Below are 143343 nucleotides of genomic sequence, written 5' to 3' on the forward strand. Positions count from 1 at the left end.
GAGTGAGGTGCCTTTGAAGAACATGGCAACCAAACAAACAGGAAATCACAGGATATTTTACAGGAAACAAAGACACCAGGAGCCTTAGAATAATAATGGCAAAAGGAAATATTAATTCCTAACACTAACATGTGCTGATATGCTGTATTTGGGGTCATTTTTCAGTTTTGAGAAACTCTGATTTAACTGATTTTGTCTTGCATGTCAAACAGGGGTGGAATATCAGGAGCATGTATGAATCCAGCACGGGCCTTTGGGCCAGCGATAGTGTCCGGTCACTGGACGTACCACTGGATATATTGGGTGGGACCTTTGACTGGTGCTTTAGTCACTGTCAGCCTTGTGAGGTATTCTTGCAACTCACTTTTTCCTTACACAATGAATGATTTTCTTCATTTAGGAGGAGTATAAAGTCATTAAGTGTATCAGCTTAAACAATATATGACGACTTATTTCATTTTAAAGCCATTCATATTGAAACGAGTTAATATTTGATACAGGTTTTATGTGTTTATAGCATACAACTTTTCATCTTTTAAATGCGAGTATGAGTATTCTGATCAATTGCTTGATTCATTCTAGGTTGATAATGGGAGACAAGAAGATTCGTGTTATTTTCAAATGATGGAGATGAAGGACCTCTGAGGATCTTATTTTGCAAGCTTTTTAAATTCAAGGTTACTTGTAAAGCATTGTATGATATTGTCAAATCATTTATATTAGTGCAGTTTTCTAAACTTTTCTGTATTCTGATGCTTTGACAAATGTATTTGTTGTTTTAGTTTTATAGCCTGCCATTATGTATTCTGATGTTTTATGTTAATAAGCATAAAGTCTTTTCTTAGATATTGCCTTAATGTATTTATTCACTTTACAATATGTAAATATGTAGCCCCCCTATATATATATATATATAAACACACACACACACTGACACAAACACTCCTGGGCCAAAAAATTTAATAAAAATTGTGTCAAGTCAAAAAAGGCAAAATATTTAGTGGTCTTTTAATGGTCTTAACCATTTTAATCAAAAATCACTGGTAAGGAAATTGCACAAATGCTCTAGAGATAAAGTAACTTAGCACACAGAATATCCTTCCCCAACTTGCAGATGGCTTTTTACAGGAAGAAGACTCACTATTGTCCCACTCAGTGTAATGGCTTCAAACAGTTCATGAGTAGCTGAAAAATGTCTCCTTGTTCATTTGAGTTTAATGTGTGACCAAATATTCAAATCTGGACTCTGACCAGGCCAAAACATGAGCCTGGTGGACTCGCTCTCAAGCTGCTTCTCGGTTGTCTCTTCTTCCTCCATGCTCCACTGTGGTAGAAATGCATTTATTATATATTTCTCAGCAGATTTTTGAAGACACCGATCTAGATCATCCCCGTGTGTTTCGTGTTTCCTTGTGATGCATCACTCCACACAACTTCCTATATTCTGCCAAAAACTTCATTCTGTCTTCGCTTTTTTTCTGAGACAGCAATGGCTTTTTAAGTAGTGCATTTGCTTACATTTTACCAATTTCCTGACTAACATAATTTGTGGTTAAGACAATTAAAAGCCATTTTGTTTAGCCCAAATTTGTATTTTATTTTTTGCCCAGGAGTGTGTGTGTATATATATATATATATATATATATATATATATATATAGTATATATACACACACACAGTGGCCAAAAGAGGTTTTTAATCACCATCAAAATATGGAAATATTTTAAATAAGGAAAATATTTTAAAATATTTTAAATATGTGGAAGGAACAGAACTCTACACTTGGTTAAGGTATTTATCTAAACCTTAATCTTATATACATATTCTTTTTAATTTAGAAATAAAATAAAACATTTACTCAAATATTTTGATATAATTAGGCTATTAATAGCTAAATAATAATAAATAAAACAACATATTACATTTCACCATATAACATGCTCAAAGTTCACCTTGAAGCATCCATGTGCTGTTTTATTATGCCATTTGGGTTGATAGCATTTACAGCCAAGGTCAGGGAGTTATCACACACACTTGACACGCAAATCAATAACACAGATATAATAGTGGAAAACAAACTGTCCAAATGTGAAGCCACTTACATCTGATAAGGGAAAAAACATCCATTGATATAACTCTAGACTGAAAATGTCTGTGCTCATACCTCACAGTTATTGTTGAAACTTTTGCAGATCTTTTCATTGTCTCCTAAAACTTGGTTTTACAGTATGTGGCTGCTGCGTCCTTCATAATAATCCTATGATAATGTATCAAGCTTTCAGGGATATAAGAGTGATTTATGGTGGAACAAGTCAAGTTGGCTCTTTTATCATAGTGCTTCCCTCTGCCACGCAGTCACAAAGTTACTCATTGCACTTGAGGGTGCACAATGTCAGTGGAAGTAGAGAAGCTAGAGCTCAAAGAGCTGGACAAAACATTGCTGAAGAAGAATGAATCCTCACCCAAACCTCAGAGCAAGTATGAAAGAATAATCCAGCCATGTGTGGCCGAGCTGGTGGGCACAACGTTTTTTGTCTTCATTGGCTGTGTGTCCGTCATTGAAAATGTGGAGGCAGCAGGAAGACTACAGCCAGCACTCGCACATGGTTTGGCAGTGGCTGTACTGGTGGCATGTATGGCAGAAATCAGGTAAGAATAATTTATTTTAAGGTGTCCTTGTTACAGTATAATTATTCATTAAAGTATAACAGCATACTGTATACTTATTGGGATAGGATTAGGGTTCAGGGTTATTTGCAAGTAATTATGCATTATATAGCCCCTGCTGTTACTACGTAGCCTACAAGTATGTAAGGACAAATAAAATAAAGTGTTACATTTTTTTTAATATACATATTTTTATGCACTTGTTTTGATTTGTTCAATTATTTTGAGTGCTGAAGGGGATCTGTCTGAATCCCTTTCTGAAAGCAAATGAGTTTATATCTCACCTGAATGATTTTGTTTTTCTCTCCATGCAGCGGATCACATTTCAACCCTCCGTTCACCATCGCTATCTGGTTGTGTGGTGGACTTCAGCTGACGATGGTTGTTCCCTACCTTATCAGTCAGATTATCGGAGGTGTGCTGGGAGCTGCAATGTCAAAGGTGTGAAAAAGAATACACCTAATACAACAACAGAAAATAATATTGTTGGTTACACGAAAAATGTGCTCAACAGAGAATGTATTTTCAAGGTTATGACATCACACGAGAACTACATGAATGCTACCGGAGCGGCCTTTGCTGTTCTGAAGTCTGATGAGCAGCTGGGGAAGGTTGTGTTTGCTGAAATGGCTATGACATGTCTATTAACCATGGTAGTCCTGATGGGGGCAGTCAATGGAAAGAGCAAAAGCCCCCTGGTGCCCTTCATGGCGGGCTGCACTGTTATCGTCAATATTCTGGCAGGGTGAGTCTTGAACTACCGGATCTATACCAAAATCAAGCTCAATTGAAGTTAACAAGTTTTTGACCAGCTAATGTCTGAGGACTACGTATTTTGCCCGTCATTAAACTGCCGAACCTGAGGCTGTAGTAGGTTATATCGCATTAGGTTTTCAACTTATACACTTATAAAGTTTATTGTAGCTATATATGGTGCTCAGTTTTTTGTCATTTGTCCAAAATTTCGTGTTATAAAAGATGAAGTGCTATGAGAGGCTATTTAAGACAGTATTGGCTATGACTCGAGTCGACGACAAATGTTATAAACTAAGACACTCTTCTCCGCTCTTCAAACACATAAAACATTGGCTTTTAAATAGGCTATGTTTCTTGAGTGAAGAAAAAGCACTGTATTTTTTCAAATAATCAGTTCTTTGTTGCATTGCAAACAAGCAGAGACGTCCAAACTGCGTGCAATAAGATGATAGAGGTGGGGAGGAGTAATGAGGTTTGACTGAAAGTTTGAGGATCCAATGGAGATACGAGGTTTAGTCTGAACTTGAAGCTCTTTTTAATACTTTTCATCGGTTAAATATTTGCAAAACCCACAGACCGACGGCGACCAATGATTTATTGGGGGTATAAATAATGATTTATACATTTTATTTATTTATTTATTAATAGTAATGATAAATTCTTGATTTAACACCCCCCCCCCCCCCCCCCCCCCCCCCCCCCCCGTAAATCATTGCGTAAATCTGGCCCTGATGAGAATGGCATTTTTATTTTTACAAATGTTATGTAGACTACATAACATTTAGGCTTTGCTAATGCTATAATAGAGTTTGTATCTGTCTGAATAATTGATGTTGTTTTATTTAATAGAGGAGACGTTTCTGGCACCTGTCTGAACCCTGCAAGAGCTTTTGGACCTGCATTGATAGCTAACCACTGGTCTTATCATTGGGTTTATTGGGTGGGTCCGATAGGGGGAGGTCTGGTGGCTGCTGCTCTCGTGAGGTTGGTTTGCCTTGATATTAAATATACCATATTTCCTTGTTGAGGTCTTCCATGACAAGAAATTATTATTTACAGCAGACTGTAACTTTATTATTTTTTACAGGCTTCTGCTTGGAGATGAGAAGACACGAGTTATAATGAAATGATATTGGAGCACATCAGCATGCAAAGCCTCTCAATTCATGATGCCAGTATTACTTCTAAACACTCTAAATATTTCATGTCTAATTTAACTGCATATATTGCAATTTAATTTAAAACTGTGGCTATACTGTGCTTGCCTTTTATCACAAATGACCAACCCTTTTTCTTTTTTCCAGCAGATGTCAGTAAATTGTCTGTTGATAATGTTTCACATAAAATGTTATCTCAGACTGTAGTTTAGAATTTACTCGAAATAAAATGTATTCCATATTTTATATTATCAGTGTGTGTGTTTAAAAGTATTGCACATGTCAACATTAATACTGTTGGAGCATTTCCTATAGCTTCAAAACAAGTTTATGTGTAAACCATCAATCAAATGTCTAAATGCTTTTTTATTATTATTATTTTCTTTCTGGTAGACACCATACCATCAAAATCGATTATAGGAATAATTATAATAAGAAGATGAATAACGAATAATTGCTATATTATTATTATAATTATAATTATTATTATTTCGAACTGAATTATGTATGTTTTATTCTTGTTTTTTAATAAAAGAAATATGGGAGACCTAGTTTTTACAAGTTGTCACAATGAGTATATGCTTAAAAAATGCTGGGTTCAGCCTGTTGGGCCATTTTATTTGGTGATTTTTTTATGTTTTTTTACCCAAGTGCTGGCTAGTTATGTGTAACTCAGCTTTTGGGTCATTTTTCCTGACAATATGTTGGGTCAGTGTAACATAAAGTAGTCTCTGCCAAGGCTGCTCCTGCCACTTCCTTTTCTAAATGTTTTATGATTGTCAAAGAATTGAATAAAAATTATTTTATATGAACTTTCCTTATAGCTATAGTTATAACAGATTTTAGAGTAGCCTATATTATTATTTAAAATGAATAACCTTCAATATCAAGTTGTGTGACACTATTTATAAAAAAAAAAAAAAAAAAAAACATGGGTTATTGTGTATAATTAATGTATAAAAGTCCATGTTTTCTGTCCAATATTTACCCAGCACTGGGTTGCCAAATGATCCAACCATGGTCGTTTTTAACCCAGAATTTTTAAAGTGTAAATTTCAATAATACTAAAGTTCTGTGATAGTTGACTATTTTCAATGTAATTTTTCGAGACATCTTTTTAGTAGCCGAATAGTTTGTAGTGTCCGTCTGCGCGTGGTGTTTATTCTGCATGCGGCTCTTTGATGAGCGTTGTTGTTGTTTTTTTTCTTTTCAGACAATCAAGATATCAGCTTGGAATGACCGTAAATGCCCTATCCAAGAATTTCTCACGTGACTCAAAGCTGCTCGCGCGTCTCGAGCAGTTGATTTCATTTAATTATTTGACGGGTTTTGGTCTTCTATTTTTTTTTGTGCTCTATATTTTAATGTAGGCCTAGGTTATTTATATTTATATATAAATTGGATCAAAACCTTTCGTCAAAGTTATGAATTTTGAACAATACCCGCGTATAGCCTATATACATTAATCATTTTTATATCATATAATATACCGGTAGGCTATAGCCTAATGTAAAGGTCTTAAATATTTTATAAGCTAAAAGAAACATAATCAATTGCGGTATATTTTGAACATTGCATGGTGTGCCAAAATGTGAAGATTGAAATATCTACATAAATGTAGGCTATATTTATTCAGCAACAGGCTTAACTTATTCAGTTAATTCCGCCCTGTCCGCTGTATGATTTAGTCTAATCCGAGTATAATGATCTGAAACAATTTAATTTAATTAAAAAATCTAACAGAATTCATTATGATCCATGATAATTACTATATTCGTATAGGCTACTGCAAACAAATTTAGATTTTGTTTTGTCACGTGTAGGCTAAGGGAAGAAATGCACCAGAAGTGTATCCAGATTTGTTTTAATTGACATGTTGTTGACCAAATCGACAAAACAACATTCAAACTGCTTAACAAATATGAAACAGGTTAACGATATTTATCAGATAAAGCCAGGGCCACTCTTGCGAGGAACTTGTCCATGGCCAGGTGGGCTTCAGGTGTGAAGTCATCAGGAAAGAGCATGGACAACACCACGAGAATGTTGTGGGCCAGGATCTGTTAAATTAAGATTGATAATGAATGATTAGCCTAACAATAATGACAACTAAAAGTACGCCTCAATTATTAATAGGTAAGCGTCAGACACAACAGTATTTTTACCTTGAAGTTAGCAGGATCGACTCTCAGCTGGAAGGCATGCAGCTCGCTGAGAGTGAGCAGGCCACCGAAAAGGTCGTCGATCTTTTCAACAGCCAAACCGAGTCCACCGAGGACCTTCTTTCCATGCTTCCTCACTGGGGCAGAGCCGGGGGTCAGGTCGCTCCAGTGAGAGAAGTAGGTCTTGGTCTGAGGGTAGACCAACAGCATTCTGCAAACCGAGTATGTAAGTTCCAGTTTAATCAGACCCTTACCATAGATCTGCACAATTATTTTTTTAACGAAATTGAATTTGTCTTACCTGGACAACGCCTCATTGCCGATATCCTCAGCCTTTGGGGAAATCTTTGCCCAGAGGGTCTTCACAGCGGCTTTGTCCTTAGCAGAGAGACTCATTTTGAATCGATGTCTGGAATGAATAGAAGTGGTCAAATGACTTACCCACCTAAATGTTGGTCCTCTTTTTAAGCGTTTGTAGTTGAGACGGGCACACCCAAGATACAGCCTAATTGCGTGTCAGATTGAACTCCTGCCAGTAAACGCTGAAAATTGACTTGATGCCCATTTTCCCCTCCTCATTTTTGGGGTGATACCATAGACTGTAAAAAATAGGGTGATACGTGATGATAGCCTACTGTACGTGCGCGCGCACTTGAGTCACAGGTCGAGGGTCAGATCCTAATCAGCTCACGTCTGCATCTTCATGAGTAACCCCACAACCTGATTTAAATAATTATTTAATTTTAGTAATTTGGTTAGTTTCGTTCTTATGCAAGATGCTTAATGTGACCTTTAAATTTAACAGATTTTTAAAAAATAAACAATAGCCTACAATGCAGTTTATTTTGAGTGCTAATTTATTTAGTTTATTCTTAACGGTCCATCATGCAGGCCTCTATGCGCCACTGATTTTACTTTTAATACAATGTTTATTACAGTTTTCTCGGTTGCTGAGACACAATTCATGAAACAATTCACCATTTTCTCACAACTATAAGCACAATCCCTGAACTACACACCAACTTGTACAAAGCTTGTAAAAACCAATTTCAGTCAAAAACATATTCTCTTTTGTCGTGAATCAAACATTGGCCTCAGATGACACACAAAACCGAACAAATACACAGACAACTTTCCTGCTCAGTGAACACTAGGGAGATTCATTTATTATAAAACTGTAACAAAAACGTAATATTTTTTTGCAGCTCAATGTCTATTACAGTAAATGAAAGACAGTAAAATACCACAATGAGCCTTAGTAAAAAATATTTTTTATTACATTACTGTAAAGGTAGGCTATCTTACAGAACAAATAAAGTAAACTTTAAATACCTAAGAATTGAATATGAACATGGTATGCAACACAATACAGTAGGTCAATTCCTACAGTAATTTTTTTTTAGCATCCTCTGCACCTTTGGCCAGATTTAATTACAAAATCATTATACAATACTATCGCAGCTTCTTGGTCTTCTGACAAGACTTTTCTACCTCCCCGCTGTCATTTCTCAGTTTTGCAAAAGTGCCACATGTAAAAAATGGCTACAAATAAATGTTACAATTGTGAGTTTGAGGGTGTACAACATGTGCTACAGTGTACTGTAGTGAAATTAAAAGTACTGTTACTGTATACTGTAATTCTACTGTATGTTAATAAAAACCGAGATGAAAAAACAATATGATGCTTTCAGCTCTCTCTCCAGTGTTAGGATGCATTTTCTAAAGCACATGTGGCCCTAATTATATTACCCTGAGATTCTGATTGTTGTGTCATCAGTTCCCTTTCGAGGGAACTTGGAATGCTTTAACGACGCTTTGGGAACGCCCCCAGCGTGAATGCGTCGAAGCATCTATGTCAACTAGTCCAATGGAAAGAATGAGCGTCACGGGCGGGTGACGTCATGACCAGGAAGGGATAAAAGCACATCCGGTGCAAACCGGCATTAGCTTCTGTGCCTCAGCAAGCGATCTGTGTTATACTGTCTCTGTCTATTTATTGTTGTCTGTTGCATATATTTGGAAAGAGTTATGGCGAAACAAATGTACAAACAGTGTGCTTCTCCCTGCCCGCGTTATTTAACGGGTGGGGACACACACGAGCTTTGTGTCGTTTGTTTGGGAGTAGAGCATGCGGTCTCAGCCTTCGAGGGGGCTGAGTGCCAGCATTGTGAGATGCTTCCGCTTCGCATGCTCCGCTCTCGCCTGTCACTCTTTGACGAGAGTGGTCAGGTTCGCGATCCTCAGGGTGCAGGACCCGCTGTTGCCGAGGCAGCACGGAGAATGCATTCCTGGGGATCGCAAAAGGATCTTTCGGAGGGGTTGGAGACGGGTCCGAGGGCCTTTTCTCCTTCCTTACCCAGAGGATCCAGTGCTCTCCCCCCGGTGTCGGAAGCCCGCTCTGCGGCTTCTTCCGCCCGGGGAGAGAGTCCTCCATTACTTTAGTGCTCTTCCTCTGAGGAGGTTGATGTAATGAGTATGTAGAGTGAAAGCACACACACTGGGGAAAGAGATTCGCCACCTGTTTCCCCAGCATATGAGGAGCGTGTGGAGGTGATGTCTAGGGCTGTAGAAAAATTAAATATTGAATGGCCAGCTGAGAAAAGGGGCGCTCGTCCCAAAAGTAAATTAGACGAGCGCTTCCTTTCTTCAACTACATCATCTCCACCACGAGGCCTTCCCTTTTTCCCCGATCTTCATAGTGAGCTATCTAGATCGTGGAATAAGCCGTACTCGTCACGACTTTTCAGCCCTCAGGTTCACTTATATTCAGGTATAAGAGGGCTGAAAGAGTACGGATATGAGGCGATGCCCCAGGCTGAACAGACGCTCGCGAGCTATCTGTCACCTGGTCCAGCATCGTCTCTGAAGGCCTCAGCTTTGCCCACTAGACCGCTTAAAGCAACTTCGGTTTTAGTGGGCAAAGCTTATACGGCAGCAGGTCAAGCTGGAGCATGTCTGCACACTATGGCAGTGCTCCAGGCTTACCAAGCTGACCTGCTGGGGGATCTGGATAGGAGTGAGGGAGTTGGTCCTGACGAGGTTCGAGAACTTCGTCGGGCCACCGATCTGTCTCTCAGGGCTACAAAGGAGACCGCCAGAGCATTTGGGCGGTCTATGGCAGCCCTTGTAGCTACTGAGAGACATCTTTGGTTTAATCTGGACGAAATAAAAGAAAAAGATCAGGCTTTTTTATTGGATGCTCCGCTTGAGCCTTCTGGTCTCTTCGGCGACGCAGTCAATGCGGTCGTCGAGAGATTTCAAGAGTCAAAGAAGCAAGCGGAGGCATTTAAAAAGTTTCTCCCTCGCCGTGTCCAGCCCCCTGGGGCTGCTGGGCGTGAGCAGCCCCAGCCGTCGAGCTCCTCATATCGTGCGCAACAGAAAGAGAGTGTTTCGTCTCCAGAACTGGCTGTCTCGTTAATACCAGAGACCAGCCTCGAGAGGCTGGTTCCCTTAGTAGATTTTCTGGCAGCGTGGAAGCTACTGCCAAATATCGTGACTCAAATCAGATCCGAGGACTGGTTTGCCACGATAGATCTGAAGGACGCTTACTTCCATGTCTCCATCCTCCCTCAGCACAGGAAGTTCCTAAGGTTTTCTTTCGGGGGCAAAGAATACCAGTATCGGGTACTTCCTTTCGGTCTAGCTCTATCACCCCGCATGTTCACGAAATGCGTAGATGCAGCTCTAGCCCCGCTCAGGCTACAGGGCATACGTATTCTGAACTACATCGACGACTGGCTGATTCTAGCGGAATCAGAGCAGTTGGCGGTTTGGCACCGAGGTGTCGTTCTCGCTCATATGCAGATGTTGGGGTTGAGGCTCAATGCCAGGAAGAGTGTGCTTTCTCCAGTACAGAGAACCACTTTCCTTGGTGTGGTATGGGATTCAGTGACGATGCGGGCCACTCTATCGCCCGTTCGTGTAGCTGCTATCCTGACAGCCACAAAAGAGCTGAGGCTAGGCCAGTCACGCACTGTAAAACAGTTCGAGAGACTGTTGGGTCTTTTGGCAGCAGCGTCCAACGTGATACCTTTTGGCCTGCTGTACATGAGACCTTTACAGTGGTGGCTCAGGACCAGGGGGTTCTCCCCGAGGGGAAACCCACTTCGTATAATCAAGATCACGCGGCGGTGTCTCCGCGCCTTGGTTATATGGAGGAAACACTGGTTCTTAACCCAGGGTCCGGTGTTGGGAGCTCTTTGCCATCGAGTTGCGATCTCGACAGATGCTTCCCTCACTGGCTGGGGAGCGGTAATGGAAGGCCGCTCGGTTCAGGGTCTGTGGAGGAGTCATCATCTTTCTTGGCACATAAATTGCCTAGAGATGATGGCTGTCTTCAATGCGTTGAGACAATTCCTCCCAGACCTGAGGGGCCATCATGTGCTCATCCATACAGACAACACATCGGTGGTCTCTTATCTGAACCGTCAGGGGGGTCTGCGTTCGCGTCCACTTTGCAAGCTGGCGCACCAGATCCTCCTGTGGTCTCTGGGGAAGGTACTCTCCTTGAGGGCAGTGTATATTCCTGGGGACCAGAATATTGGAGCAGACATCCTGTCGAGGCAGGAGCTGAGGCCAGGGGACTGGAGACTCCACCCCGAGGCGGTGGAGAAAATTTGGGAGTTTTACGGCCAAGCAGAGGTGGATCTGTTTGCGTCTCAGCATACGATGCACTGTCCACTTTGGTTCTCCCTGACTCATCCAGCCCCCCTGGGGCTGGATGCTATGGTGCAGACGTGGCCAAGGCTACGTCTGTACGCATTTCCCCCTGTTGCTCTGCTCCCAGGAGTTCTGGAGCGAGTCCGCCAGTACGGAATAAGCCTACTGCTAGTAGCACCACGCTGGCCGAGTCAGATCTGGCTTGCGGACCTGATCCATCTCTTAGACGGTCCTCCCTTGGAGATCCCGATCAGGAGAGACCTTCTGTCTCAGGCCGGGGGCACAATATTTCACCCCCGGCCAGATATTTGGAACCTGTGGGTTTGGCCTCTGAGGGGGCCCAACTCATAGAGAGTGGTCTCTCATCTGAGGTTGTTGAGACCATTCTAAGCTCCAGAGCTCCAGCTACTAGGAAATTATATGCGCTTAAATGGAGAGTTTTTTCTGTATGGTGTCACCGACATCAGTGGGATCCGGTTAACTGTTCTGTGAACACAGTACTCGAGTTCCTGCAGGAGCGCTTTACGTCAGGTCTATGTCCTTCCACGCTCAAGGTCTACGTGGCGCCCATTGCGGCTTACCACGCCCTGGTGGGGGGTACATCGTTGGGTCGAGACCCCCTGATTACACGTTTCCTTCGTGGCACATTGAGGCTGAGGCCTGCAACTCGCACTAGGGTGCCAGCTTGGGATCTTGCTATAGTACAAGAAGGCCTGTCTAGGGCTCCATTCGAGTCCTTAGATTCGGTTTCAGAGAAATTTCTTACCCTTAAGACTATCTTTCTGCTAGCTATTTCGTCCCTTAAGAGAGTTGGAGACCTTCAGGCCCTTTCGGTTTCCCCCACTTGCCTTGAGTTTGCGCCGGGGATGGTCAAGGCATTCTTATATCCAAAATAGGGATACGTCCCTAAGGTGCCGACCTTGATTCCGAGGCCTATTGTGCTGCAGGCTTTCTGTCCTCCTCCTTTTACATCTGTGGACCAGGAAAGGCTGAACCTCTTGTGTCCAGTGCGAGCACTGGATACTTATGTTCATCGGACATCTTCATGGAGGAAGTCCGACCAGTTACTTATTTGCTTTGGATCACCTAAGAAAGGTCTTCCTGCTTCTAAACAGACGGTTAGTAAGTGGATAGTTGAGGCTATTACACTTGCATACGAGTACTCTGACCAGCCGTGTCCTTTGGCGGTCAGAGCTCACTCTACGAGGGGTATGGCGGCCTCTAAAGTCTTACTATTTGGGGTTTCTCTTCAAGATGTTTGTGATGCGGCAGGCTGGTCCTCACCGCTCACATTCGTTAGGTTTTACAGCTTAGACCTGGATGCTGCCTCAGGTTCTCAAGTGCTTAGTGCTTAGTTACAACAGACTGACACTCAGGTACTTGGAATCCTGGCGTTTTGGGTATTCTCGTTCCCAAAGCGTCGTTGACGCATCGCAAGTTCCCTCAAAAGGGAACGTCTCAGGTTACGACTGTAACCATAGTTCCCTGAGAAAGGGAACGAGACGATGCGTCACCCTGCCATACTTCCTGCATCCCTGTGATCGGCTTGCTTCGGCATTTTTCGAAGCTAATGCCGGTTTGCACCGGATGTGCTTTTATCCCTTCCTGGTCATGACGTCACCCGCCCGTGACGCTCATTCTTTCCATTGGACTAGTTGACATAGATGCTTCAGACGCATTCACGCTGGGGGCGTTCCCAAAGCGTCGTTGACGCATCGTCTTGTTCCCTTTCTCAGGGAACTATGGTTACAGTCGTAACCTGAGACGTTTTGCTTACAGAAATATTTACTCCTGGATAAATGCTATTCGTGCTATTTGAGTTCACATTGTGATGCTTGAGTTAATTATATGATGTCTTTGTGTTATATGAATGGGAACATTGTTAAACCTGCATTTTTTGTGTGAAGTTTTGCAGAAATCATTAAGATTTTATACATCATAAACGTTTGCGAAACGTGTCTGTTTTGAGAACTGAACGAATGGTTTGGAAAATGGTGCCAACTGAATCAGTTATAGTGTTAGCAATCGAGAAAACCGTCTTCTTCTTCTTCTTCTTCTTCTTCTTCTTATTATTATTATTATTATTAGTAGTAGTAGTAGTAGTATTAAGATCTAAAACATTAATAATAATAATAATAATAAACATGTAGGGTGAATTGCACTAATGTGGGACACTGCCTAATGTGGGACACCTAAGGTCTAGTGTTTGTAGGTCCCCCATAAATACATGAATGACAGTGAAACTATGGGTTAGACAAAGCTGTGGTGTCATGTGATCAAAATCACATGACCTATCAAATGTCCAATCATAGTTGAGGGTGGAGCAATCATCAAACAGGAGACACCTTGTGTGAAGACCATCCGAAGGTTAATGACATAGAGTTTTAACAAATTTGATGTTAAGGAGTTAAATAGATTTTAAACAAAGCAATCCTGCTACTTTTTAGCCTGATATGCTTATGAAATGTTTGTCCATCAAAAAATAGTGTAACTTTATGTGTATAAACTAAATATTTTATATTTTTATCAAATTTCCTAATGTCCCACATTAGGAAATGTGGTTTCCAAATCCGGGACAGTATGATCAGCCTAATGTGGGACAGTACTTAAATGAGTCAAAAATGTGTGGTGGGGCATGTTTAAAAATTATTATTATTTTTTTTTAATAAAAATATTAATAATGTTTATATTAGACAAATCTTAACTAAAAAAAAAAAAAATTCACCTAAGGCATTGATGAAATGGAAACAGGATTTTCATGACCTTTTTTCAGAATCTGTGGTCAGATATTAATTAATATGTAATTCCTAATAAATAAGTCAAAGAAACTCACTTTAAAATAATAAATAGATATTATCCATGTAATGATTTTATCAGTAAGTTTAAAGAAGGGGTTTCTCCATTATGCTGTTTTGGTAAAGAGGAAACAGAAACAATTGTACATTTATTTTTTAGTTGTAATTATACCTAATTATTTTGGTCCAAAGTTTATCTGTTTATTTTTTAGGTGTTTTACAAATGCATCACTATAACTGATATAATGGTCTTGTTTATGGATTGTGATACTGGTTTACTGGAAATGGATAATATAACTAAAGATTTTGTTATTTTACATGTTTCATTCATTCATAACAAAGAAAATTACTAACTAAGATTTAAGAGAGAATCTAAAATAAAATAAGATTTTACTATTCTACATGTATCAATGTGATTTTTGGTATTTTATCATAGATTTTTCAGTGTCCCACATTGGGGAAACAACTGTCCCACATTAGGAAGCTGCTGATTATTTCAGACAACTTGCAATAAGAGCACTAATATGTCTATATTTTTTTCTCTTATGAATGGGTTATCTGAATTTTCTCTTTTGATTTGATTAGGACACATACTGGGGTTTTTAAAATGGTATTGGGTGTGGATTTAATGTTTTGGTTACACATCGCAATATGTCACAGAAGTCTGAAGTGCAAAAAATGTCCCACATTAGGGCAATTCACCCTGTTTTGTTTTTATTACAAGGCATATATTGTGTAAAAAGAAGACCAAAAAGGGAACGGAAGCACAATTTTTGATTATTCTTATTTATTTACTTTGTTTATTTTGTGTGCTAATTTACTTAGTTTAGTTCTTATGCAATATCTGAAAGGTCCATTTGCTCATGCACGCCTCATATACAGCTCTGATTTTACTATAAATACGACGTATATCACATTTAATTCTTGCAATTTTGCATTAGTAATAATGATAATAACAGTAACAACAATAAACGTGAACATTTGTTCTCTTACAAGGCACATTATGCTATTGCAAAGACAAAACGACTAAAAAGGGAACTGAATCAGTTTTTGATTATTCTGATTTTCTTATTCTGAATTGATTTATAATCATTTATTTCATTTATTGGCTCTCAGATGTTTGCCTGGTGAATCGATAAAATGCCCACGCCCTTTTTATTTGGTATTTGGTGAGACTGGATTTTTTTTAACCACTCAGTCAAATGCATTTCATTTTGAGATCTACGTAATTGAGAGTCTGTTAGTAGAGATAAGCAGAGTCGTTTTGAATGTGCGTATGTATGAATGCGATAACCAACAGCTGAGATCACAACAATAATTCATAGTCTTTGAAAGTCACGTTCACAACTGATTAGACAAGGATTAAAACAATTACATAAAGATTTAGGAATATTATGTTTTATCTAAAGACATGATCCTTTCCAGCATATGTTGATCCACTTTCTATTCAGCGTCATACTATTTTTTTTCTAACTCTTTTCATGAAAGGGGGCGTATATGCTACAAGTATTTTGCTACTTACATTAAAACTTCTAGAAGATTGCAAACGTCCAGAATCACTACATAGTCAGCGCCATGCCCATGAGAAGTTTCAGCCAATCAAGTGAGCCCACTTGTATTGGCGATGCAACCCGATGGCATAAATTGTGTCGACAAGAGTGGAAAGGTATGATTCTTATTCCCAACGGAGAAGAAAATCATAAACTGAAAACATGGTTGTGTGGACCGACCAGGAGCGTGCCTATATCCAGGACATTTTCAGCAAGCTTAACTATGAGGACACTGGCCCAAAAGCCTTGCAGAGGTAAGGCCTATGCCCATTAATGTGCTCCTCATTCTCATAGTTTATGCAAGTTTTCTTTGTACAGAGTATATACAAAAGAGCTGGATTCCTTTTTATTTTTATTCTTTTTTAATTTGTGGATGTTTTATGTTAATGTTATATATTGCATGGTCTTGGTTGTGTATCCCTGGACTCAGCGGTACTTCGGAGGTTTTGGAAACCTGTACAGTGCAGAGGCCATCAAGTCCAATCCAATGGTCGCAGCCCACGGAACTGTTGTGCTCCACGGGCTTGACAAAGCCATGAAGAACATGGATGATATAAAGAACGCATACGCCGATCTGAGCGTTCTGCACTCCGAGAAACTGCATGTGGATCCTGACAACTTCAGGGTATGGAAGCATAACAGCATATAAAACTCGTACAGATGCACTCAGACACTATTTAAAACATTTAGCAACCAGTTGCGCGACACTCTTTTGCCTTTTCTGTTTCAGCTGCTGGCCGACTGCCTGACAATCGTGATTGCAGCGACGATGGGTTCCTCTTTCACCGCGAACGTGCAGGCTGCCTGGCAGAAGTTCATCGCTGTTGTCGTCTCTGCTCTGAGCAGACAGTATCATTAAAAACTCTCAATTATGGGGAAATTATTGTATGTCTCTAATGCAATAAAGAGGAATTGATACGCACCTGGGCCATCCGTTTAAACTCATCATTATCCGAATATCATTAAACGGAGAGTTCACCCAAAACTGAACAATGTCGTCATTTACTCACCCTCATTATTTCTCCATGAATAATGACTGGTGGGAATAATGACTCCATGACATTTATCACAAAGTTGTTTGTGTAAAAATTACACAAAGTGTAATGCTCATCTTGTTTGGATGTACAGAATTGTTTGGTAGGATGATTATAATAGCCGCTGGCAGCTTATGGTGCAACATTTGTGATATAGCCTACACACTTAAAAATAACAGTTCCAAAAGGTGTTTTTGTTATCAGCAAAAGCCATAAGAACCATTTAGTTCCCCAAATAACCTTGCTGTTATGGTAGTGCACGGAGATGAACCCAGACAGTATACTACAACACAAGGTTTATTTGAACAAAAACAGGAAAACAAAACACACGAGGGGGCAAAACAGATAGAACAAGGGATACAAGGCTGACTAGACTAGGAAAGGACTGAACAAGAAAACAAACAACACTTCGAGAGATACTAACAATGACTAGACTTTCAATGACGAGACTTCCACAAGATACTCACAAGTAACGTTTGGCAATGAACCGACAAAAGACAGTGAAACACAAGGGGAAGATAAAGGGAGACTAATGATAACATAACAGGTGACACAGATTAATCAATGATGACTAAACAAGGGTAACAAGGGGGCGGGGTTACAAGACGAGACAACACAAGCACATGGTCCAAATAACAGACCATGCGCTTGTACATAAAACATGGGTCTGCCATGATCCTGCCACAAGACCAGAGAAATCAGAGACATGATGGCAGAATCATGACAGAACCCCCACCTTAAGGAGCGGCTTCCAGACGCTCCTCAAAGGGAAACTAAACACAAGACAAGACAGAACAAGACATAGACAAGAACCAACAAAACATAGTGAACATCAACAACGGCATACATGAATAAACAATAACTGGGTTCGGGTGAAACATCAAGAATAACATGCAAGGCAGAGGGGGTGGGGGACACACAAAGTTCATAGGAGGAGGTCCAGGGTGGACAGGAGGACTAGGGGTCTTGGGTCCATGGGATGAGGGCTGAGGACGAGAAATCCGGGCAGGCCTGGAGGAAGACACACAAGGACGGGACTTGGGCGAAACAGACCGGGGTTTCGTGGTGACAGGGGGAACAGTCCGGGGACAAGTGGAGACAGGGACGAACGGTGAGACAGTCCGGGGATTAGTGGAGACAGGGACAAATGGAGAAACAGTCCGGGGACTAGTGGAGACGGGGGAGACCGGGAAAACAGATGGGGATACTGCATTTGAGGGAGCAGCAACAGGCTCAGACATAGAGGACACAGAGGAAGAGGTAACAGGACTCCTGACAGGGGACACGGCAGGCGACAGGGCAGGGCCGGGTGTAGCGCTCACGGCGACAGGCTCGGGTTCAGCGCTCAAAGGAACAGGCATGGGTCTGACGCTTACAGTGGCAGGCGTGGGTGCTGCGCTCACAGATACAGGCGTGGGTGCTGCGCTCACAGGTACAGGCGTGGGTGCAGCGCTCACAGGTACAGGCGTGGGTGCAGCGCTCACAGGTACAGGCGTGGGTGCTGAGGACATGGCAGGACAGACAGGTTCAAGGATTTTGACAAGACTTGACAAATAATTAGCTAAAGCCTCAGCGGCAATGACAACAGGCATCCTTTGACGAGCTGATACCGATCGCAGGACTGCTTCTGCAGCTTGATCGGCCGCAGCTCTCACAGCAGCTGACTTGGGATCGGCGCTCGCTGGAGCGGGCTCTGGGACGGCGCTCGCTGGAGCGGGCTCTGGGGAAGACAGAGACGGAGGACAAGAGGCTCCCTTCCTCCTCTTCTTCCTGGGTCGCGGTGCAGAGGACGTAGCCGGGCTTGTGACCAGTTGAGGAAGCACAGCAGGGACTGCAGTCTCAGTGGAAGAGGACTCCGAAGTCGACTCCCACGACAGCCGTCTCTCTCGTTTGCCGAGTAGACCTTCGGGCCCGGATGACGTCACGGGAGTGGAACCAGCTTGATTCCCCTGGGAAACGACGCCTAGGACACGACCCTCCAGAATCACTGGCAGCTTGACTGGTGGTGAAGTCAAGATGGACCCCCGGGACTCTCTCCTCGATAAACAATCCACCACATCAGCGAACGAATGGCAAACCAGCCTTTCCCGTTCAGCCAGGGGTGGAGGAGAGTTGAGACCTGCAATGAGGTAGCGGTTTAGGAGAACATCAGGCAGGAAAAACCTCCTCTCGTTGGCGACTCGGGCATACTCCCTCAATGATAGCTCTCCCTGGGAGGGAATCGGGAGTTTGCCCCTCTTAGAGTCAGCAATGGTCCTGTGCCACCAATCCTTAAGATCATCTAGGTTATGCCTGACATAAGAGGACGTAATGTCTGCTGGGTTCGGTTCTGGTCGGTTCATTCTGTTATGGTAGTGCACGGAGATGAACCCAGACGCAGACAGTATACTACAACACAAGGTTTATTTGAACAAAAACAGGAAAACAAAACCCACGAGGGGGCAAAACAGATAGAACAAGGGATACAAGGCTGACTAGACTAGGAAAGGTCTGAACAAGAAAACAAACAACACTTCGAGAGATACTAACAATGACTAGACTTTCAATGACGAGACTTCCACAAGATACTCACAAGTAACGTTTGGCAATGAACCGACAAAAGACAGTGAAACACAAGGGGAAGATAAAGGGAGACTAATGATAACATAACAGGTGACACAGATTAATCAATGATGACTAAACAAGGGTAACAAGGGGGCGGGGTTACAAGACGAGACAACACAAGCACATGGTCCAAATAACAGACCATGCGCTTGTACATAAAACATGGGTCTGCCATGATCCTGCCACAAGACCAGAGAAATAAGAGACATGATGGCAGAATCATGACACTTGCAGCGAGCAGTTCTTCCATTTGTGCGATTAATATTTTAATAACCTAAAATAACATTTTGTGCAATGGAAAGGAAGGTTCCATGATTGTTCAAGGTTCTTCATGGAACCATCAATGTCAATAAAGAACCTTTAAGGGGTCATATAATGCCATTTTTGTACAAGCTAATATGATTCTTTAGGGTCTAAATTAAAAGTTTGTAATATACTTTAATTAAAAATTCTCATTAGTATTGTAAGAAAACACTTATTTTACCTGGTCAAAAACAGCTCTGTTTTCAGCACGCCGTTTCAGTGCATATGACTTTAAATGATAATGAGCTTTGCTCACCCCGCCTCTCTGTTCTGCGCATACACCGTTTGTAACACAATAACACAATAACCACGCGTTGTTCATTATAAACGTGGGATTATGAATTATATTGAGAACGTTGTACATAGAAAACATGCTGTAATGTACCCTGAGTGTAAACCGACGCATTCATCGTGAAGCGTGCAGCTGGCGATTTGCAAAGATTATATAAAAATTAATATAAAGATTAATAAAACGTTACACTCACTTTAGTTCTTCTGAAGGTTCAGCAGGAAGACGAATAGGTTCCGATCCTTTATTCAGGTGCAGCTTCTCAGAAAAACCAGCTTTACACTGATCCTCGTTTATAAAGCAGTCCACTGAGAAATGATTCGGCAAACACGAAAGCATTGCCGTTGCTCGTGGGGAATATTCCCTTTCAAAACAAACTCAGCCACTGCGTCTTCAGCGGTTCGGATTTAGGAACATTAAAATGACTGCTGTGTTCGTTATTGCACCCAAGAACAGAACACCACAATCGCTTAGACGCCATTCTGCTCATAGACAGTGCTCCAGCATATCAACAATGACCGCGCCGGTCCGCGCAGACTATGATTGACAGGACGAGCGAGGGCGGGTCTGTGTTGAATCGCTGCTGTCAATCAACAATCGCGGGAGGGGCGTCCGTTTTATTGACGTCACAAAAACGAACGGCTCAATTTGAGGCAGGGGAAAACATATAAGCAGATTAAAACAAAACCACTGGATGGATTTGTATCATTATATGATGGTTGTGTACAGACACTGCCTACACACATTTCAGTACAATCAACTTGTAAAAGTGCATGTACCATTATATGACCCCTTTAAGAGTTTAAACACTGAAAGAGGCTGATGTCTGCTCCAAAACATTTCTTAAATGTATTTTATGAACTCGTCGGTATAATTACGAAAGGACAACCATCTTGTCTATTAAATTAAGAGATTTATGTATCTGTTAAACAAACTGATGCAATTAAAAAGACACCAAATCGTGACATTTCTAGAGGGTTTACACATTCTGCAAAATACTCTCTGCGCATGTCCTCTGGCTGGGGCTGGACGCACATTAGGGAGTTCAATACAACATTAATACGAATTCTATAATGGCATGGACTTCATTAATGCATTCCCTCCCTTGTAAAGAATATGGTTCCTCTTGTGGGATGCATGTGCTACTCCTCCTCAGACTGTGCCCACCAACAAGCTGTCCATTGATGGACAGTTTGTAGAATCCAAGAGTCCAGAATAATTGGACTTTCACAATCCTGCCACCAACGAGGTCACTGGTCCAGTGCCAAAAGCCACACATGAGGAGATGTTGGCCACTGTGCACGAGTGCTTGCGGGTTTACCATGGTCCAAAACTTCCATCCTGGCCCACCAGCAGATCTTCCTTGACTATCAGCAGCTCGCAAAACACAATAATAAATAGCTGGCCAATGGCCATGTTTGTAACCCTGGAGCAGGGTAAAACCCTGGCTGATGCTGAGTTGCAATGTGTTCAAGGGACTGCAGGTGGTAGAGCACACCTGTGGTATCACATCCCTTATGCTAGGTGAGTCCCTCCCCTCTTTCACTAAAGACATAGACACGCACACATACTGGTTTCCCACTGGCGTATGTGCTGGTATCGCCCCCTTCAATTTCCCAGGCATGATTCCTCTGTGGATGTTCTCATTGGGCATGGTGTGTGGGACCACCTATTTACTGAAGCCCTCAGAGAGTGCTTGGCTGCGCCATGATGCTTGCCAAACTGAACATGAAACACTGAAGTCCCTTGCATGTTAATCACCTGTCTACATTTCTATGCTAACCCCCCCCCCCCCCCCCGTTTTTTGTGTAAGTTTTAATACTGAACACGGATGTTTTCATTTTCATAAGAAACATACCTTTTCACATCTAAACTGTCATAGTTAAATTCACCCCATTTTTTTCTTTCACTTTTCAATAATCACACAAATGTAGCACATATTGCTCTTTCATTGTAAGAAACATCTGACACTGTCAAATGGTTGGCAGTTTCTTATCCTGATATAGCAGAAGGTCATTTGTTTCATAAGATAATGACTCCCCATTCAACACTAAATTTACTTTGTGTTGACAAGCTGTATCAAGTCTACAAAAAGGTACAATTTCAAACATCTGTTGGCAAATAGTTTTTCTGAACTGCTCAACCAGACTGCTTGTCCCACAGCCAGTGCTCGAAGTGGGGCGGTACTCACCGGTACGCAGTACCGGCACTTCTACATTTTACTCTTAAGCGTACCTGCACTTTTTCTTGCGTACCGCTACTTCTCCCATGTAGCCGGTACTCTACTGACAGAAAAAGCGTGACGGCCGTTTAACCCCTTATTTACACTGCACACACCTGTGGCGCGTTACGGCTGCGAAACGGCTACCGGAGCTGATCGCGGCCACCGCAAGCGTGAGCAGCGCGTATTTTTTTCGGCTTGCGTTAATCAATGAGTGCATTCACACCGCGAGGAGGAGCGTCGCGTGAGCAGCAGTGAAGCGGGGATTCGGCGCCGAGTCTATTTTTGTTGTGCTTACGCTCATTTAAGGTGAAAGCACACTTTTGATGGAGAAAATAAATATGATTTCACACAAAAAGTGCCCAAAATGCACAGAATTTGCATGTCTAATGTGTTTTAACAAGAACTGAGTAGGCTAGGCTACGTCAGAAAAGAAAATGACAAGCCCAGAGACTCAAAAATATTTATACAAGATTTAGCCATTTAAACTTGTCTTAATTATTCAGTTTGGGTAAAACTATATGTTTTATTAATAAATAAAACGAGCAAATTAGTCAGAATATAAGCTTTCTTTTATGTAATAGCCTACACAGACATGCCCAAATCAAACCCGAGTTTACTTTTTTTTAATGTTTGCTGTCTTGTAAACATATGACTGAAAAGACAATATCAGAGCTGTTTTCTTGGTTGTTTTTGTTGTTTACCATTTACATGTAATTGTTGTATACCTCCCATCTTAACAAACTTCAAGAATCAAGTTTATGAATGACCAACTTCTAAAAAGAGAATGTTTCTTTGTAAATAACTGCGCGCACACACGCACGCACACACACGACTTGTTTAAATACATTTATGTTGTTAATAAATAACAATAAATTGTTGTTGTACCAGCAATATTTCCAAGTTTTGTTTTTCACTGTAGAAATTTCAAATGTCATGATTTGCCAATTCAAGAGAGTACCGGCACCTTTTCCCCCCACTTCAAACACTGCCCACAGCAAGCCAGCTATATTTTAACCGTGATCACTTCAATTGATCACTTCAATTGAATAAATGTAGGCCTAACTGTTTTCCCAATGAGCAGATTTGTGCCGATTCTAAGCAATTTGAGTAAATGTCTTTTGAAAATACGATTATTTAAATGGAATCAAATAACTGCAAATGGTTTTATTTGAGTGCAGAAATTTCTTGACGGTTTCTTTAATGTATAACTGACAAATGTGCATCACATTAAGTTTATTAGTTTGTTTATGTTAAATACATAATTTAAACCAAATTTTATATGCAATTCAGATGCGTAAATATTACATTTAGGCCTAAATATTTTTGAGCGTATTTAGAGTTTTTTACAGTCGACCTGCATTTTGGATCTTCAGTAAGAGAATTTTAGGCATTAAAGATTGCAACAGCTACACATATCTTTTAATGTCTTGTAAGGCGTGAGAAAAGGGAGGAGCAGGAAGTGGAGATCATATCAGAATGAACGAAGACCTCAAATGGCCTTCGTGATCCCTATGCAACCTTCTTATAGCCTCAGCCACTAAACTTGTGAAACCCTGCGTAAACCTTTTTTATTTGAAACGTAAAGACAACTCAATGGACAACAAATTCATCTCAATCATTTATTTTGTATTACGCAATAAACATGTTCAGTACAAGAATCTCCTCGTCCAGTCCACGAATCTAATAATACTGCCTTCTTAATGCTGATATAACAACAGACAGGAACTTTTGCCAAGCAGCTTGGATGTCTGGGGTGAAGTCAGTCCTCATGCGTCTAGCGATCACCACGGTCAGGCAGTCAGCTAAGAGCTGTAAAAGAAGTGAGGGAAAGTAAAGCACAGTTCCAACATAATAACCAACATTGTAGCCGCGCATTGCTCTAAGACGCCAACCTGGAAATTGCCTGGGTCGACCTGCAGTTTCTCTGAGTGAAGCTCGCTAAGGGCAGTGAAGGTTTTCTTGATATTATCCATGTTTTTGAGAGCTTTCTCCAGTCCTTGAAGCACTACAATGCCGTGCGCCGCGATTTTTGGATTAGCCATGATTGCCTCCGCGTTATACAGGTTTCCAAACCCACCAAAGTACCGCTGAGTCCAAGGGTAGACGACCAAGCATCTTGAGATCAGACAATAAAGCAGGAACATTAAAGGCCTTGATGGCTAACTAGGCTACAACAAATAAGTCCACTGAAGACATCAAAATATACAATTACAACAATTAAACAGTTGAAAGAGTTCATATTAAGGAGAAAAAGGGTGCAGGCGATAGAGAAAATATTACCTCGTCAAGCTCTCGAGGCCCACCGACTCGTAGTCGAGTTTGGCGAATACACCCTGTATCGCAGCGCGTTCCTCAGCTGTCCACTGAACCATCGTGTCTCCAGGCTAAACAGCTGGACAGATGTTTAAATAGGACTGCTAGGCCGCCGCCCATGTATATCAGGCAGATCTGTTCGGCCGATAGTCCGTCCGGAGAAAAAGGCGGCAGTTGACCGATAAACGGAGTCAATGCGAATAAACAGTGATAGTTTTTCATCACCAGAATGTGAGGTTTCTTGCTCTTTATTTGTTAAACCTGAAAGAGCGAGTCTGTTTATGCTGCAAATTTTATAGGTCTAAGGTAGCTATACAAAGGTCCAATCTGAGTCAAATTAAACTTGTCATGTTTGCATATGTCCTGTGAAAAGAAATTACAGGCTTAGCCCTGAGTTCATGGGTCCTGTTTTCTCAATTAAAATCTGCAGCCTATGGGGCCAATGTAGCCTACGGCGTTTTATACTGTGTAGGTAGGCTTTATTCTTTTTTTTTTTCACGTTCTACACTTTTAAATTGAATTTTGTGTTGTGTTAGGGTTAAAAAATAGTGTTTTCATATAGTTTCCATAGTGTTGAGATTAAAAGTAGCCTATGCTTCAGGGAAAGTAAAGTTTCAGCTTCTAATGACTATTATTTTAATTTCTTAACTCTTCAGAATGACTGACGAAATCACTAGAAAATGGAAATGTTCTTACTGAAGTAATTTGAAAACCAATCTTTAATCATCAGCAGCTGACTTTTAGTTTTTTTGACAACTGAGACACAAATGTTTCTCAGTTGTCAATATAGGCTATTGACCGTCAAATGCTCATCAACAATTTTAAGTGATATCTATATCTTCTTGTTCTTTACAAGAATAAATGACCATATCACATATAAATATATCAGGCATGACTTTATGTTATTTATATAGTCCTGAGTGTAAATATGTCCGAATAAAAATATGTCTAGGAAGTAAATGAGAGCACAATAGCCTATATTCTTCATAAACAAGGTTTCACATTGTCTGATCGAGTTAAAGTGACATTGTAAATAAAATTAATGTTTTTTCGATCAGTAGCTTTTGATCACTATAGGCCTACAGCCGAGAATAAAGACAAACTTTTGGACACATCAGAGCATAGATAATACATTTGCTTTTAGATAAGGTTGATAAGATGATGCCAGATGTTTTTAATACAATTGAAGTCCAATTGAAGTCACTTTACCAAGCTTTTCAATACGCCCATTTTTCTATGATATTCGGCCCAATAGTTGCTCGTCCCCGCCTCTCAAGTGTCTGCATCACCAATAAAGACATATGAACGATTTCTATTGGATTGACGTTACTCCATCGTAAAGCTAATGCCAGCAAGTTAATTGTGATAGGCTATAAAACTGTGATTTGCAACGGGAAACTGTCTTGTTTGATTACCTGTCTAGCAATTTTTAAAAAATATATGTTTATTTAGCCATATATTTTAATGGCATTTATAACATAGGCCACTGTTTACATCGGAAGTCTCAAAATATCATATTGTCATTGTATTATTGAAAACATGGGCAGTTGGATGTGAATCGGTACATTAACTCCAATCTAACCAACATCCCCTTCATGGGTGTATTTATGTGCTGCGGCACGGTTGTGGTGAAGATGGCAGTTCCGTTGAGGTTTGATGATGTCAAGGCCAGAACCATCAATACAGGTCCAAATTATATCCTCACTTTATGTCGGGCGTAATAACTGACAGTGTTGCACGTGATCAAGGCTGTCGGTATTAATAAGGGACATGATGCTTCACGTGGGCGTGGCGCTGTCCAGACTTTAGTGCTGAAATCTTGACTGAAGTTCAAAGGGAAATGTGACGCTATCCGTTGTGCTTAAAGCATTTAAACAGTAGGCTTTTCTTTACATGTGGGTCAGTTACTTTCTGTATAATATCAGAAAAAAGTGCAAACCTTTAACAAAGCCCTTAATAGTGTATTATCACTAGGAACAAGATGTGGTAAGATGACCAACTTAAATTTTTTTTTCTCTTGACCATAGAATAGGCCTACGTTGCAAAATATTTGGATTGCATATAAAATTTCCATTCATTTGGATCACATCGTTTTAACAAACTAATAAACGTGATTTATATTTGTCAGCCATGCATAAATGAAAGAAACTACATTTTTGTAATGATAAAATGAATGTTTTAAATACAAAATAACCGATTTACTATACATTAGACCTATAAAATTTGCAGCATAAACAGACTCGCTCTTTCAGGTTTAACAAATAAAGAGCAAGAAACCTCACATTCTGGTGATGAAAAACTATCACTGTTTATTCGCATGGACTCCGTTTATCGGTCAACTGCCGCCTTTTTCTCCGGACTATCGGCCGAACAGATCTGCCTGATATACATGGGCGGCGGCCTAGCAGTCCTATTTAAACATCTGTCCAGCTGTTTAGCCTGGAGACACGATGGTTCAGTGGACAGCTGAGGAACGCGCTGCGATACAGGGTGTATTCGCCAAACTCGACTACGAGTCGGTGGGCCTCGAGAGCTTGACGAGGTAATATTTTCTCTATCGCCTGCACCCTTTTTCTCTTTAATATGAACTCTTTAAACTGTTTAATTGTTGTAATTGTATATTTTGATGTCTTCAGTGGACGTATTTGTTGTAGCCTAGTTAGCCACCAAGGCCTTTAATGTTCCTGCTTTATTGTCTGATCTCAAGATGCTTGGTCGTCTACCCTTGGACTCAGCGGTACTTTGGTGGGTTTGGAAACCTGTATAACACGGAGGCAATCATGGCTAATCCAAAAATCGCGGCGCACGGCATTGTAGTGCTTCAAGGACTGGAGAAAGCTCTCAAAAACATGGATAATATCAAGAAAACCTTCACTGCCCTTAGCGAGCTTCACTCAGAGAAACTGCAGGTCGACCCAGGCAATTTCCAGGTTGGCGTCTTAGAGCAATGCGCGGCTACCATGTTGGTTATTATGTTGGAACTGTGCTTTACTTTCCCTCACTTCTTTTACAGCTCTTAGCTGACTGCCTGACCGTGGTGATCGCTAGACGCATGAGGACTGACTTCACCCCAGACATCCAAGCTGCTTGGCAAAAGTTCCTGTCTGTTGTTATATCAGCCCTAAGAAGGCAGTATTATTAGATTCGTGGACTGTACGAGGAGATTCTTGTACTGAACATGTTTATTGCGTAATAAAAAATAAATGATTGAGATGATTTTGTTGTCCATTGAGTTGTCTTTACGTTTCAAATAAAAAAGGTTTACGCATTAAATCCTGTGGTGCTAAAGTTGTGCTAATATAATAACTTTAGTGAAGGTTGCATAGGGATCACGAAGGCCATTTGAGGTCTTTGTTCATTCTGATATGATCTCCACTTCCTGCTCCTCCCTTTTCTCACGCCTTACAAGACATTAAAAGATATGTGTAGCTGTTGCAATCTTTAATGCCTAAAATTCTCTTACTGAAGATCCAAAATGCAGGTCGACTTTATTGTAAAAAACTCTAAATACGCTCAAATATATTTAGGCCTAAATGTAATATTTACGCATCTGAATTGCATATACAATTTGGTTTAAATTATGTATTTAACAAACTAATAAACTTAATGTGATGCACATTTGTCAGTTATACATTAAAGAAACCGTCAAGAAATTTCTGCACTCAAATAAAACCATTTGCAGTTATTTGATTCCATTTAAATAATCGTATTTTCAAAAGACATTTACTCAAATTGCTTAGAATCGGCACAAATCTTCTCATTGGGAAAACAATTACATTTATTCAATTGAAAAGTGATCACGGTTAAAATATAGCTGGCTTGCTGTTTCAACTAAAAAAGGTTTACGCATTAAATCCTGTGGTGCTAAAGTTGTGCTAATATAATAACTTTAGTGAAGGTTGCATAGGGATCACGAAGGCCATTTGAGGTCTTTGTTCATTCTGATATGATCTCCACTTCCTGCTCCTCCCTTTTCTCACGCCTTACAAGACATTAAATGATAGGCTATGTGTAACTGTTGCAATCTTTGATGCCTACAGTACAATTCTCTAACTGAAGATCTAAAAGGCAGTTGGACTTTATTGTAAAATACTCTAAATACGGTCAATAATATTTAGGCCTAAATGTAAGATTTACGCATCTGAATTGCATATAAAAATGATTTTAAGTTATTTATTTAACATAAACAAACTAATAAACTTAATGTTATGCACATTTGTCAGTAATACATTTATAAAACCGGCAAGAAATGTCTGCAATCAAATAAAAATATTTACAGTTATTTTATTCTATTTTCGTATTTTCAAAATGCATTTATTCAAATTGCTTAGAATCAGCATAAAGCTGCTCATTGTGAAAACAAATAAATGTATTCAGTTGAAAAGTATGATCATGGTTAAAATATCGCTGACTTGCTGTAGAACAAGCTAAAATGTAAAAGATTGAATGATGATAATGTAAATTGTTTATTTTGTATTTAAAAAAAGAAACATTCAGTTTATTATTAAAGAAATCTTGTTTCTTTCATTTATGCATGACTGACAAATATGAATGACAGTTTATTAGTCAAAACGGTGTGATCCAAATGAATGGAAATTTTATATGCAATCCAAATATATTAATTAAATATTTTCTTTAATTATTTACATATTTTTAAATGTTGACCTATTTTATGGCCAAGAGAAGTTGGTCATCTTACCCCATTAGTGGTGATAATACACTGGTACCTTTTAAAGGTAGATAGCTTTATCAAAGGTTTGCACTTCTTTTGTGGGTATACAGAAAGTAACTGACCCACATGTAAAGGAAAGCCTACTGTTTAAATGCATTAAGCACAACGGTAAGCGTCACATTTAACTTCAGCCAAGATTTCAGCACTAAAGTCTGGACAGCGCCACGCCCACATGAAGCATCATGTCCCTTATTAATACCGATCACGTGCAACACTGTCACTCATTGATTTATTTCCTTTTGCATTAGTATTTAATAATCAATTTCACAACATGACAATGTCAATGTCAAGAAGAATTTCGTAAATTCAATGACATTTTATTAGGAAGCCAAAATACTGAATTCCTTTTAATGCACTGTATTAATTAGTATAAACAATAAACAATATGGACACAAAAGAGTACATTGAGTACAATGAGGGAGGTGCATGTCACAAGATTAGTATTTTTATTGTTGTTTTTTATTGAAAATTCCATTGCATTACACGCATAAGACACACGTACTTTGCAAAACATGTATTATTAATTTATTAAAGAAAAACATTTGCAGAACCATTCGATCCTTCTTCGGAGGCTCTTCATCGGAACTTCTCGGCTAAAACAGCTGAGAATGCCGAGAGAAACTTGTCTATCGCCGCGTGTGCAACTGGTGTGAAGTTGTCACCCATGTGGCAGGCTAACGTCACGAGGATGCAATGATTGAGAAGCTGGAAAATGTAAAAAAAAAAATTACGTTTGTGTTAGATGAAAAAATACCACATCACATAACATCAGGTATTTGGATAAAGCCTGTTGATGTGTACTGGATCAGTTAAGTGGACATATGTTTCATTAACACCTTGAAGTTGGTAGGATGTATTCGCAGTAGATAGGCGTGGAACCTGCTTAGTGGTGCCAACGTAGTAGCAAGTGTGCTTATGTTCCTCGCGCCGTCGGCTAAAGCCTGGACGATTTTCTTCCCGTGGCAGCGTAAATGATCTGAATTGGGGCTGATATCTAGATGAGAGAAGTATGTCTTTGTTTTGGGGAACGTTGTGAACATCCTGTAGTTAACAATGGAGAAAACAAGGTCAATAAGACAAGCACAAGACCCCTATCTCCTCCCTCCCTCTAGATTGCTTGCGTCATCACTCAGGGGCAAATATGCCAAATATGACAAGACCATCAATCATTGAAAAGACTTTTGATATTAAGAATATTGAACGGCGAACTATTAATGATCCACCAAAGAGTGTAAGTAAGACTTTAACTGGTTTAATTCCCAAAGTTTTACATAGTTTAAAGAAATGCAGCATCCCAGCATATTGGACACTGTAAAAGTCAACGGTGAGGAGTTTTAGAAGGAAAACATCTACATGTGAGTTTTTATACCTGTAAAAATATGCTATTTTTGTGAAATATTTGTCTGCATGGTCTCTAAGCGTTCTATTTGTTTGATATAAGACAGCATACCTTAAAAGAGCCTCAGATCCAACATCTTCCGCCACTGGAATCATTTTGTCCCATATCTGTACAATCAGCTCTTTTTCAGTATTCGAGAGCATTACGGCGTGGTACAATTAAATAATAGGCTACTCAACTTCCACCCAAATGAGTTAGCTTCAGAACAACGCGAATAAATCGTTGGGTAGGCAACGATTTGACCGTTTTGCGATGCAGTTTCGATCACATATTAACCATAAACTCTGCTTATCTCGACTTAATAAATGGAATAGATCAGTTAGCAGAAATGTAGTTCCCGTCGGTCGCTCTCTTCAACTCACCGGCAAACAAGAGTTAATCACGTGAGAGGTGAAACTGCGCAACGTTAGTCTGCTGTGCGTCATATTAGACGAGCTTATGTTGTCATGATTCCTACTTGTGTGTTGAGTGACTTCAGTGATAGGCTATATTTTGCATTAAGTAATTATATATATATATTTTTTTTATTGTTTTTGTGTTTAATTATTTGTATGGATACTTCATACGTATTGCTGTCTTTATTTATTTATTTATTTTATTATTATTTTTATTAATTGTTCGAAATAAAGATTTCATTCATTCATTCATCTCACAGTACAATGCTCAAGCAACAATGACATGTGTAAACTGTTTTATTAAAGGATACAATAAGCTTGTTGCACAGTAATTCAGTCTAGAAGCAAAATTCTCAGTAATTGCAATATGCTATATTAGATGTTTGTAAATAACATTGATTTGATAACATTTAAACCTATTAATTATGCAGACGATTTACATATAGCCTACATACAATATGCAAATGCGTCTAGTGGATAAGTGTTAGAGCGCTATTACCAAATTACTGTGAGAATTGTTTTTAAATGTAACTTACTATTATCATCTCCTATCTCAAACATAGACCTACTCCTCATAATAAATAAACAGCAAACAGCTTTCAAAATATTAAAAACATGTAGCACCTGCGTTCTCTGTATGGTTTTACCATACTGCCAAATGTCACTCAAAACAACAAGAAACTGTGAAGTGCCTACACATTTATGGTTTTAAATGACTTTGACTCTAATTTGTAATGACTATGAGCATGCACTACTGTGATAGGGAGGGGCCATGGCACTGAATCGGATAAGCCTTCACGGCTGTCCCTATCAGTGGCTCAAGCTGCGGGCTGAAAGTGGGTGGAAGTTGAAGAGCAGCGTAATCATCATCTCACTCCTGCCAGCACACACGACTGCAGCATGAACTACCCATGACTCAGCTAAACTGAAGGACTACCTATTTACGTAATGGAATCCATATCTTTTTTCATTTTGATAAATGTGCAATACCACAGGCAGTGCATGACTCTGCTCAGGTTCATTCTTGGTTCTCTCTGTGTGTGTGTGAAGTGTGTGTGTGTGTGTGTGTGTGTGTGTGTTTGTGTGAGGCCTGGTAAACATATCCCCACAAAGATGGCAATATCCGAAATCCCTTGGTTGAATTTTTTTTTGGTCCCCATGAGGAAAATAGCTTGTAAATCATACTAAGTGATGTTTTTTAAATGTAAAAATGCAGAACGTTTTTTTTTTTTTTGGTGATGGGTAGGTTTGGGGATTCCCCGAGCTTCAACACTGCAGCTGAACTAAACTTTCTCTGCCAAAGCCCTCCCTTTAAATTTTTATGTTTTGTTTAATTTGGTGTCTGTTTCGGTGTGGAAATTCTCCATTCGCACTACCTCAAGTCAAGTGACATATCATTATCATTAACGTTGTATAAAATGTTAGTGTTAAATAAACACCAATTGAAAAGGGGCTGATCATTTAAAAAAAATGCATTTATGAATATTTTAATACAGCAAAGACTCTATTTTGATTAAACAGGGAGAAAAAAGAAGAGTAACAGAAATAAAGATTTTACGATAAGATGTTTATGAAAAAACAGTGGGAAATGATGAGTTTGACAGACAAACAGAGAACTCAAATTCAAAAAACAGTCCTGCAGATGTTTTGCTCTGTATACACTGTCCTCTGGATAACCTTGTGTCCTTAAAATACATTCTCAAATGAAAGTCTTGAAAAATATCAAACTAATAAAGTTTAATTTATCGTTTATTTTGTTTATAAATGCTTTTATGTCTATATTATTACTATTTTGTATACTGTTTCAACTGTTTTATATGTCATGTCATACACTAGTTGCTATAGTTTTATTCAGCAAGGGAGTGTTACATTGATCAAAAGTGCTATTAAAGATATTTTAGAGTTATGAAAGATTTCTATCTTAAATAAATGCTGTTCTTTTGAACTTTCTATTTCCCAAAAAACGCTGAAAAAAAAAGAAAATCATGTGACACTAAAGATGAATAACTGCTGAAAAAGGCTTGCCATCTCATGAATTTCTTTGTTTAAATTATATTATGTTATTTTAAATTCTAGTAATATTTCACAATATTACTGTTTTACTGTATTTTTGGACAAGTGAATGCAGCCTTGGTGAGAGACAAAAACATCTTTCAAAAGTTTTTTTAACACAAAATTCTTCCTTCAAACTGAATTTAAAACAATGTGCCATGCTTTCCACTAGATGGCAATAGCGCACCAAAAGCAAATGTATGTTCCAGATAGGCCAAAAATCTTATGCAACCCACATACTAACATATATGGGTATACATGAAATCACATTTGTATGATCAACATGTACTCACCCATTTATTAAAGGCTATGCTTTCAAACAATTGCATGAATAATGAATATCAAAAGCGAAGCATTTGGGTAAAGTGAGACAATATTAAATAGTACAGCTGAATAAAGAAGCTAATGGTTTGCCAACTATCTTTCATCTCTTCGAAAGACACAAAATACGGCAAACAGGATTACAGTTTAATTATTTCCCACCGCTTTAATCCTATTGATGTGTAGTTTGCTTGAGTGCTCTCTGGTAGTTCACACATGCCACCCACACTGTCTAGTCTCAGCCTGCCAAACACTCAGACGTGTTATATTGTGACTGGATGGCAACGCTGATAGATATTCACTGCAGTTTACATTAGATTAGAGGATTTAGGAAGCCCATGAGTCCTTATGAGGGCTGTATAGAAAGGAGAGAGGAAAGCAACGTGAAACCTCGATAACTTTTTTAATCTTGATTGTTCTGCACATGAAACAAAATATGTGAGTGGTACTTTGAAATCTTGCCAAACAGAGGCAATAAATCACGTGCACATCTTTCAACATGAATATCTATTTGCTCACCTCTTAGGCCATGTCATGTCGCCTCATTCTGTGAATGCCCCCATGAGGGCCTTTAAACATTCATCATTCCATGACAGTTAATCCTCCTTCCCAGGACAAAAGTCTCAAGTGTTAAAACAGTGCCACAGACAGCCATTGTGATGATGAAGACATCTGTAGTGTTATCTACAATGAGAAGCATTGCTGATAATGTGAAATATGCGCTATAAGAACCTAACTTTTATTCAGCGAGGATGCATTCAGATGATCAAAAAGACAGTAAAGACATTTATAATGTTTGTAATAGATTTATATTTCAAATTGATGCTGTTCTTTAACTTTTTATTTATTAAAGGATGCTGAAAAAAAATGTTTTCCACAAAAATAAGCAGCGCACCAGTCAGCATAGAATGATTTCTGAAGGATCATGTGACACTGAAGACTGGAGTAATGGCTGCTGGAAATTCAGCTTTGCCATTACAATAAAAATTGTAATTGTAATAATGTTTCACAAGATTACTGTTTTTGTATTTTTGATCAAATAAATGCAGCCTTTGTGAGCATAAGAGACTTCTTTCTAAAACATAAAAAAATTGGTAACACTTTACAGTAAGGTTTCATTAGTTAACCTTAGTTATGAACTAATGAACCACTTCTACAGCATTTATTCATATTTGTTAATGTTTATTTCAGCATTTACTATTATCAAAATCAAAAGTTTTATCTTTTAACATTAGGCAATGCACTGTTAGCTGACATGAACAAACAATGAACAAATGTTTTTTTTTATTAACTAACGTTAAAAAAGATTAACATATACAGTAAAATATGTATTGCTCACTGTTAGTTCATGTCAGTTAATACATTAACTAACAAATAAAACCTTATTGTAAAGTGTTACCAAATAATCGTACTGACCCCCAATGAACAGTGTATTTAAAAAGTAATTTATTGTTATTTATTGATTATGCATTTATGCTTATCATTTACTTGTTTGTAATTTAATAAATTACCATAAAATAGGCCTATAAAATATGTTCAAAAAACAGTATCAAATGGATCCAAAATGACTTCTTTTTGAAACAGTGGATTTTTCCTGCTCACAGTTGCACTTGGTCTTTGCATTCAAAAAGATTAATGAATGGCCATTCACTCTTAGCTAAAACAAATGAGAGGGGACTTTTGGATTTTCTGCACGTAGTGGAGAATTTTGGCAAGTTAGAGGCTGAAATGAAAAGGAAAAAACACCTTTTAAATGAGAACGTTTAAATGCAAACTTCTGCAGCACAATAGACTTTCCAATGACCAAATGAAGCCCTCAGCACTGGCAAGTGTTGAAAAGAAAGTGTCCTTGCATGCACTGTATTGCTGTTACTGTAATTCTTACAAATGTATATTTTATTATGATTATATTATGCTGTAGAGTCTGATATTGATAACACTGTAGAGATATATGCAGATGATGAAATGTTAGCTAAAGTATGATGCATCGCTTCAATTTGGTTTAGATCGTATTTTCTGTATATATACGCATGCCTTTATCCATATTCTCCAGACTGTCTAAAATGTTGATGAACAACCTCAGCAATAAATACTGTAAGTCACCAGGGATCTGGAACATCTCCCCTGAACTATATGTCAATGTATAGTTAGAGACAAGCAGTGGATTTACTGTCTGCACTGCTGTTTAGATAAAAACATCAGCAGCAGTCTCTCTCTCTCTCTCTTTCTCCACCCGAAAAGAAACAGAAAGAGCTCTTGTATCTGGCTGTTATTGTCTGTTAACAGTCAGTGATTTACAAGAGAAACTCCTACTTTGCTTTCAGTTGCAAATAAGTACTAGAATGACTCACATGTTACTAAAAGGAACCAATACGTGGTTTCTTTTTGATAGCTGTTATACAAAGCTAGCTACATTGTTGGAAACAAGCAGGTCTCAGAGTTAGGTTCTCTGAGGGAATATGGACATGTCATCAGGTGGAGGACTACCGTAAACTAGTACTCCCTTCTGGCCCCCATAAACTAGAAGGTCAGAGGGGAACACAAGAGAGCAGAAGCAAAACCTTCCAGTTCTCTTCAGTGAACAGCTGCCAGCGGTGCTTCCTGCTCTGGGCCTCCGCAGGGGAACTGGGATCTTTGAAGTGAGCGGGTATGCAGTGGTAAGAAGCTGCAGAGAGGAAGTACTAGGTAGAGAGTGTGTGAAAACAGAGTGTGATCTTTTTAAGATCTTTCATTATTGAGAGAACACAAGCAAACGTGCTCTTGTTCTGAATATCAGGGATTCGGCTCTTGGCAAGAGGCTTAATCAACTGAGAAAATGATTTTATGATTCACTCATAAAGACAATCCATGTGTTCAAATATGCCCACTTTCCCACTCTAAAAACAACTGATTTGCCTCAACAACAACCAAAAATAAATTAAGAAGTAAATAACACAATAGTTTGCATCAATCTTTTTGAGTTATGACAACTTTTATTGAAATTATATTCAGTAAGTTCCAAAATTTCGAAAATAAATGAGTAGTGATCCTGGAACCAATTATATACTACTTATTTAGTATTCTTCAACACAATGGTAACCTCAAAAATGAAACATAACAAGCTCTTTTGTCAAACACAACTGCATTAAATAACACGTCTTTCCCTTTACTAAAAAAGAAACAAAATAACAATTCAGCCTTTTCAGCATTTATTTTCCTTATGCAGTCCTATGCAAAGGACACTGGACAACTTCATTTAAAATACGTATTACTATCTTTTTAAATCAATTAACACATGCAGAAATTTAAATTACACTCAATATTGAGTTCATGATCAACATTATTATATCAGCTGAAGTGTAAAACCAGTAAAATGTTTGCACTTTGCACAATACACTTCACTGCCTGTATATAAAGCCTGATCACAGAAAAAAGTGACATATATATATAAGCATTGAAGGAATAATCATAACCAGATGTCACATTGTGTATCCGGGATTACACAGTCCACCCAAAGGAATAGTAATGTCTGAGGAAACTAGAAAATCTGGGATCTTACTCACAAAGGCTCATGCTGTTATGATTGATCTGATGATGAAGATGAAAGGCACAAGAGCAAAAAGCAGGAATTGCAAAGTATTCTCTGGTAGGTGCAAGCTTTGAATATCAAAAGGATGAAACATTGATGATCTGTTTTTTTTCTTCTTCTGATGTTCCAAACTAAATCAAGGTCTCTACTGGCACGCTTTTTGTGTAGTGAAAAAATTATGTTAATCTGCTTCCTGCTTTACTGAAATGTCTGATGATGATTGAACAATACCACCTTATTGTCAGGTGGTTCATCTTTACTTATGTAAATCCCTCAGCAGACCCAGATCCTGAGCCCACGACCCGCCATGAAGCCAGAGCCCCTGCGAACGCCAGAAGCCATATTCGTCCCAAGCCTGAACCTGTCACTGAGTCGGATCACCAACGTCCGTTCCTGTGGGTATTTTGGTGGAGATAGATGGAGTGGAAGCGCAGCTCATATTCCTACTGAGGAGGGTTTGCTTTTTTCGTTCCATACAGTAATAGATGATGACATCGATGATGTCAGTTCTACAACTCGCAATTCGGACTTTTGTCTCAGGATTGTGAGATATAAACTCGCAATTGCAAGACAAAAGTCACAATTGTGAAATACACAGTTGCAATTGTGAGGAAAAAAAGGTCAGAATTGTGAGATAAAAAGTCTCAGTTATCTTTTTTTTAACATTCTTTATACTTTTTAATCACTATTTACTATTTCACTATTTAATCACACTATATATGTATTTTTTTTTTTATTGGCAGAATTCACCAAATACATTCATTAGCAGAGCACAGAAGGAAGAAGTTTAACTAGCAGGGTCATGGGTCACAAGAAAATATGCTTTTTGTAGCTGTATAGCCTTCAGTAGTGACAATTCAGTTATGTATTTGAAATTGCAATGGCTAATACAGCCCTGTCCATGCATTCTTATATTATACACTAGTGCTTAAAAGAAGCCTGTCATCAGCTTTGATAAACTCCTGGGACTCCCCGGGACTCCCCTCACATTGACATCCTGGTTCACAGTGTCAATGTCTCAACATTAAATCCAGACAAAAACTTCTTCTCATCTTACACCAACCACACATCCTGGAAATTCCTGGTGATCTAAGGGTTTTTTCACATGATGGTTAAGATTTAGCTGCTTTTATTTAATTTCATCAGTAATCAGTTAAACTTCAGTGAAGAACTTTATACGGTAACTTAAGCTAACAAAATAATGATTTTGGCTTCTTCTTTTTTTAGGATTAACATCAGATTCTTTACATATTTACTGCTTTGATAGTCTTCTGTAGTATATCACATTCCAAAAGCTTCCCTGAACAGTTTATGGTCCCAAGATAATGAACTAGAGTAGAGGGATAATGAAACCTCATCTTGTCGCCCCTGAGCTACTACAAGTTTAGCAGTGTTTAGGCTCCTGGCTGTCTTTATCTGTGGCTAATAAACAAAGTTTGTGGGGAGCTATGGAAACACTTACTCCTTTGACGTGTAATAATTTCCGTTCTCTCTCTGGTTTAGCCTGGAGAACTGGAGCAGTAGAGCTTGCCAGTATTGGTTAGTGGGGATGCAGACACAGAATCCACATAAACAACATTTAACCTCAAATCCCTAATACACTGTGACAGATAACTGACAATATAGAGGAACAGACTCAATGGCTTTTGTATAAGCTTTCAAAATGTCACAAATTAAACAGAAGCACATGTGCCAGATGATTCAGTTTTGAATACGATCTTCACATTTGCTCGTTGGATAGACACATTTGGAAGAGACCAGATATCTTTCATCCGTCCATTGTCGTTTTAATTTCCATTTAAGTTCATGATGCTTCGCCACCTGAAAAAACACTATAAAAGTAGACAAGAAAATCTACTGTCACAATCCTTTTTTTTTTTTATATTGCACACATTGCATGTTATAAGTCAATTAAATGGAGACTTTTGAAAGAGCCTCTGATGTCTAGGGCTGGGTAGCCTACCAAGCAGATTTTCAGATTTTGGCCTAGTTCACAATCTCTCAATTTAATTCTGATTCTTTTGATTAGGTTTTTATGGAAGCCCATTTCGCCACATAAGAAAGGAAATCATACGTTGGAAAATCTTAATTATGACACCAAATGTCATAATTTTGACGTAAATAGTAAATGATGACATAAAAAGTTGAAATTATAACACTGTGGCAACTGAGATAGATCAGACACACAATTATTTGTTATATTTAACAAATAATCCATAATATCCCTCACCCAACAAACACACCATGGGATAGAGTTATCTGTACTTCCTCCAAACTGCATCTAGCACCATGTGTTTTTACAACCCAAAGGAATTTAGAGAGAGTTTTGACTCTCAATTAATTAGCATTGAAAAGGACAAATAAAGCCTTTTAATCCTATACATATATGTATAAAACCACTTGAGAAATGTATAAACATGTATCCAATTTTCCCATCACTTATAGGGTTCGGCCTATGTATTAATTCAAACTCTTTTGGATTAATGTTTCAGAATTGCATATGGTTATAAGATCACATGTCACAATGTCAAACAATGCTTTAACTTCTTGCTTTCTTGTATTCTGGTTCATCTCTCTTTCCATTGCTAAACTATGCATGTGTGTGCCTGTATGTTAGATTAGTCTAAGTGTTTAGTCTAGTAAATAAAGTCTTGTTCGTGTCACATGTAAAGTTGTTTGTGGTTCATGGTCATATACTGGAGTCCCTAATCATGGAGATTTTAGCTACATGCTCTGTGTAGTACTATATAGTAAGAAAGTTATTTCCCATACCCCGGAAATGAACATTCCTTAGAATTAATAAATAATTGATATGAACATTTGCTGGATGAACAGGTTAGCTGATTTTGGTATTAATTCTGCTGCATCAAGTTGTTTCTTTTAACTGATCCAAATATTTATAATTAATTATAACGTTATAATGAATTATATTAATATTTCCCTTGAGCTAATTTGCAACAACACACTAATTCATAATTATGACATAAAAAGTCAAAATTATGATGTTTGATAAGTTAAAATTATAAAAAAAAACGTGTAGGCCTGCTAGTTTGACTATGGAAGCCCATTTTTGCCACATAAGAAAAAAATCGAAAAGTCGAAATAATGACATATTAATTTATATTTATGAGATGAAAAGTCAAAATTATGACAAAAAAAAAGGGTCAGAGTCTCATTAGAGTCATTTGTTTGTGAATCAGATGCTGTGTCTCATTTCGAAGGCCCTCCGGAGGTTGCATTTTTGGGCTGCGTGTCATTGAGGATGCCTCATTTCAGAAAAGTAACCATTATAAAGTTGACTGCCATATAGAGCACTCCAATAATGACGTATTTTTGTAAGCTAACCCAGAAGTTAGCATCACCCTGGTTCCCCCAATGGGATTTTTCATTTGGCTTTTGTATTATTGCAGAAAACCAATGGATGATTCTTAGAAGTTTTGTTCATTATGATAATCTTTACAAATGAACACAACTTTTTTGAATTTTGAAATGCAATCTGCATAAGTAAAAAGCTAAATGAACACTCTAAACAATGCTGGGTTGTTTTAACCCAAATTTGGGTCAAATATGGACAAACCCAAATGTTGGGTTAAAAATGTAATTTAAAATTTTAACCCAACTTCAACTTTCACTTTCAACTGTACATTTTTTAATTACATTTTTAACCCAACATTTGGGTTTGTCCATATTTGACCCAAATTTGGGTTGAAACAACCCAGCATTTTTTAGAGTGAAGTCTATACATCACGGTCAAATTACTTCAACGTCACCACGAGTAAGCTCCCGACAACACTTTCCCCTGAAAGTTTGAGTAAGAATGTCTGCAAGGGCGCAGCCTTTGAAATGAGACACAACAAGAGAACACATATTTGTGGAGTTGTTTTTGTGCAGACTAAGGATAAATCAATAGAAATAAGTGTATTGCTATTATCTTGTGGGTTGTTTTCAATCTTATTTACATTAAGGTAAAATATGTTTTTTTTTCTTTTCTTTTTGCCATGGCGAAGAAGATTCAACTGCAGATGAGTGATTAAATGGCAAGTATTATTGAGCTATGAGCATATAACAGCATGAGTGAGTGTGAACCACAAACACACACCGCAGTGCACAAGCCATAAAAAAGTAAAGAGCACAGGGTTCAGACAGGGTTAAATCTGCAGGTCAGGACATAATGTCTTCCATATGCTGATATAGCTATAATGACATGCATGCTCTCTCCTCTTTCTACCTGCATTCCTTCATCAACACAGAGCACTAAATCTCCGATAGCTCCCCCATGCAGGGATTGATTCATTTCAAGGGTGATTCAAAGATATCTGTTCCTTTTCTCTTCTTCCTCTGTGTAGCAAATGTGCCCTCATGTGGATCAGCATATCTGATTTGTTCTGCTTTCAGTCGTGGGGCTGATGTTGTTATGTCAGTGTGTGGAATCAAAGCTCTCATGACAAAAACGTAAGATTGAGTGGGAAGGAGCAACTGCATATGCACTTTGTATAAGATTGTTCCTTGAGGTACATTTTTAAATTATTTTGCATTCCATTTCTATATATATCAATTATAAGTCATTTTTATTTTTGAGTATTGAGAATTTAGTAAGGAAAGAGTTTGCATGTTAATGAATAAATGTAAATGTAAAATAAGCCTAAAATGTGCATTTCGGGTCCAAACTAAGCACTGGAAAATCCCAGCCGGAATTTTGTCCATCCTGCAGGAGGAATGCTGTTCATTTTCAGGAAGGGGAAGAGGATGCATCCACATGCAGATCCAATCAAAATAGGGATCAGCATCGTTTGGTTCTTTAGGGACAATCCTATCGTCCTATGTTTACTTTTGTTTCCTCTCATCAATTGTGGTTTTCTGTGCCAGAAGGATTGGTATACCTGTCTGAATTAAAGACATGCATCACTGCCAAAAAAAAAAAAAAAAAATTCATCCAGATGTTATATTCAAGAAACATGTGTTATGATTTTTTTTAGCCAAACAAAGAGAGGCCGGGTCTAATATTCTCAAACTATACTTTTCTTTCCTACAGCACTATTAGCATTACCCTGCATCTTCTGAATGTGTGTGTGAATTCCTGCTGGACATGTCCTTTTCTTTCGATTTCCACAATTATCCTCTCATTTGGTTCATTTTCTATGGCACTTTCCTATTACGGTTGCTACAGTTACTGTGTCCAAATTCAAAAGTGAATACACTGAGCATGGGTCTGTGTTCTGAAAAGCAATCATTGTAACTTTGAATTAAACAGCTAAACTGAATCCATGGATGAGAGATCTCATTACTGAGACATTTAGTCCATGGCGGCACAATAACACTGCATGAGGAGCTATGAGTTACTTCAGTTTCCCTCACGTGCAACTGAAAGTGCTATGATAGTTACCTTAATCTTTCCACATGATAAGGCAAAAGGAGTCATCTGACCCACAGATATCCTCATGTATTGCATGAAAGTCATATAATAGCACAATTTGATATTTTGCACATCTTAATACATCTGAACATCCAGAACATTGGCTAATGTATCAATTTTGTATGTAATGATGACTAAACATTCAATAATAAATGTATAATAATACATGGGGAATGTACATCAGCTGTTGAGTTTGTGGTCCTAAAACCTGGAAGAGAATTAAGATTTTCAAGCTGATGGTTTCCTCTGGAATTTCCTGTTTTTAAAATAGCAGTTTTGGATGTATATGTGTAAAATGCGGTCTGTGGTTGACTTTACTTGAAGAGATTTCATAATTGTTGTACATAAATTATACATATTCATAACTCACGTGTGAATTTGATTTGTTTAAAAAGACAAAACAAGTTAACAATATAAATGGCCTGCCACAAATACGTAAGTTTGAGTTCTTGACTACTCAAACCAGTGCATGCCTTTTATAGATAGCAGCTTATGAACAATGGCTTCAGAATTCCCGTTTGATCTATAACTGTGTATATAACATGTAGAACAAAATGTGAAAGCCTCATTAAGTAAAAGCTAAACTTATTTTACTCCTAAACCGAAAACCTCATTTCTAAAAACCCACTGAAAATTCCATAGGGAACCCATGAAGGATGACTTACAAATTGACATCATGCCTGAATAGCTCTATTAGAAAGTCTTAAAAATTGGTTATAGATGAGTGGCTATATTATTGTTAATTTGTGTTAGAGGTTCAAATGAAGATCAATATTTTATTTTGTGCAAAGGACGGGGAAAATAGTACAAAAATATAGGTATAGGCTATCTTGATTTCATCCCAAGGCAATGTACATGTACAGGCAATGAATGTTTATTCTAATGCAGCACTTGATGTTTCTAGCATTAAATGACGCACACCAGCGGTTTCTGCATCTTTTTACGTTTAAACTAGAAGGCATCAGTAGTTTACATGGGTGCCGCTGATTGGTTAGTGACATCTGCACGTCTATGTAGACTCCGCCCACTCTGTTTCTTTCTGCGCGTGTGGGTGTATTTTTACAGCTTGAAACTGAACTAGACTGAAACTCTCCGCCCTGTGCTGGGCTTGAAGAGTCGGAATTTACGAGGCTGGCAGCATGGTTTTTATTTACAGCATTGTCACAAACTTTGGATTTAGGATTTGACTATGTAAAATCACATTTCTTTCGTACTGTTTAGTTATGCTTTGACAATATATTCTGCGAAGAAGGCGCATCACACTAAACGCCGGTTAATGAACAAACCTAGTCGCTGAGATCTGAAAGTCCATCAGAAGGTAGGCTTTATTTTAATGAGACTCTTTACGTTTAGTGTTTTAAAGTTGCACCCATGGTAACAGATGTTGCATCTTAATTGGTTGAGATTAGGATGTGTGTCAACTCACGTGCGGCCGGATGCATAAGTGGTTTGTTTTCATAAAGAACAGCATATTACCCGAGCTTGTGTGCAGAAGTAGGCTACATTCATTGCACTGTATTTTTTCTAAATGATGACTGTCTTACAAACTAGTGAGCCAACCTAGATAGCATTTTGGGTCACCGTATTTGCCTGTTGTGGCTAAAAAAAGATGTCTTGGTATGAAGCTCACCAGGTTTTTAGACACAACCCATAATTGTGTGCTACTGTAAAATGATTTTGCAAAGCGATTGCACGCATGTGTAATCTGGCTGCATGATAATCTGCAGTTGGTGGATTAAGTGTAACGAGCGTCACTGCTTTAGTCATTTTAATGGACACGGATTCTCCTCAGTCTGGGGCTTTTCTCCATGTTCCAGAAGAATAAACCATATAACAACTCCAACATAATATCTCTGTTTTATATTTTAAACTGCTTTTTGCCATTTGTCATGTTCTCAGGACAATAATATTTCTCATAAATGTCAGGCTTGGGCAAGATCTCACATGTTTTAAATGTTACAATGGTAACGCTTTACAAGTAGGCCTATCATAACGTTAGTAGCCAGCCTGGTTTCACATACAGGGTTTAGACTAAACCAGGATTAGGCCTTAGTTCAATTAGGATATTTGATAGCTTTTTTTAAACATGCCTTAGAAAAAACATTACTGGTGTGCATCTTGAGATTTAACAATGACACTGACATATTTTTAAGATATGTCAGTGCAAGTTGCTTTAAGTTAAAACAGCTCAAACATGCATTTTAGTCTGGGACTATCTTAAAGGGATAGTTCACCCAAAAAAAATTGTCATAATTTACTCACCCTCAAGTTGTTACAAACCTGTTTGAGTTTCTTTATGCTGTTGAACACAAAATAATATTTTTTAAAGAATGTTGTTTACCAGACAGATCATGGGAGCCATTGACTTAAAAAATTACTATGGAAGTCAATGGGTGCCGTCAACTGTCTGGTTACCAACATTCTTTCAAATATCTTATTTTGTGTCCATCAGAAGAAAGAAATTCATACAGGTTTGGAACAACATGAGGGTGAGTAAATGATGACAATTACAAATTTTTGGTGAACTATCCCTTTAAGCCTTGACTGTGAAACCGGGGGTATATTTATTAGCTAACACTAATGAAAAATGAGCAATATATATTTTTACAGCATGTATTAATAATTTCCTTTAACGTTAGTTTGTAAAAAAGCGAATGGTTCATTGTTTGTTCATGCTAGTTCAAAGTGCATTAAGAATTTTTAACAACTTAAGTTTTAAAAAAAAGTATTAGTAATAAATGTTGAAATTACCATTGACAAAGCTTAGTAAATGCTGCAGAAGTATTGTTCATTGTTAGTTCATGTTAACCAATAGAGTTAACTAATGTTAACAAATGAAACCTTACTGTGAAGTGTTACCATTTTTGCTGTTTCATAAATCGTTCTGTTTCATAATTATGTTCCTGTTAACCTATTATAGGCTGTTTAATAGCAGCTTCCATTGTGACTTACTCCATATAGTATGACAACAACCCAGCTATCTTTTTTTAAAAGGATTTGCAGAAATCCTTCATGTTTATGAAAGCTGCATCAAATTTTAGTGGTTACAGCTGCAGGAATGTGCAAGGTGCACATGCAAAGTCAATTCAAACATCTGATGTCCTGAAACTGGTTGTTCTTTCGTTTATTTGAGTGACTACAAATCAAAGCATACTTTTATCAGTGGATGTGGGAAGCTTTTTCCGCATGATTTTTTTCTCACTTCTCACTATTTTACTTATGTCTTACATGCAGCACTGAGTATTTGGCCTGTCTGGACACTATTAAAGGGTCCGTGAAGGTGAAAGTGTAGCCCAGGGAATTCAGGAACACATCCTTCAGTACTGCTCTGAGCCATTAGTGCTGTATATGAGCAGAGGCGCTAAGCTTCATGAACAGGTGCAATGTCCTTCTCAGTGGACTTCAAGGAAGTCTCTTATATCATTTGTATCTGACAATTAAAATCTCTAAATCATTGATTATTCAATAGTGGACACACAGAGACCGCATGCTGCGTGCAGATTTTTGTGAGGAAAACGGGCCAACATTCAACCATCTGGTGACTACAATACTCACTGAATCTTATTTAAAAGATCATAGATTTGCATAAATAGGGCTATTTACTTTTATATCAAGCTTGGCCATTTTAGAGTTATCAGTTATTCTTGTTCTGTGAAAGAGAATTTCAAAGTTACTTTCTTGTGGGACTGTTCAATGGTAGTCTGATCATGGTTATTCGATCAAATCACAATTATTTGAGATAACCGCAATAATTGTGCAGTTTAAAATTTTAAACATGTTTTGCCAAAGAATATAAAAAACACTGTTGTGACAGTCAAAGCTCTACAAAATGAAGTTTTGTGGGTTTAATCACAATGCATTATTATATTATGTTATATTATTTTATTAATTATTTTATATTATATAAACATTAATTTTCACAGCATTAAAGTAAACCATATGGGTCTATTTTATAATAATTTTATTTGTATAATTTGATATATTATAGATACAATTCCAAGTAAATAAATAACATATGAGACTTACAGAGTGGCATTAACAAAACTGAATTAAATTGTTAATCGCAATTATTTGTATGAAAATTAATTCAGAATTCATGATCTTGACAGGTTTACTTTCTTGTGCAGGTTTTGAAATAAAAGCTAATACATATCAGTGGCTGCTGTATGTATGTAACTAAAGCATCTAGAGATGTCACAGTGTGAGGTAAACTCCTCTGTTGTGATGAGGCTGTTGTGTGTGAGTAGTATATGATCCCATTTGTAGATTTATCATAAGCTTGGGTGATTTGAACCCACACACTTTACCATAGCTTTGCGTCTCTCAATTTTGTAATAGCATGTCAGGTCAGATAAATACAGGAATTGACTGTTTCTTGGAAGAGGTGTTATATTATGAAATCACAGCAGACTGTACGGCTTTGTTCAGCAGACTCTCACACATCTCCCTCAAGCTCATGTTCTACCTCTTCCTTATGCAAGGTCATATTATTGCTTATGATTTATAATCTTTTAAGATTTCAATTTTATCCCTAGCTGTTTGGTAATCAGTATACACGTCAGTTTTGCATCAGATTGGACTGAATTTCCTGGCCTCTTTTTGACAGCATTGTAATTGAATTTAGAGTATGGCACTATGGCCATACACTATCATTCAAAGTTTTGGGGTCAGTAAGATTATTTTTTGAAAGAGACTGACAACTGGAGTAATGGCTTCTTAAAATGTAGCTTTGCTATTAAAATAATACTTGACATTTTAAAATATAATACAGTAGAAAACTTTATTTTACGTTTTAATAATATTTCAAAATGTTTACTGTATTTTTTATCAAATAAATTTGATAAAATTATTTCACTTCTTTCATTTCTTACATAGTCATACCAAACCCAAACTTTTGAACACTTCCTCCAAAATTTAACCCACACCTAAAAGTCTTCTCAACACTTAATTTAAAACCAAACCTAACTTTTTGTGAGCTTTTTTCATAAAGAATGTGCTTTTGCTTATTTTATTTCAAAATAAATACCACTTGGTTTGATATTTTAATATTCAATGCATAATATGCAAATAATTTTCATTTCTGCAACATGCTGCATTTATAATACTGCAAGTATATGAACAGTCAAGTGGACAAAAGTTTTCTTGCAGCATTCAGGAAGTACAGACTAGTTCAGACCTATCCCAAACTATCATACAAAAAAAGTGAGACATAAGATCTGTCGGATCACAGGGAGTGCTTTCAATTCCAAATTTCTTTTGAGAATCCGTTCAGTTCATTAGAAAACCAACACATCAAACGGATCTGATTTAGATGATTACTTTGTCAGCATAACAGAATTTTATGAGACTTTATAGAGTAATGGATGGTTTGATTTAGCAAAAGGCCTTTTAGTCAGCCATGCGCAGGCAGTGTTGGGGGGAACTCATTACAAGTAACTTGAGTTACGTAATCAGATTACTTTTTCAAGTAACTAGTAAAGTAACGCATTACTTTTTCAATTTTTCAATTTACAACAACATAAGAGTTACTTTTTCAAATAAGTAACGCTAGTTACTTTTTCATATTTATTGACTGACAGCTCTCCTGTCCCCATGTTGAGAGAAATAAAGTGAGGAGGTGTGTGTGTGTGCGCGTGCGCGCTGTGTAAACATGATGGTTATTTTAGTTCTAGACTAAATGTGAACATGTATTTATTTACTCATCCCACTTGTACGAAAACATTCAGTATTCCTCGAAATGAATAAAAACAGTAAAATGCAATCTCAGAACTTAACGCGAAACTTTTATAATTAACTATATTAAATGAGACACAATTATACTTTTTATGTATTTAATCTCACTTTATTAACCAGTGTTTTTCCTGCTGACCTTCAATGATCTAATTCAACCACTAATAAGCAAAAATTACTTTAGATTAGATTTAGAAATAAGAGTGTTGAACTTCCTTCTCTTGTATCCTATTGTTCTTTAATCCAGAGCTGCGCCCTATACTGTACTGGTGTAAATATGCATGTCCCTCAGCCTGAGGCTTCTAAATTCATTTCACTTTTGGTGTGAAAGTGCCTTAATATTTGGCAAAAATATATCTCTTTTTTTGTTATTAAAAAACAAACAAGCAAGCCCAGCCCAGGTGAGAAAAAGTAACGCAACAGTAATCTAACGCATTACATTTCACAAAAAGTAACTAAGTAACGCAATAAGTTACTTATTTTGGGAGTAACACAATTTTGTAATACATTACTTTTAAAAGTAACTTTACCCAACATTGTGCGCAGGTAGGGTCAAATCTTTTCTGTGAAGTTATTTGAGCACCAGGGTATTGTGTGTGGAAATTAGAAAATGAAAAAGTATATACCGTAGTTGGACGTTCACTAAAAGTAGATTTAAAAAAATAAAAAAATTGCAAGGACAGTATGGCATGAAGTAATGGAAATAAAAGCAAATAAAATAAAATCTGATTATACAGCTCTTGTGGAGAGTCAAATTACCTTAATTTGTGATATTTTTACCTTTATTCTTGATTCTTTCTCTCTTTCGTTCTCTGTTTGCTGGCTGCTGAATTTGGAATAAAAAGCAGACTGTGGTGGGTAAACCCCATGTGTGCATAACCAACTCTTTCTCTGCTTCTCCGTGTCTCTCTCAATTCTGCTGGTCCTATCAGGAAACCACAGGCCCCATCCAGACTCTGTCTGTTGTGATGATATAGGCACGGTTGAAAAGACACCACATTTGTATTAATTAGTGGACCTCTAGACCTAACATAGGGAACGGGATTGAACTGTAATTTTATTGTTACTGTAAGCTGATTTTTTTTTCCCACTTTGCTTTGGAGAAAGAAATATTATGAAGAATTAAGTTTATCCTGAATGAGCAGGGGTTTTATAATCCCAGTAGCCTCAGCAGAGACATGGGTTGTGTCTGGGCCTTAGGACATCATGTGGTAGGACGAGTTCATCTGCTCTTGGGCAGTCTGTGCGTCATCATATATTTCAGAGGCTTTTAGGCTCTTGTCGATGACCTGAATATTTCAGATTATTTAAATAAATGCCCATCACTGATGATGAAAATGCTTCTTTAAAAAGAAAAAGAAAAAGAAAATCACTCAGTGAAGAAAGGCCGAAGTTTATGTTTTACTCCCCTCCCCCTCCCCCCCCCCCTCCCCCTCCTCCCGCTATTTTGGCTTCAAAACTTTGTAAGTGTTCATGGAAAAGATTATCAGAAGTCCCTCCAAAAGGATGACTGTGCGTTACAGCGGCTTTATAGGGGTATCCTCCTCTTTCGAAGAAGCCCCTCCTTCCGAAATACGAAATGTGTTCTGATTGGTTTGCTAGCCCAGTGTGTTGTGATTGGTGAACCGGTTAGAGCATGTTCTGGAAATGTCATGCCCCTTACCATAACACCGAGTTTCATTAGCTCAGGTGTAAATATTAATGATGGCGTCAATTTTGCCATACCAATTCAAGCCCGATTTGAGTGTTTACGAACAAGAGGATCATTCACGAGAGCCTCAGAGCTAAACACTACATTAAGGGCCAGGTTTACTAACAGCCTGTGCCAGTGCAAACCCTTTTTTGGCATTAAAAAACTACTGCCAGGATTTACTTAAGACACGCAGTAAAAAAACAGCGCTTAAAAGGCTTGGACAGGGTTATTTTTGCGGATGACCTTATCGCATATGCGTTTGTAGGAGTTTCCCTTTCAGATGCAAAATTTATGGGAGGAGAGTATTTAAATGAATAATGCAGGTGATTTACTAAGGTTTGAGCTAGTCAGTTTAATGGTATTTGCGCCATTATTTAACGCCCAAAAAAAGCATGTCTTAAACCAGACGCAAATTTGAGCTGCTCTTGGTAGATTGTGTTGGTCATTATGGAAATGATCCGGCTGTGTCTGTGTTCTTAAATTTGTGCGTCGTCATTAGATAACGCGCAGATCTTTCCACTACTATCTGCACTTTGTTGGAATTGTGCTCTCACACTCATTTGCCATGTTTAGTAGATCTTACCCCAACACTGTAATGTTAGCTAGCAGGCTAGCGGAGCCAAACAGTTTTGCCCTTTGTTTTCGTTGCAGCAACAACATAAAACTTATTATTTGAACTGTTAATAGAAAACACAACAACAAAAAATAAAGCATACTTACAGGTTGTGATCCATAAACAACTGATTGCCCCGAAAAAGTGGGAACCGCTCCGTCTTTCAGGAAAAGCTTTTGTGCTTAGCCGCCATTGTAGTCTCTTAGGATCTGGAAGCTGTCCTTCGTAAAATGTGCACACAGATAAACATTGGGGTTCCAATCAATGATCCAATCAATCCCGCCCCACCTCGGATACAGTACGTCAAAATAGGGAAGAAAAGACTATCACAACTTCCGTTTCATGCTGACTTTAAAGCTCACTTGAAAATGAAAATTCTGTCTTCATTTACTCACCCTTATGTTGTTCCAAACCTGTATGACTTTTTCTTCCATGAAATAATAATAATAATAATAATAGATTTTATTTATAACGCGCTTTTCATTCCAAAGAATCTCAAAGTGCTACATAAAAGAACAACAATAATAGCTGCAGAATACTAAGAACAATAAAAGCAATAGAACAATCAGCACATAAAAGCCTTTCTAAATAAAAAGGTCTTCAGTTCAGATTTGAAAGTATCCAGGCTCTGTACTTCTCTCAGCTCACTCGGGAGGTGGTTCCAAAGCCGAGGTGCAGCTGAGCAGAAAGCTCGGTCCCCCATAGTGCGAAGTCTTGTGGTCGGGACCTGAAGAAGTCGGTGACCTGATGATCTGAGAGTGCGGGAGGAGGATTTCAAGGTGATGAGTTCTTGTAGATAGGGTGGTGCAAGACCAGTGATACATTTGTGTGTGAATAGCGGAATTTTGAAATCGATTCGGAATGAAACAGGGAGCCAGTGGAGTGAGTGTAAGATGGGAGTTATGTGATCATATTTTCGGACTCTCATGAGGACTCTGGCAGCGCTATTTTGGATGTATTGTAGCTTCTGCATGTTTCTGGCAGAAATCCCAATGAAGAGTCCGTTACAATAATCCAACCTGGTGGAAATAAATGCATGAACAAGTTTCTCTGCATCTGAAAGAGTTAAAAGAGGACGTAGTTTGGAGATATTTCGAAGATGGTTGAATGAGGTTTTGCAAATATATTTAATGTGTTCATTGAAGGTCAGCTGCGGGTCAAACCTAACCCCTAGGTTTGTAACAGAGGAGGAGAAAGTGATGGCTTGGTCGTCCAGGATGAATTGAGATACGGGCGAGGAGTGGATCTGTTGATTAAACATCTCTTTATGAAACACATAAAGAGATGTTTAGCAGGTTGCATGAGCTGCTTGGGAACCAGCGGCTGTCAAACTCCAAAAAAGTATCATAAAAGTAGTCCTTCGGATTCATTTCATATGAAAACCTTGTGTGATGAAAGTCATTTAAATTGTTATTCATTATAAGGCTCAGTCTGTTTTTAGCCTCTCCTGCAGGTTGATGCATCAAAAAGGAAAATCTTGAAAGATGGATGCAATTACCTCAGAGACATTCACGGTGTCTTTGACTTTTTCCAAGCTTTTACATTTTACCTGAGTGGCTGAACTGGAAATATGTTGTTTGGAACTGATCTAGTTTTTCCTTCCATAAATATTATAGGATTAATATTAGACCTTTTTGAAAGCATCCTTTTGGTCTTACTGCCAGTAATAAGAGTTCTTTGAAGGATAGTGCTTAATGGTTATATTTATAGTCAAATCATATAAATGTGCAGTTTACTAGCAGTACATATCCATTGCATGCATTTGCAAAAACACACATCCTCAGGCTTTTTGATTCACCCAATAAACTTAGGATAGGTACTTTAATTGTGGTCTTATAAATGGTGTTCAATGTTGTTTAAAGCTTGTGACAACCTGCTGCTTTTTGACTGAAAGACTTGAAGCTTTCCTGTTTAAATAGGGAAGAATTTCTACCAATTCCTAGAAATAATCACATGTCTTTCTGTTAAAACCCTTGTAGAGTCTAAAGTCTTTTGGGGAGGAAACATTTGGCTTTCGTGTGATTCGAGACCTTGTGCGTCTTTATTTGATCTTGGATGTCAGATGTTTGAAACATTCCTTTTATTGTCTGTTTTCTTTTCAAGCTCATGCACCATCTGCGTACAATTAACATTTTATTTTCATACAGCGTGATCCAACAGAGAAAGTGTTCATGTCAAATTCACAGTGTGAAGATGCCTCATAATGAGCACTATTGTGAAAGCAGCCACTTCTTAGACAAAGGCGGCGATCCACCCCACAGCTCTCAAATACAACACCATTTGCCCATCTGCAGGGCTACAGATAGACTTTATCATTCTTGTGCTTTCCTTTGAATAGAAGCCGTTTTCAACGTATGGTTAAAAGAGGTTTTTATATGAGCACCATTCATGTTCTGCTGTGTAATGCTGGTGCGAGGCTTGGCCTGTTTGAGTTTCATGTTTCTGCATGTTGATGGAAGCTGGGATTGTGAAGTATAAAGCAGAGGAACCGCTCAGTGGTTATTAATTGGGTGTGTTGGACTCACTGGAGAGAACTGACATGTGAACACAGACGGCATTCTTTGTTATATCACAAAGTCAAGCTCTTGGCAGACATGAGGCAGTTAATGGAGGCCAGACAAGTTATTTATAAGACATATACAAAGGTGACACATGGCATTTCTCTAAAATTTGATATATGGGTCAAAGACATGTCTTTAATTTGTTTTTAAAAAAATCAATAAAAATGCAATTCATGCATAAAATTATTACAAACTTTTATATGAGGAGCATGTTTTTAATTTCTGCATTTAAATGCTTGAAAATAAAACTTATGTAGTTTGGCATAATTTTTTTTTAGGGAACAAACTTTTTTCCCACTGCATTCTTACATTGTCCCTATTTTGTTATTTTAAAGGTCAATGATTTTGCTTTGGAGATGACCTTTGGCATCCCAGGTTTAAAAAAACCACTCAATTTTATAATATGCATTGCAGCATCACCTCTTTTCTTACAGTTTCTGAAACAGTTTGATTTAAGGATTCGTTCTCTTTAAACCCCTCCTTTCGAGCCTACTCTGCTCTGATTGGCCAGATGGCCCAGTCTGTTGTGATTGGTCTACTGCTTACAGCGTATGTCGGAAACCATATCTGAATTTCATCTCTGGAGACCTGCTCAGCACTTGTTTATACAGTGAAATGAACAGTAATGATGGTGTGTTGGTTTCAATTCGAGTCCTCATCCTTTGGAAGAGCATGCAAAGTGAATTCACAGTGCAGAAAACAGCATCTTATCGACATTTCGACAACACACACCAAACTCTTCCAGCTACAACTACACTATTTGAGGGCAGGTCAAAATTCGCGAGGAGACAATAAATACCATAGGCTGGAATTATGCAAATTCGTAACAAACATACAGTACATAAGTGTGTAAGACTGGAATTACTGAGGACTCGTTTCAAGCAGTTAAGAATCTTTCCTTTCTTTTGGGAGACAATAACTCTATTTATCGTGCACTTTGACCTTTTACACAGACCTTTTACAAAAAGAGCTAGGCTATATAACACACACTACATGAAAGGTAATATATGAACAAATTTAATAGGGGCACTTTATTATTTGAAAAAAAAATTGTATGCTAACTCAAAGTCATGGATAATTCAGGTTATGTTAATATCACTTCTCCAAAACCTTAATGATATTTATATTAATTAATAGTTCATGATATTTGACGGTCCTGAGAGCCTATAAAGTTTGGCATGTTGGTGTCCATCTTACTGGAAGAGACTTAAATCACCGTGGCTTACAGTAAATCAGGGACTGGTTTGTGCCTCCACACACTCTCTTACGGGGTTTTGACGGCTGTTTCCTGGTGGTTCCACGCAAACGACATCAACATCAGGTTTGCGTTTTTGTATGCCATTCATGTGAGTGCCAAGTTTACTCATTTATGGTTGTGAGATTTGGCCTGTTTTTGCTCATACTCTGCTACAGTTGTCAGATTAACCGAGCGTCTTTCTGCCTGTTCTTCAATGAATATGGCTTGAAAGTTCCCTCCATTTTCAACCATTAGTACATGTCACAATCACAGCATATTAAGTATAAAACAGTCTGCCAGACCAGCCACTCTTGTAAAGGTTTGTCTGTTTTTAGAGTTGAGAACTATATTTTTCTCAAACAGCTTCTTTGGCAGTTGCAAAGACTGATTCACTTGGGAGTGAATGCATAATTAAAGGGATTTTCCAGAAGTAAATTGCTTTTGTTTCTGAAATATTGCAGTTTTCTTCCCTTAAGTGATGTTATGGAAGTGTTGAAGCAATTGTGTCCCTCTGAATTAATGACACAGAGTGACTTTATTAGCAGTTTTAACGTTTCCATCAAAAGCCAGTGAGGATTTTAACAGCAAAATCAAATCAATACAGACAGCCCACACAGCGAGTCCTCTCTAGTGGGAAATGCTCCAGGCGGCCATCACCCTGGAAAGTATTTGAGATCACATGCTGTTTAGGCATGCGCTGCAGAAAGTCCTCTTGGCTGGCGATGGACGCAACTGAGACAGAAAGATGTTTGTTGGCAGGTCAGAAGATGGATCTGAAGCACAGCCATGGAGTTTTAATGGACCGCTTTGTTAATTTAAAGAGCCGTACGTGTGTTCAGTCTTCAGCCAAGAGATACAGAGGAGCTCTATTGGCCTTGAATAGATTAGTTTAGATTAATTTCAAGATGGTTTATTTTGGTCTAGAGTTTTTTGTTTTTTGTTTTTTTGTATTCAATATCAACTCTATTATTCAAAAATACACAATTTGTTTTTGAAAGTCTCTTATACTCACCAAAGCTACATTTATTTGATATCAATGACTGTAAAAAGATATATTGTAAAATATTATTATAGTTTAAAATAACTGATTTCTATTTTAATATATTTTAAAATGTAATTTATTCCGGTGATGGCAAAGCTGAATTTTCAGCATCATTACTCCAGTCTTCTGTGTCACATGATCCTTCAGAAATCATTCTAATATACTGATTTGGTGATTTGCCCTTAACTATGATGCTAACCAGCCAATTTAGCCTTTCAACTTTGGTCTTTTAATAAAGGTGATTGATCATAGAAATCTTGCTGCAAGGTTAAGCTAGCTTGCTGGTTAAAACGCCGGAGAGTGAGACGTCCATCATATGAACACTATTTGAACAAGTTAACTCTAAGATCAGGCTGACCCATCATGCAGAGGTCAGCTGAGTCATTATAGTGGACTCTATCCAGTCTTAACCTCACTGGCCAACCAAAATAAATGCAATGAAATAGTGCAGAACGGCTCTAGCAGTCCAGTGGTATGTGCGGCATTTCCCAGAATGTGCAGGGAGCGCTCTGCCCAGATCAGCCGGATTCATGCCCAATCGCTTGGTTCCTAAAGGTGCATGCAAGTTTTTCAGAATTTATTGATGCCAAATGCGCCATTAAAGCTCTGAAACGCTCACACAGATACAACTAGTAAATGGATGCTTATTTACCTCTGTGGTTAATTATCATTGGACGTTCTTTCTTTGTTTAAAATATGAACCTGGAGTAAATATCACAGCAGCGTTTCAGTTATTATGAGTTGAATGAATGTGCCTATTTTGTTTCTATTGACGTCAAAAGGATGAAAAACACAGATCAGATTCCTGTGGCTTCTGAATGTCTTTGTCGTCCCTCTTTTCTGTGAGGACCTATTGTGTCAAATTGTTGCTCATGGAATGAATTTGTCTCAGTTGAGCCAGTGTTTCGAACAAGACCAGCAGTTTTTAGCCATCTTTTGCAGAGAAAAATGTGTGTGTCCCATTAGTCAGTCAGCAATGGGTTGTTGAGTTTCTTATAACCATTTTGACCTTCTATATTAATATATTTCCAATAACTATTTAAAGATTTGTTTGAAAATGAAATACGTCATTGCGAGAACTACAGATTGCATCCACAAAATAAGGAATATGCTACGGTGTTGAATCCCGAGCACATCTTTTAATAGAATCGTGTTTGTGAGAGTGAAAGCAGAGAAAAAGCATCCCTGCTCAGGAAGGAAGTGCTTTCCAAATGAGGTCATTCATCATGTACATCTGCCTTCTTGTCCTGTCTACAAAAACCAACTCAGTGTCCCATTGGAACATCTGGCCCAAGTCAAAACATCACCCATGTCCTTTCCAGCTCAGACCTCCTGTTGGAGGACCTCAGGAAGGAGAACTACTGATTGCATAGGAGGAAACGCATTAATTGCATCAGAAGAGTAGAGTAATTTGGGTTCTTTACAAGCTGAGCTCAATCGACAGCAAAAAATCAAATGTTAATGGAGAGTCACTTACAATGGAATATTTTTAGAAATGGGATTTCATAGAAATTGTGTTAATTATTTGTTAAATATTGTGTTTTATTTGAGCTGTAACACTCTCATAATATTGTACGGTTGCTTTTGGTGTATGGCATTACATTTTCATGACAACAATACTGTTAAAACAGGATTTAACTTTACACAGAACAGTTTTCATTTGGAATAAGTTCTGTTGTACAGTGTTTCTCGTTTCTACAAATGAGGTCATTCATCATGTACATCTGCCTTCTTGTCCTGTCTACAAAAACCAACTCAGTGTCCCATTGGAACATCTGGCCCAAGTCAAAACATCACCCATGTCCTTTCCAGCTCAGACCTCCTGTTGGAGGACCTCAGGAAGGAGAACTACTGATTGCATAGGAGGAAACGCATTAATTGCATCAGAAGAGTAGAGTAATTTGGGTTCTTTACAAGCTGAGCTCAATCGACAGCAAAAAATCAAATGTTAATGGAGAGTCGCTTACAATGGAATATTTTTAGAAATGGGATTTCATAGAAATTGTGTTAATTATTTGTTAAATATTGTGTTTTATTTGAGCTGTAACACTCTCATAATATTGTACGGTTGCTTTTGGTGTATGGCATTACATTTTCATGACAACAATACTGTTAAAACAGGATTTAACTTTACACAGAACAGTTTTCATTTGGAATAAGTTCTGTTGTACAGTGTTTCTCGTTTCTACACAGATGTTTCATTTGTTCCCAGTAAGCAAAAGTTTATTTTTGGTAATAGTCATGTTAATTGCACATTCACATTTGTGAATCTACAAAATACCTCATTTGGTGGATTGCGGGTGGCATGCGATTGGCTTGTGAGTATGACGCTGAAATGCCACATGCTGAACTGTTTAGTGAATTTGCTCCTCAGATAATGAGAGAATATTGAGGCCCCTGATGTGATTTGCTTTTGATGTTATAAATGTTTTTATTCACCACAGTGCTCTGAAAGACTCAGTATACACAGTATTTTGCTGTAATAACAAACTTTACAAACACAACAGCCTACTCATGTGGGCTCCTTATGTCACTTCTTCTGTATAAGAAACAATTCCTTTGGATCACTATCATTGAACAGTTTGACCAAGCTGTGATGAATTAAAAACAGAGAATATATACTGCTTTAGAAACCGTAATTGTTTTATATTCTTGGACAAACAGCATATAAACAGCTATATTTTCATGTAATGAATGTGAAACACATCACATCTATGTGTAGGATTCATTAAGGCAGGGAAAATAACCCCTTTAGTGTCAATATAACTCTAGCAATCCATATTTTACATCAGTTCATTCGAGTTCAGATTGTGTGTCTTCCAAATAACCTGATTAATATTTTATAAAGTGTTTTCTGGGAGATGTATATCAGGTCAGATTTATGCTAGCAGAATGTTTGTTTTTATTGCTGTTTGCTTGTTGCTAACAGCTATGAGCTGAAAGTCTTTATATGGTAACTAGCAATTAGGATTCAAGTGGATTTCTGGGAAATTCTTGGTTCCTCTAATGTCCTGTTTCTGTAGTGGTTTTCAGTCAATCGCTGTGGTTTTATCAGCAGTTTAGTATGATTGGAAAGGAAAGGCTATCATTTCTTGTCAAAGGCAGAGAAGATAAATTGTATGAATCAAGAGCATAGAAAGGCTTGTATCTGTGACCTTAGCTAATCGTTTGCCAATTGTCACATTTTGCTCTAACCTGTGCTTCCAATACACATTGCAATAAAGTCAAGAGATGAAATAGTTCTGGGAAATACTGAAATTCAAGATATAAATATAAAGAACAATTCTTTTGTCGGTTTATAAGGGTCAGTGCTACTCTCTTGCCCAAGCCTGAAATTTCTACAACCACATTTTAATGTGTTTGTTTGGATAAAAGTGTGGTCTGCACTAGGATGTGGTAGGTGGTGGTGGTGGTGGTGGGATCCCCCCCCCCACCCCAAAAAAAATCCCCATAGGGTGTTATTTGAAGGATTAAGTTTAACTTTTAGTAAAAGTGCCCTAGTTTTCGTAAGCAAAAAAGCGCTATTCATTCATTTTTCTGCAATGCTTCATGATCTAAACTGTCTGTATAGTCACTGAGAGTAGGTGTCAAATAGCCCCTTTGGCTGATTCTTCAGGATTAAGTCATTTCAAATAAAGCCAGTAAGTTCAATAATTATATTACAGAGTCTATATAGTATTTAGCCACAGACATTTAGAAAAGAACATTGAAAACTGAACAGACAAACAAGGTCTGATTTGTCCTGTGTTCCTGTGTCCTGTGTCCTGTGATTTGTCCAAAGTCATGTGTTGCTTTGAAAAGCTATATTTTCACTTAAAACCAAGCACACACAAAAGTAACAGTTTTTCATTGCTTTTATGAAATCTTGAAGTCTGACGCTCTGGTAAGCCATCAGAAAACGTCTTGGTTATGTATGGTAACCCTCGTTCCCCGAGGAGGGAACGGAGACGCGAGTCAGAAGTGATTCTGACGAATGGGGATCGCTTGCGAAAGCCTATCTACTTCGAGTGAAACTAAACGAGCCAATGCACATTGGCATGCAATAATTGCACCAGCAGCTGTACATCGCGGCGCGAGCATATAATGAGCAGAAGGTGCCCTTTGTTTTTCCGCATCCTTGTTTTTCCGCTGAGGAGCCGGACCTGTGACTCGGCCGTACAGCGGAAACTCAGCAACTGTGGCGAGGGGACTCACGTCTCTGTTCCCTCCTCGGGGAACGAGGGTTACCATACGTAACCAAGACGTTCCCCTTCGTCAGCTCACTATGACATGAGTCAGAAGTGATTCTGACGAATGGGGATATCTACCAAAATGCCACGGCTGCTGGCCCTTCCAGCGCTCCGCTTGTGCCTCCTGGCCTGACCTCAGTATTTGGGCAGAAAGTAGGAGCTCTAAGCAGGGAAGGTCAGTCACTGCTGTTCCGCAAGACCCACTCAGTGTGACTTATTGGATAACGCTGGGGAGGAGCATGAGTTCTGGGAACCAAGACCTGCTCCTCGTCCTTCCTGACTTTGCACAGAGTCTGTGCGAGAAGGCTCACTGGGGGAAACGCATACTTGCGTAGGCCCCCGGGCCAGCTGTGCGCCAGTGTATCCGTGCCGAGGGTCCCCTCGGTCAGGGAATAAAACAACTGGCAATGGGTCGACCTGGGGATGGAGACGCCACACTCCCGGAAGCGTAGGCTGCCGTGAGAGCTCGTTGGCTGCACGATTGAGCACGCCAGGGATGTGAATGGCACGAAGCGACCTCAGATGCTTCTGACTCCATAGGAGATGGCGGGCGAGTTGCAACATGCGGCGGGAGCCTAGACCACCCTGACGGTTGATGTACGCAACGGTCGTAGTGCTGTCAGTATGGACCAGTACGTGCTTGCCGTGTAGCGGCCCTGTGAGGCAGCCTAGCGCAAGGCGTACTGTGAGCAACACAAATGATGTGCCAACGCAGTTGAGGCCCCGTCCACAGACCTGAAACTGCATGCCCGTTGTACGTGGCCCCCCAGCCGGTGGCAGAGGCATCCGTGAAGACCACAGCATGCCTGGACACTTGTTCTAGGGGAACACCTGCCCGTAGAAACGAAGGGTCGACCACGGGCTGAAGGTTGGAGGCAGTGCGGGGTGACGTGCACCGGGTACATGCCGCTCTGCCACGCCCATCTCCGGACTCGGCCGTGAAGCAAGTGCTGAAGCGGTCTCATATGAAGCAATCCGAGTGGTGTTACTGTGGCTGTGGATGCCAAATGCCCCAGGAGCCTCTGAAAAAATTTCAGTGGGACCGCTGTCCTGCTCTTGATTGTACTCAAGCAGTTCAACACTGACAGGACGCGCTCCTCTGTGAGTCGCGCTGTCTGGTTGACCGAGATAAGAGATCCTCTGCACAGAGGAGAGTTTGCTCTTGTCCCAGTTGACCCGAAGCCCCAACAGGCTGAGGTGACGGAGCACCATGTCCCTGTGTTCGCACAACTGATCCCGAGACTGAGGCAGAATCAGCCAGTCGTCGAGATAGTTGAGATTATTAGTGCCGTGTTCTCATAGTGGAACAATGGCTGCCTCCACGACCTTCGTAAAGACACGGGGCAACAGGGACAGCCCAAAGGGTAGGACTTTGTACTGATATGCCCGTCTCTCGAACGCAAACCGCAGGAACGGTCTGCGTCGAGGAAGAATCGAGACATGAAAGTACGTGTCCTTCAGGTCGATCGCTGCAAACCAATCTTGGGGACGGATGCATTCGAAAATGCATTTCTGTGTGAGCATCTTGAACGGGAGCTTTTGCAGGGCCCTATTCAAGGTTCGCAGGTCCAAGATCGGCCATAACCCACCACCTTTCTTGGGTACAAGGGGCTGTAGAACCCTGTCTTCATATCGGCTGGAGGGACCGGCTCGATCACGTCCTTCGCCAGTAGGACAGATCTCTGCTCACAAGACAGGGGCATCGCTGCTCCACACGGAGGTAAAGTGGATGCCCCTGAACTTGGGAGGGCACTGGGCAAACTAAATCGCATAGCCAAGTCTGATGGGATGGATGAGCCAGCGAGACGGGTTGGGGGCGCTAGCCAGGCTCCCAGACACCGTGCAAGCGGGACCAACGGTACCACGGACGTACCCAGGGTGGAGCAGCGAGGTGGAACACAGGGACTCGACTCGGGAGGCACTGAGGCAGCCCGAAGTGGGGTCTGAGTGTGCTGTGCAACACTATCTGGTTCCAGGATGGGGCAGAGGGTGCGTGGGAAGGCCTGGTAGCATCCCCGAACCGCACACTGCTGCCCTCTGGCGATAGAGGGGGACGTGAGTGGCAAGGCATGGAAGCATCGCTCACTAACATCCGCGCCTTCTTGAGACCCAGAGATAAATAAGCTGCTATTACTGAGAATTTGGGTACCGCTGACTGAGACGCCAGCAGCGGAACAGAATTTGAATAAACAAAAGATTCTCTGCCCGGCCCTCCACCAGGGAAGAACAGCTGACTCTGGGTCCCCCGTCTCAGGGCTGCTGAGACAGGTGGCGCAGTCTTCTTGCGAAAGCTTGACTTCACAGTAGAGCTCGCAGGGGACTGACACCCTTGGCGACAAACAGACTGAGGGGTAGCCCACGAGTGACTCTGATAGCACACCGGGACAAGCTCTTGGTTACCTCAGCCTGCTTCTGAACTGTGGAGAACCGCTGGGCACTGTCTCCAACAGTGTCGCCGAAAAAGGCCACCTCGTGAGATGGGAGCATCGAGAAAGCGAGCTTTGGCGATGTCTCGCACCTCTGCAAGGTTTAGCCCCGGGGCGCTTCTGGACCACCAGCGTGGACATCGTCTGACCGAGGGCCAGCGCTGTGACTTAAACCACGGTCAGTCACTATGCACAGCTCAACCCCGACTCAGAACTACCCTTGTGCATTGCGTGTGTTGGCCCTCCACAGACTTGTAGGGTAGCCATCACATGCAGGGAAGAGGTGGTCTGCCATTAGCAAAGCCACTCCACCACCAAGGGTAGTGAGAGAGGAAAAACTTTTTCTGCAGATTTTGGCATGTTTGGCTTGCCATATAGGCATATTGCCATATACTTCCAAAGTTTTTCACACACATCCGGGCAGGCACGGGGGCGGGGGAAGGCGATTATGCGTTGCACTGCACCCCCAGAGTAGCTGGGGAAAGTGTGGCTGTCAAGTCTGAATCTGATTAAGCATGAGCACACACACCATTACAGTGGGAACTCCGCATCATCTTCATTTCCAGTGTAACAGCCCTCTCTCTGTTGCAGCGATCGACATCTGATCCTCCCCTGGAGCTCCGAATGAAATGCTTGGTCCCTCATGAGAAGGACCAGTAATCCCATCCGAAAGCTGCCAGCCAAGCGAGACAGTGAACGTGGCCATCAACCTCGATGGCACAAAGCACGCTGAGCATTCAAGTCCTCATGAGAAAGGCAAGAACAACGTGGCGACGTGGTCATGCTCTCATAAGAGAGCATAAACCACCCACGAACAGTCTCAGCATGTTTGCGATGCGCTAGAGGAGTGAGGGGCCCGAGGAGGTGGTCTCGTCAGGGAACGCTCACTGTAATCCTCAGATCACCAGTGCTATTAGCCAAAGTAGCCGTTTTTTGGTGGCCACCAGAAGAGGAACTAGATCGGGAAATATCTAGTGTTTGAAGCACTTGAGTCTCGACCGCGCATTTAGAGCACCAAACTACGCCGATGGGTTGCCGTGACAATCCGCGCTGTCAACCGGCAGCTCGACGGCTCAAGCCTTTACGAGAAAGGGGAGACGAACAACGTGCCGACGTGGTCATGTTCTAGTGAGAAAACATGAACCACCCACGAACGCAGTCTCAACATGCTTAAGCCCAGGCATGTGAAACAGTGATCGTGGCCGTCAAATGAGAACAGCAAACGACCGCATCCAGAAACACACGGTTTGAATGACATCTTGAAAAAGACGCAGTCAAACAGTGTATGCTCTTTCAGGAAACTGCTCTCTCTGGTGCTGAAGCACCCAGGGATGACCGCGGCTACACAAACAAGCCTGATGTGAGCACTCACATTCTCATTGAAGTCGCAACATTCTAAGCTGTGAAAACAGCTGTTTTGCTCTTTGTGATATCGCGGCCAGCGCTGTCTGCGCTGTAATATCAACACCAGCTTGAAGAGGCGTTCTCCTGAAGAAGCAGACTCGTCTTTTGAAGTTAAAACACTCTCAGATAAGATTGCAGAGCAGGAACAGCATTCACCGTCTGGCTCCAAAGCGAAAGACAAGGATGCGAGGCACCTGCTGCTCATTATATGCTCGCGCCGCGATGCACAGCAATTATCGCATGCCAATGTGCATTGGCTCGTTTAGTTTCACTCGAAGTAGATAGGCTCTCGCAAGCGATCCCCATTCGTCAGAATCACTTCTGATTCACGTCATAGTGAGCTGACGAAGGGGAACCAAGGGGGTAATCCATCAGCCGGAAACTGAAGCCTGCCTGGGGGCCGCCATTGGCTAGCAAGCCTTCACCTGCTGTTAGCATTCCATTGACTCCCATTCATTTTGGCGTCACTTTGACAGCGAATAACTTAAAATCTGAGGCGTTTAAAGACTCCGTTTGTCCATTGTTTATTTCTAAAGAAACACGACAATGTATAAATTGTATTACCTTGTATCTTACGTTATGGCCCCGTTGAAGCAGTTTTTGTAAAAATAGGCTAATGATTGCGCGCATTAGAGAAATTACTGTATAGACAGGAGGAGAAGCTCCCAGGCAATCGGGGGGACGTGGAGGCATAAAGTCAAGGGAGAAGCCCATGGAGAGTCATAAAGTTGATCCTTCTGCTAGCTCATGGACAGCTCCTACCAGTGGCATAACGAGCCAACACCGGGCCCTTATGCAGGATTATCAAGGCGGGCCACCCTACTAAAGCATGTGATGACGCAATGTCCACGAGTAGGCTACCATGAATAGGACAGGATAGGATCATAGAGACATAGCATATAAGAGATGAGATGAGTGACAAAATAAGGAGTAGCCTACGCGCACCACAAAAAAAAAAACACTAGTGAATGCACACCATAACACATGAACAAACACTGCTGGTGACGGCGCACCATCTGCTACTGCCAAAAAAAAAAAAAAAAGAAAGAAAAAGCTGCTACCACCAACAGTCGCTTCAGGTGCTTCACTCTCTTGCTCCAGCTCAATCTCGATCTCCCCCTCCTGTGCTATCTTTTTAAAGAAGCTTCCTATTTTTTGTAATTTACTCATTAATTTCTCCAATTCCTCTTTTCGTTTTCGCTTTTGAAAGCTGTTTGTGTTTGTAATTTGACGATGACTCCATATCGATATTGCCTGTCTCAAGTTCAATGTTTTTACTGTTTTGCACGCAATATGCTGGTTCACTTACCATATCCGGGATTCGAATTGGGACCCGGGGATACCCCAGTCCCAATTCGAAACAAATGACACCAAAATCCATCATTGTTAGTTTCAAACATGTATTTAATGATCGGTAAAATATGTTGTTGTCATTATTTATTCAAATAAATTCACGATCAAGTAAAATGCGATCAGACTAAAAGTAGTAAAATTGCGATAGGGGGCCTCGGCTGTCAATCAATATCTTCCAGTCACGCGGGCCCCTGATTGCTCCGGGCCCGTAAGCAACCGCGTACCCTGCTTACCGATAGTTACGCCTGTGGCTCCTACTCACGCTCTCCGTCTCTGCAAGATTTGGAAGGGAATGATTCAGATTCCTCTTGGCACAGCTACTAGAAGACTTACAACTGTCAGACAGGTTGCTCACGTCACATCTACGTCGTCAAGCTCAGTTTGAGCCTGTGCAGTACGCTCAGCCATCAGGAAGTGAGTGCTTCTAATTGACTTCACTTTTCTCCGTTGAAGTCTATGGGGTCGCTGTGTCCATTTCTTTTACTGTCTATGGGGGGAACAAATTATCTTTATGACTGTATCTACACTCACCTAAAGGATTATTAGGAACACCTGTTCAATTTCTCATTAATGCAATTATCTAATCAACCAATCACATGGCAGTTGCTTCAATGCATTTAGGGGTGTGGTCCTGGTCAAGACAATCTCCTGAACTCCAAACTGAATGTCAGAATGGGAAAGAAAGGTGATTTAAGCAATTTTGAGCGTGGCATGGTTGTTGGTGCCAGACGGGCCGGTCTGAGTATTTCACAATCTGCTCAGTTACTGGGATTTTCACGCACAACCATTTCTAGGGTTTACAAAGAATGGTGTGAAAAGGGAAAAACATCCAGTATGCGGCAGTCCTGTGGGCGAAAATGCCTTGTTGATGCTAGAGGTCAGAGGAGAATGGGCCGACTGATTCAAGCTGATAGAAGAGCAACTTTGACTGAAATAACCACTCGTTACAACCGAGGTATGCAGCAAAGCATTTGTGAAGCCACAACATGCACAACCTTGAGGCGGATGGGCTACAACAGCAGAAGACCCCACCGGGTACCACTCATCTCCACTACAAATAGGAAAAAGAGGCTACAATTTGCAAGAGCTCACCAAAATTGGACAGTTGAAGACTGGAAAAATGTTGCCTGGTCTGATGAGTCTCGATTTCTGTTGAGACATTCAGATGGTAGAGTCAGAATTTGGCGTAAACAGAATGAGAACATGGATCCATCATGCCTTGTTACCACTGTGCAGGCTGGTGGTGGTGGTGTAATGGTGTGGGGGATGTTGTTTTCTTGGCACACTTTAGGCCCCTTAGTGCCAATTGGGCATCGTTTAAATGCCACGGCCTACCTGAGCATTTTTTCTGACCATGTCCATCCCTTTATGGCCACCATGTACCCATCCTCTGATGGCTACTTCCAGCAGGATAATGCACCATGTCACAAAGCTCGAATAATTTTAAATTGGTTTCTTGAACATGACAATGAGTTCACTGTACTAAAATGGCCCCCACAGTCACCAGATCTCAACCCAATAGAGCATCTTTGGGATGTGGTGGAACGGGAGCTTCGTGCCCTGGATGTGCATCCCACAAATCTCCATCAACTGCAAGATCCTATCCTATCAATATGGGCCAACATTTCTAAAGAATGCTTTCAGCACCTTGTTGAATCAATGCCACATAGAATTAAGGCAGTTCTGAAGGCGAAAGGGGGTCAAACACAGTATTAGTATGGTGTTCCTAATAATCCTTTAGGTGAGTGTATATTTACATTGGTGTAATACAATATTAACATACACATAAATTCTATCAGGCTTAATATTTTTATTATTTTATTTGGCATTCCAAAAATAGATTTCTATTTAATATTAATTTAAAGCTGTTAATAATACTATATTGCAATCATTACAAGTCTTGGAATTGTTTTAGCTGTTGTATTAGCAATTTAGTTATTGAATATGGCATTGTTAATACTTGGTTTTGTTGGGCTAGATCTGCTACACTGCTGCTGCTGCTGTTGATTATTGCTGCTGTTGAAGAGCAAGGATGGATACTGCCAATATACAAAGACACACTGCTGTGAGCATGTAAGATATGCTGCTGCTGCACAAATAGACATACTTTAATCCCCTAGCAGATTTATGCAGGTGGAGCTGGGGGAGGTGGAGGATTTCAGAGGAATTCTGATAACGTGCTGTTGTATGACTAGCTTGAAACTATCAACAGTTCTGGAGCTGTGCTGATATGAAACATTTTGGTTATGCATTTTCTGTTTGTTTGCCTGTGCTGTTTAAAGTTAGCAGCTCTAGGAAATGCTTTTCATCATCATTGACCTCCAGTGCACTAACAGCAGGGACAGACCCATTTGAGTTAAGTGCCTTGATAGAGAAGGACTGTGATGTTACTCCACTGTTCTAGTGACCCCAATTTGAAATTGAACAGTGTTTGTGTTAGTAGCCCAGCCTATCTGACCACCCCATCACACATCTTTCGGGAGTTTTTTTTTTAAATTAAAACATTCCTATAGGAATACAAACTGCTCTGCTTTGAAGGGAAAAACTATAAATGGGCAAAGGCACACGGCAAAGGCACACTCTTGAAAGAAAAGGTTCATGGGATCATTTTATGGATTTATTAATTTGGTTTTAATTCAGTTTTAAATCTAATTAAATTGTTTGAACAAACAGCTTATAAACGTACTTTGAGTAGGCTTAACATGAAATAACATGTTAAGCAAGTATGAAACTATTATGCATCATTTAAGACATTTTTCCTTATATAGAACCTTTTTTGGCATAAAGGCAAGGCAAGTTTATTTATATAGCACATTTAATACACTATGGCAATTCATTTCAGAGTGTTTTACATAGAAAGGAATAAAAAATAAAGGGTTCTTTATATTGAGTCAAGGACCCTTTTTTTCTAAGAGTTGTCCCTATAGCTACAAACAATTTCAAATAATCAAACTGCAGAAAAATAGGACAATTTGCATCCTCTGGTGGAGAAGTCGGGGCATACACTTTTCTCACATTTGATATTTTTAAGTTAACTGAAGCATTGTAACAGGCCACTATGAATTACTGTATTAGTGTTACAGTAAGTTAGAGAAACTTAAAAAATGGTTCAGTCAAAACAAATTATCATTAAATATAATGAAAACAAAGGTGATGTTATTTGGTAAACATAAGGAGGATGTACAGTTCCAAATCAAAATTAACGAAATCGAAATAGAAAGAGTAAAAGAGTATAAATTCCTAGGAGTGATTCTTAGACACAATATTAGCTGGAGACCACAAATAAACAGCATGCGTACTAAATTAGCAAAAAATATTGCTATTATGGGTAAGTGTAGATATCTACGGAACCAACAAGCTCTCCTTATTTTGTACTATTCGCTTCCTTATCTCAGTTACTGCACGGAGATCTGGGGAATTACCTACAGTAGCCATCTAGTGACTGTATTTAAATTACAAAAGAAAGCTATTAGGATAGTGCACAATGCTGGGTACAGGGACCATACTAATACACTGTTTATAAAATCTAACCTTCTAAAGCTTGAAGATTTAATAAGGCTAAAAGTGCTTTTAATTGTTTTTAAAGCTAGAGCGAACCAACTTCCTAGCAACATCCAGCAATTATTCCTCAACAGAGAATGTGTCACTCGGAGAGGTGTGAACTTATGGAATGGCTTCAAGGATGAATTAAAGAATGCTGTAAATTTCCATCATTTCAAAAAAATATATAAGAAAAGTATCTTAACGCAATATGTCACATGTAACCACTAAGCAGTATTTCTGTCACTGTCTATTAAAATGAATATATAATGCTAAACGCAATATGTCAAATGTAACCACTAAGCAGGATTTCTGTCACTGTCTATTAAAATGAGTATAATATATCATATCATGCTGACACGGCTACTGTCACCAATGTCTCCACATGATCTGTCATATTTAAAATTAGGAAACTAGTTAAACTAACGCTATTTATTACCATTGTCATTACTATTGCAACACACAATAAACAAAAGAGAATTAGGGCAGACGAGACATGGACCTGTCGGGTGAAGGGCCCCCTTCTCTAAATGTATGGTAATGACAACAAGGTAATAACAAGAAATAATGTGTATAAGAAAAAAAAGAAAAAAAAACTTTTTTTTACACATGCCCATTTCATAAGACGATTTTAATGTAAAAAAAAAAGTGCAATTAAAATACGTCTCAGCTGAGCATTGACACTGTGAGTCCCAGGAGGACAAAAGCAGCTGTAGTATTACTCTGATATGACTGCAGTCTCAGCAGTGCATCATCATGTCTCAACAACCAGATGGAAATGCGGATTATTTTGGCATGTGTCTTATGTAAGGCAGCAATGTTGTGTGTGTGTGCATTCTTCACCCATATCTGTGCATTTATGAGTGTTTGAGCTGTTTATCTGACCCTGTTTGATCCTACAGCTGGGTGGCGAAGGGAGGGGTGGCAGACATGGCCGAAGCTGAGGACGAGAGCACGAACAGCAGCCTGCAGAGGAAGAAACCTCCCTGGCTCCGATTGCACATCCCCACTGTCCCGAACCCCATGGAGGAACAGAATAACTTTCTCCAGGTGGGTATTTGATGCTAGACTTTTGCTCAAGATCAAAGAGATATTGTTTTACTTTGAAACACTTGTGTTTCCATGAAATAAAAAAGAATTAAAATATTTTACTATTCACCTGTCCTACAGCCCGTCCTGCGTAATAGCTTGTACCTGCGGAGTGCCAGTGTACCCACTGAAAACATCCAGCTCAGATGCCCGCCGGTCGACCCCAATGCCTGCCGCAGACCCTCGGTCCTACGCAAACCGTCCATCTCCCAGACCATCAAGAGGTAAAATTACACATCTACAAGACCAAAAACACTACCGTTCAAAAGTTTGGGGTCAGTAAGATTTTTTTTTTTTAAATAAATAATTATTTCAATTGATCAAAAATGACAGTAAAGACATTTATAGTGTTACAGAAGATTTCTATTTCAAATAAATGCTGTTCTTTTGAACTTTCTATTCATCAAAGAATAACATATCATGGTTTCCACAAAAATATTAAGCAGCACAACTGTTTTCAACATTGATAATAATAAGAAATGTTTTTTGAGCATCAGATCAGCACATTAGAATAATTTCTGAGGGATCGTGTGACACTGAAGACTGGAGTAATGATGCTGAAAATACAGCTTCGTCAGCATCACATGAATAAATTACATTTGGAAAATATATTAAAATAGAAAACTAAATTGTAATAATATTTCACAATATTTTTAGTTTTTTTACTGTATTTTAGATCAAATATATATGCAGCCTTACTTGGTGAGAATAAGAGACTTCTTAACAACCCCACACTGTGAAGAGTACTGTAAATCTAAGGTGAAGTGTAGAATTTCACTCATGAAACTAAATGTAAAAAATAAAAAATAAAGATTTAGTTTTCAATAGTTTTCAATCAGCTTCCACTGGTTCGACAAACTGATTGTCCCGTCCCAAACTTACGCTATCATTTGAGCCAATGTTTTCCTAGCTCTGTAAAAGGCATAGCATTTACATTTTACTGGCTTACTTACTTGTAGTTAAGTGTCTTGGCAGTAGGAAAAGAAATGTAACAATGAAGATATTAACTTTATTTACTGTTCTCTTGTACTTTACAATTGTCTGCTGTGTACCACATACTGTTTGCATAGTTGTGTCTTTTGTGATGCTGTGTTGTGTTGGGTCATTTTCTTGACAAGCTAGCTAATATGCATGCAGGGATGTTAAAAGTTATTTGAAGTGTAATTTATCTAGTCAAATTCACTAGACAAACAGATACACCCATGCAAATCCACATATAATGAAATCTGCATTAGCATATTGCTCTGATAACATAGTGTTCACAGCCTTGTTTATTTCAGTGTCATATTGGAGTTGCTCAAAACTTGTTTTAATGCCAGGTTGGTACACTGACTTTATGTGTCATTGTGTATTTTCTGTTTGAAAAGGGGAGATTCGGAGTAAAAGGTTTTTGGCCACCGTTGTCTTATTTCAGTTCCATGGGGGAAAGATGTTTCTGAAAAAGATGCACAACTTTTTCTAAAATATATTCTTAATTTAGTACATACTGTCTTTAATGATTCATTAGCCTTTTGGCCTCCTGGAAAATCCATGTTAAGTTTATTGCTGGTTCCAAGCTGGTCAACCGGATACTGAATTGCAAAAACATGTTTGACCACCTTAAAGTGGTATGGCCAGCTGGTCCAGGATGGTCTATTAGGATTAATGACTGTCTGAGACCAGTTAAAAACCAGCTACATGTTCCAAAACACTAGAGCTGGATTTTCCAACAGAGGCATTCTAGTCTCTGATTTATAGGAGTTGTTCACTTTAAAATAAAAATTACCCCATGATTTACTCACCCTCAAGCCATCCTAGGTATATATGACTTTCTTCTTTCAGGCGAATACAATCTTAGTTATATTAATGAACACCCTGACGCTTCCGAACTTTATAATGGCAGTGGTTTGCAACCAACAGTTCGAAGCTGAAAAAAGTGCATCTATCCATCATAAAAGTTCTCCACGCAAGCTCCGGGGGGTTAATAAAGGCCTTCTGAAGCAAAACCATGAGTTTCTGTAAGAAAAAATATTCATATTTAAAACTTTATAAAGTAAAATAACTAGCTTCCGGCAAAACGAACATACGGATTTTGTACTTTAAGCGTAAGTAGACTGCGTATGTTGGTTTGCCTGGAAGCTAGAATTTTACTTTGTAACGTGTTAAATTTGAATATTTTTCTTCTGATGGTTGCAATCCACTGCCATTATAAAGCTCGGAAGCATCAGGGTGTTAATTAATATAACTCTGATTGTATTCGTCTGAAAGAAGAAAGTCATATACACCTAGGATGGCTTGAGGGTGAGTAAATCATGGGCTAATTTTCATTTGAAAGTGAACTACTCCTTTAATAACATACAATTCAATTTAGGTGACATGTTGCCACAACTTAAATGCATGGATGCAAGATACAAATTCTAGATGCAAACATTATTTTGATGAGTTCTGTTCTGTTGACATGATGTTAGTTAATATTGTGTAGAATTTAAACTGATATTTCTTATTTTTAAAATTATTTTATTATGAATGAATGAATTAAGTTGTAGTAACTTAAATGGAATTATCTTGATATGTCTCGGGCAGTGGATTTCTAGTTTCCAGCATGCTTTGCATTAGACTGGATAAGGAGAATAAATGTTACAATTATTGATGTTTGATGTGTTTTTTAGTAAAGGGAAAGCTGTTAGTGTTTATTGCTGTTATTTTTGACATTTAAAAGACTTTCTGTTATATTTGTGGTTACATTAAAGAGTAGTGCTCATGGTAAATTACTTGCATAGTATGTGCTATGCTAACTCTGGTAATTTGAACTGAATTAGATCAAATGTAATTGGTTACAGGGCCACAACTCAATTATATTGAAATTAGTTGGAACTAGAGCTGCACTATTCTGGATAAATTGAGAATCACGATTTTTTTTTTTTTTTTTAAATCACGATTCTCCCACGATCCTGAAGGGACACCTAAACAAAACATGTAATTTACTTTAAAAAATACGACAAAATATGAATTACTGCAGTCTATTTAAAAATGTTTAATTAATTTGAATTAATTATTTGTTTATAAAAATGGGTTGATTGAATGATTCAATGACTCACGAATAAATACTTCACTTAATTGTTTAATTTCTGGATGAATTAGCGTTTTTGAATCAGCAGGGGTTTTTTTTGGCGTAACAATTTAATCGTTATTTAACGATCGTTATTTGAAGCACCAAGTCACGCTATTTTGATCGCTACCGTAGACATTAGTGTTTATATCCAAAATATAAACTTTTATCTCAGTAGGTACTAGGCAATTTGAATATTTTAAACACAGAAATAACAATAATGTGTGGTTGAAAACATGGTTAGTGAAGCTGTTTCATACCTAAACGTGACTGCTTTCTCAATCAGCGGTAGTGCGAACACATTTGAGTGTTTAATAGACAGGCGAATTATTTATTAAGATCTTGTTATTGTTATTTAGGAATAAGATCGCGTGGGTGTTCGAATCGATATTGCAATCTTAACGATTAATGTGCAGCTTACATTTTTTTTAATAATCAACTTTTCTAAATTTTATTGCTAGAAATGATTAAGTTCCTCTAACTGAATGTAGTATATTTGTTGCACATGCTTTCATTAGAAGTTGTCATAACTCCAAAAAACTGTTGCATTCATCTTTTTAGAATAACTTATGCTGTGACTACGCTAAAAGGCTAATATGCATTACAGAAAGAATAGTTTATAGTATACACCTAGGAATGTTTTGGTTTTTTTAAATCTGTATTCTTTTAAAATCTCTGACTGCTCCTTAGACTCAGTAACAAGTGCTGTTTATCGTAATGGCTTGCGATGTTTTATCTTCCTTGAATGGATGAAGTCCTCCACTGTGAGGAGACACAGCAGTAAATCAAACTAATGTATTAATGTTCGTTTTGACTGCATGTGTGCAATGCATCTTTTTCAGCATCTGTTCTTGTGCTCAAATTTTGTATGACATAGAGTCTGTCCTTTTTATTAACCTCCTTTCTGCTTTTCTACTGCAATTAATATGATCCTGTCAACTTTTTAAATGCATACATTTTTTTCCCATCTCTGCTTTTCTTCTGTAACCTAACTGGTTGCTTTTCTATCTTTTCTCTTCCCGTTTTCTCGTCTGCCTTTCCTGATCCTCCTCACTTCATCCCCTCCAGTCCCACAGGGAAGAGGGTACACTTTGAGCAGATGAGCACCGTCCTGGTTAAAGGCCAGTGTTTATCACGTCTGGAACCCCCCAGACGTCAGTCACTGCCGCAAATCGTCCTCAGGTACCGTGGAACCAATATAGACCCTCTGAAGTCGAAATGTACTTACAGTCAGTTACATTTGAAAGTTTTTTTGGGTGTAGTAGTTTCCGTGTGTAATTTCAGAATGTGTCGTTTTTTCGAATTAATTATTTAGATGTGGTGGGAGGCATTTTTGTTGTCTTTTAACACTCTTTCATAAAAAAACTTTTCATGACTTTTCATCAGTATTTTGAAACATTCAAGACTTTTTAAATCCAGTTCGCCCACACTAAGTTTAAGATGAATGATATAAAATAGCATTGCCCCTCCGACAGCTATTTGCCGCTCCCTAATCATCCATAATACTTCATTTGGCTTTTGAAAGAATGTCAGAACACACACACAGACTCCTACACAAACTTGAAAAAGAGTTCCTTTCTTCCTCTACACAAAAACAGGAGCGCATCAAAGCCTTCACATCTGTGTCTTTGGGTTTGGCTGTGTTCTAAGATAATCAACTGATAGTGTATTGACTCTGGAGTCCACCATGTCTACCATCAAAGGAATATCTGAGCTGTGGGAGAAGAACATGTCACGGCAGAAAGTGTTATTCACAATGCTGTAAAAATCGCTTATATGGGCCTCTTTCGGCTATTTCAACTCTGCCGCTGATTGTGAGTCATTACGTTGTTTTGCACGGGTTTCTGGAGTGTAGGTTTGAAGTTGTGGATGTGTCTTGTCTATATTGTTACTGATTTATTTGGGGAAGAAATTAATCATCATTGTATTTTTATTGTATTGACACCACAGCCCTAGTTTCTTCCAGTATGAAATAAAAATACTCTGACAGTTGTTTAAAATAACTGTTTTCTATTTTAATATATATATATATATATTTAAATTTAACGTATTTCTGAGGAAAAAATTATTTTCAGCATCATTACTCCAGTCTTCAGTGTCACATGATCCTTCAGAAATCATTCTAATAAGCTAATTTGAAAAAAGTTTTGCTGCTTAATATTTTTGTGGAGCCTGTGAAACTTTCAGGTTTCTTTGATGCAGTGGCGTCATGCCCATTCAAAGTGAGGGGGCACGTGCCCCCTCAGATTTTTCCTCCCTAGGGTGACCAGAAGTCCCAAAAAATTCGGGACAGTCCCGAAATCTAAACTGTTGTCCCGAATCCCGAATCCAGAAACCGGCCTTAATTGTCCCGAAAATTATACTAAAGCAAAATCTTGATATAAAATATTAAAAACTGTCCGTGGAAGTTGAGTCGTCCTGCAGCCAGCCCCTTCCAATTGCAGCAGCCGCAGCCGCGAGGACAGTGAATGTGCAGGCAGCCAGTCTAAACTTTAGTTTTTTTACGCGCGTCATTTGCTCTTGACGCGCGAATGGATTCAAAGTGTTCACGCGTAGGCTATAACTAGACGCGGTAGGCGCGAATTTGACGCGCTATTCGCTGGAACGCAGCATTAAAGGAGTGATTGATTGGTCGCGTCACTGTGTGCAAAAAAAAACTTCGTCCGGGCCTTATAATGTCTGATGTCGCGTTAGGCCTACACAAAGCAAATCATCCACAAAATTATTTAGTTTTCCTATTTAATGACCGACAATTTAGTTGTAATAATAATTTTGCCATAAGGCTGATTAGCGTTAGGCTATAGCCTGAAAGGTCTGATTTAGCCTACACACTGTTACAACAGTAACACATTTTTTTTTCACAATGACATTTGAGTTCATGATTTTAATGTTTTTTTTTTTTTTGGCAGACTAAAGACTAATGACAGACTTTGATCTTTGAATTAAAAAATATGTTTGGTTCAGGTTTGAAATTCATTATCTTTTAATGCAGTCTAATATTAAAAGATAATGTTAAAAGATAATATTAAAAGAAATGTTAAAAGATAATATTAAAAGAAATGGAGGATCCCTTTCCCACTCTACAGATAAAGCGTTGTGAATTCCGGCTCGCGTACCCCGAAGTGATAAAATAAAACAAAATTCTGTATCAAAATTTATAGGCAAGAAAAGTAGTTTGTTTAGGCTGGGTTGTATGAATTACAAACCTGCGCACATATTTTAAAAAGCACATAACTATAGAATTCTGAATGAGCATGTGAACGCCGTCAGCGTTAATCACAGGTTCGCGTTTAAAGTCTGATCATTTCGACGGAGGTGAATCAATCAAAGTTAACTTTAGCTGGAAGTAACATTATTCAAGAACCGCTATAACGCCAAAACAATCTGTTACCTTAAATGATATGTTTATCTCTGTAAAGCTGCTTTGAAACAATCCATTGTTAAAAGCGCTATATAAATGAAGATGACTTGACTTGACTAATATCATAGTAGGACTACCCCCCAAATGCCTACAGCATAGTTGTTATAAAGATCGCTAAACATATTGCATTTGATTTGATTACTTTTTTACATTTCTGTCAAATATTAACCATTTTCAAATAAACGGGGTAGTGTTAACCTTATTAAGCACTGAAATCTGTCAAACTTCTTTCAAAGTCCTTCATCACATATTAATATTAAAATAACTTAATTTCCGAGCACCACAAAGTCAGACCTCAGCACCTTTATGCAGGCTACCTTTAATGTAAGATCATTCTTAGGTCACACCAATTTAAAATCATAACATAAAAACTGCAATGGTACTGTTTTTAAAATCATGTGTAGTAGGCCTAAGTGTACAGTAAGTGTGTGTGTAAACATGCTTTAATGAAGTAGACTTCAAAAGCTTTTGAATTTGAGCTTACAGTTCTTTCATCAACCTGTCTTTTACATAAACTTACAAAATAGATACTTTAACTTAGTCCTCAGAATCAGATAGAGGAGTGTTGCTGCTAGCTCCGTTAAGGTATTTCTGTCCCTCCCAAACTGCATTGAAATAGTATGTTTTGCAGCCAGAATTAAAAAAATTTCAGGGGGAGAAACCCCCTGACCCCTCCTAACATGATCCATATCACCCGTCAGAAAACAATTGCAACGTCTCAGATTGTGCCCCCCCAGAATTTTGGCTTGCATGACGCCCCTGCTTTGATGTATTTTATTTAATGGAAAGACAACATATTTATTTAATAAATTATTTAATAAAAAAACGTTATACATGAACATTTAATTCAGGAAACATATCTTAGCTTAATTTTATCTAACAAAGTGGGCCTTTATATGAAGATATATAGCTGCCTTTATAGTTTATTAATGGGATCATCAGATATTTAGGGGTCCTCAACTTGTTTGAAAACCCCTGCTCTATAACCGAGTATAACCGTACCATATCCCCATTGAAATCCTCTGCCAGACAAAACTATCCACAAGTTAATTGATTGACTGTCCAAACTCATAACTGTTAAAGTCCACTGATGTGCACAGTGCTTATAGTGCATGTTGGGAATTGCATGTCAAATTAAGATGGGTGGTGAATGATCATTTCTTTTCCTCCACCAGGGTATTTGAAGGATGCTGTAATATGTCTTGGAAATGTGTTTTCTTTACCCTTGAAGATTAGGAGTTTGTGTTATTCAGGATTATTGCTTGAGGCTTGTGTAATTGTATGTGTAAGTGTATGGTCATGATTGAATTGTGCAAACTGAGTATAGTCCCAGTTCTCACACTTCCCTCATGTTTCGACACGTCCCTCTCTCTCTTCTCTCTGTCTCTCTCTTTTAGTCAGATGAGGTGGTATTTTACTGGATGTTTACACACACTCCTCAAACACTATCTGAGTAGGCGGCAAGAGTAAAGTGGAGTTGCTGCCGGAATACATGTGAATCACTGCTGTATGGTCTCAGACACATTAGGGATCTGTTTAAGTGTTTAAGCGAGTCTTGATCCTTTGGATTGAAGCAGATTTTCTGCTTGAGCTCTGGCATCAAGGAAATGTCTTATTTGCTTCTATGACTTCATGTGATGTAGAGGGTAGAAGGAATGAAAAGCCAATATTTCACTCAGTGTGAAGGATTCTGTTCCTCCTCTACCTCAGTCATGACCTTCCTCGCCTCCTGGGATGAGTTGGACAGGTAGGTCAATGGAGCGTTTTTTTTTTTGTTGCACCATGTCTTTATGATTGAGGAACTTCTTATTGTGAATTTTTGTATCAAACATTTTGGATATTTTAGGAATTTTCAAGGCATTACATTTTTAGTAACAAACTAGCAGCCAACTTTTTACATTGACATTTTTATTTGATATAATTGAACCGTGTCTTTGAAGAGTGTTTTTTTAGTATCAACGCAGTTCTTCTTTAGTAGCCTAGGGTTTTGTAGTTTGTTTTTTATGGTCTGGTTTGGTTTATAGATCATCTCCATGTGTTTGGTTTTAATCACACAGCTCTCTGGAATACTTGATTCTGATTGGTCAACAGCTGTAGATATATTTGACCATTGTCATAGGTTTAAGTTTCCCACATAGTTTGCTAGTTTCATGGAATAAATATTGTGTTCCCCTTTGTTAATTAATTAATTAATTAATTACAAATAAAGTGTAAATCTCAGTACATTGTTAGATTTCTCTAAAAACAAGTCATTATCTTGTACCGTTACTTATTTAATTTTGCACCTAAAGTAAATTAATCTTGTTTAAGAATGTTTATTTTTAGTTGAGAACAGGAAAAAAAAAATAGTTGTGTGTGTGTAATGGATGAGCCCAGTGTTTTATTTCATCACCCTATTGAGTGTTTACAGTAGAGGAGTTTGTTCCGTTTTTCAGTGGATAGCAGATAGTTTATCAAGTTATTTTCTTATATCTCATGGCTGATTTGAAATGTTCTTTCTCAAATCATTCCTCCAAAAAGAGGGGGACATTACGGCGGTGACTCCCCCTCTGCTGCCTTAAAAGGCCTCCCCTCAGCTGGCCTTCCTTGTGAGGATGCACAGCCGACTGTTATTGCTATGTGGCCTTTACTCTAAACACTGCTGATGTCCTCACTTTACTACCAGCATTTGCACACACTTCAAACACTTAAAAGAAAAAAAAATACTCACAGGCTCTGTCCTATGTTTCAGAGGGGTACACACTAATGTGTTTTGGTCTTGTTTGCCAGTAAAGTATCTAAACAGGCTTAAAATAAGTCACATTTTCTTGAGAAGCAAAATTGCTTAAGATATTAAGAGATTATTATTTCTTGAATTAAATGTATTTCTTAATACATTGGTGAATAGTTGGTTTTAAGCATAAATTAATTTAGAGAAAAATCCTTAATGCAAAGTATATTCTCTGAAAACATTTTGTATTATTTTGTAACAATTGTATTATTTAACACACCACAAGTGAATTTATTGTGTCTTAAAGGTAGGGTAGGACATTTCAGAGAGCAATAGCAATCTAGGTTTGAAAGCGTAAGATCCCACCCTCCCTTCAGAGCGTCTCCAAAGCCACTCATGAACACATAAACGCACACAGCCAGAGCAGAGTCTGCAAAGCGTCATGAGACCAGAGACGGTGTTGGTTAAATTACCTCATGTCTCAAACAACATAACATTACAAAAATAATGAACGTAAACAACTTACAGAGCTCTTTCTTGTACCACCTGACTGCTGCAGTTGATACACCCAGCGGACTAAAAAGAGGAATAAAAAAAATCATCTTTTGGAAATTGATCTCAATGCCTTAATTAAAAAAATGAGGAAAAATCCAACCTTTAAGGAGACCAATTTTCTTTGTGAATGAATAATTTATCGTAAATAAATAAATGTTCTTCCTTAAAATTCAGGGGGCAAAAGTCAGGAAACCCCTATGTTAAATTCCCATAGAGGCAGGCAGATTTTTATTTTTAAAGGCCAGTTATTTCATGGATCCAGGATACTATGCATCTTGATAAAGTTCTCTTGGCCTTTGGAATTAAAATATCCTCACATACCCTTCACCATACCTGTTACGCTGGTAGCAGGAATGAAGCAGAGAGTGAATCCAAACGCAAGCACTTTAATAATCCAACACATAGGTAATCCAGGGTAAACGCAGAACAAGGTACTCAGAAGAACAAGGAACAGCTACAAGCAAACATTAAACAACAACCGACAGCCAACAACTGAAACACAAGGGTTTAAATACACAGACAAACAAGCTAAACAAGATAACAAGGGGGTGTGGTTAATCAGAAACACATGGGGAGACTAATCAACAAAACGGGGAACAGCTGAACATGAAACAAGACACATGGCAGGATAACATGACAAACAGGGAATCACATGACAGACAAGAACAAGGAACAAAACACAAAACCCACACCGTGACAATACCTAGAGATTGGCATGGGGTACTTTCCATAAGATCATCTCTCAATGCAAATCAAACCAGCTATTAGGCTAACTGAAATAAAACCATGCCAATCTCTAGGTCAGTAAGTTTGTTGTTTTGGCTCTTCGCTCAGATTGCCCAAGTGGATTTGATTATGTTTTTCCATTCTCTCTTGAGGGCCTATTAGTTTGTATGCTTGGTGTGGTAAAACTGCTGTATTATTACTATAATAAATAATGATGTGACTGCAGGGGCACAGCAGACTGGTTTGGGGTCAGCAATGATGTGGATGCCACCCAGAAATGGCAGCGGAAGAGCCTGCGCCACTGCACCCAGCGCTACGGCAAGCTGAAGCCTCAGGTGATACGCGAAATGGACCTGCCCAGCCAAGACAATCTGTCCATGACCAGTACCGAGACCCCTCCTCCTCTATACGTACCACCCGCACAGCACGGCATGCAGAGGGTAAGCTGGACACATACAGTACATGCATACAGATCCCTTTAACGGTACAATCCAAATTGGTTGTTCTAGGGAAACAACTGTTTCTATAAACATGGGACTTCCATAAACAATTTACCATTAGCATTTACTATAGATGATGCACACTATTAAGAGCCGATGGTTTAGGATACACACACAGGGTGATCATGACTCACTGTTTAGGTTTGTTGTTGTCGGTCTCTGCAGATCGTAGACCCGCTGGCTCGGGGTCGAGCATTCCGTAACGTAGAGGAAGTGGACGGCCTTAGTATACCTCAGACCCCCATCACCCCCTGCGCAGCCTCCCTGTGCTCCTTCACCAGCTCCCGCTCTGGCTTCAACCGACCTCCCCGCAGACGCAAGCGTGAGTCTGTCGCCAAGATGGGCTTCAGAGCAGCTGCTGCTCTGGTGAAGGTAAGACCACAGAGAGACAACAATGTTCAGCAAGTTGCATTAGCACTGCATATGATTTAGGAACAGTGATTCCAACCAGGGGCGGTCAGCAAACTTCCTTAGAATTGATTAAATTAAATTAAATTTTGACTTAAAAAGAAATAATTTTAATAAATTTTAAAAATTATATATATATATATATATATATATATATATATTTTAATTATTAAAAAAATTTTTACTAATGCAATTTAATTAAAATCCTTAACAAAAAAAATCTAATGATTTTTCTTCTTAGTATCTATTTGTTTTTATTATATGAATCATCTGGAATCACAAAATAATTGTGGTTAATTGTTTTTTTAAATATAAACACTACAGTCTTAAAACACAGAACAATATCATAATTCCAGTAGAAATACCAGAAGAGAATATCTTTATTAGGCCTATATTAGACAATGGAGGGCCTTCAAGTCAAAAATATTGAGAACCACTGATTTATACCATTGTAGATATGTCTATTTTAGTTGCATAGAACTGAATAGCCCCAAAAAGTAATTTCATTCCCCAGATTTCCTGTGAAGTCATGCTCTGGTTTTATTATCATCCTCCGGACATGAACAAAACAAGTTCCCAGACAGAAACAAACAACAGGATAAAGCTGCAGACACATTTCTGACAATTGCAATTGAAGAAGAAAAAAAATCACCTTTTGATTTGAGTCAATAATCATTCCTTAAAATTCGGAAATCTCCTTTGAGCTTGAGTGCCCCAAATGTCAAATTGACGTGAATGCAGTCGGAACAAGGCAAGGGCCATCCCGTAAACCCAGCCATAGTGATTATCATAGATTACTTCAGAGGCTCACTTTGACGTCCTTGTAAAGATTGTAATAAACAAATATTACCCTCCCCCCGATAATCTGTTATGTAAAAGTTTATCTCTGGCTTGACTTGTTGGCCTGGGATTTGGCCCAGTTCCATTTAGTGCCTGAGCCCAGATGACCAGGCTAAAGGCCTGGGAACAACGCTAACAGATGGCTATGATAATTCCACTGGAATGTTCAGCTGTTGGTCTGATAGAATATTCTGGAGCAGGTTGAGGTAATCTCCTGCTTGTCCTCAGAAACAGCACAGCTGCATTGGAAAGGACATTAGATCTCACCCATTGTGATGTATAATATGTATATCTGGATGTCATGTGCCCTTGTGTTCATACATGAATATTGAGTAGTAGTAGTAAACATGATGCTATTGTTGAAGATGACTCTGGTTTTAGGGGCGCTCTCTGCGGGAAGGGACCGTTCGGCGAATGCAGAGGCGCAGTTTTGCTGCAGCCAGTTTCCTAGATGAGGACACTGTGGATTTCCCAGATGAACTGGACACCTCCTTCTTTGCCAAGGTGAAACTGACTACAAAAACCTGGCGTTTACAGCCCAGCCCACCTCAATGCTGCCACCTAGTGTTGGAATATGTAAAGACCATTGAGGTGAAATATATAAATGCACCACTACCGTCAACTGAACAGCTAATATTAGTTTACCTAAATACTGCCGACTTCCATTGGTCGACAAACAGATAGTCACGCCCCGAACTTACACTGGTAAAGGAGGTGTTGCTGTGTCTAGATGGTTTGAGATATTCAAACAAACAGAGCAATGTTTTTGATAGGGTCACAGAGTCACAGTCAGTGGCGTCCTGTCAGTCTACAAATGGGTTTCAGTTGCCTCTGCATATTAAGAGGGATTAGTATTACTTATATATTATTATAGTATTTACTAATATTTAGTATGATCTTTTATTTTTATATTTTCAGTTTTCATTTTAGTTTGTTTACGTTTTATGTCATTTTGTCATTTTGATTAGTTTTTGTTTTTTTGCATTTCTATTTATCTTAATTAAATTTTCTTTCAGTTTTTAGAGTAATTTTAGTACTTCAATTTATAACTTAAGTTAGTTACCAAGGCAACATTTCTAATTTTTGTTTAAAATGATTTGTAATAGTTTTAGTTAACAATAACACCACTGGCTTGAATAGGGAAAATAGCTGGGAAATATTTAAAGATTAAAAACAAACGACACATCTGAGAAAACAAAAGACAAGTCATCCAAGAAATTAAACATCAATAATGTTTTTGTACACCTAAATGTGTCTTGTTCCTTTAGGATGGGTTTACACATGAAGAGCTGTCCACATACGCAGACGAGGTGTTTGAGTCGCTTTCTGAAGCTGCCATTAAAGAAACGGATGCCAGTAGAGCTGGAGATGAGAGGGACTTGACGGGCAGTGCCCTAGAGAAGACAGAACTGGAGCGGAGCCATCTTATGCTGTGAGTTACATGTGCACTTGACAAATATTTTTCAGTTTGTAACGTTAAACACACTTAACAACTGTAAGGCCGATTATGAATGTAATTTGATACTTTCGACTGATCATGCCCAAACGCGCCGAATCAGAGACAGTCCGTGTTCACAGTCGGTGTTTAAAATCTGCTCCAGTAAAATCTGAAACAGTCTGAAAGTGTGTTAAGTTCAGTCTTGTTTCAGCTAGTCGTTAGTGTGTCCCCGGCTTAAAGGGATAGTTCACCCCAAAATTTAAATTAGCCCATGATTTACCAACCATTGTTGGTATTTGATAATCATTGTTACCTGTGGAAATATTTGTATATTATTAATATGTATGGTATGAATGTGTGGTTTTGACTTGTGCAACCACTGTTTCTAAATGAGGTATTATTATTACTATTATTATTATTCTTTTTTTTTAATTATTATTATTCTTTTCTCTTTGAGATTATTGATGAAGGAAGCAGCTATTTTTTGTTTGTATAAATTCTTTGATAGACTGGGGTGGGGTTTAATAAGTTTTACTTCTTCCCACTCCTTTTTCAAGCATAAGTGTATAAGTTATTATTATTGTGTATCTTTTCTGTTGTCACACTATTTTTGCTTGAAATAAAAAAATGTACTCACCCTCAAGTCATCCTAGGTGTAAATTTTTTAATATAACTCTGATTGTATTCGTCTGAAAGAAGAATGTCATATACACCTAGGATGGCTTGAGGGTGAGTAAATCATGGGCTAATTTTCATTTTTGGGTGAACTATCCCTTTAAGTGGACTATTCTCTGCCTGTACTATAGAAAAGCTCATATCTATGTCTCTCCATGTCTCTCAGGCCTCTCGAGAGAGGCTGGCGTAAAGGAAAGGATGGTGCTCTGGTTCAGCCTAAAGTGCGCTTACGGCAGGAAGTGGTTAGTGTGAGCGGTCAGCGGCGTGGACAGCGCATTGCTGTGCCTGTTAGGAAACTCTTTGCCAAGGAGAAGCGTCCTTACGGGCTCGGCATGGTGGGCAGACTGACCAACCGCACCTACCGCAAACGCATTGACAGCTATGTGAAGAAACAGATTGAAGACATGAACGACCACAGGTATTTAACAGCATTGTGTGTGGGTGCTTGGTGTTGACTATTGAGATTGCATGATGGTGTTTGGATAGATGCATGTTGTGCATTTACGATAACTGCACGTTATGAGTTCTAGGTGTCTGTACAGGGTGATGAATTGAGTTCTTTGATCCCACAGGCCTTTCTTCACTTACTGGATCACCTTTGTCCATTTGCTGATTACCATCTTGGCAGTTTCCATCTATGGCATTGCACCTGTGGGCTTTTCACAACATGAGACTGTTGATTCTGTAAGTAAAATGTGTTTTCGGTTTTGTTGCAATGTGCTTGTGTTTATTATGGTGTGTAACAGGTTGTCATCTGTTGTAGGTCTTGCGAAACAAAGGGGTTTATGAAAATGTCAAATTCATGCAGCAAGAAAACTTCTGGATTGGACCAGACTCGGTAAATATATTTACAAAATTGAAACATATGGATTTGCCTTAAATTATGTGTAAATTGTAATTGTGCTGCTATGTCTGTATTTATAAAACAAAATAATCTTACCACCTTGGGACCTGGAAAACAACAAAATTGTCCTTAAAGAGAGCCCTTCAGCCCTTTTGTAGGTTATCAATATTCCATTTATGTTGTTTGAGGTTTTAACTGCATGTGTAATATTATCATAAAATACTGTTTTTAAAATTATTTGAAAATACTTAAAATTATTATAAAATGCTGTTTATAATTGTCTTATATCAGTGTTGTTATTAGTAACTATCAGTAATACTGACAAAAATAAATGGTAATACTTTAGATTAAGGTCTCAATTGTTAACATTGGTTAATCTAACTAACATTTAGCAATATATTTTTATACATTTAATAATCTGTGTCAATGTTAATTAATAAAAATGCAGTTCTTCATTGTTTATTTTAATTCACAGTGCATGAACTAATGTTGACAAATACAACTTTTAATTTAAAAAATGTATCAGTAAATGTTGAAATTAACATTAACTATGATTAATAAATGCTGTAGAATTATTGTTAATTGTTATCTCATGCTAACTAATGTAGTTAACTTTAACAAATGAAACCTTGTGTGACGCTAGATAGAAATATTGGTAACACTCAACAATAAGGTCCCATTTGGCAACATTAGTAAATGCATTAATTAACAATTAGAAATACATTTGTTACATTGTTTATTCGTCTTTATTCATGCTTGTTAATAAAAATACAACAGATGTTGGTTGAGGTCTGTTAAATAATATTAACAGATACAACTTTTGATTTTAATAATGTATTAGTAAATGAGTGTAGTAAATGTTTGAGTAAATTAGTGTATTAGTAAGTTTATGAATGCTTCACAAGTATTTTTCATTGATAGTAACTAATGTTGTTAACCAATGTTAACAAAATGAACATTATTGTAAAGTGTCATCGAAATATTAAAATAAATAAATAAAAATGACAAAAGTACACAAAATGCTAAAGCTAACACAAAAAAATAGGAAACTAAATAAATAAAAATAGTAATAAATACTATAATAGTAGCCTATATAAAAATAATACTCAAATAATTTTATTTTCGTTTGAGTTTAGCGCGTTACCATTACGCTCTTGCCTAATCTGCAGTTGTTTGCCTGTCCCGCAGGAGGCGCTGATTCACCTTGGTGCGAAGTTCTCCCCCTGCATGCGTCAGGATCAGGAGGTGCACCAGCTCATTCAGGAGAAGAAGGACAGAGAGCGGCACTCGGCGTGCTGCGTCCGTAATGACCAATCAGGCTGCTTGCAGACCTCTCAGGAGGAGTGCTCGGTCAGTCCCTGTTTCACCTCGCATGTCTACATCAATGTGTGCACTCGACCTATTTTTACACAGATGTCCCTGTAATATTCACAGAGTACACTGGCATTATGGGTAAAGTGGCCTCAGCACCCAAGTGCTCCGTATCTAGAGGGGAAAGTGCGTCAGTACGGCTCTGTGTGCCATCAAGACCCCAGGTACAATTCGAACCCTTTATACTCTTTTACCCATTCACAACGCCTGCGGACTGAATAATCTTATTTCACAAATTTTTGATGTTAGGATTTGTCTGGAGCCTGCCTCGGTTACTCCTCACGAGTGGCCTGATGACATCACCAAGTGGCCGGTGAGTGACGGTTTCTTGACAGATGACTAATATGAACACTCATTATTGCTTCATTTTAATACTGTTATACACCATTTCTCTCTCTCTCTCTCAGATATGCACCAGGTACAGCACAGGGAACCACACTAACCTGCCACACGTTGACTGTGTCATCACTGGCAGGCCCTGCTGCATCGGAACCAAAGGAAGGTGAGGAGAACCTGCACACACACACACCATTAGATGTTAAGTGATTCAAATGAACTAACAAAGACTGATAGCAGTGACAAATATTAATCCATTTCATTCTTTTAAGAGCCTTTACAAAATACAGTACTTCAATGATAAACATCTACTGTAATGAGGGCTGTCCAGCGTTTAAAATGTTTAATTACATGATACATGTTACATAACATGAAATTTACTACACAAAACTTTAAGGCTTCAATGGCCATGATTTCTTTTGTTAGAAGCTGCCTCTGAATTGATATTTAGATACAGTATCTTTACAGACCAAAACTGTTTGGTTACCAACATTCTTCAAAATGTTTCTTCTTTTATGTTCCGCAAAAGAAAGACAGTCATACAGGTTTGAAACGACATGAGGATGAAATGTAAATAAACACAATTTTCTTTTTTGGGCAAACAATCCCCAATATATGAAATACATTTTTTATTGAGATGATACTCTAAATAAGAAACTAAAACTACCAGTAGGTGGCGGTAGATTTTTACAAAATAACAATGTTCTAGTGTTTGGATATTTTAATACAAAAATCGTACATGTTGTGCCTTTAAAGGGATAGTTCACCCAAAAATGAAAATTCTTTCATCATTTACTCACCCTCAAGTTGTTCCAAACCTCTATGTGTTTATTTGTTCTGCTGTACACAAAGGAAGATATTTGGAAGAATGTTTTAATCAAACAGATCTTAATCCCCATTGACTTCCATAGTAGAAAAAAATACATACTATGGTAGTGAATGGGGATTGAGATCTGTTTGATTAAAACATTCTTCCAAATATCTTCCTTTGTGTACAGCAGAACAAATAAACACATAGAGGTTTGGAACAACTTGAGGGTGAGTAAATGATGATAGAATTTTCATTTTTGGGTGAACTATCCCTTTAAGTCGACAATACTGGAGTTAATTTGTCAACCATTTGGCTTCTCCATATTGTATGGTTTTGTTTTTTGTTTCGTTGTATGTTACAGAGTGACTGTATATTGTAATATGTTTATATTATCCTATTATAAGTTTCTTTTATGAACTTTTAACAATGTGCAAAGGAATTATCACAATATTTTGTACTGGGTTACACACAAACTAATATCTCCAAAATAAAGGAACTAACACAACTTAGAATTAACATTTCAGCTCATCCATATTCCATTTGGAATTATAAACATATAAAGACTAGATTGGTGGCTACAACTAAAAAAGTAAGATGAAATTCTGATAGCTTGTAATGTAAACTGCAAACTACATCGAATTCATATAAATATCCGTTGCCATTCCATATCTCCCAATAATGTCTTGGTAAGATGATATTTAAATGCTTTGTAAGATGATATTTAAATGCTTAGTAAGATGATATTTAAATGCTTTGTAAGATGATATTTAAATGCTTTAGTTTTATGATCAAGGCTCTTTAGTTTTACTGTGGGTGGCAAAATATATAATGCAATACAATACAATACAATGATGATTGATAGATGTTCAAATAAACGTTCTCAAAAGCCTGTTGTATCATTTACCATGATTTTTTTTTTTTTTTAATGTTGCATGGATAAGTCAACCTAAGTTGCTTCAGTCCAGTAATTGTATATCTTGAAATATTAATAACAATATAAATGTTATTCTTCCTTTTTACTCTATAAAAATAAATCTAGATTTCACAGCAAAAAGACATGTGTACCACAAGCTAAAAGGCCTTTTACTATCTAAAAAAGTATAAACTATCAATCAGACAACAGAAGGCATGAAGTAGATTAGATGTTTTAATCTGAAATTAGAACAGGTTCTTAGCATATCATTCATCATGTTGATAATTTAGAGGCCTTAGAGATTTGCAAATCAAATATGATACAGTAGGCTTTATAGGGTTAATAACCCTCTCATGTCATGTTAATCAGACTCCTTGCTTGAGTTGTGACGCACTCTATGAATGCTAGATTCATGAAAGAAATGGAAGGCCTCATCTAGCTTGGGATGGTGTTATGAACGGGAAAATAAATCTTCAGTGTTGAAATAGGAAGGAAATCAAGCTCTGAATTAACAGATGATTTAGGTTTTAAGATAATGAAACCATGATCAAAATTAATTTAAAGGTTTCCAAACGTTTGACTGGTAGTTCATCTCATGTTGTCCTTTAGTAGGTCACATTTAAACTAGTGTAAATTGTGTTCTGCACAGGTGTGAGATTACATCAAGAGAGTACTGTAACTTCATGAAGGGATACTTCCATGAGGAGGCCACATTGTGTTCCCAGGTCAGTGGACATTTCTCCTAGCTGACATATCTCTTTAGATCCTATACATTCTGTTGATTTTCTAGAGCAGTACAGTGGTGCAATGTGCAGTTTTATAAATTGCCAGCAGGGGGTGTCAAGAGCCACATCTGTGCAAGTGCCTATAATTAGAGTGTACAGACATTTAGCTATAAACTGTAATTTGTGTAATTATGGATAAAACTGATTATCCTCTCTCAGGTGCATTGTATGGATGATGTGTGTGGCCTCCTGCCTTTCCTGAACCCAGAGATCCCAGACCAGTTCTATCGGCTCTGGCTCTCTCTCTTCTTGCATGCCGGGTGAGTAGGAAGTGTGATCCGTTGCAGGGGGCCCATAGTGAATTTCGCAATAAATGAAACGCAGTGTCAGATTACTTATCCTGACTGCTCTTTCTTGACAAAGGTAAAGCCTTGTTTGATTGATTGTGAAAGTCTCTTCCTCTCTGCAGGATCCTGCACTGCCTGGTGTCTGTGTGCTTCCAGATGACCATTCTGAGGGATTTGGAGAAGCTAGCGGGCTGGCTGAGAATCTCCATCATCTATATTCTCAGTGGGATTACAGGAAACCTCGCCAGTGCCATCTTCTTACCGTACAGAGCAGAGGTACAGGGTACAGCCCCATGAGTCTGGATCAGGCATCTTAAAATCCACACATTCAGTAATGAGATAGTTTAATATAAACCCTCAAATGGTAATGGTTAAATCCAACCTACAAATCAATCTCACTTTTTGCATTGGCCTTTAATGTTATCCTGTAGTTATTGTTATATAGCATTATACAGTACGGATATTTACATGGTTAGACCTTTTATTTTTCAAATAAATGTTATTATTTTAAACTTCCTGGTGCATCATGGTTTTAACAAATACTGTGGCACAACTGTTTTCAACATAGATAATAATAAGAAAGCACCAAATCCGCATATTAACTTAATTTCGATGGTCCACTCCTAGTAACTTTGCGTCTACATGGTAACTATTATTAGAGTACTAGTAGACTGTCTGCTTAATATTAGCTAACACTTTATTTTGATGCTTCCCCAACATATATTCTACTGACTATAAGTAACTTTGCAACTACATGTCAACTAACTCTCATTAGAGTATTAGTAAACTATAGTATAGGCCTACTGTTAGAAGACTTGTTAGTAGAAATAGATGACGTAGTTGCAAAGTTACTTATAGTCAGTAGAATGTCTGTTGGGTGAGCATCAAAATAAAGTGTTAGCTGATATTAAGTAGACAGTCTACTAGTACTCTAATGAGAGTTGCAACTTGCAAAGTAGTTGCAAAGTTACTTATAGGTTGTAGAATGTCTAAAGTGGACCATCGAAATAAGTGTTTCCGCATATTCGAATTATTTCTGAAGGATTATGTGACACTGAAGACTGGAGTAATGCTGCTGAAAATTCAGCTTTCAAAAACGCTGACAAAATCTAACCGACCCCAAACTATGTTTTCCCCCCATGGCTTATTACAGGCCTAAATCACGGGTGTAAACGTGCAATTGCAACCTAGATGATGACAACTTCCATCAGTCAAAAAGTTACATGCATGTGCATTCTAAAAATGTCACAATGATGAGTGTGTACTGCATTTGATGAATTACTTCTCGGCTGTTAGTAATGTATGTTCTACAAGTAGCCAGTGTGTAGTATGTAAATAATCTACCAAGTTAGAATTGTCATGTGATCTAGTTGTCACTGGTTTTTCACCTGGTTATGGCCAACCATGTTAGATTTATATCCCTGGTCTAGTTGGACCAGTGGAGGAACTCGTTCAAGCTATAAAACTAGTAACTCCTTTTCCGTCTTTCCAATGCCAGGTGGGCCCAGCTGGCTCTCAGTTTGGCATCTTGGCCTGTCTGTTCGTGGAGCTGTTCCAGAGCTGGCAGATCTTGGCACGGCCATGGAGGGCCTTCATCAAACTCTCATGCATAGTGCTGTTCCTCTTCGCCTTCGGCTTGCTGCCCTGGATAGATAATTTCGCCCACATCTGCGGGTTCTTCTCAGGCTTCTTCCTTTCCTTCGCCTTCCTGCCATACATCAGCTTCGGCCGCATGGACATGTACCGCAAACGTTTGCAGATCCTAGTGGCACTTACTCTTTTCCTGGGCATCTTCTCCGGTTTCGTCGTTCTCTTCTATGTTTACCCCGTCAAGTGCGAGTGGTGTGAGCTTCTCACCTGCATCCCGCTGACAGACAAGTTTTGTAATAAATACGACCTCAATGCTCACCTCCACTGAGGCCTTGCAGAAGAAGGGCTGCAATGGAGGGCAGTTGGTCGCCGACTCCAGCTTTTCTGCAGGCCTGGACTGATGTCATTACGGACTCTTTGGCTTACTACATACAATCTTTTTATATAACGTACTTTATAAAGAAGGTTTTATTGTTTTTAATTTCTCCGGCTCAGAGAAGAGCCCACCCCAGGTGGGAAGAATATTAGTTATGCCAATAGTGCCTTTTCACTCAGTACCAGCTACTGCCGAGTCCTGTTAGATCGGGACGGAGACAAACCTGTAATGTCTGTAGTGCTACTGCAGTGGTAATATTCGGTAGTGTTTTAGCTACCTGATCACATGTAACACAAAATACAATGTGAAGAAATCACTAAGTCTGCCTTCGTTTTTTTCTGGTCATTTTTCCTGCTTAAAATAACGGTTCTGTTCTAGTGAGCTGCCTACGTAGTCAACCTTTTTATTTGCATAGGGACAATACAAAAAAAACATTTAAGTTTAAAGACTAATAAATGATGCTAATTTGCATCTCAAGTAGTTCTTATAGGAGCCGCACCCAAATAGGAAGCAGCATAATTATGCTTTTTTCAAGGGGAGGATCACATGTGTCCTTTGTGGAGAAACCAGTCCCATAATGCATTGAAGCAAGCTCATTTCTATACTAATATTCATTTGATACTAAAAAGTATCAACAAAAAGAGTTAAAGCTATTTAAAAAAAATATAGAGGATATGAATGAACAAAAGTGACACTGAAGAAGACATTTACAATGTTAAAAAAAGATATTTAAAAAAATGCTGTACTTTTGAACTTTCTATTCATTAAGGAACCTGAATTTTCCTTTTTTAGTTTCCACAAAAATATTAAGAAGCATAACTGTTTCCAACATTAATAATAATAAGAAATGTTTCGGGAGCACTAAATCAACATATTAGAATGGTTTCTGAAGGATCATGTGATACTGAAGACTGGAGTAATGATGTTGAAAGAAATAAATTAGTTTTTACTGAATCTTTGATCAAATAAATGCAGCGTTGGTGAAGATAAAATACTTCTTTCAAATACATAAAAAAAGACATACCGACCCAAACTTCTTAATGTTAGTAGGCTATATAGTTGTGGTCAGAATTATTGACACCCCTGGTAAATACGATCAAAGATGGCTGTAAAAAGAAATCTGCCTTGTTTATCCTTTTGATCTTTCATTCAAAAAATGCGCAAAAATGTAACCTTTCACTGAAGTAAAAGAATTGAAAGTGGGGGTAAATCACAATATGAGATAAAAGTTCTTCAAAACATGTTGATCATAATTATTGGCACCCCAAGAATTTTTTAGGAGTAAAATATCTCTGAAGTATATTCTGATTCATATTTATATTTTTGGCACACCAGGGTGACTAGGAACATGAAATTGTCCAGCTATGACTTCTTATTTCACAGAAGTATAAATGAGGAAACTCAAAGGCCAAATTCCCTTACTCGTCCATCACAATGAGCAAAACCAAAGAATATAGTTCTGATGTGCAGCAAAAGATTGTTGAGCTTCACAAAATAGAAAGTGGCTGTAAGAAAATTGCTAAAGCATTGAAAATCCCCATTTCCACCATCAGGGCAAAAATTAAGAAGTTCCTGAGTTTGAGTGGCCAAAAAGACTCTTCAAGGAACAGATGGAGAATTGCAGAGATTAGTCTTGGGGTCAGAAAGCCTAAAAAAAATTTTTTTTATAATAATCGAACAACCCCTACATCACCACATGTTGTTTAGGAGGGTTTCCAGAAAAATCCTCCTCGCTCATCCAAAACCAAACTCCAGCAAATTCAGTTGTCAGACACGACTGGAACTTCAAAAGGGACCGGATTCTATGGTCAGATGAAACTAAAAGAATAGCTTTTTGGCAGCAAACCCACCAGATGTGTTTAGTGCAAACAGGGATAAAAAGTACCCCATGCCCACGGTTAAATACTGCTGGATCTTTAATGTTCTGGGCCTATTTTTTTTGCTGGAGGTCCTTGACATCTTGTTCAGATGTACACGGTATCATGGATTCTATCAAATACCAACAGATAAAAAATCAAAACCGAAGGCCTCTGCTAGAAATCTTATAATGGGCCGTGGTTGGATATTCCATCAGGACAACGATCCAAAACAAACATCAAAACCAACACAAAAATGTACCACTGTGTGAAGCTTCACAGAAATCACAAAATGAAGCTTCTGCCATGGCCGTCCCAGTCCCCAGACCTGAACCCTATATAGAAGATGAGTGTGGTGAACTAAAGAGAAGAAGCACCAACATGGATCTGGGAATCTGAAGGATCTGGAGAGATTCTGTATGAAGGAATGGTCTCTGACCTCTTGTCAGGTGTTCTCCAAACTCTTTAGGCATTATAGGAGAAAACTCTCTGTTATTTTGGCAAAAGGAGGTTGCAAAAAGTATTTAATAAAAGGGTGCCAATAATTATGGCCAACGTGTTTTGGAGAAAAGGACTTATTTCATATTGTGATTTACCCCCCTCTTACAATTCTTTTACTTCAATGAAAGGTTCAAATTTTACGAATTTTTTTAATGAAAGATCAAAAGCAATGCAGATTTATTTTTACAGCCATCTTTGGTCATATTTACCAGGGGTGGCAATAATTCTGACCACAACTGTATATACACATACAGATGTAAATGGGTTTTTATGAAACTACGTAGATGCCTTTATAGTTTAGGAAGAGGGCCCTTTGCATGGATCATCATATTTGAGGGTCATTTGCATCAATTAGTTTGAACATCACTATGTTATAGTGTTGCATTGTTAGCTTAGCAACATGCTAATGTCAAAGTCAGTTGAAATGTATTGTGAGTCGTGCCTCGGGTTCACTTTGTGCAGGCAACTTAATTTGTAAGAATGGCAGGATCAGAATCATTCCATTTCAGTTAGGAAGCTGTCTGTGTACACAGTAAACAACAAGTGCGCTCTCTTTGTTTTGTGAGTGATAATGAATAATAATGTTGATATGAACGAACAATAGATGTCACGTTTGAAACGTTGAAAATCAAAGAAATATAATATAAAATATTCCCTATCGTTTCTGTTCCTGCACAAAGCATGGCTTTACGTGCAGAGCCTCGGCGCGTGTGCTCACACGTCTGTTCCTCAGACAGCTGCATGTGTTTGCATACTCATCTGTGACAGAGGATGATTGGCCCTGATCTCAGAGCAGCTCTTTGTGCCGTAAGTGTGTGGGGGAGGTTCACGGTTCGTGTGCTCCGCGCTGCCTGCCATCAGCCTGAAGGATCTGCAGGAGTCTGGAGAGCGCATCACTGCATTAATGGAGCTCCATCTTCACGGCCCAACGTCTCTCCTCCACCTCCTGTAAAAAAAAACTAAAAAAAAACAAGAGAAAAAGGCTCCTCTATTGTGGACTATGCTAATTACAAGTCTCCCATCCCCCGTTTCCCTAATGTAGCAAACACAAAACAGCAAACCCTGTGTTAGTTTAGCCGAAATGGTAATTAAAAGCTAGCTAATTAATGTGTGCGCTGGGCTCCGGTTTGCAGTGGTCGCTCAAGTGCTCTTCTGCTGCTGTTCACAAACAGTGCCACTGTGGCATGAAACTCTTAGATCTGTCACAAGGAACAATTCCCAGCATTCCATGCCATCATACTGCATGCGTTTTTAAAGAGGTAGTTCACCCAAAAATGAAAATGCTTTCATGAATTGCTCACCCTCAAGTCGTTCCAAACCTGTAAGACTTTTGTTCATCTTCCGAACACAAATGAAGATCTTTTTGATGAAATCTGAGAGTTTTCTGTCCCTCCATTGACAGCTACGCAACTGACACTTTGATGCTTCAAAAAGTTCATAAAGAAATCGTAAAACTAATCCATATGAATTGAGCGGTTAAGTCCAAAATTTTCTGAAGAGACACGATCGCTTTTTTATGATGAACAGATTGAATTTAGGCTTTTATGCACATATAAACATTCATCAACTCGCGCATATCAGTTGTAAACAGAAGCTCAAGCATGTTCGCTTGACGTGCGAGAACCAATGAGGTTCATTCTCGTGTTACGCAGCACGTTTGAGCTTCCGCAAGAGGTTTGTTCTTCCAAGTCAAGCAGGTTCGGTCGAGCTTGTGTTTATGTTCGCTGAACAATGTTTATATGCGGATAAAAGCCTAAATTAAATCTGTTTATCATATAAAGCGATTGAGTCTTTTCAGAACATTTGGACTAAACCACTCAATTCATGTGGATTAGCTTTACGATCTCTTTATGAACTTTTTAAAGCATCAAAGTGGTATTTGCGAAGCTGTCAATGGAGGGACAGAAATCTCTCAGATTTCATAAAAAAAAAACAAAAAAAAAATTCATTTGTGTCCTGAAGATGAACAAAAGTCTTACGGGTTTGAAACGACATGAGGGTGAGTAAATGAAGACAGAATTTTCCTTTTTGGGTGAACTATCCCTTTAACTTCTCCGTTAACCTGTCCGCTTCTTCCCCGATAAGGACAAAGGAGCATCTGAGGCGAACACTGCAATCAGATCTTTTTAGCAGCTCTATAACCTCACTCAGGCACTTTAGAGGAAATTAGCCATCTCTCGCCCAGCCCCCAGCTTCTCCGTCCACTGGCCTATAGACATGGTAATTTTAGGGTAAGAGGGCCATATCGCAAATCATTGATCATAATCAAATCAACATGCAGGGGGATCCTCTAATCCCACTACTTCAATTGTGCATAACAGCTATTTGCTGATTAGCGGGTCGCTTTCCACCAGAGGGAATATTTGAGATACATTGCTATGACGTCTTTCTCTATCAATCTCTCTCTCTAATCTCCTTGATTTCTGGTGTATTACATGCTCATCTGATTTTTTTAAATAGTGCTTCTTAAATTGACTCCAGGCACAAAATGTGAATACAAACGTCTTTCTGTCTGATTTATGCATATATATTTTTTAAATGGAATAATACAGAAAGATACAGTGGGTTCACAAGTCTAGTGAAGACTACAGTTGATGGGCCCCAGTGACTTCCATATAGGGAAAAAAATACCATGGAAGTCAATGGGGCCCATCAACTGTCTGGTTACCGACATTCGACAAAATATTGTCTTTTGTGTTCAGCAGAATTCAACAACAGAATTGTAACAACTTGAGCGTGAGTAAATGATGGCAAAATTTTCATTTTTGGGTGAACTATCCCTTTAATCCTGAGGCCTCCTTAGAAAGTTAGGTTCCGGCCCCCTGGTTGAGAACCACTGTGTTAGACGCACTAAGATGTCTCATACTGTTTGGCTTGGCTGATTATGAACATTTACCAGATTTAACAGTTGACCCCTCTGGTCAAAGAGGGGACATTTTTGTCTTCCAGCTGTTGACAGATTAACCACACTTCTGATCAGTGAAATGAGACATCCTGTAGTCCAGTAGGCAATAAAAAAAAAAGAAGCCAGTTATTGGTTTGACCTCTTCTTGAATCTGTGGCACAGTGGTTATCTCATGCTAGATGCAGCTTGTCTAGCTCCAATGTTATCTTTTTCAACATCTTAATCCAATTAATTTCCCAAAATATAATGGTAAAAACAAAATCAACTTTCTTTCAGACCAGGCTCACCACAAAGCCTACGGCCACTTTGTATGTATTTAGGTGTAAGTATGTTATGATTTTAAAATTCTGTCTAATAAGCCAATCATTATCATATGGAAGATATTAAAATGATTAAATATTAAAATTTGTCTGATTAAATTACAAATTAAACACTATCTAAAATCAACTATTTTAAATGCTATAAGTCAAGTCAATTCACCTTTGTTTCTATAGCGCTTTATACAATATTGTTTCAAAGCAGCTTTCGAACAGAGTTCAGCTCTGCTGTGAAACAGCTCTAAAAAGAAAATAGTGTCATTGTTCATTGTCTGATTGTGAAGTCAGTTCAGTTCCGTTGTAAAGATCATCAATTATCAAATTAGTTGTAGGTCTACTCTGCAGAAAACAGTGATGTCATCATTCACCTCAGTTCAGTTCTCATTAAAAACTGTCATTGTTCAGCTGGAGTCAGTTTGGTGATGATTCAGTTCCGTTCAAAAATTGTGTAAAGATCATCAATAAAATTGATGTCATCATCCAGTTCAGTTCATATCCGATAGTGACATTGCAATCAAATCAATAATATTGTTGAATATTGAATCAATACACTGTAAAAAAAAAAATATATATATATATATTTTCATGATTTATCACAACTTTTTTTATTTTGTCAAATCAACTTAGATAATTAATGTGGCTTCAGATAACATAATATTTTGAGTTTCTGTTGATTAAACCAATCTTCTTTGTATTAACTCAAATTTTTTATTTCAATGAACTTAAAATGTTAAGGCAACAGGTTACTTTCTTTACGTTAAACCACCTTAAATTATCTTTTTTAGTGTACAAGCAACAATACAAGCTACAAGTCAATTTGAACATCACAACACTAAAATGTACAGTATGAAAAATGGCTTTTCATGTTGAGATTTGCTAAAAGACAGTGTTATTAAATTATTAGTGGGTTAAAGGTGAACTTTGAATGTTAAATAATGGCAAAGGTAATCTAAATGTATAGAGGAAATGAGCAGGCACAATTAAATATTCAATACAAATGGCAATAAATTAAATCAGCCGTTAACCAATCTGGTTTTGTTATATCGTGCATCTCTAGCTGTAAGTCATATTCCAGCACTGCTGTGATGGGGATGATAAATGGCAGCGTGTGCCACCGTACCTCCATTCGATCAGGCAGAGGAGTCATACTGCAGGCAGAGGGGTAAAGGAGGGGGGGGGGGGGGGGGGGATGCTGAAAGCCGATTCTGAAACAGGAACCTGGCAGCTGCGCAGCAGGTGGTCAGTGACAGGCTGTCTATCCTCATTGTCCCTCAGATGAGCACGTAGGCCGCAGCAGACCCCCAGAGCCACGGCTGCAAGTCAGGGCTTACAGGTGAACGAGTCGGGGGGAGGGGAGCTGGATGGATACCACGCACCTGCTTCAGACACCGCAGTCATGCCTCAGTGGAGAGAGAAGAGCCCCTCTCACAAAATGTGGCCTATCTGCCACCTGTGCCTTGCCCCCGTCATTTTAGAGGGGGCGAGAGGCATCAGGTAGATGAATTTAAAGGGTTATCTGTCAAAACATGCTAAATACAGTCCATTGAAATCACTATGAAAATTAGTTTATTATATGATGGTAATTAAAGCCAATGAGAGTGATTGAAACCACAATTCATTAGATTTCTTTTTTAAAAAGCAAGCACGCATCACAAGTGCCACTTAGGTTTATGATAATTTATGGCTATGATTTATAGGTGTTTTGTCCAAGTTGACCAGGGAAGCTGTGCCTCCTCCAGAAAGAAAATAGTTGACAGTTAGGAAATAAAAGAAATAAATAGTACTATTTACAAAGTAAATACAAAGTAAAGCATAGACTAAAAGTCATGAGAGGAGGACAATGTAAACAAAACAAATGATCTCTGAGTGACCCTTTGAACTTCATGAAACATGATCTGTTTACAAAGGAATTAAATGTAAGGAAATGTAAAAATGAATTAAAGAACAGATATTTTGTTGTTGTTGTTGATGATGATAGTGTAAAATAAATGGTGTTCCATGTACACTACCATTCAAAAGTTTTGGGTCAGAATCTTTTTTTTTATGTTTTAGAAAAAAAGTTTCTTTATCTTTATCTCTTTGATCAAGAAATAGTAAAAACTTTAATATTGTGAAATATTATTCAAATTAAAAATAACAGTTTTCTATTTTAATATACAGTACCAGTCAAAAGTTTGGAAGCGTTACTATTTTCAATGTTTTTGAAAGAAGTCGCTTGTGCTCATCAAGCCAGCATTTATTTGATAAAAAAAAAAACAGAAAAAAATGTAAATATTGTGAAATATTATTACAATTTAAAACAATGGCTTCCTTTCTTAATATACTTTAAAATGTAATTTATTTCTGTGATGCAAAGCTGAATTTTCATCAGCCATTACTCCAGTCTTCAGTGTCACGATCATTCAGATATCATTCTCATTCTTTAATATTTTTTTTGTAACCTGTGACACTTTTTTTCAGGATTCATTGATGAATAAAAAGAACCATTATTTTACATAGTAATAATATTTCACAGTATTGCTGTATTTTTTATCAAATAAATGCAGGCTTGATGAACGTATGAGACTTCTTTCAAAAACATTAAAAAATTGTAATTTCCAAACTTTCGCCCAGTACTGTTTTAAAATGTAATTCATTCCTATGATGGCAAAGCTGCAGCTTTTTCAAATATTTTGCAACATTATAAATGTCTTTACTGTCACTTTTGATCAATTTAATGAGTCCTTGCTGAATAAAGGTGTCTATTTCTTTAAAAAGAAAATCTTACTGACCCCAAACTTGTAGTGTACCTTTAACCTGGAAAATGTATAAACATCAATTCATCAAACATCTATAAGATCATTTACACTCTATTCTGTGAGGCAGCCCTGTCAGTTTTCTTCCTCCAGTGTTTCAAGAGTTAACCGTCATGCTTTCTATCCCCTCTGGTTCTTTCATTTGCCTGCTCAGCTGTCAGATCCAAGCCTCAGACTGTGAGTGTGAGGGCTCTGTGATCCTCAACGCTTCATTCTTGGCTCCGCAACCCTCTGTTTGTAAATTACATTTCTGCTATAGGGACGGGTTTAACGAGCTCCTCTAAACCCACACAATGCCCTCTCCAAGAAAAATCACTGACCTCAACGGAGCAGATGCACAGCTGGTAATCAATTCTATTAAAACCAAACTGATGTTTGTGTTTTATACATCCAATTATCCATGCACATATTCTGACAATTGCCCCAAGAAAACATGCATTAAATATTTGACAAGCAAATATGTGAGTAAATGTTAGACCAATTAGACAGCTACATTCTTTGTTTTACTCAGTTCCTTTTTCTAAAGAAAGAAAGCAAAATGTTTTAGAGATCAACTAATATTACTTTTTATAATTGAAATGTCCAAAAAATGTTTTTAAGTGTCTGATAACTGATATGCTGAAACAATTATAAATTATCACTTAATAATTAAACAATTACACATAATAATACACTATATATATACACTCACCTAAAGGATTATTAGGAACACCTGTTCAATTTCTCATTAATGCAAGTATCTAATCCACCAATCACATGGCAGTTGCTTCAATGCATTTAGGGGTGTGGTCCTGGTCAAGACAATCTCCTGAACTCCAAACTGAATGTCAGAATGGGAAAGAAAGGTGATTTAAGCAATTTTGAGCGTGGCATGGTTGTTGGTGCCAGACGGGCCGGTCTGAGTATTTCACAATCTGCTCAGTTACTGGGATTTTCACGCACAACCATTTCTAGGGTTTACAAAGAATGGTGTGAAAAGAGAAAAACATCCAGTATGCGGCAGTCCTGTGGGCGAAAATGCCTTGTTGATGCTAGAGGTCAGAGGAGAATGGGCCGACTGATTCAAGCTGTCGTTACAACCGAGGTATGCAGTAAAGCATTTGTGAAGCCACAACACGCACAACCTTGAGGCGGATGGGCTACAACAGCAGAAGACCCCACCGGGTACCACTCATCTCCACTACAAATAGGAAAAAGAGGCTACAATTTGCAAGAGCTCACCAAAATTGGACAGTTGAAGACTGGAAAAATGTTGCCTGGTCTGATGAGTCTCGATTTCTGTTGAGACATTCAGATGGTAGAGTCAGAATTTGGCGTAAACAGAATGAGAACATGGATCCATCATGCCTTATTACCACTGTGCAGGCTGGTGGTGGTGGTGTAATGGTGTGGGGGATGTTTTCTTGGCACACTTTAGGCCCCTTAGTGCCAATTGGGCATCGTTTAAATGCCACGGCCTACCTGAGCATTGTTTCTGACCATGTCCATCCCTTTATGGCCACCATGTACCCATCCTCTGATGGCTACTTCCAGCAGGATAATGCACCATGTCACAAAGCTCGAATCATTTCAAATTGGTTTCTTGAACATGACAATGAGTTCACTGTACTAAAATGGCCCCCACAGTCACCAGATCTCAACCCAATAGAGCATCTTTGGGATGTGGTGGAACGGGAGCTTCGTGCCCTGGATGTGGATCCCACAAATCTCCATCAACTGCAAGATGCTATCCTATCAATCCTACCAACATTTCTAAAGAATGCTTTCAGCACCTTTGAATCAATGCCACGTAGAATTAAGATATATATATATATATATATATATATATATATATACGTATAATTATATATATATACAGTATATATATATATACAGTACATGTGTATATTTATATAACATAAATTAGTATCAGTTATATCCTAAAAACTTTGCATGAATACTCTTATTATTTTTAGTATTTATTTATGAGATTGTAATAACTTTAAAATCAATAATAATATAATTAGTAAAATGTATAATATATAATATCAAATTATTGTTATTATTAGTGATAGTTGTTATTATTGATTTATACAAAGTTTTTTTATGATTTAAATGTTACTAATTTATTAAAAAATCTATCTGTCTATCTATCTATCTATCATCTATCTATCTATCTATCTATCTATCTATCTATCTATCTATCTATCTATCTATCTATCTATCTATCTATATATATATCTATATATCTATCTATCAGCATATTTTATATAATGGTATATTATATTTTACATCCTGATGGTGTCTGGAACAAACGATTACTAAATGTAATACTGGTTCAGCAACATGTCAGTGGTTACCACCCCCCACCCACCCAAAAGTGGCAATTCTAATTATGCATAAGTATCCATTTTCCTAACCGGAAAAACAGAAAGTATTACGAGCTGGACCTCCTGAATGCTGTTTGACCCATTGTGTTGAGGAATGGTGCATTGTTCTCCCTCACAACTAGCGTGTCTAATCAGTAAACAGAACATGTGTGGGCTTGCCTGACCCGAGGTGCGGCTTGTGTCTCAGGTTATCCTGTGCTGGATCAGCGTTATGAAAGGATTGGTTGGAGCATGAGGTTGTCAAAGATATTACAGTGTCTCACTCCGAGGGAGTCATGCTGAATAACTTCATACAGACAATTGTTCTTTAGTTATAAAGAATGCCACAACTGTCTATAACACTGTAGTAGATACTAATGCTAATCCTGGTGGTCATCCATGAGCAGTGTAAAGTCAAGCTAGTTTGTTGTGAGTCACCTGATTAACATTTAAATTAAAATAGTCATCTCACAACCCCTTCAAGTACTTCATTAAGGCTCATCAGTTGCAATAGTGAGAGATCCGAGACTGGAGCGTTTTGACATGAATAACCACACAGATTTTAAGCCAACTGCTTTTTCCCCTTTACATTTAAATTGGCTATTTATTAAATCTGACACATTCAGCTTTCACCTTTCTCCTGCAAGATGTTTCAGTAGGGCCCTCATTCAGCTCTTCATTCATCAGACCTCATGAGAATGTAATGGGTTCAATCATAGTGATTATAGGTTTTCAGTCAGCTCTACCGGAGCAGTTGCACACGCGCACACACACACACACACACACACTTTAAATGATTTTTATGTATAGTGTATATTCTATCCCTAAACCCATCACAGAAAACATTCATAATTTTTACCTTTTCAAAAAACATAATTTTGTATGATTTATATGTTGGTTTCCACAAAAATGTCTACTGGTATTTCTATCCTTGCGTAAATAATAGCAGGACCACCAACACCACCTCCACCACCACCCACATCTATCTATCTATCTATCTATCTATCTATCTATCTATCTATCTATCTATCTATCTATCTATCTATCTATCTATCTATCTATCTATCTATCTATCTATCTATCTGTCTAATATTTATATCTATATCTTTCAATTATATCACTTCTACTTCTACAAAACTATCACAGTTCTATAACACAGTTAAATGCTTTAATTTGGAATCAATAAGTCAAACTTTCAGTGAACATGATTTTCCCAGCCTTGCTGACCCCTTACCCCAATTCATACAGCTGTACAACTCAACAGTTTAACTCAAGCTGAATTAATCTCCAGATGGAGATAACAGACCAGAACAGCATTTCCTGCTTCAATAAAGCACGTTTCTTGGAACCATTCGTAAACCACGTGATTGTGCATGCTATGTGAGCTAGATATTCTGTACTATGATTTTGTTGACCGTCCAATGCACGTCAAGGTGAGATGGTGGATGCGGGCATGACATCGCCAGGGCGAGTTCAGACATGTTTGAGAAGCCCTCCCAAGGACTAGGCACGTGGACCGTTGTACCAGGAACAGCTCTCATCCAATCACAGCCAGTCTCAGTGAATGGCCTTCCAGCTTAATTACAGCTTTGCTGATTTGAGCTGTAGTGGTTTTCTAAACAGGATAATCTAGTGTTGCCTTCAAACCTGACATCACCTCATAACGAATCTCAAAGTACGGAGGAAGATTACTTCAGCAAAATCACAATTCTCTATTCATCAAGAACCCTATTTAAAAAATCCACCAATTGTTTGCCATTTAAAAAGCTCAAGTGAAAATATAGAATCCAGGAAAAGCAGTAACAGATTGTGAATATTAGTGAATATTTATCAAGATAGGTGTACAATTGGACTCAAAACCTTATAGTTACTGAGATTTACCCCTTTCTGTTTGACAACTAGCCCCGGTCTCTTCTACACTTTAAAGGGTATCCTGTCATGCACCCCAGACAGTTCATTCTTGGCCATTTCTTTCAAGTATAACACATCCAAAACAGTGGTCCTCTCCTTTGAAAGCGCCACACAAAGTTGAGCCATCTCATAAAACTAACAGGCGTGCCATCCGCTACACGACCGTATGGTAAATCAGGCATGCATTGTCCCCGTTTAAAGATGAGGCTCATCCGTTCAGTCCAGACTCTTAACAAGAGCTTTACAATGCAGTGTGAGTCGCTCGAGTGAATGAACACACCGGTGGATGAGGCTCAGCCTTGGGAGGTTGCTCAGCAGGCTTCCATTGTAATGCTAAAACAGAATCAGGGAGCCAGGATACACATTTAACGGATAAGAGATGGGGAGAGACTGAGAGGGCTGGAATCACAACAGACAGGCAGAAACTCCCCTTCCATCAGAACCCACCCTGAGAGGGACAACAACAACATGTTCAAGGAGCTTTTAAGACAGCAGCTTTTTACTGAAACATTTAATAAGCTGTGTAGCAATTGCCCAAAAGGTGTGTCCGTAAATAAAGGAAAACCATTAGCTACTTTTTGCAGTGATAGAAAATAAAGATAAGTAGCATAATTTGTGTTCATACAGTATTTTGTGTTCAAACAGAACATTCATTTAATTTATTAAACTGCTCTGCCACAATCGGATGAGAACAAAATTAAAACTGAATTGAGCCGGATAATGACAAGTTTGTAACATCAACACTGTTATTGAACTGAACTGAATCAACATTGAACTGCATGACTTGAGCTGCTTATGGCTAAATTGAACTTGTTAATTGATTAACTTTGAAACACTGAAAGCTATTGAACTGAGCTTTTTTTTTTTATTGAGAATTTGACTGTACTGGCAGCAGAAAGTCATTTTGCAAATAGTTACTAATCAAGCACATTAAATCCACTGTGAGAAATAGTTCTCATCCACACGAGCAGCACATATTGTACTGTACTGCAGGACTGCATGGCTTGTTTTGCTCAAGTTTACAGAGAGCAGTCTGGGCACTATCTGTCTGAGACTTCAATAAGCAGTCATTCCCAAACAACAAGTTAAAAGTATATACACACATCTTTTCTATGACCTCAGTTGGTCAAAAGGTCAGGACAATTAGCAGATTACATATAAATGGCACGCAGGAGCTCTTAAGGAACAGACTGAAATTTATGAAGGCATGTACGTTGTGATCACTGTTTAATAAACATCTTTGTATTTTCTATGCAAGTCCTCAAGATCGCAATGGACGTAAAGCTTTGGCGTCATTTTTTGCACTGGACACTGAGTATCATTTGCATGTTTCCAAGTGTTTTTGAGACCGTGTTTAACTGGCACAGGGCAGCAGGCTGGTTTTGTTTGGAATGGAGTCAATTCGGCCCATTATGAAGAACAGAGCGGTCCCCATAGTCCTCTTTGAATTGGAGAGTGTGAAGCAACACTTCCAAGTGTCCTGGAATTATCAGCTTTTTTTTTTTTTTTTTACAACTGTTTCTTTTCCAGACCTAGGCAAACTAAATACGCATGTCAGACCAACAAAACTGCATCTTATTGTCAATGGCTGCTTTGACAGTTTCAGCTTGTTGGCTTAAATACATCGCAGTTGTTTTGCTGCATCTGTTGATTCCCAGAGTAAGGACCACTGCTGTGGTGATAGCAGTCAAATGACAGATCTTGGATGGTCTCTAAACTTTTTCGCTAAAGCTGTGGTGGTTCTGCCTTCTTCTATACAAACTTTTCTTTTAATTTGGCTTGTGCAGCTATTATCTGGCATCAAGTCAGACCGTATGGCCTTCTGTTTCAGCGGCCGGTCTTACCTGGTCAGGGAGAGGGACGTGGAGTAGCTGTCCTGTGTGAAAGCTGTGATTGGAAAGTACAGGACCCACAGGACTGTCACTCCTGTTCACCTCTTCTAATGATACCTCAACTATCATTAGACTGGCCCAATGCATGTAATTTTCTCTCCTCCTTACCCATCCTTCTATCCCCTGGCCTCTAATTATGCATCTGTGCAACAAACCTGTAAAGCCCACAGAGACATCTCAGCATCATAGGTCCCTTGCAGCCAATGACAGAATATATAGTGAAAACCTCTCACGTCAACAATAAACCTTTCTTATTTCTGCCATGTACTTAAAATTCATTGAACTGTTTAAAGTCCCCTGTAGTCAATCATTTTATCCCTTAACACTCATATTTGATCACCAAACTGACATATTTAAATGTTTTTCCTGTGAAAAGAAATCTTCATGCCTTAAAACAGCTTGAATGTAACTCTACACCCTTGCTTCATTTAGTACACGCGGATCCGTGAATATGCAAATGAGCCCCGCCTCCACTCACTCATCGAGCGTCGTCTACAAGTCTATAAATCAGAATGGTGATGCGTTTTATGTCGCTCTCTACAACGTCGGACACATAATGGTAATTAATATGATTAGCCTTTTCCTTGATTATGTTATCAAACAACTAAAAATGTGTTGCTAATGTTACACAAACCATGTTCCCGTTCACATCTCAGAGTCAGGCAGCTGCTCTCTAACAATCAGCATCCTTAGAAACGCTTTGAACAACTTTGAACGTCAGTGGAGAAAAGCATATTTCATCATCGTAATATGCATCATATACACAATTCACCCGCTATATTGCTAAATGTACCCGATTATTCATATCAACAGAAAAATATGTCTGCAAGCATGTTGTTTAAAAAAGTCGTGCGAACAAATGATACTGCGGTGGCTGTTGCTGACTATTTAAATCTAACGGTAAAATCCAATGGCATTGGTAGTGAAAATACTCTCTGACCAATCGGTGATCTGCAGTGTTTACGTGACGTTTCAAGTTTATTTATTTGTCATATATACAAATGTCAAAGACAATTTGTACATTGAAATGCATTTGGTTGAGGCTCAGGCATTCAACAGTAGTGCACTATATACCATTCAATACAATTTAGAGAGAAAAAAGTAGGTATTTACAGTAAAGTATATAGATATGCAAAACAAATATATGTTTGTATGTTTGCTTTGTATTTTAAATAATAAAATATGTTAAAACATATGTATATTAAAACATATGTATATGTGCAGTGTGTTTTAAAGTGCAAAAAGCTCTTTGTAAAGGAAAGGTAGACAATGTTCTTCAATCTGCTGGTTCTGGATTTAATACTCATTAAATCCATGATTTAGTTCATGCATTCATGACCTCTAGACTAGATTACTGTAATGCATTACTAGCTGCATCCTCAATAAACAAGCTACAATTAGTCCAAAATGCAGCTGCTAGAGTTCTTACTAGGTCAAGAAAATATGATCATATAACACCAATTTCATCATCTCTACACTGGTTACCTATTAAGTTCCGTATCAATTACAAAGTGTTGCTACTGACCCAAGGCCCTAAATGATTTAGCTCCTGTGTTTTTAACTGAACAAATTAGTGTATTTGCTCAGCAGCAGCGTAGCAGATCTTGTCCACCAACAGTAATACATAACTTAGACAGTTACCACTGAAATATATAACTTAGAGACAGTTACTTCTGATAACAGATCACTCTAAATTGTAATGTGGACTAATATGCATTTTCTGTAAAGCTGCTTTGAAACAATGTGTATTGTGAAAAGCGCTATACAAATAAATGTGAATTGAATTTAAATGAAATGTGAATACTCCGGCACCACCTGCCTGATGGCAGTTTGTTAAACAGGTTGTGTGCTGGGTGACTGCAAGGGGTCAGCAATGATTTTTAGAGCCTTCCTCAGACATCGCGTGTGGTGTGTCCTGTAAGGTAGGGAGTTTGGTGCCTATCATTTCAGCTGCTCTCACAACTCTCAGAAGGGTCTTGTGATAGCTGATAGCGCAGCTTCCATACCTGACAATCCAGCCCATTCTCATCCCAAGACGTCATATGTCTGACGCTTTTGACCATACGTCAACATCCGACGTTTTAGGGTACCCTTTAACGGCAGTATATGACGCTATCTAATCCTAACCCTACCCCAGACCTAAACCTACCCGCGTCATATAACTGACGCTAAAGGTAAAGCGTCAGACATATGACGCCCCGGGATCGTCATCTAACTGACGTTAAAGGGTACCCTAAAACGTCGGATGTTGACGTATGGTCAAAAGCATCAGTCATATGACGTTTTGGGATGAGAATGTGTTGGACAATCAGGCACCCTGTCAACTCTCAATGGTGCATTTGTAGAAGTTTGTGAGGATTTTTTTTTGGGGGGGGGGACGTGACTGACCACTTGCATCCTCCTAAAGTCCACGATCATCTCTTTGGTTTTGCTGATGTCGAGGCAGAGGTTACTGTCATTGCACCACTTAGTTAGTGTTTTTACCTCATCTCTGTAGGCCGTCTCATCACCGTTCGTGAGGCCCAGGATGGAGGTGTCATCAGCGAACTTAAAGATTATGTTGGTGCTGTGTCACCAACGCAGTCATGCGTGAACAGGGAGTACAGTAAGGGGCTGAGAACGCAACCCTGAGAGTCAGCGTGGAAGAGAGCCAGTTACCAATTCTCACCACATGGTGGTCTGTTCGTCAGAAAATCCAAAATACAGTCGCATAGTTGTCTGTTCAATCCTAAGTCTTCAAGCTTTACGATAAGTTTGGCTGGGATGATTGTGTTAAATGCAGAGCTGTAATCGATGAACAGCATTCTCACATAGGTGTTTTTCTTATCCAGGTGTGTGAGAGCATTGTGTATCGCAAGACTGATGCCATCATCTGTCGATCTGACTTTTGGGTATGCAAATTGGAGAGGATCCAAGGTGTCCTGCAGGGAAGAGCAGATGTGGTTTTTGCCAAGTCGCTCAAAGCACTTCATGATGGTAGAGGTCAGCGCTACGGGGCAGTAGTTATTCAGGCAGCTGACAACAGGCTTCTTAGGGACAGGGACAATGGTGAACTTCTTAAAACATGAAGGGATCACAGACAGTTTAAGAGAGAGATTAAAAATATCATCTGTAAAAACCTCAGCTAGTTAGCTGGCACAGGCTTTGAGGACACGGCCCTGGTGCTTTCCGTGGGTTGACAGCCCTGAACCAATCACCGACATGGGTTTGTTGACAGACGCTGGCTTCTTCTTCAGCTCCGACTTCGCGTGCAGCCGTGCACGAGCGCAAAACCTCACAACACCCGCCCCCTGTCAGTGATTGGTTGGAACACTATTTATTTTGGTTTTGAGTGGTTGGTGAAACCAATTGTTTTTGTGTGCAGATCTCAGAGCCTAGGCTGCCTACAGAGACACGTTTTTTTGACGGCCTGCTTATGGGGTGGGCAGCTAGCGGATCGTTATGAAAGATTAGATGAATGTGATCATTTATGTTTGGGCCTTTTTTGGGCCTGAAATCGCTGATACAACCTTTTTGCATAGTACAGAACAAGCATGAAAGTGTAGAGGGAATGGGACAAGACCCAGAGTAGGCTTGAAACGTGGGTATCCATTAACCAATAATTCCTTGTAAATATGAGCCATCATGTGAGCCAAACGCTATATAATTCCTTTTATTTGGCAGACACTGTTAAGCATAGCAACCTTCGGGCATACATTTTATCAGTGTGCGAGTTCCCTGGGAATCAAACCCTTCATGCTCTACCAGTCAAGCTAAAAGATAACAGATATATCACAATAAACAAAATACAAGCTGGCGTAGTGGTAAGCCAGTTAAGTTAACATTTTAACCCGGTGTTTGTTTCCACTCAAATGACTATACAGTAGCATTTCTGTTTCTTGCCAGTGTGATGTGTTGTCAAACAACATGTATTTAATTATAAACAGTACAGTACTTAACACACGGGTACACACAAATCACATATTTCCTTGCTTCAGCTTCCCCATCTTTCTCCCCCTCTACTTCTCATCTCCGTCCCGCAGGAGAACTATTATCCACCTCAGTCCTCCTGGGCCCAATTACGAGCCTCTGAGTCGTCAGAGGTGTTCACTTCTACCCTACTGTCCTATTGTACTGACTGTACGTTTGACTGTGTTTATGACTGTACATGTGAATCCATGTGTATCTATATGCGTGTTTAGAGCTTGAATTAAGGGGAAATTCTGTCATTCACTTTCATTTTGTTCTGAACCTATGACTTTCTTACTTACGGAGCCCTTTTTCAAAATATATTCTTTTGTTTTCCACAGAGGAAAGGAAGTGTACAGGTTTGGAACAACATGAGGATAGTAAATGATGACAAATGATGATGACGCAACTATGATCAACAGGGCTAACACACGGATCCAACAGAACCGCTTTTTGTCATCGTTTATTATGAACTAGCCTTTAGATACTCAAAAATAACTACCTAACAAATACAATCAGTTTTTGAAGATTTGTGTGCCTTCCTAAACAGCATATGGAAAATTCCCAATAATTTATTATTTATTTTTAGCACACTTAACTTATGGTGTGTTCTCCAGGTGTGAAGTTCGTATTACTCCTGAAGTTCGTATTTACGAGTTAGGAAGTAGTAATTACCACATCAGGTGCATTCAAGTCACTTCGGTCAGAGCAAGACTAAAAATTCAGATTTTTTTTTAAATACAAAGTTCTGTCATGAAACTCTAGACGGTGCAGGCTAATAGGTCCCTTTACTCACCTGTTCAAAATCTATTGCGTAGTGCGTACCCCATATTTTCTCACTGACACACGCTCAAATCAGAAACTCTGGGCTTAAAGAAAGTTTCCCACTCGTAATTATGTCATTGTGGTAGTGTTCGTGTGCGTTCGCTTCGTAAATACGATCTATCCAACATGACTTGAATGCATCAATACTATGTAAGGGTGTCATGTGACCTATGCCCCCTAATCCACCTGCTGTCAGCTTGATTACAGGAAGCCGGAGGTGTGTGAAGTGCTGGGAACATGGAAGTGCGGGGAATATCCTTGCAGTGCACTTTCCAGAGATTCCCTCTGCTTCTGAGAATCCAGAGTACTCGTGTTCTCCTGATTGCGTATTTGCAGTGTATTAACCCAGTTCCCTTGAAAGCTGAAGCCACGGAGCATGTGTGTGTATGCGTGTGTGGATCCCAACCTGCTCGGAACAGGTGTGGTCCCTGTGGGTCCAATCAGTTTTAATGAAGCCCTGGTGGTAGTGTTTGCTCTACAGGAATAGGCTGATGTTTGCTCTACCCCTCTCTCAGGTATCAGAAAGTATATCTGCACTGCACCACCTCTCTGATTCAGCTCTGAGCGCTAGAAGTTTTAGAATCTAATTTACACATCAGCTGTGCACTGCTCGCACCCGAGGCTCAGTTCAGCGAGCAAACGGACAAGAACGTCATGAATAGAGTGATTAATGTTCTATGTTTAATAATTCACACACACATTGTCATTATAAGCTCTCAATTGTCACGGAAAGAGAACAAATGTTCTGAACTGATGTTTTTACATTCTAAATGACAACACGGTTCTTTTCCCAAAAGCACCGAGTCCCATAGCATTCTTACAGCCACAGGGGTGTGGTATATATTCAAATGATGCATCTCCAGAGAGCTTTTATGTGCCTCTAAAGAAGAAATCTTTCTTTTTGACAAACAGAAAACACCCGTAGCTCAATGACAAATGTCAGACCATCACCATAAGGGTGAAATCACTAACACCTATGTATCTGTTTACAAATATAAAGAATTTACAGTATAAATACAATATTAAGTCCTGTTATAATGTGATTTGCAACCAGATTAATGCATTCTAAATGACAACTGTGTTATCTGAATCAACAGATCCTCTTATTTGATTTGATAACATTTTCTCAAAACTTTCAAAAAGAAAAAGAAAGAAATATGTCAGAGCACAGTGCAAACCTGAATAATTTGGTAAAATAAAATAAAAATCTGATGTAATCAGTTACATACATTTTTTTAAGTTAAGAAATTCAACGTTTAAGAGAACAGAACTGGAAAATATTTTTATTTTGTACTTTCACAAGTTCCTTTGCCAATATAATCTATAAGCTAATAAGGTTAAGCGCGGAGGGATTTGAGGAAGCAGCTTCAACTCGAGCTTAGATTTAACCTCCAGTGGGACTACTAATGCTTGGATGATGAGTATGGTAACAAAATGCCTAAATTATGTTGGTGGAGTTGGGGAGGTGGAGGGATGCCAAAACAGCTGATGCCAGAGCAAGGTGAGCGGCTGCTTATATGCACCGGAAGTTAATTGAAAGATTAGATGGGTTTACTTCTCCCGAATTACGTTGTGAACTTTTTTCATTTTCTTTGATTTAATTTTAATGGCTCTTAACTTGAAATATTTGAGTGAGCTAATTCATATATTTAACTTAAAATTTACCATGTAATCTCAACTTAAATATTTTTAGTAGTGGAAACTTGGCTAGCTTTAACTAGCTAACTAGTAAATGCTAACTTGCTAGTTGGTAACACAATGCTTTGATAGCATTAGAATTGCTGAATAAGTACAGCAATGTAGAACAAACTATTTATCATATATCTTATCAAACCAAGCTCATGCTCCACTCATCACCATGATGGTAACCCCCCAAAAAACCAACATAACAGAAACTCTTCTAAATTAGCATAGCAAAACATTAAACACCACTAAAAACATATACACTCACCTAAAGGATTATTAGAACACCATACTAATACTGTGTTTGACCCCCTTTCGCCTTCAGAACTCCCTTAATTCTACGTGGCATTGATTCAACAAGGTGCTGAAAGCATTCTTTAGAAATGTTGGCCCATATTGATAGGATAGCATCTTGCAGTTGATGGAGATTTGTGGGATGCACATCCAGGGCACGAAGCTCCCGTTCCACCACATCCCAAAGATGCTCTATTGGGTTGAGATCTGAGACTGTGGGGGCCATTTTAGTACTGTCACGGTGTATGCATTCATTGTCTCTCTCTCGTCTTGCGTGCTGTTGTGTGTGTGTGTGTGTGTGTGTGTGTGTGTGTGTGTGTGTGTGTGTGTGTGTGTGTGTGTGTGTGTGTGTGTGTGTGTGTGTGTGTGTGTGTGTGTGTGTGTGTAATTGTGGGCGCGGTCACTGATCAGCGATGATCAGCAGCGTTCGTTCTTCTTCGAGTTCCTCGCACTTCCACGGATTCACTTCACTCACGGATCATCTTCACAGGACTGGGAGCACTGCACTGGTTGTTCACCGAGGTTCCTGCGTCACTCTATATCAGCGCTGGATTCCGCCCGATCCACCGTTCCTCTCCAGCTGTGTTATTTTCCCTGTGTTGTGACTCTGACCAAACATTTAATACTTACCTCTAATAAAGCGTTTTTGCATCCTTCTCCTGTGTTACGTAACAAGTACAGTGAACTCATTGTCATGTTCAAGAAACCAATTTGCAATGATTCGAGTGACATGGTGCATTATCCTGCTGGAAGTAGCCATCAGAGGATGGGTACATGGTGGCCATAAAGGGATGGACATGGTCAGAAACAATGCTCAGGTAGGCCGTGGCATTTAAAAGATGCCCAATTGGCACTAAGGGGCCTAAAGTGTGCCAAGAAAACATCCCCCACACCATTACACAACCACCACCAGCCTGCACAGTGGTAACAAGGCATGATGGATCCATGTTCTCATTCTGTTTACGCCAAATTCTGACTCTACCATCTGAATGTCTCAACAGAAATCGAGACTCCTCAGACCAGGCAACATTTTTCCAGTCTTCAACTGTCCAATTTTGGTGAGCTCTTGCAAATTGTAGCCTCTTTTTCCTATTTGTAGTGGAGACGAGTTGTACCCGGTGGGGTCTTCTGCTGTTGTAGCCCATCCGCCTCAAGGTTGTGCATGTTGTGGCTTCACAAATGCTTTGCTGCATACCTCGGTTGTAACGAGTGGTTATTTCAGTCAAAGTTGCTCTTCTATCAGCTTGAATCAGTCGGCCCATTCTCCTCTGACCTCTAGCATCAACAAGGCATTTTCGCCCACAGGACTGGCGCATACTGGATGTTTTTCCCTTTTCACACCATTCTTTGTAAACCCTAGAAATGGTTGTGCGTGAAAATCCCAGTAACTGAGCAGATTATGAAATACTCAGACCGGCCCGTCTGGCACCAACAACCATGCCACGCTCAAAATTGCTTAAATCACCTTTCTTTCCCATTCTGACATTCAGTTTGGAGTTCAGGAGATTGTCTTGACCAGGACCACACCCCTAAATGCATTGAAGCAACTGCCATGTGATTGGTGGATTAGATAATTGCATTAATGAGAAATTGAAGAGGTGTTCCTAATCCTTTAGGTGAGTGTATACCACTTAATTTTTTGCATTTACTCTCCCTTTCGAGTGTCATGGCAAAGCATGCGAAATAGAAATCCCAGCCCAGTTTCAGTTAAATCTAAGTTTGTTTCAATTAAAAGAAACTAGTTCATAAATCTCAAAACAATACAACAATTCAGATTACTTAAAGTGTGTCAGTTTTGTGAACTCAAAAAAAGAAAGTTCTAAATACTAAAAAAGTTCATTTGATCGATTTGATTTGATTGATTATATGTCTAATTTAAGTTTACCCTACTCAAACCAATTAATTATTTTGAATAAAATGTATTCTGTTTTACTTTTTTTAATTAAAATGCAAATGCTTAAAATAAAATGGCGTGTAGTCGGGGAATTAGAATAACAAATAGTAATAATTTGACCATTTTGTAAATAAATGTAAAAATTTTAACTTGGAAATTCGCTACAACTCACTATAATAAGGGAAAGGTTGTAACAAAAGTACTCAATACTCTACATAAATTTACACAGTTTGTGAAAAAGTTGTAGAATTCAAAATAACTTGAATTTGTAGTATATACACATGTTTGAACTTTATATTAAAGTTTGAGGCAAATAGCGAAAACAAAACCTAATTGCAGACGTTTAAAGCTTAAAAGCATTACACCCATTCCCGGTCAAAAACCTACACAATGACTGCACTCAATTAGCTGGACTTGAAGGGGACACAATACATTCTGGGCTTCTGTTCTGAGCCAAGTGTCAAGTTCAAGCTCATTTAAGCTTCTGGACACCTCATCTCGGCACGGAGCCCGTACACGCAACGTGCGGGTCGGTCATCAATTATGAAGGAGAGAAGCGACACGTTCGACGGAGGTGTCGAAGACCGAGGCTCACATTTCCCCATGTGGAGTCATGCTTATGCAATCAGGTGCTATTTCTCTCACTGATTTAGTGTGAGTGCTAAAGCAAATGAGATTTGCTCCCAGCCCACTCGCCTAGACAGTGTAGGAGGAGGGAGTTTGAACAGGGCCGAACCAGCAGACAGGTGATAGGAGCTAAGATCCTTGCAGTAGGCTATGTGATTAAGGAGAGGCAATGACATACAGCTGTCTTTAATGAGAAAGGTATAAGCGCAGTTTAAGAAGTGCTAAATGCGATCACGCACAAGACAAAGCTCAGCTAATCATATAAGATACAGTACAGATAAATCACATCACATCATCACCCCCCCCCCCCCCCCACCCCCACCCCCCATGCGAAATTGCATACTTCTCTAATAGTAGGAGAAAAACAGTATGTGAAAAGAGCAGTATTGTCAGAATTTATAAAACACTATGCGAAAAGTACCCAGATGACCAACTACTTCTTACACAAGTGCACATCCACACTTAACTATCCCATGAGGCCACGGGAGAGGATTTGTGGATGGCAGGGAAGCTACAGAACTGATGCTGGTAGGTCAAATGACAATGACAACATGATGAATGTAGTACGTCCAGATAATGTTCATGCTACACCGATTCAGACATACAGTAGAACATACTTTTTTTAACAGTCGTAAAGTAATTACTTATTCAAAAGGAGAGTATGATTTCAGATGCAGGCATGTAGAAAAAAAAACACAAAACAGGAAATGATATCATAGAGAAGACCCCCTGCAGACCCTCATGCCATAAAAGTCAAAATATCAGATTTAATCTTTTTACAAGGCTGTAAAATGTCATGTTGTGACTCCCTGATACTAACTTTAAGTGTCGTTTCTCACACGACTTACAATTTAATGTAATATGCACGAGTTGTATGGATTTCCTTTTTATGGACCAATTTCATTTTATGAAAAAGAGCAGTGCAAACATTCTTCGAAATGTCTCCTTTTGTCTTCCATGGAAAAAAGGAAGTCAGATGGGTTTGGAACGAGTAATCAGAATTTTTGGGTGAACTATCCCTTTAATAGGACACAGAAATGTCAGATTCTTACGGTCTTTGAGTGATACCCAAATAATTAACAGATCTATGTCCTCAAACCAGTGACACAAAATATCTCCCCTGTATAAATGGAGTCTGAGCGAGCAGGTTAGCTGGTAGTAGATTCAGAGAATGGCACTGCATTTGTTTTCTCTCTTTGCTTGCTGGCATGAGGCAGAGTGTGTGGCCGGGCTCCAGGGCACTGCCTCTGGTTCTGGGTGTCCCGACACTCTGCCCTCTGGCTGCTCTCTCTCGCTCAGCCACAGAGATCTAAGAAACCCCTGAGGAATGCTTTTCACCAGCCACCCCGCCAACCCGTCCTGGGCCTGCACCATGCTTTATAGCAACCCACAAAGGATATGGAGAAGAAATGAAAGGAGCAGGCAGGAGTGACATTTAGGAGAACTGTGTTGACTAATTCTGCATTCCAATCACGGCTGTGGCTCGTACCCAGAGAGCCATATTTTCGGTACGCTGCATTTGTGAAATGCTCTTTCTTTCCGCTGCGTGAATTTCAGCACAGTTAAGATAAATGAATACGATAAATCATTTCATATGACCTCCGCACCCAATAACCTGAAATCTCACCACAACATATTACAGGAAAATACAACATTATGACTTCGTAATGCAATCAAATCATTATGCATCAGAAATTGATCAGGTGTTATTACTCTGAGGTGAGCAAGGTAAATCTCACTGTTATCCCTGAAATTGTTTTAATTCAAACTACTTAGGTACAATAAACATAAACTCCAAAATGTTTGCACAATTACTCCACGTTTTTAGTTTGTTTTACGATTTGCATGATGCTTTTCATTCTATTGAATTGTTTAGATTGAATGTACTTAACTTAGCTTATTTTAGTCTGTTGTCAATGCAACGCTATACAAGGAAGATGTTGATTGGCTCTTTGAACTGACGTCAGACATGGATGGAGCGCGCATTTTCATCTGATCATCTGGCTTTCATCATGCACGTTTGCTGGTGAGTAGTAGTACATTTTGGTCTGAAACTGCGAATACGTTATAACACATAGATAAATGAGATGTATAAGATTTAGCCAGTAAAACTATATGTAAGTTTAAGCTGTGTTTACATGTGTTCGCCATCGTGTTGAATCGATCATTAATCCCGGTTGATCAGTCAACCGACACTTTTATAAGTTAGTTCTGATACGACATGCTTTTTGGGATCGTCACATTTAAAATCTAATGCTTAACCTTTTTTGATCAATAATTCTCATTAAACAAATGAACGAAAATGTCGTCTGTTGTGTAAAACGATATCTTTTTTTCGATGGTGTTTTTGCATCTTGGCAGTTTGCCATATTAGAAATGTTCAACATGGCTTAAATACAGCGCACGTTTATCATTAACCTTTTAGTTTATTTTACATTTCTTTGTGAGTGAGTATTAAACAAATAACGTTAGCTTAAATTGAAATTCGACTGCCTGCAAGAAAAACTAGCCCATGTAACGTTAGTTATGTAGTCTAGCCAAAAAAAAATTCAACCTCGTGCTCATCAGCGTGGTGTTAGCTAGTTCATTTCAGTTAATACGAGTCTAGTGTATCATGACATGCTAAATAAAAAAATGAATAGCTAGTATTTTATTTTGGATATAAATTTTGTAGATATCAGATCAAAAAAAAAAAAAATTCTTGTAATGTAGGCCTACAAAGCAATCTAATGTTTTTTGTTACTCTGCAGATTCAAGTTCAAAGCGAGGCTAAGCAAGATGATCTGGAAATGTAAGTATTGCATATTTGCTTGTGACAAAAGAGGATACTTGTTAAAACATTACAGACTTAAACATGGGAGCTATGCAAGAAGCCAGCCTTTTCCATGCCTATATCAAGAATGTTTATGTAGTTTTAAGTCTTTCAATAGCCTTAAAATACACTTATCCCGTTTTCATACAGCAACTGAAAAACAGCAATCAGAGGCAAAATTTGAAGCTAAGTTTCGCTGTCAACTTTGTGATTTTTTTGAACCCTGTCAGATTACTGAATATTTTGCCCACCTTCGGCGTAGACATCTCAAAGACAACCAAAAAGTTCAATGTCCATTTCAAGGCTGTAGCTTTGAAAGCAGTGTATATTCCACGTTCTGTGCACACAAAAGTAAGCATCACCAAGATCAAAATGAGAGAATGTTTAAACCGGAGTTAATAGTAAGAATAGAGAGTAATGAGAATGAAACTGATGACAGTGTAAATGACACCCAGGAATTTGCTGTGGAGGAGATGCTTCCAGATGAATTTGGCCAAGATGATTTCAATGCAGAAGCAAGCGAAACACAATCTCAAGATTTAGTAGAACAATTGGAACATAATTTAGGAGCTCTTTTTTTAAAAATGCAAACCATCCTTCACGTGCCAGAGAACTCAGTTCAGGAAGTAATTCAACAGCTTTGCCAAATAGTTCAGTTGTCCCTGCCACTTTTGCACAAGAATGTGAAGACTGTTCTTCAGAAACACTTTGGAGATGTAGATGAGTCAGTTTTGAAAGAGGTGGTTGAGACTGTGGCAGACAGTGACATATTGTCCAAATCATGTGGAAAAAATGGATGTCTTGCTACTAGTAAAAGGAGAGCATCATATGTAATGCGTAACTTTCCTCTGGTAATGCCTATAGAGTTTGTTGTTGAGAAAGGAAGAAAAACAGTAGCATACGTTCCCCTCTTGCAGATGCTACAAAAACTGTTAAACAAGAAAGACATTTTGGATAAGGCTATGTCAAAACAAGCACATAAAACGCATGAATATAGGACATGTAGTGATGGCTCAAACTTTAGAGAGAATGCACTTCTTAGTTGTGATGAATTCACAATCGCTCTGGGTCTGTACATTGATGATTTCGAAGTGGCTAACCCTTTAGGAACATCTAAAAGAAAACACAAGATGTGTGCACTTTATTGGGTTATTGCAAACTTGCATGGAAAATACAGATCCTCACTAAACTCAATTCAGCTTGCTCTCCTGTGCAACACTGAAACAGTTAAAGAGTGTGGCTATGAAAGAGTTCTGTACCCACTTCTTTGTGATTTAGCCACTCTCGAACAGCATGGGGTCTACATTGAGCATCTTGGTAGAAGTGTTAAAGGGACAGTACTCTTTGTGTCAGCAGATAACCTCGGTGCCCATTCTCTTGCAGGATTTTATGAAAGCTTCATTGTGGACAAGTTTTGCAGATTTTGCATGGCATCCAGGATTGACACACAGCACCAAGAGGTAAAATCTGGCGCATTTCAACTCAGAGAGAGAGATAAACACAACAGGCATGTGCAAGAAACATTGCAGGATCCAAATTCAGCTAGAAACACAGGCGTGAAAAGCCAATGCCCACTCACAGCAAGTTTGGAGCATTTTCATGTCATTGGTGGTTATCCCCCTGACATATTGCATGATGTCTTTGAGGGAATAGTCCCAGTTGAGTTGTCTCTTTGCCTCAAAGACCTGATAGCAAAGAAATACATCACCTTAGATGTGTTGAATGAAGCTATCAGATCATTTCCTTATACATTTGCTGACAAAACTGATCAGCCTCAGCTGATTTCAAAGACCTTCTCAACCAAGGGCACAATTGGGGGAAATGGCCATGAGAATTGGTGTCTAATTAGGCTTCTTCCTCTGCTTATTGGCCATAACATTCCTGAGGGTGACAACACATGGGAAATACTCATGCTCCTCAAGGACATTGTTGCATTAGTTGTGGCACCTCAGTTTAATGAAGAGTCTTTATACATCCTTGACTACAAAGTAGCAGAGCATAGGGACCTTCTGCAGTCAACCTTCCCTGACTTTACACTGCGACCAAAACACCACTATATTGAACACTACGCTGAACAGATTAGGGTTCATGGTCCACTTACTGAAGTCTGGACAATGCGTTTTGAAGGAAAACATAAGTTTTTCAAAAAGGTTATACGTGATGCCCATAACTTCAAGAATGTTGCCATGACACTTGCACTGAAACATCAGAGGGCTCTTAGCCATCAGCTAGACTGCAGTTCTTTTTTCAAGCTGGACGTGGAAATGGCTAAGGTTACACCAGTGTTAGTTACCTCCTTTCCAGAGAACGTTCAAAGAGCACTTGGTCAAAAACTCCCTCATGCTCAAGCACTTCTTGTTGCACCATCTGTCTGTATTAATGGGACTGATTATAAGACAGACATGATACTTTCAGCTGGATCATGTTCGGGGCTACCTGATTTTAAGCAAATTACTCACATTGTTGCAGTGAATACAGAGGTACTTTTTGTGTGCAAAGTGATGACATCATGGTATTTTGAGCACCTTCGTTCTTTTGAGCTTTGCTGCCCAGATGTGCCATCTTTTTGCATACTTCAGCTTGAAGACCTGAATGATATTCTTCCACTTTCAGCCTATAGTGTACATGGTAAACTGATGGTGACACTGAAGCGTTTTATTCTTTGCTAAATGAACTCTCTTTTGTACTTTCCTTCCAGATGGCTTCTAAAGAAATCGTGACTTTGCGAGTTATTCTTACGGAAGCTGATATCAGAAAAGTAAAGCTGACATCAAAGCCAGGCTCAGTTGAAGAATTAATTAGTTGTTTAAAAAACACTCTGAGACTGGACTACAATTTTACTTTACAGTTTCAAGATCCCGAGTTTGATAACGAACTTTGCAATCTGACCGTTTTGTCAGAGCTCCCTCAGAAGCCAACTGTGAAAATCATACCGGTGATTGAATTGGTGCCAGTCTCTTCAGGTGAAATGGAGACATCAAGTGATATGTTGAGTGATGCTCCAAGTACTGCAGAGACAGTATTGACCTCGGATTTACCCCAGGAAAAGAGAATGCCATGGCCTGATATCTTTTTGACTCCAAAATTCTCTGTCGATGTTGAATTTAGGCTGCGTCAATCAAATTTAATCTACTTGAAAGATGGAACGCACCTAAAAGTGACAAAGGAATTAAAACATGACATTCTTCAGAAACTTGCAGAGACCATATATTCATTCAAAGCATACCCAACTACTGAGGATCTACGAGCTGTTGCAAAGGCACTGGTCAATACTCACCCCTGCCTTCAAGAACCAGGATCACCTTCTGGATACTGTGGATGGACAAACAGTTTGAAAGACAAAATGGGAAATTACCGATCCAAAATGAGGAGCCTTGGACACACAGACGTCATGGTTAATGCTGGGAAAAGAGGAAGATACTCTACGAGCAGTGATCCACCTAACAAGAACATTAAAAAGCCAAGGAAAGGGGAGGTCAACTACTTACCTGACCTCCCAGATGGGCAGGATGCTTCCAGTCTTGAAATGCTCAGACAGCAATTGGTGGATGAAATGAAGAAAAAAAACCCTGATGCTGTCTTTATTAATCAGAAGATGGACATGACTCTGTCCTTGAGGAGAAAGGATGTTGTGATCAACAAGCCTCCTGTAAGCCAAATACTCCAACGTTGGCCAGCACTTTTTAGAGAAAGTCAGGTAAAGGGAAATGCCTATGTTTGCAACATTTGTACTGAAATGAGTATTGATAAACATGATGGTTAGATATTAATTTGAAATTTGTTCATTTTTGACAGTTCTCGTAACAAATGCTTTTTTCCTTTACTATTTCAGGTGTATCAAGAATTCAACCGGGTGGTTGGGAAGAACCTCAAGCAAGAATTTTATGGGTCTCTTGATCGTCACTGTCCTCAACTGATTCAGATCTTCAGGTCAAAGAGAGGTCTCGCCGGGCAGATTTTGAGCGATCTTCTGCAACAAGCCAAGGTTTGTACATTTAAGTTGATGCCATTGTTTGCTTAAAGGGTTAGTTCACCCAAAAATGAAAATTAAGTCATTAATTACTCACCCCCATGCTGTACCAACCCCGTAAGACCTTTGTTCGTCTTCGGAACACAAATGAAGATATCTTTGATTAAATTTGAGAGGTGGATCACTGCTACATAGGCTGCCTAAGGGAATGAAACTTGACGGCCCAGAAAGTCAATGAAGAAAATGTTTAAATATTCCATGTGACAACAGTGGCTCAACTATAAGTTTATCAAGCGACGAGAATACTTTTTGTGCGGAAATAAAACAAAAATAACGACTTTATTCGACTATTCCTTTTCTTCCTTGTAGGCCTGAAACGAGACTTCAAGAGATTTCCACGACGCATGCGCGAGAATTGCGATCTCCTTCAACTACTTCAGTTAAGTTCTCGTGCGTGCGTCGTGGAAATCTCTTGAAGTCTCGTTTCAGGCCTACAAGGAAGAAAAGGAATATTCGAATAAAGTCGTTATTTTTGTTTTATTTCCGCACAAAAAGTATTCTCGTCGCTTGATAAACTTATAGTCGAGCCACTGTAGTCACATGGAATATTTAAACATTTTCTTCATTGACTTTCTGGGCCGTCAAGTTTCATTCCCTTAGGCAGCCTATGTAGCAGTGATCCACCTCTCAAATTTAATCAAAAATATCTTAATTTGTGTTCTGAAGATGAACAAAGGTCTTACAGGTGTGGAACAAAATGAGGGTGAGTAAATAATGACAGAATTTTAATTTTGGGGTAAACTAACTCTTTAAGACTGTTAAGCAACAGTCAAAAGTATGATTCATAGAAATTGCCTTCCTTTCATGTTGACAAATGATACAATGTTTTCTATGCAACCACCACACCTCAGACCTCTGATCTCGTTGACATGCGATGTGTTGCCATGAGAGGGCTTCCAGTACTTCTTGGTGATGACCCAACTGAGTTCTTCAAAGCATGCTTTGTAAGTATTATTAATGCCTTTTTACTGTCATAGGTTTAATATAATATTTTCTGCTGGAAATATGTAAACCTTACTGTGCATTTATGTTAGTAAGAACAATAAAAAAACACCAAAAACAATTATATTGTTAACAGTTATATTTGACAAAAATGTTGAATGAAATGAGTGTCAATGAGGAGGAAGTTTTAATTTTAAATAATTCAGGAGAAATTTAAATTAATGTCATGACACCTTTGAAACACTAAAATACAATTAAGGTTAATCTCATAAAGTTTTAGTTTAATCAGTAATTCATGTCATATGCAAAGACTTGTATACAAAAAGAAAAACATACTTAATGTTTAAATATAACTGAACTCCTGCATACACCTGTGTACATAATAAAAAATAAAAAAAAATGCTTGCATTCAACTAAACAAAAATGTCCAGTAAAATTAATATCTAGACAAAAACTGTACACTGCTAAAATGTATTTTAGTAATCTCCAATCTCTTGCCCAGGCTTCTGATGATGGAGACTCGTACCAACATGTGCCAGTTGGAATCCTCAGCTTAGAAAATGAAGATGTGGCTCTGCAACCCCTGTCCATCCATCTCCACCCATCCTCGGTGGGAATCATTTTGGAGGGGAATGTTGTAATGGACAATTTAGACAACATACCCCAGGCCATGTGTCTTCTTTTTGGTTTAACTTATGCACTGCACCTAGGCTACCCAAAGTGCATGGGCAACACCTTTCTTTTCATTCAGCAAGTTTTGCTAGGTTTAGGAAAGAAGGAGTTGAAGGGCAAGATTCTGGCTGTTACAAATCAGCTTACCATGTAAACAGGTAAATGCATTTTTCTTCTGGTTCTCTTTCGTTTTCAAAAAACGTTCCCTTTCATTGAACTATGCCTTAGGGTTGGACAAATGTTCATGTTCCTTAATAATACAGTATAACACTGTGCTTGTTATTTGGAAAAGTTTTAAAAAATTGTTTTAAAGATTAAAAATTTGGTAATTCGTACTTAAGGTATTAATTTGTTTTTGTCAGTCTTTGAAAACTTATTTTGATAAGAATTCAAATAAATTGTAAGTTAAAAAAAATTATTGTTATCGTTTGTCCTTATTTGAAATGCAGGTGTATCTTTATTAAATCATTAACAGTAAATAGCTATATTTAAATTAAAGTTTTGGGTTCTGTCTACTCACAACATTCATCCAGATTGTAGGTTTCACATGTTGTCTGCATAACTGTAAGCCTTTACAGGTTGATTGAACTTAAAACATTTATGGAAACTGTAAGCCCTTATAGGTTGATTGAACTTAAAAAATTTATGGAAACTCATTGCCCTAAAAAAGTTAATTTTGTATCGTTGAAAAAACAACATATTTTAAGTTTAATGTACCTAAAGTTTCAATTGCACTGCATTAAAAACTGTTAGTTCTATGAACTAAAAGTTTTCAATTTAATGCATTTGAAATCTTAAGTACATTAAACTTAAAATATGTTGTTTTTTCAACGATACAAAATTAACTTTTTTAGGGCAATGAGTTTCCATAAATTTTTTAAGTTCAATCAACCTGTAAGGGCTTACAGTGACAGTGACATATTTAGGAGACAAAAAAGAGGCTATTCGATGTCTGCCTACAAGGCGGCCTCTGAATGGGCTCTTCATCCATCTGAAGTGTCCCCTAATAGCATCTCCATTCGTTCAGACATCAGTGAAATGACCTCATCCAAAAGAGACGTGAACAGTACAGCGTAGCACAGTTTATTGCGACATGTGCCTATTTGCGGGTTTCCACACAATCACTAAAATTAGCACATCAAGGAGCACAAAATAAAGCTGCCAATTGTAGCAGAGATGTAACAAAACTGGCCTGTATAAAATGAAATGTGACAGTACAACTGAATGTATAATGGTAAATGAGTTTTTAACATTGACTAGATCAGTGATTCTTAAAGTCGGCATAAAATGAAATTTTACACTATCTATTTTCTAAATTCATATTACGAATCTTATTGTGAACAAGTCATCCGAGCAAATATTTTTTGACCTCGTAATATTTAATAAAAATGTCGCAAAATTTCTAGTGAAAGCTATAGACTTCTCTCTAGTGATGTACTTCTCCAATCTAATAATCCGCTTAAACTGCAAGCTCACATTCATCTGTTTCCACTTTTGAGTGCAACGTCATTACACATCATACAATCCAAACAACCACCGATGCATAAGTCCCTGCCTTACATTTTTCTTTTAAAATGATAATCCATACTAAAAGATATCTTGCTATGTTTCATCACTACTTTAAAGGGGTTGTGACATGGATTTTTAAATTATTTTAATATGTTCCTTGAGGTTCACTTATAATGTTAATAAAGTTTTTTGCACACACACACACACACACACACACACACACACACACACAAAACATATACTATATATATATATATATATATATATATATATATATATATATATATATATATATATACACAATTCTGACCCTCTAGCCTCTGTCTGAAATGATCTGTTTTTAAGGGGCCTTTCAGGATTGTCATTAAACAGCAAACTGTCATGATTGGCTAACGTCATTTCATAGGAAACAGTATCAATGGACACTCGCTATTGTACATGAGTAAGTTTATATCCCTATAAAACCATCATTTACAGACAAAGCATTATGAAATAATTTACTTGCATTTTGTGATGCAGCTGCTGTCAGATACAATACAGTCGGCTGCTTCATCTTTCAACAAATGTTTCTTTGCGAACTTTCCATTACACTGTGCCTCGTTTACAAACAAAATCCTCCGAACAAATATATTAAAATTCCGAAGTGATCCAGGACGCCATTAAAATAAAACATCCACTTGTTTCTGATGATGGGATCCCTTTTGAGCCTGTACAGAGACACAAACTAGCTGTTTCAACTGGAAGCGAACGTCCGTTCACTTGTTCTGTTTTCTAGAAAATCTTTTTGATGAAATCTGTGCTTTCTGTCCCTCCGTTGACAGCTAAGCAACTACCAATTTGACACATCAAAAAGTTCATAAAGAGATCGTCTAACTAATCCATATGAATAGTCCGAATTTTCTGAAGAGACACGATTGCTTTATATGATGAACGGATTGAATTTAGGTTTTTATTTACATTCATATTCACAAACATTCATCAACGCACACATCAGATATGGTAAACACTGAAGCTCAAGCATGTTCGCTTGACGTGCGAGAACCAATGAGATTCATTCTCGTGTTACGCAGGACGTTTGAGCTTCTGCAAGAACCATTGAGGTTTGATTAAGCAGGTTCGATTGAGCTTCTGCTTATGTTCACTGGTGAATGTTTATTTGTGAATAAAAGGCGAAATTAAATCTGTTCATCATATAAAGCGATCGAGTCTCTTCAGAAAAAGTGGACAAAACCGCTCAATTCATATGGATTAGCTTGACGATCTCTTGATGAACTTTTTGAAGTGTTAAACTGGTAGTTGCGTAGCTGTTAATGAATGGACAGAAAGCTCTCAGATTTCATTAAAAATATATTTATTTGTGTTCCGAAGATAAACAAAAGAATTATGGTTTGGAATGACATGATGGTGAGTTAATGATGACAGAATGATCAATTTTGGGTGATCCATGTACTGTAAATTAGGGGTGCCAAACTCAGCTCCTGAAGCCACAGAACTGCAGAGTTTAGTCCCAAAACTGCTACAGTTGCACAGAAACACACATACCTGTAGTTTTTAAATCATTTTCAAGGACTTTAAATAGCTGGATCAGATGCATAATCAGGGTTGAAGCTAAACTCTGCAGGGCTGTGGCCCTCCTGGAGGTGAGTTTGGCACCCCTGATTTACATGAACTGCATAAGCCCATCAATAAGCAAAATGATTAGCATCAAAAATATATATTTATTAAGGCTTTTAGCGATACTTAAAAATAAGTATTTGTTAAGAACCAAATTTCACTTCTAATTCTAATCTTGTAACTACAATCAATAGTTTCTTATTCTGATTCAAAATAGTATGAAATGCTCTATGAAAATGTTTTACACTCATAGCAATGTTATGTTTGTTTTTATGATGTGGTGTTTTCAAGCACACAAAAAGGCACATTGAATTTGCACATTCTCACTAACACAGATCCGTCCGAAAACATTATCCCACTGCTCTGTAGTTCTGTGAGATAAGAGTAATTTTATTACCTTTGCCCTTTAACCTTGTTCTGTTGGTGACCAATCCAATCCAGCCTGGAATGAAAGGTTTGTTTGGTTAAGTAAAGCTTTAAATAAGATTAAGGCATAACGACTCACAATCTCTATGGGGCTCTGTGTATTCCAATTGTTCATTGGCTACATCTGTGACAGCCAACGATATTAACAGAAAACAAATGTCCTTGTAAGCTTTTAATGAATGAAAGGAATTTATAAAGAAGCCCATGAAATGATACCTTCAAGTCGAGTCAGATTTATCACAAAATATCACAATATATATCGTTTTAAAGCAGCTTAATAGAAAATCATGATGTTAATGTCTATAAAATCTTCACGCTTTCTAGTCGCATTTAGCAGATTAGAGCTGGGCGATTATATAGTCCACATTTTGTGGCGATACAAGCAGTTGTGATAAGCTATTAATATCGCCCTATGCGAGTATGCTGCATGTATGCAGATAAAGTTAAACTTATATGTCCAACTTTATAAAGAGCCTTCAATGTAAGAAATTTGGTAGGATGTCATGTTTGCCTCATCTGAAAGGTAGACAAAATAAAATAAATGACTCTCTCCCACTATATTGAATCAAATCAAGAAGTACTACATTATGATTTTATTTATATTTGATTATTTGAGTATATTCATTGAACCACACAACTTTGATTTGGTAGCCAAACGTTTTTCAAATATTAATTAGCAGTGAGGCAGTTTTGTTCAAATATTTTTTTCTAATATTATGACAAACTTAATCTTGCAAAAGGTTGCTTTTCAAGAATTTCATTCTTTTAAAGGGGCTATTTGTAAGAATTGTATTGCATACAATAATCGCCTTTTTATTGCCAATGTGTGAAATGCTTATAACGAAACTTAGAAAGCTCTCAGATTTCATCAAAAATATCTTCATTTGTGTTCTGGAGATGAATGAAGGTCTTACAGGTTTGGAAGGACATTGAGGGTGAGTAAAATGACATGCTGAAAGAGCAAGTCTGTGCTGTAATGTCAATGTGTCATTCAAAGATTTAAACATAGCCAGATCTATATATTGTCTCTAATATACTTTATAATCAAACTATCATACCAGAGTAATTTTAATGACCTCTGTCGTTGACATGATGCCGGTGAATTGCAGAGCTTGTGCAAACATATCCACTGTCCACATCGCTATGGCTTTCTCAACAAATTTCTCACTGCTGTTATTTTTGTTTCATCTAAACATCACGCACAGCAGTGTGGACGGAGTCTCAATGTTCGTTAACAGTGGCCTATCGCTGCTAAAAGTATGTATTTCCACCTTACTTTTACTTCTAAGCAAAGAATGAAAAAGAATTTCACTGTATATCGTGCGCTATTGAAAAGCGTTCAGTCTAGTTCCCTTTCGAAGGGAACTCAACAATACGTCATCGACGCTATGGGGAAACGCCTCAAGGCTGATTTATACTTCTGCGTCGGACCTACGCCGGAGCCTCTACGCTATAGACTACGCGTTGGTTTTCATTTATACTTCTGCGTCGTTGTCCGCAGAGGGAGCATGTGAAAGCCGGGGAGCGGTTCTAGCGTTACGCGTAGAATTGACGCGTTGTTACATTTTTGGAGAGGTGCACGTCAGGGTACGCCGAAGGGTACGCGCGCTACACACAGCCTACGACGTAGCTACGGCGTGAGTTCGACGCAGAAGTATAAATTAGGCTTCAGGCGTGACAGGTGTCTGAAATATAGCTCTCCGGGCCACCAAACAGACTGCTGCCGCAATCTGCCGGTCAAAAAAAAAGAAAAAAAAAAGAACTGGCCACGGAGAGACATTTGTGGTTGAACCTGGCCGACATCGGGAAGAAAGAGAAAGGCTTTCTCCTCGATTCGCTGGTTTTGCCCTCTGAGCTTTTCGGCACCTCCGTGTTGGCGGTGGTTGGAAAGTTTAGAGAGGCGAAGGCGCGCTCAGCTGTATCCAGGACATACATACCGCTGAGATCCGTGTCCACGCCCAGACAGATGGGAGGGCCTGGCCTATCATGGTCCGAGGACCGTAGATGAGGCCAGAGAGCCAGTGTCACCTCTCGTGCGCCTCCTCCGTGGAGTAGTAGGTCGCAGAGGAGCCGCAACTCCCGCAAGAAGAGGGATCTGAGGGAGGTGATCCGGCACAAACGCACGTTGCGTCAGTCATGGATCATCTTCCCTGAGGGCGTGATTATATCTTAGCCCTTTCCTCTCTTCCCCGACTCCCCAGGCGCTTCTTACATCAGGCCTGAGGCTGGGCTCATGGTTAGAACAATGTTCTGATGTGAGAGTGCCTCTTTCAGGTATGTAAAGGTGGTAGACCCCATGTTCGTGAAGAACTGTCTGGTGAGTCTTCACTTCGCACGCCGCAGGTGAGCTGCTGGTTTTTCAAAGAGTATTTTTTGTGATTAAAAAATAATATGTTTCTCTTTACAGACCTCGTTCCCTGTATAGAGTTATGGGGCCATGTCAAGGTAATAAGGTAAGAGAACTTTTTTGGATTATCAGGGCCCTGAAGTTCCCCGTTAGGTGGTCAGAACGATAACTATGTTAGCCTTCGGGCTATTAGCCACCTCAGGGTAGAGTAGTTGGTCTCTCTCTGATAGAATGTTTTACTTAGAGTGTTGACTGACGCTAGAGCTTCAGATAGATCTTATGTCCGGCCCATGGGACCGTTTTGACTTTTCTGAGTATTTCGCCCCTTGAGCTCTGTTGAGTTTTCATTAGGTTGATCGTTTCTGCAGCCCTTTGTATGGAATAATGCAGACTATATTCTTCAGTAGGCTGTGGCTCCTCCGAGCCCTCAGATAGATCTATGCTTACAGGCTGGCCCTCACCAGGGCCGCCTCTGTAGCTGGCCTAGGCTGTGCCAGGGATATTAGAGGCGTTCTGCTAAATTAATAATAATAATAATAATTCATTACATTTATATAGCGCTTTTCTAGGCACTCAAAGCGCTTCACATGGAAGGGGGAATCTCCTCAACCACCACCAATGTGCAGCATCCACTTGGATGATGCGACGGCAGCCATAGTGCGCCAGAACGCTCACCACACACCAGCTTACTGGTGGAGAGGAGACAGAGTGATGAAGCCAATCAGTGTATATATATGGGGATGATTAGGAGGCCACTGGGCAAATTTGGCCAGGATGCCGGGGTTACACCCCTACTCTTTCGAAAGACATCCTGGGATTTTTAATGACCACAGAGAGTCAGGACCTCGGTTTAACGTCTCATCCGAAGGACGGACGGTTGCTAAAATTAGCATTTCTTCCTCTGACCCTTCACTTTGTGAATGTAGGTTTCTGGCATCCCTGTATAATCAGCCTCCTCCCATGGGAGTCGTTAGGCCAAGGCCCGCCCCCTTCTCTGCATTCTGGGGTGACTAGAGTAATGCAGCGTGGTGCAGAGGATGGTTTATAAGGACATGGTAGGCCTCAGTTAGGCCTCCGTGGTATATAAGTCCTTTTGAGCAGGGTTAGGCCGTCTTTCGCTTCACGAAGAAGACTGGGTCTCCTGCCCGACCCTGCCGTGCAAAACTGGCCTACGGATTTAGGCCGCCAGTATGGGCTTCACTTACTTCGCTGAGCTACTGCTCGAGCGCCGGGTTGTAGGTGGTTGGCTTTCATTCAAGCCCCACTCCCCTAGGTTGGGCACAGATACATTTCTGTCACCCCTAGAGCCGCTGGCAGGCCCGCCCCCTGGTAACCTCAGGGTGAGGTGTGAGTATTCCCCTGTGATTCAGGGTAGGTCTGAGTACTTCACTCCCAGTTCTGTTTATCCTACCTCGCACCACTATGGCTCGGGTCGAGTATGAAGTAAGCCTTCACTTCTTCTTTGGTCGAAGTACGCTCCCCTGTAGCCAGAGCATTGCCCTGAGCTGACGCCCATGCATAGATGGTAGGCCCCTGACTAACTGGGGCCTCCGTTGAGGCAGAGTGGCGTATGTTGTACTCATCTTGTTTTTAAGGGTGCTAAGCTCTCTTGCTGAGTACACTGCCGTGGGCAATGTGATTAGGCACCAGGATGCTGTAGGCGCTGTGTAAACAGCTTATCTGCCAACGAAGGCTGCGCCATCAGGTTGTAGGCCTCAGCAGGCCTCCTTGTATGGGCAGCCCCCAATAGGGCGCTGTAGGCCACTTCTCGAGAGAAATGGTTGGCCTTGGTGGTTCGGGCAGTTGGCTCACCGGTGGGTAGTAGGCCTTAAACAGGCCTCCTCGGAGGTGAGTCCCAACATTGTGGGACATACTTTATAGTCGCTACAGGTAGCTAGCCGTACTAGGCCGCCTGTGGGTGGGCCCAATAGTTACGTTGGTGTAGTATGGTTCCCAACAGGGTTCCTTTGTAGCAGAATTGACTTGCTATCAGCTAGTAGGCCCAACCAGGCCTCCCTGATAGGCGAGTCCCCAGCTGGCTGGCCTTAGCAGGCCGCCTTGGAACTGTCACCCGGACTCAGCTACCAGTTGCTATCAGGTGGTAGGCCCCTCAGGCCTCCCTGAAGGTGAATTCCCACTTAAGATGGTTATCAGGTAGTAGGCCTCACCCGGCCTCCCTGAAGGCGAATCCCCACCTACAGTACATTGGCTATCAGGTAGTAGGCCTCACCAGGCCTCCCTGGAGACAAGCCCAAGGACAGACAACTGGACAGCTAGCCTGACTTACTATCGGGTAGCAGAAAAAAGCTCCCAGATATTATGGCTGTCAGGTAGTAGGCCTCACCAGGCCTCCCTGAAGATGAGTTCCCACATGCTGTGATTATCAGGTAGCAGGCCTCACCAGGCCTCCCTGAGGGTGAGTTCCCCACGTACTATTGTTATCAGGTAGTAGGCCTCTCCAGGCCTCCCTGTAGGTGACCACATACTGTTGCTATCAGGTAGTAGGCCTCACCAGCCCTCCTTGTGAGTGGTTCCCTAGTGGTTCAGGAAGCTAGTGGCCTCTTGCTATCATTTCAGATGGCCTTATCAGGCAGCTGCTGAAGGCGAGCTTGCGCCCTGGCTCGACTAAAGTGTTTTTCTCTGCTACTGGTTCCCTCCCGGAACCTCTTTCCTGCCTACAGCCTGGTTTTTCCTACCAGGCGGACCATGTGCTCCCCTCATTAAGGGTCACTATGAGCACGCGGACCCCTGAGTCTGGTCAGACGGTCGCAGGCCGCAGACACTGGGTTGATCCGTGGATCGAGAGAAACTCCCCTCGCTAGCAAGGGTTGTAAAGCACTATGCTGAGTCATACTCTCCGGGATATCCCGTCTCTGAGATCCGGGCCGAGCGGTTCACTGCCAGCTTCGCAGTCCCTCGGGTTGGATGCCTTACCTAAGGCAAGTGTCCAGAGGCTCTGTCTTCGGACAGACAGGAAGTGGCCAGACTAAGTGTCTATGCTCTGACGCCAGGTCAGGCCATCCTGGCGGCATTTCGGGGTGAGTACGTTCCCCTGAATAGTGATTGGCTGGGGTTCCTTCGGGTTCCCTAGCCACATTCCCTAGAAGGGACCCCTTCTAATTGAAGTTGTAGTCCTAGGCCTTTGAGCAGGCCCAGGTAGGCCTTTCATTTAAATGGACTGGACTGCATTTTTATATAGCGCTTTCACAGACCCAATGGCCACCAAAGCGCTTTACATAAACAGGCCTATGTATTTAACTATGTTTATGAAGGTTTTCCTGTGAGGCTTATAGCTTAGGCTATGACCGTAGGGAGTGATGTCACTGACAGCCCAGTGTGACCTGAGGGTGAGTGGATCTAGCATTTAATTTGAATTTGCTGTTTCGGACAGTTGTCACTGCCTGAGGGCATGCACTCCCCTTAGCATGGCGGCGTGGGTATATCGTTCCCCATAGAGTCGATGACGTATTGTTGAGTTTCCTTCGAAAGGGAACGTCTCAGGTTATGACTGTAACCTCTGTTCCCTGAGAACAGGGAACAAGACAATACGTCTCCCTGCCATGCCTCGGGGCTTGCCTACCGTACAGTCCCTTCAGACGATAAGGTGATTTGTCATGTTTGCAAGGCGCCCTTATATACTTCCAGGTCGCACGTTAATCATTCACGCTAATGATTCACGGGCTGTCGCCGGTCAATGTGATTGACGTGATTTGATAGTGGTTTCAGACACTTGTCACGCCTGAGGCGTTTCCCCATAGCGTCGATGACGTATTGTCTCGTTCCCTGTTCTCAGGGAACAGAGGTTACAGTCGTAACCTGAGACATTATGTGTGCACGAGCAATAAGTTGCTGTCCGCAGTTCACCAAACGGCCACCGGTGTCGCTAATAACTAGGGTTTCTGAATTCTACAAAGTCCCTTTAAAGGGATAGGTCACCCAAAAAATTCTGTCATAATTTACTCGCCCTCATGTTGTTCCAAACCTGTATTCATTTCTTTGTTCTGTTGAACACAAAGGAAGATATTTAGAAGAGTGTGAAACTGAGCTTTTCTATGGGGCACTATTGACTTCCATAGCATTTTTATTCCTACCATGGAAGTCAATGATGGCCCAAAGCGGCCTGGTTACAAACTTTCTTCAAAATATCTTCTTTTGTGCTCACCCGAACAAAGAAATGTATAGGTATATGGAATTTTCATTTTTGGGGGAACTGAGGCTTTTGTATCCTTCATGATGTTTTCAGGACAGTTGTATCACCCTGTCTTTTGGACCAAAAAAATTAAATTGAATTTTATTGGAAAAATGAAAACCAGAAGAGTTGTAGGCCTACTTTAGTCATTTTAATTTAATGATTTTTAAAATAAATGAATAGATAAAACAAACACAAACAAACCAAAAATGTGCATTATGTCATCTACCCAAATAATTTGACATAGTCCAACCAAATGATTTTCTAGTAGGTTTCAGTGTGAAAAATACACACATTGTTTGAGTGCTGATGCTAGTGTTTTGCTGACTTTTCCAGCAGAATGGCTGACACATCTCTCTGTGTGATCTGGCTGACATGCCCACATAACACCTGTAATCAGGGTCTGCCAGCAGTGCCCCGGGGGGACATAAAGCAGTGTGGCAATGCCCCGCCGTGACAGCCATCCTTGTTCCCGCTGACAGGTCCGCATGAGGGGCCAGAGCGGCGACAGCACCCGTGTAAATACAGGCAGGAGTCTCTGCCTCTGGGGAGATAGTGTTATCTCCAGCGTCAAGGAGTTCTCCCATCCCTCCTCCACAAAAACCCATTCCCTGAGAAGCACACAGCTCCTCGCCCCCACACCTCCCCTCTCACCCTGCCTACATCGCAACCACGGCACTAACTCACCTCTGTCTTGTCCACAGGGACACAGGAGAACAGAACTCGTGACTTTCTGGTCGCTTGATGTATGTGAGTCTGTATGAATATGTGTACTTGGCATTGTGGGGCACAGCTCTTTGGGATTACCATCCCTGCTTCACCCTGATGTTCAAGGAATGTGATTTACTCCACTGATTCAGAAGGGTCTCTGAATATGACCTCCAACAGAAGGAGGCAGAGCCGATGAAATTGACTAATCCTCCCTTTTCTTTTTTCTTTTTCATTAAAAAGAGATTTTAAGTGTGAAAGTATTATTATTTTTCCTCAAATGCAGTGGATTTTCACAGATATTCAAGTCAGCTGGATTTTTCAAGGTGGGAGGCACAGCAAGGAAATTAACTCGAAAGAAAGTAAAACACAACTGACTAAATCTCAGCTAACAAAATATGTTCTAAAAAAGTTTCTGAATTTTTTTTTTGAAAACAGTTTGGATGTTTTAAAAGCGTTTTTTTCTTGGTTATGCGAATGTTAATGAAACATTCCATTTGATAATTTTGCAAACGTTATATGAACGTTACTTCTGAATGTTCTTTGAACAATCTGAAACATAGTATCATTTAAAAAATGTCAGATGAATGTCCAGCTAAAATGTTTCAGAAAAAAACCCTCCCGTAAACAATGAATAAATAATGTTTTTGTGCTAACGTTTTGAGAATATAATCAAAGACCAGATAACTTAACTATTAATGTTCATAGAAGAATGTTTGTTCATAACTTTGAGAGAACCCTGTCAGAATAAGTTTCTGTCCTTCTCTGACTGCTCCATCTGAGCGTGATAGAAACTCCTTTAACAAGGGACAATGCAAATGCAAACTATAATCTCTACTATAAACTATACTAAAACATTGTCAAAATTTGTCAATATATGTATAGATATAGACATACGTACATATGGTAATATACCATTGATTGTCAATTCAGATGTTGTTCAATGCTTGACGTTCTTTCACACCTCATGCTGATGTAGTAAAGGTAAATTAGGAGAGTGAAGAGTAAAGATCAGTAGGCAAACATCTGTTGTGAAGCTTAACAGTATTACAGTTATTTGTTTAAGTGAAACTGACTTCAATTTGAGAAATGCAGGCCAGTCTGGGCATTTTATTACTGTATTTTCCGTGTCAATAATCAAACCACTCTGACAATAAATCACAAATAGCCACGTGAAAAGGGTCATGGATAAGATTGATGCCTGTTTGAGTGTATGTGGTGTGAAAGCATTTTTAAACTAGACATTTTTAGGAAAATATGAATAAAAACCAGAATCAAAATACAGTCTGACTATAATATCCAGCTAGCGAAGTCAATGGGAAATCATTAGGAAATCTTTACCTTGAAATGGATCGGCTAAATCATAGAGAACACAAACACTGTGTAGTCTGTAAACTAAAAACAGTTATATTTATCAAATAATTCTGAGAAATGTATCAATTTATAGATCAATACTAAGGTAGAATTTTCAATATAAGAATCAATGACTGAAAATAAGTTTGAACATAGAGAATGCTTATTGTTTTCATAAATGGCTTTATACACATACACTGTTGTTGATCACCAACTTATTTGTATATGGAATTTTTAATGAAATAGTTATTCTAATTTGAAAAATGCAAACATGAATGCTAAAGAAACAATGTACATGTATTATTAATTGTATATAACTCATCACATGTAATATACAAAAATCAATAGCAATAGACTGAAAAAAGTTGTACAGATTGATCTTTTTATTCAAGAACAGAATATATTTTGTTTCATGTTGCATGTTTTAGTCCATTTCTCAAAGAATCGATACAAGAACACTTCTAGAACAGTCCTTGCCTCGTGAGATTGCCCCCCACAATTCATTGTAAATCTCAGACTAATTACATTACATTCTGAAACATTGAAGAGCTCTTGTGGGACAAGTTGTACTTTCGTAGAATATCGTAAAAGAGAAAATAAATTATGAGGCTAAGTCACTGGGCAACAAACTGAGCTAATGTTTCAAAGTGCTTGTGCCTTTTTTTCCTCTCTGGAAATGATTTTGCGAAGCACTTTGGCTGGTTGCATCCCTTTTCCCACAAATATGTGATTTATATTTATTTGTATTTTTTTGTTAGACTTATATAAAGCATAACATTGCCTAAAATATCAAGTAAACTAAAATGAATATATTAGATTGATTAATCAATACAGGAACAAAATGCCACTATCCTAAATAACTATTTGTCCCACAGCAATATTTAATCAGCCAAAAAAAAAAAAAATCAAGAATTTAAAGATCAAGGGTAATTATAAATGAATCAGAATAGGTTCTTAAAAATGCAAAAGAAGTACAAAGAAATAATTACATATAACCTTCCACATCCTCAGTAATTCATTATGCTAATGTAGCAAAACAAAAGTCAGTAGGTCTTCAGACCAGCAAAGACATGTTCACAGATATGACTCTGCTCTTTCCCAGAGTTGCATCTCAGAGAGGAATCCCTCACAAAGCCCATAGCCATGATCCAGGGAAATTGGGATGGCTTGGACTTCCTCTTTAATCTCCCAGGGGTGCTGCTGATGCTGGTGAACCTGATCTGAGAACATTCCCTCGTAATATAGCGGATGGACCTGTACTTGCTGCTGCTGCTGCTGCTGGTGCTGTTGGTGAAAGTCCTCCATGTTGCATCCCATCATGCCGTTCGCCTCTAGGTAAGCACAAGCCTGCTCGTCCTCATTCCTGTAAACGGACCCGTGCTGGTTCTGTGAAGATAGCTCCATCTCGCACCCCAGAGAGCTCAGCGCTGTGTTGATATCCAAATCTTCAAACGTGCTGTCATTCCCACTAAGCACATCGTCGAAAACAGACGCCAGGTCAAAATCTCCTCTCAGTATGTCTGAAGTTTTGATGTCGGTGGTTAACAGAGGGCTTTTGGAGACCCTGGCCAGCTTGCTGCCTCGTTTGGAGAAGACTTGCTTGCGTTTGTTTCCCGGGACAGGTCCTTGGAAGTGGCCCATTCCCATTTGTTGGCCAGTCTGGTTGCACTGAGAGCCGTACGAGGAGCTGGGAGAGGATAACGTTTTGCTCTGTCTCTGGGTATTGAAGTTTGTGGCAGGCATTCGCCGCCGTTTGAAAACGCCATTGACAAACATGTCAGCGTACTGTGGGTCGATTTGCCAAAAGCCTCCTTTTCCTGGCTCATCTTTCTGCCTGGGCACTTTCATGAAGCACTTGTTCAGGGACAAGTTATGGCGGATTGAATTCTGAAAAAAAGGAGAAAAATCATCAGGTTTTTAATATTCATTTATAGGGGGTAACAATATACCATGTCACAATATATCGCAATAAAAAATTGCAACAATCCCTTATGAAAATGAACCAGGGTTTTATTACAGTAAAAGTAGTAACCATGTTTTTTTTGGCTAATTGATTACAATTTGTAGAACCACGTTTTACCACAAATACCATGGTTAAACTATGGTATTATTTAACTATAATAACCATGTTTTTTATTTATTATTATTTGTAGTAAAACCAGGGTTAATTTTCGTAACCGATGTCTATCGTGGATATAGCAACAATATGTATTGTGTATAGTTCACTCAAAAAGGCGTAATTTAGCATCAGATATGGTAATGGAACATCAAATATGGAGATGGACCAACCAAGCACCAACTTATTCAAGTCCATTCTTGATGTAATACTCCTGCTTTTTTGTTAACTGTTTATCATATGTCTTAGAAGTAATAATTTTAAAAAACTACCGTTTTAACTTTATGGTTTAAAGTATTGTGAGAATATTGTATTGTGAGATCAGTGTCGTGATTTAAAACAAATCGTGACATCAGTGACTTGCTATGTATAACTACGTATACGTATACTTTGCGCTTTTAATTTGCACACACTCACTAGAATCATTTGGTAATTATTTAATGTGTGCACTATAAAACATTTGTTTTATGCTAATTAAATTAAGCTTGTTTGAATGTAGAGCAACATCATGGTTTAGAATGTAGAACATAAATGCAATAACTTCTAGAGGCAGAAGACGACAACGCGTATATAAAAGGCTCCTATAAAATCCCATTGTGCAACAGGTAGAGGTGTCCTGTTTCATTGGCTCACTGTGTGTGTGACAGAGACACAGGGGGGAGGGGAATATTGTGTGTACAGGAGAAGAAATGCTGTGAATAAGGCTCTCTAGTAATGCAGCACTAGATTCACATGATCAGTGGCTCCCTTAAGGATCCCTCATTATGGAAGGAGGCCTCAGGAAACCTATGCTTTTGGGTACAGTGGTCTCAGCTTCCATCATTAGTCACCCTACCTTAACACATCTCAGATGAGTGCACAGGTCTGGCTATTTGCTATTTGGTTTAATGTTGTAATAGTGCTGTATCGACAGACTATGGTTGACAGACACCAGCTAAATACTGTTAATTTGATTCTCGAACAAATGACTCTTATGAATTGGTCCTTTTGGGTGTATCAGATACATACAGCATGTGTGGGACGATTACCAAAAGAATGACTTTTGTGAGCTTGTCCTTTTTACTGAGAATCAGACAAATACAGAGCTAAGTGTATTCTGATTTCCTAACAAATTACTCTTATGAGTCGTTTCTTTTTAGTGAATCAAAAACATACAGAGTTAGAAATGTAGTCCGATTTTCAAATGAATTAATCTTATGAGCTGGTTCCTTTTTAGTGAATCACAAACGTACAGAGATCCAGTCTGATTCCCCTGCTAATGACTGTTATGAGTCGGCTCTTTTTAGTGAATCAAAAATCTTGAAATTGAATGAATTGGTTCAGAGCGGTTTTGGTGGATTAATTCGACTCCCTTACTGAACCGTTATGTTCGATTCCTAAAAAGTAAACATTTCTTTAAAGAGTAGTAGCTATTAAATTAGTTTCTGGTTTGTTTTCTGTTAAAATCTGAAAATCTTATTTAACAATAGTCTGAATAAGATCATTTCAGATGTTAATACAAAGAATGGCACTATAGGCTAAATAATCGTTATGAAACCGTTAAAGGGACCGTTCACCCAAAAATGAAAATTCAGTCATCCTTTACTCAGCCTCAAGTTGTTCCAAACCTGTATGAAGGCATCATACAGGTTTGGAACAACTTGAAGGTGAGTAAATGATGACAGAATTCTCATTTTGGGGCGAACTGTCCCTTTAAGGAACCTGAATGTAAGAGGAATCGTCTCATGCACCTGTTGCACACACAAAAGACAATTTTCTATCTCTCCTGTGAAAATCTAAAGATACTGAATTTCAATACAGAAAAAAAAAACATCAAGTGATTCACAAAGATAAATAAAAGATCTATGAAATTACCTGCCAACTTGGCTCCGCGTATCTGTAGTAGCAGAAATTCTCAGTGATCCAGCTGTATATGGCTGACAGGGTGATTTTGGTTTTGTTACTAGCTTGCATTGCCATGCAAATCAGAGTGGCATATGAATAAGGTGGCTTCACGTGGCGGTTTGTTTTATAGTCGATCTCCTCGGAAGGATTTGTTTGCGCCGTTATGTAGTGTCCCGCTTGCTGGTGCGTGTATGAATTCGCCGAACTGCTGCAGGACGTTGTTGGATTCCCAGGTGTTTGTGGCATCCCTGTGGCGGCGGTATCTCCGGCAGGCGGGCTGGAGGGCGAGTCGGTGCCCCCCAGCTGGTTTTTGTGGTAGAAGAGGTGTTGCGGGTGGCAGCCGGAGCTGGGAGTCCTCTCGAGATTGGCACTGAGGATGGAGAAGTTCTGCAGCCAGTGCAGACTGGTGAGACTGTCGTCAAAGTGAACAGAGCCGCTGACATTGTCCTGATCCTCCGGATGAAGCATCATCCATCTCTCTTTGAATTTATTCGCCATCTCAGGACTCATTAACACTGGCATAGTGGACGCGACTTTATTTGGTGTTTTCGAAGAAACAGTTTCTGTGAAGCACAGACACGTTGCTTGAAAATTCGAAAATAACGGCTGATAAAAATGTAACTGCAAAAAGTGTATTTTTTATAACGGTATAATCCACCACAGGGTTAGGCAAATTAAATCCCTCAAATAAAATGCCTACCTGCGAAATGAAAACACGTAGACCTCGTCGGTCTGTAGCGGTGAATGAATAGCCTATCTCTCAGTCCGTTAGATTCCGCCTGTTTGCCTTAGACTTAGAGCAACAAGTGCAGCAGATAAACGAGCGCATCCACAAAATCGTACATGTCCTGATATCTACTGCGAAAAGCAGCATTTCAATCCTGTCTTAGAAAAAGCCATGTAGGATCAAATTTAGTGTCTCGTAAGCGAATGAATACGATAGAAATGAGATGCGGGCTTTGCACTCCGCCGTTTTGCCTGTTTCTTAATAGCCCTTTAAATGTTGACGCCCTCTGATTGGCTGAGACCTCCAGAGTTGAATATGTCATTGTTCCTGCGCGAGGAGTGTATTCAACCACAGATCCGCGCGAAATGTGACAGGTGCTCATTTATTGAAATTATAGTCATTTATTAAATCATTGTGATTTTAAACCTTGTGAATTGATAAATGTTTCTCGATTAAAATGTAGCCTCAGTCTGAACTGGGACATTTATAACTGTTTTTGCATTCTATCTACTATTCTCACCTTTATTCTTTTTTTTTTTTTATCTGTTTGTTTTATCGCGAACTCAATTTTCCTCTTAACATTCTCCATGCCAGGGGTAAGTCGTTAAAAAGTCGTTGGTTATATATTATATACGCGCGCGCCAAGAGTAGTAGAAAGGCGCACAGATGAAAACAGTGACGCGCAACGAAAGGAGCGCGCCACTCATCCCGCCTGAGACCTGCCCTCTCTTCAAGTTCACAGTCCAGCTTACATGCCACATTGTCATAAAACCGTTTTCTCAGCACGCCTACACAAAGTTGGCCGCTGTATTTAGGTATAATACTTTAGGTGACTGGAGAAACTACACTAAATGCCGTTTCGTCTGACTAAACGAGCGAGCGTATTACTAAAATAGTGAATACACTGCCATCATCTGGCTAAACATGGTCTCTACAATACAATAAGCTATTCATCTATCCATCTATCTAATTAGTAATTAAGCTTTGCTTCATTTTTAATATTCATTGGATGTAGCTATTGAAATTAGGGTTTGTGCCAGAACAGCAGGATCATGAAAAAAAAAATCATATAATTTATACCTTAAAATAACCACAGTGACTCGTATTAGTGCACAACACTTTATGATAAAACATTTGACTACATACAAATATACATAACTTTTAAAGGTGCCTGACATAGATAAGCAGCAGTGAAATCACTAAAAGCATCAGATATGTCACTGTAAATGATGGCAGATCCCTCTATAAACTACTCATTAAAGCTTCAAAAAGTGCTACAGCTTCCCACTTTGTATGTTTCAACGGGAGGACGAAGGGACAGCCAACACAGTACTGTAAGGCACAAAACAAATATATAAGATACAGACATAGATGATTACTTCAACTGGGTAACTGATCATACTATGCGTCAGTATCAGACTGCAATCTGATGCACTTAGTGTTCATTTGCTGATTACAGAAAACAATAAAAACGTATCAAGTACAGAGTCATAAAACACCATGAAGCTGCATACTTCAAGAAAGCTGGGCATCCATTAAAGGAAATTGAACCATTCAAAAGTTTTGTACTCTCAAAGCAAATGCTATGACGGTCCTATAAACGTCTTTTCTTTATAAAGTTTTCTAGAAGCTAGTGCATTAAACTCCTGTGTAATGTTTCTACTTCACAGAGAAATGTCTTGGACTCTTTAACATAAGACTTTGATTGAGAAAAGAATAAGTGTCTTGGATTGGGAACAGATTGAATAGCGTAGTGGAGGTTGAGACAGCGGGTAGATGAAACGTTTATGAAGCGAGACGCTCATCTTCCATGCGGAGGGTGCTGGGGAGGCAGAGCAGAGGCTGACTGGAGCTGCTGGTGCTCTGACTCTTCAGACTTTCTATGGACTCTGATGACCCTGAGGAAGGATGAAGACAGGCGGGACAAGTGAGAATGAGCAGACAATCTTTTGGAAACAATTGATTACATTTATTTTTCTCATAAAAACCTTTTGATTTTAAAAGATTTTATGGTTGAAATTAGTTTTATAGGCCAATTCAACTAATTTCAATTAAACAGTGGGGTGGTGATGGCGCAGTGGATAAGACACATGCCTTTGGTGTGAGAGACCCGGGTTCGAATCCACTGTGAGACACCAATGTGTCCCTGAGCAAGACACTTAACCCCTAGTTGCTCCAGAGGCGTGCGACCTCTGACATATATAGCAATTGTAAGTCGCTTTGGATAAAAGCGTCAGCTAAATGAATAAATGTAAATGTAAATGCAATTGGGCTGACAAATGAGTTCTTTACAACTTTTAATTACAACTGATTTAAAAGGGATGAGTTGGGCCAGATAGTGTAGAAGTGTGTTTAATAGATGGACACTTAGGGTGTGTTCACACTTGTAGTTCGGTTCTCTTAATCCGGAACAAAAAGGAAACCTAACCGAACCTTAAGATACAAAACAAATAAACAAACAAAAATAAAATGGCTTTTATGACGTATATTTTGCAACAGAACTTAACGTACATCCAAGACAATGCTGTATGCTGGGCTAAATGTGTCAATGATATGCGTACATATGATGGTATTTTTACCAGCTGAGAACTCACGAAGAGCTTAGAAAACATAAAGAGGTCAAACCAGCGGTAGGATTTCCTGCAAGAAGATCTGGAGCGAGGAGGCGCAGTTCTGATGCCAGTACTGAACTGTGATGGGCAACATTGTGACTATGATGAGAAAAAACAAGTGTGCTTGAGCATTCTGTCTTTATTAGGGTTGCATCTTGTGACATCACATCCTGTCTTTGGTCCATGTTCAGTTCATATGTCAGTCGAACCGCTCCAGAGTTTGTTTGAAAATGGACCGAGACCCATCTTTTCAGGGGTCAAATGAACCGCACTAACAGAACAATTGCGGCAAGTGTAAACACACCCTTACAAAACCATGTCTACATAGAGCCATGTGCTATTTCATAGTTTTATTGAGTCTACTATTCTAAAATGTGAAAAAGTAACGTATGAAAGGTGTGTACAAACTTTTTTTATTGTGACTTATGAATAACTATTATGAATTAACTCTTACAAAGTGACTGGTAAAAAAGAAAAGGAAAACAAGAGTGAATTATTCATGACATTGATGACCTACCAGAGTCAACATTCCTCTACAGCAGTGGACCATGACTCAGACGCTACGTGTGTAAAGAGCAAAGCCGAGTTAGAGTAAGAAAGAGAGAGAGTTAAGGGACAGCAC

General features: G+C 39.0%; 11 protein-coding genes across 19 annotated transcripts in view; 6 read left to right on the forward strand and 5 right to left on the reverse strand.

Annotated features, from left to right (window-relative positions):
* aqp8a.1 (aquaporin 8a, tandem duplicate 1) overlaps nucleotides 1-846 on the forward strand; it is a 3632-nt gene extending 2786 nt beyond the window's left edge. Inside the window, exons 4-5 of the mRNA XM_056255398.1 lie at nucleotides 213-347; nucleotides 583-846. Coding sequence (XP_056111373.1) covers nucleotides 213-347; nucleotides 583-625 — 178 coding nt within the window. The 3' untranslated portion in view covers nucleotides 626-846. The remainder of the gene's footprint in view (nucleotides 1-212; nucleotides 348-582) is intronic.
* A 1459-nt stretch (nucleotides 847-2305) lies between these two features.
* aqp8a.2 (aquaporin 8a, tandem duplicate 2) lies at nucleotides 2306-4637 on the forward strand. The gene is made up of 5 exons (XM_056255351.1): nucleotides 2306-2649; nucleotides 2982-3108; nucleotides 3198-3412; nucleotides 4273-4407; nucleotides 4511-4637. The coding sequence occupies exons 1-5, from the start codon at nucleotides 2390-2392 to the stop codon at nucleotides 4551-4553; spliced, it is 780 nt and encodes a 259-aa protein (XP_056111326.1). The 5' UTR covers nucleotides 2306-2389; the 3' UTR covers nucleotides 4554-4637.
* Nucleotides 4638-6428: 1791 nt separating this feature from the next.
* On the reverse strand, nucleotides 6429-7194 carry hbae5 (hemoglobin, alpha embryonic 5). The gene is made up of 3 exons (XM_056255352.1): nucleotides 7044-7194; nucleotides 6746-6953; nucleotides 6429-6640 (listed from the first exon to the last, which is right to left on the reverse strand). The coding sequence occupies exons 1-3, from the start codon at nucleotides 7136-7138 to the stop codon at nucleotides 6512-6514; spliced, it is 432 nt and encodes a 143-aa protein (XP_056111327.1). The 5' UTR covers nucleotides 7139-7194; the 3' UTR covers nucleotides 6429-6511.
* An 8606-nt stretch (nucleotides 7195-15800) lies between these two features.
* LOC130088547 (hemoglobin subunit beta-2-like) lies at nucleotides 15801-16720 on the forward strand. Its single transcript, XM_056255354.1, has 3 exons — nucleotides 15801-15993; nucleotides 16136-16371; nucleotides 16477-16720. Exons 1-3 carry the CDS (start codon nucleotides 15909-15911, stop codon nucleotides 16603-16605), a joined length of 450 nt encoding a protein of 149 aa, XP_056111329.1. The 5' UTR covers nucleotides 15801-15908; the 3' UTR covers nucleotides 16606-16720.
* Nucleotides 16721-23880: 7160 nt separating this feature from the next.
* On the reverse strand, nucleotides 23881-24632 carry LOC130088548 (hemoglobin subunit beta-like). Its single transcript, XM_056255355.1, has 3 exons — nucleotides 24481-24632; nucleotides 24093-24315; nucleotides 23881-24009 (listed from the first exon to the last, which is right to left on the reverse strand). Exons 1-3 carry the CDS (start codon nucleotides 24570-24572, stop codon nucleotides 23881-23883), a joined length of 444 nt encoding a protein of 147 aa, XP_056111330.1. The 5' UTR covers nucleotides 24573-24632.
* A 2213-nt stretch (nucleotides 24633-26845) lies between these two features.
* On the forward strand, nucleotides 26846-27682 carry LOC130088549 (hemoglobin subunit beta-like). Its single transcript, XM_056255356.1, has 3 exons — nucleotides 26846-27055; nucleotides 27221-27443; nucleotides 27527-27682. The coding sequence occupies exons 1-3, from the start codon at nucleotides 26964-26966 to the stop codon at nucleotides 27653-27655; spliced, it is 444 nt and encodes a 147-aa protein (XP_056111331.1). The 5' UTR covers nucleotides 26846-26963; the 3' UTR covers nucleotides 27656-27682.
* Nucleotides 27683-29774: 2092 nt separating this feature from the next.
* Nucleotides 29775-30944, reverse strand: zgc:163057 (Hemoglobin subunit alpha-D-like). Its single transcript, XM_056255357.1, has 3 exons — nucleotides 30696-30944; nucleotides 30082-30286; nucleotides 29775-29950 (listed from the first exon to the last, which is right to left on the reverse strand). The coding sequence occupies exons 1-3, from the start codon at nucleotides 30785-30787 to the stop codon at nucleotides 29822-29824; spliced, it is 426 nt and encodes a 141-aa protein (XP_056111332.1). The 5' UTR covers nucleotides 30788-30944; the 3' UTR covers nucleotides 29775-29821.
* A 12524-nt stretch (nucleotides 30945-43468) lies between these two features.
* Nucleotides 43469-91187, forward strand: rhbdf1b (rhomboid 5 homolog 1b (Drosophila)). 4 transcript variants are annotated; one of them, XM_056255399.1, is made up of 19 exons: nucleotides 43469-43711; nucleotides 69124-69271; nucleotides 69392-69534; nucleotides 73467-73580; nucleotides 80037-80250; nucleotides 80476-80682; nucleotides 81940-82062; nucleotides 82827-82990; nucleotides 83838-84089; nucleotides 84244-84355; nucleotides 84435-84509; nucleotides 85704-85865; nucleotides 85950-86050; nucleotides 86136-86199; nucleotides 86294-86388; nucleotides 88596-88671; nucleotides 88891-88991; nucleotides 89141-89294; nucleotides 90517-91187. In XM_056255399.1, exons 2-19 carry the CDS (start codon nucleotides 69152-69154, stop codon nucleotides 90934-90936), a joined length of 2697 nt encoding a protein of 898 aa, XP_056111374.1. In that variant the 5' UTR covers nucleotides 43469-43711; nucleotides 69124-69151; the 3' UTR covers nucleotides 90937-91187. The 4 variants fall into 4 exon arrangements, with proteins under 4 accessions (XP_056111374.1, XP_056111375.1, XP_056111378.1 ...); XM_056255400.1 differs by lacking the exon at nucleotides 73467-73580 and having other exon boundaries at nucleotides 43470-43711; XM_056255403.1 differs by lacking the exons at nucleotides 43469-43711; nucleotides 69124-69271; nucleotides 69392-69534; nucleotides 73467-73580 and adding an exon at nucleotides 74106-74212.
* Nucleotides 91188-116682: 25495 nt separating this feature from the next.
* LOC130088582 (uncharacterized) lies at nucleotides 116683-123397 on the forward strand. 2 transcript variants are annotated; one of them, XM_056255404.1, is made up of 6 exons: nucleotides 116685-116806; nucleotides 117531-117571; nucleotides 121185-121289; nucleotides 121425-121577; nucleotides 122474-122566; nucleotides 123067-123397. In XM_056255404.1, exons 3-6 carry the CDS (start codon nucleotides 121188-121190, stop codon nucleotides 123388-123390), a joined length of 672 nt encoding a protein of 223 aa, XP_056111379.1. In that variant the 5' UTR covers nucleotides 116685-116806; nucleotides 117531-117571; nucleotides 121185-121187; the 3' UTR covers nucleotides 123391-123397. The 2 variants fall into 2 exon arrangements, with proteins under 2 accessions (XP_056111380.1, XP_056111379.1); XM_056255405.1 differs by lacking the exon at nucleotides 122474-122566 and having other exon boundaries at nucleotides 116683-116806.
* Nucleotides 123398-136279: 12882 nt separating this feature from the next.
* foxj1b (forkhead box J1b) lies at nucleotides 136280-140460 on the reverse strand. Of its 2 annotated transcripts, XM_056255407.1 has the most exons (3): nucleotides 140083-140460; nucleotides 139353-139945; nucleotides 136280-137269 (listed from the first exon to the last, which is right to left on the reverse strand). In XM_056255407.1, exons 2-3 carry the CDS (start codon nucleotides 139902-139904, stop codon nucleotides 136457-136459), a joined length of 1365 nt encoding a protein of 454 aa, XP_056111382.1. In that variant the 5' UTR covers nucleotides 139905-139945; nucleotides 140083-140460; the 3' UTR covers nucleotides 136280-136456. The 2 variants fall into 2 exon arrangements, with proteins under 2 accessions (XP_056111382.1, XP_056111381.1); XM_056255406.1 differs by lacking the exon at nucleotides 140083-140460 and having other exon boundaries at nucleotides 139353-140054.
* A 1368-nt stretch (nucleotides 140461-141828) lies between these two features.
* mgrn1a (mahogunin, ring finger 1a) overlaps nucleotides 141829-143343 on the reverse strand; it is a 12980-nt gene continuing 11465 nt past the window's right edge. For 2 of the 4 annotated variants that reach the window (XM_056255412.1, XM_056255410.1), the window contains exons 16-17: nucleotides 143239-143281; nucleotides 141868-142007 (exon numbers count right to left, since the gene is read on the reverse strand). In XM_056255412.1, the coding sequence (XP_056111387.1) occupies nucleotides 143244-143281 (38 nt within the window). In that variant the 3' untranslated portion in view covers nucleotides 141868-142007; nucleotides 143239-143243. Of the gene's footprint in view, nucleotides 142008-143238; nucleotides 143282-143343 lie in introns of all 4 variants that reach the window. The other 2 variants (XM_056255409.1, XM_056255408.1) reach the window with 1 other exon arrangement.

Source organism: Rhinichthys klamathensis, unplaced genomic scaffold, assembly GCF_029890125.1.
Source record: "Rhinichthys klamathensis goyatoka isolate OS25496 unplaced genomic scaffold, OSU_Roscu_1.1 h1tg000121l_1, whole genome shotgun sequence".
NCBI classification, from domain to species: domain Eukaryota; kingdom Metazoa; phylum Chordata; class Actinopteri; order Cypriniformes; family Leuciscidae; genus Rhinichthys; species Rhinichthys klamathensis.

Bases quoted from the DNA above. Each gene is read 5' to 3' on its own strand.
- LOC130088582 (XM_056255404.1), top strand. From the start codon at position 121,188: ATGGACATGACTCTGTCCTTGAGGAGAAAGGATGTTGTGATCAACAAG. The intron at 121,290-121,424 runs GTAAAGGGAAAT...TTACTATTTCAG, and splicing joins CACTTTTTAGAGAAAGTCAG to GTGTATCAAGAATTCAACCG. The intron at 122,567-123,066 runs GTAAGTATTATT...TCTCTTGCCCAG, and splicing joins AGTTCTTCAAAGCATGCTTT to GCTTCTGATGATGGAGACTC.
- zgc:163057 (XM_056255357.1), bottom strand. From the start codon at position 30,787: ATGCTCTCGAATACTGAAAAAGAGCTGATTGTACAGATATGGGACAAA. The intron at 30,287-30,695 runs GTATGCTGTCTT...TGTTAACTACAG, and splicing joins GGATCTGAGGCTCTTTTAAG to GATGTTCACAACGTTCCCCA. The intron at 29,951-30,081 runs GTGTTAATGAAA...TACATTTTCCAG, and splicing joins TACATCCTACCAACTTCAAG to CTTCTCAATCATTGCATCCT.
- LOC130088547 (XM_056255354.1), top strand. From the start codon at position 15,909: ATGGTTGTGTGGACCGACCAGGAGCGTGCCTATATCCAGGACATTTTC. The intron at 15,994-16,135 runs TGCAGAGGTAAG...TTTATGTTAATG, and splicing joins GGACACTGGCCCAAAAGCCT to TTATATATTGCATGGTCTTG. The intron at 16,372-16,476 runs GTATGGAAGCAT...TTTCTGTTTCAG, and splicing joins TGGATCCTGACAACTTCAGG to CTGCTGGCCGACTGCCTGAC.
- LOC130088548 (XM_056255355.1), bottom strand. From the start codon at position 24,572: ATGGTTCAGTGGACAGCTGAGGAACGCGCTGCGATACAGGGTGTATTC. The intron at 24,316-24,480 runs GTAATATTTTCT...TCTGATCTCAAG, and splicing joins GGCCTCGAGAGCTTGACGAG to ATGCTTGGTCGTCTACCCTT. The intron at 24,010-24,092 runs GTTGGCGTCTTA...CTTCTTTTACAG, and splicing joins TCGACCCAGGCAATTTCCAG to CTCTTAGCTGACTGCCTGAC.
- aqp8a.2 (XM_056255351.1), top strand. From the start codon at position 2,390: ATGTCAGTGGAAGTAGAGAAGCTAGAGCTCAAAGAGCTGGACAAAACA. The intron at 2,650-2,981 runs GTAAGAATAATT...CTCTCCATGCAG, and splicing joins GCATGTATGGCAGAAATCAG to CGGATCACATTTCAACCCTC. The intron at 4,408-4,510 runs GTTGGTTTGCCT...TATTTTTTACAG, and splicing joins GTGGCTGCTGCTCTCGTGAG to GCTTCTGCTTGGAGATGAGA.
- hbae5 (XM_056255352.1), bottom strand. From the start codon at position 7,138: ATGAGTCTCTCTGCTAAGGACAAAGCCGCTGTGAAGACCCTCTGGGCA. The intron at 6,954-7,043 runs GTAAGACAAATT...CTCGGTTTGCAG, and splicing joins GGCAATGAGGCGTTGTCCAG to AATGCTGTTGGTCTACCCTC. The intron at 6,641-6,745 runs GTAAAAATACTG...TTAATTTAACAG, and splicing joins TCGATCCTGCTAACTTCAAG to ATCCTGGCCCACAACATTCT.
- foxj1b (XM_056255407.1), bottom strand. From the start codon at position 139,904: ATGCCAGTGTTAATGAGTCCTGAGATGGCGAATAAATTCAAAGAGAGA. The intron at 137,270-139,352 runs GTAATTTCATAG...CCTTTTTTTCAG, and splicing joins ACGCGGAGCCAAGTTGGCAG to AATTCAATCCGCCATAACTT.
- rhbdf1b (XM_056255399.1), top strand. From the start codon at position 69,152: ATGGCCGAAGCTGAGGACGAGAGCACGAACAGCAGCCTGCAGAGGAAG. The intron at 84,510-85,703 runs GTAAATATATTT...CCTGTCCCGCAG, and splicing joins TCTGGATTGGACCAGACTCG to GAGGCGCTGATTCACCTTGG. The intron at 86,389-88,595 runs GTGAGGAGAACC...TGTTCTGCACAG, and splicing joins TGCATCGGAACCAAAGGAAG to GTGTGAGATTACATCAAGAG.
- LOC130088549 (XM_056255356.1), top strand. From the start codon at position 26,964: ATGGTTCAGTGGACAGCTGAGGAACGCGCTGCGATACAGGGTGTATTC. The intron at 27,056-27,220 runs GTAATATTTTCT...TCTGATCTCAAG, and splicing joins GGCCTCGAGAGCTTGACGAG to ATGCTTGGTCGTCTACCCTT. The intron at 27,444-27,526 runs GTTGGCGTCTTA...CTTCTTTTACAG, and splicing joins TCGACCCAGGCAATTTCCAG to CTCTTAGCTGACTGCCTGAC.